Source organism: Mytilus californianus, unplaced genomic scaffold (genome assembly GCF_021869535.1).
Source record: "Mytilus californianus isolate M0D057914Y unplaced genomic scaffold, xbMytCali1.0.p SCAF_13, whole genome shotgun sequence".
Lineage (NCBI taxonomy): Eukaryota > Metazoa > Mollusca > Bivalvia > Mytilida > Mytilidae > Mytilus > Mytilus californianus.
In genome coordinates this window covers 13,434,527-13,578,705 of record NW_026262615.1, presented here as the reverse complement: position 1 = coordinate 13,578,705, position 144,179 = coordinate 13,434,527, and the positions used below count along the sequence as shown (strand labels likewise).

General features: G+C 31.9%; 1 protein-coding gene across 1 annotated transcript; it reads right to left on the bottom strand.

Moving 5' to 3' along the window:
- Positions 1 to 44,508: 44,508 nt before the first annotated feature.
- On the bottom strand, positions 44,509 to 134,601 carry LOC127723870 (MAM and LDL-receptor class A domain-containing protein 1-like). The gene is made up of 39 exons (XM_052230588.1): positions 134,506 to 134,601; positions 128,272 to 128,358; positions 121,460 to 121,546; positions 112,827 to 112,913; positions 109,309 to 109,395; positions 107,021 to 107,107; positions 106,565 to 106,750; positions 105,503 to 105,577; positions 103,276 to 103,380; positions 101,067 to 101,157; positions 96,961 to 97,102; positions 95,221 to 95,305; positions 92,684 to 92,878; positions 91,186 to 91,312; positions 89,022 to 89,138; positions 86,146 to 86,255; positions 81,623 to 81,738; positions 80,866 to 81,020; positions 79,313 to 79,426; positions 77,277 to 77,368; positions 73,690 to 73,822; positions 72,690 to 72,865; positions 68,692 to 68,773; positions 68,076 to 68,243; positions 62,560 to 62,648; positions 60,700 to 60,829; positions 59,718 to 59,893; positions 57,790 to 57,874; positions 56,018 to 56,137; positions 55,493 to 55,596; positions 54,459 to 54,591; positions 53,740 to 53,915; positions 53,092 to 53,170; positions 51,213 to 51,341; positions 50,432 to 50,532; positions 49,307 to 49,439; positions 48,596 to 48,774; positions 46,337 to 46,421; positions 44,509 to 44,734 (listed from the first exon to the last, which is right to left on the bottom strand). The coding sequence occupies exons 1-39, from the start codon at positions 134,599 to 134,601 to the stop codon at positions 44,721 to 44,723; spliced, it is 4,533 nt and encodes a 1,510-aa protein (XP_052086548.1). The 3' UTR covers positions 44,509 to 44,720.
- Between the last annotated feature and the right edge of the window lie 9,578 nt (positions 134,602 to 144,179).

Genomic DNA, 144,179 nt, shown 5'->3' with positions numbered 1-144,179 from the left:
TAAAATATTGAAAATGATAAAAAGTCACAGAACTCAAAAGAGATTTAACAAGTATCATGAAACATGCAACAGCTTAATCTTAATCCTGAATAGGTAAATAAACTAAAATACAAAGGTACCATTACACAACTTTTAAAGAAACGGGCTCTTAGTAAGACCTTACTGTGAACGTTTTTCTTTAAGCTTTGTTTTTTTTTTTCATTTTTTTTTCTTCATTTTTTTGGTTATTGATTGCAAGTTTGTCTGCAACTTATGAGTATTTATACACTTTGGTATCCTTCGACTTCTTTCCAGAAGCCTTTATGTTCAATAATGTAATAATTGTCCTTTTACAGCCATTTATTGTCATCCCGTTTTTCTTTGCAAATGCAGTTTGTAAATACAATTCAATATTTTTTTTAATTTCTCAAAGCCGGTGTAACGTCGGACGATTTCCTTATGACCATTGCGCAGCTACTCCAAATTATCTTGATGTAGTTTTGGGGGAAAAAACATTTAGATTTTAGCACAAGGTTTAAAATATCTAAAACATTATATCAACAATATGCATTGATTCTGGTTATGATGTATAATATATGTAACCTGTATTTCATTTTATTTAAATATATCAAATATGGTGTCCATGCATCAACAATCATTGCTCGAACGATGATGCATTTTAAATTGTAAAGTTTTATTTTATGCTTCAATTTACTTTGTTTTCCTTTAATGTTCAAAAATTAAATGATGGTAAAAAATTGAAAAAAACACGTTTAATAATTTCATGCGTCCGAAGCGCTTTTCTGGATTTACCTTCATCAGGAACGCTCAATGCCAAACATTTGAAATCCGAGGGATGTATAAGTACCGAAACAGTTGAAGAGCTATATAACAAAAATACCTAAAACAAATAGCCAAATTCATCTAAGGTCAACTTTGCCTGAGGGAGTTGAAACCTTAGTTTCTTTAAAATTTCAAAATTTATAAACGGACAATTATAGAAAAGTTTGTTATAAATCATGTCAGTTCCAAAGTACTGACTACTGAGCTGATGATACCCTCGGGGACTGATAGTCCACCAGCAGAGGTATCGACCCAGTGATGTAAAAAATTGAAAACAACACGTTTAATAATTTCATGCGTCCGAAGCGCTTTTCTGGATTTACCTTCATCAGGAACGCTCAATGTTAACCATGCACGCAAAGGTGATGTAAATATAACTTCTTTGTACAACACCGACATGCTCAGTCAAAATTTAGTGTAGTTTGGCTCAAAAATCGTTCAATATAACAGTACATAAAACGTTTTGTCAATTTTAAACGTCTGATCAAATGGTTCGAGTCATTTCGTCATTGACATTATCCTTAGATACACTCTTCTGAAGCAGATCTTTATTATGCTTTAAGTTTTCTTACTTTTCATGAACTCAGTCTCTTTGATTTCCTGGTCGAAATTATTGTATAAAATAGGTTACATGTACTTTTACGAATATATTAACCTCGAAACCAAAATGGCTCCACTTGGAATGCAAATATGAATTTTCTCTTTGTTTTTTAAATGGTTGTGTCAACAGCTTTTATTTAGTCATGTTTGATTAAAAAAACTAAGGTATATAAACGTGTTTCTCCTGTTTTGTAAATTAACGAATATGTTATTTAAAATAGTCGTTTCTATTCAATAAAAATGTGATTGAATCAATAAACACCGGTATGTAAATAAACCTATTAACATCGTTATCAGAAATTAATCTCCAATTGGGGTATATCACGAAATACACACACGTGTTTCTCCGGGTTTTGCACCGTAACACTAACTGTAGTTTATGATTTTTGTTTTAACTTTTTGTCCAATGTATTTTAACAAAAATCAAAATCTTACCTTTTTAGAGAATCAAAAAGACTTAAAAACTATTGAAATAGCTAGTACATTCCAAATGACAAATGCTTACACAAGAGAAAAAAAAAGTAGTCTGCATTTGGATAATGTTGACGTTTAGATCTTCATTTAGTAAGCATGAGATATAAGTATGAGGGTAAATTATTCAGGGGATGGGACTCCTTTTCATTTTGTATATTCTAAACTGAGTATCGTTAAATCAAACAAACTACTTGTATCGGATATAAACAAAAAGTGCCCAAGAAGAAATGTGTATTACTATTTTTACTGTTTGATGTACTAACATTTCCTGTTTGTTTTGCCTTTTTTTTTAAAAAAAATACAGAAATATGTAAATACATGTTTAAATTGCAAAAAAATTGTGTAGCCCAAAATGAAAAGGGTTGTTCACAAAGACAATAGTAAGGATTTGTGGATGTTATGTGTCCAGTAGCAAATATTACAAACATATCAGAATGAGATATCAGAAATTATAAAATGAAGACCCCTTTCATACACACATTTACTTACTTTTAGAATATATTATTTACCAAGTCGAGGGCTATCGTGGTGGTAAAATAATACGTTAAAGAATAGGTTTGTGTTTCGATTAGTTTGTCACAATTGTTAGATTTCAAGCGAAGGTAATTGTGATGAATACAGTCAACGTAGTAAGCATGCTACATTATTGACGTAAACCCATACATCTGCTTCAACGAAGACAAAACTATTGCACAAAGATAAAACATTGGTTTTCGCTTTATGTCATTTATATAAGTTAGGTTGATATGATTTAATCGAAAAAGAAGAATTATCTGATATTATGTAACTATGAATATTTAATTGAAATATAAAACAGTTCTAGTTCTATAATACATGTATGCAAGTATTATTGTACCTATATGCCATATAATAGATTTGTGTGTACAATAAGTGATTGAATACTAACTTTTAGGTTCGAATTGTTAATTACAAAAAAAGGTCTAACACATTACGTTTTAGAGACCTGTTTATATATCAATTATGTCGTTTTTTATGTTTATCAATGGCGCATTTTAATAAAGAAGCATTATGTGCGCCATACTTTAAGGTCACTTGCTTTCATTTCGAAAAAAATTAACAAGCTTTTTATTATATTTTTAGTGTAAAACATTTTCATTAAAAAAAACACACCAAATACAAACACTGTATTTAACAACATTTCTTTAACATTTTATATATGTGTAAAGTAATGCACTTTATTGACATTTGAAAAATATATAAATGTCATAGTTTGGTTGTTTAAAATTGACAAAAGTGATTGCTCTTGGTCTCTGGTTAAACCGTGTTTTATTGGCAATCACTACACTTGTTCTTATTTTTATATTAAAAATGTTTTACTGATCTACAAAAAGTTGCAGATATTCCGAATATAAATATCATAAAAACATAATTGATCATCTTAAGATCGAATATTTAAAACATAGTTCTTTCCTAATATAACTGCATCAAGAAAATTAACAAATCCAAAAACAAAGTTGCAGTGAAGTCGGTTAGAAAAGACATTGCGCGATTGAATGTAGCAAAAATATAATTGGATTACAGTTTTTTGTTCGACAATATACATAATAGATCTAAATTTATTGTGTTTTGAAATGAATAACAGATATTGAAATGTATTTTACAGATAAAATGCAACCAAACGACGCACAAAAAAATAACAAAAAAAGACGTATAGCATTTAACAATAAAAAAGAGTTTATACAATAAGTCAAGATCTAAAAATAATTTCATGAAATTTGGCTTTTTAAAATTATAAATATATTGTAACAATGTACAGTGTTGTGTTTTGTTTAACTATTCTAGCAATGTTCATAAGTTCAGAAATCATTTGTTGCTATGTTGACTATAAAGCAAATTCATATTAAACAATCTTGACTCTCTTTATCACATAAATTATGATAGTTGAAGCTAAACCCATTGATACAAGGCGACATAAAGATAAAAAAAATGTGGAATGATTGCCAATGAAACCAATATCCACCATAGACCAAATGACGTACTTGCAGTTTTGGTTAAGATATATATATCCTTTTCAAAATCATACAGCCATAAGCTGAATGAAAATGTTGTAAATTATTGAAACTGCGACAACTCCGGACTATTTGGCTCGCATTTGCGCCTAATAGTATGGCCCTTATTATTCGCTCCCTAACAGCTACAAATATAAATGAACAAAACCTCATCTCTGGAGTGTAGAAAATATCATATGAAAATGATATTATACCATCTTTTTTTATTTCTATTGACTACTTCAGGACATAAAAAGTTTAAAAATGTGCTTTCTCTTTTCAGACTTAAAGTTGTTTTTTTTGGTAATTTTGGTAAAAATCTTTATAACTTTTGTTCTTTTTATTAGGTCTTTCCAATTTTCTGTGGAAAGACCTATTGGTTTTCTTCTGATTATTAGGTCTTTCTACTTTTCTGTGGAAAGACCTATTGGTTTTCTTCTGATTATTTTTTCTTCTTCTTCCGGCACTTATATTTCTTGCGTATAAATTTTGTTTCGCAAGATGTCACTTAGATGTTTCGTATATGATATCGAACAGTTTATGCGCCTTTGAAATTGACCCTGCTTAACCGAATACTATTCTTTGTAGGAGTTATCTCCCCGAACACTGTTTTCCTTGTTAGTGCATCTCCTATGTAACCGTAAAAGAAAGCGACAAATTAAGTTTACAAAATTGCTCGTTATATCTTCAGGATGTTTTGTCCAATTTTAACCGAAGCGATACGTAAACTCCATATGAGAGTTATTTCCCCTTCTGTATTTGACATAAGGGATATGTAAATGTATAGCATGAATGGTAGGTGATAGAGACCTAAGGTATATTGATTTGAGCATTTGGTTCATTTAAATGAAATTGAGGCCAAGGTCAAAGGTCAAGGTCATATTCTAAATTTTGACTTTTCCTTGTTATTTAATCTCCTCTGTCACTTTTAAAGATATATATAAAAGAACTAGTGCAAAATGTTTGCCTAATTGTGATAAAGATATGATACATTTGGTCTGAAACAATCCAATGACATCTTATATGAGTTATTGTCCCTGAAATGATTCAATTTAATGTTAATTGATTATTACTCCAACTTGGTACATGATAAAGCCATAGGGTCTTTTGCAAACTGTTGGTTGACATATGACCGTGAAACCGGAAGTGACCTTGAGTGAACCGGAAGTAGTATTTTTTGCACTTATTTCATGGAAAAGTACATAGAAACCATATATTTTTCCGAATGATCATACATTAACCTATCATTTGAGACCGGAAGTGACATTTTATAAACCGGAAGTAACACATTATCTTTCTTATTACAGGCATAAGTATATACAAACTATATATTTTTGGAATCAGTGTGAATAAAGCTATCATATGAGACAGGAAGTGACATTTTCTAAACCGGAAGTTGGCAATTATCTCCCTTATTTCAGGCAAAAGTATATAGAAACCACATATTTATTGAATCAGTATGAAGAAACCTATACTTTGACGCTATTAATAACTTTGAGTAAACCAGAAGTAGCTTCCTATCAATTATTTAGAAAATTGATGTGGAAAGAATTTCAATTCTAAACCTTTTGTAGCATGGATAATCGGTAACAATCCTGTAACTTCGTCTGCGTCAAATACTGAAATTTCTTGATGTACCAGGTCACACGTTATGGTTCTAAATGTGGTTCGGAGGTATGGACGAGCGTGGCAGAAACAGTGAAGTTAAAGATGAATCTGGAACATCTTCCTATACGCTTATATGGATGAATGCGTTAAAAGCAGGTAAAGGTAAAACCAATGAATTTATTTATATAAATATATATATTATCTTATCAGTCAGGGGCGTTACTTAAACAAGTATTTTTTTAGTTACTTAAATAGGTCATTTTTGTTTTTAAAAATTATAAAATTACTCAATGGAGTTATTTTAAATTACAATAGAAGCATGGACTAAATAAGTTTTCATGAATTTTTACATAATTTTATAACATAAAATGAAGAATTTATTAGATTTGAGAGGAGTATAGAGATAAAGGGTTACTTTTAAAAAAAATGACAAAAATATTATTTGAATAAGTTATTTACTAAATCTTTGAAAGAATTAGTAATAACACTTATTTAAGGAACATAAAATTATGTAATTGTTTTGGATTACAAATTATAAGTAACTTCAACTCTTAATTAATTCACAAGTTTCTATCTATTTATATCTGTCTACCTACAAGATTTTCGGGGAAAATGATATTTTGATAGTACCAAGAGACCAATCTTTGAACCAGAAGCGTCGATATGAAAGATAAGTACGTCAGAAAGGCAATAAGTGTTTCAGAAGGATTAGATTTAATATTTCATTTGACAAATAACCAGATGACTGTGAAAATTTGTTAAAGCTAGTAAAATCTGTATAATTGGACACCTATAAAAATAATATTTAGAAAAGTTACTTATATAAGTAATATTTAAAAGAGCCTCGTTTTTAACATTACTTGCATAGGTAATTTTAAAAGTCATGGAATAGAACGTAAACTAGCGTTATAATTACCTCCGGCAAAGCTAACCGTAGAATTGTTTGTGTTTGTGTTTGTTTTTCATTTTGCATCTGATTTCCCTGGTCGTTTTCCTCTGATACACTGATGCATTTATATGTTCTATATTTTTAATTCCAGAACATTTCGTCTCGGGGATACCTGATTCAAGTTATTTGAAATATGTATCGGGTGCAGTGAAGTTTAGTATACAAGGTATTTAGTATAGACATTTTTTTAATAGCATTAATATTCTAGAAAGATTTCAATAATTTTGTTATAACTGTTACATTTATGAGTTTCCTAAGGTATGCATTTAGCTGATGACAGTATGTATTATCGGGCGTCGTGGAAGTCCATCACAACTGCAAATTAAATTTACAATGAAAGCAACAACAGTAGCCAGTATGTAAACTTCATGCGTGTATCTGCGTTCAATGTTATTTCTTTCGTGGAATGTTACGTTAAATTTTTTTTTGTAACCGTAATATTAAGTCTAATGGCACCAGATTATTCATTTGAATTGTGTTGAAAGAAATGAATAGAATGTATATTTTAGAACAATTATATTTGAAATGACATGAATTTTATAATATTTTACCACAAGTGTTTTTGACGTGTACATGTTATGAACAATGAGAACCGAAGGGATTGCATTGTAGAAAATTGGTATGCCTAGTCTAGGATAATCCCATAGAAATAACAAAATACGTTATTAAGTACAATGAAAAGATTATAAGTGAAATGAAACAATCCTAAACAAACAATGCTCATACATTTAATACTAAACCTGCATTTACATTTGGAACCACCGAGTCTGTGCAGATAGATGACGATATGGCTGCAAAATACTTCCTCTGTGTGACTGTATCCGGCGACAATTGTGACACTATTGTATATCTACTGCAGCCAATGACAACGCAACGTTTTACGAGGATAGTTTTACGAAGATAACCCTTTCAAATAAAATAGTTGCATTGTTCAATAAAACATGTATTGGAAATCTTACTTATCATCACAATAACGTCAAATATTTATTACGCAAAATGTAACACCTATTATGATAAAGAACTAACTAATATCTACAAAGATATAGTAATATTGATGGCAACAGATTTATGACTATTGAACATCCCTTTTGGTTTTTAGTCAGATATATTAAAACGTAATGGTAAGATATTAAATAAACTTCTACTAGTATATAAGAAAACACATAATGATACTAATAAACTCATCATAGATAGCAGGGTCAATCTATTTTTTAATACGTCTTTTTGCTAAAAATTCTTTTTATTTTCTTTTTTTACAAAACATCTTTCGATTAGAATTGATGGTTATTAGTCAGATATATTGAAATGTTTATGAACAACGAATATTTATTCTTGTTATATTTTTGGTGAAATGAGTCGCTGCTCTTTATGTTGATGTGTCGTGTTCGTTTGAATGTACAATTGTATGCCATCAAGTCATATAATAAAATTTCATTTAAGCAGCATTGGAATGCATAACATTATGTAACTGTTTACAGGAATATGAGAAAGAAACTGAAAACTTATTATCCTGCATTTAGATGTTATTAATATGCATATGCTCTATGACAGTTGTTAAACCAAAAAGTTACTTTAAAGGCGCCATCTGTAAATTCGTTCCCATTTTGAAAAAGAAATACTTGTCTTGTATTTTTATGAGATTTAACACATATATATTCATTGCAAAAACGTTTCGTTTGGCGTCTGTCTACGTTTTTCTTTATGCCAAGTTTCAAGCTTGTTCTATAACCTTATCAATTGTTTTAATATCCGCTGGATGTGAGAAATGTCAACATGGAAATAAGATATGTTAACTTTGAAGTGAGAAATGTCAACATGTCAAAAAAAATAAATAAGAAATTTGAAAAAAATAAATCAACGACCAGTCTTTCGTATGAACCTATGGAATATCAAATGTTATTGTTTCAACCAATTATAGAATTGGTTTGACCATGTTATTAAAGTTAAGTTTTTTAGTTATTGGTCAATGCTGTCCATACGAAGATTAGAAATTAAAATGCTGCATCCTTATACATGTTGTGCATCTTCTATCCAGTTTTTCAAAGCTATACACATGACATATAGGATCAAGAGACATTTGCGGAAACTGTCATACACTTACGATTAGGATAACAATTATACTCACAGGCAGTTATTAAATCCTGGGTCGTCTCAGAGTTTAGATATAAACCATCATTCCAAAACATAGACTAACTGCTACGGGTCCTATGATGTGTTTCTATAGTTGAACAACGGGGGTTTTAAGAAATAAATGTAGTAATGTATACACATTATTTGTTATACGTATAGATTATCATTTTTTTTTATTGATATCGTAAAATACGAGCAAGCCACAGTGTGAATTTTTTTGGTGAATGAGTGCAGTAAACGAGCAAAAACGCTTCATATTGTGTCCAGTGGCTACTTTTTCAAGATATCTATAAATAGAAAGTCCGATAATCTGTTTATCGTTTTTACAACTGACCATTTTCACCTCCTGTAGACAGTTTAACGCTTGACAAAAGTAAGCTGGATAACGTCTCTTATTGTCCATTCCTTTGCCTATATAAATGTTGTTATCCAGTTTGAACATTCTGTAATTCGCGGAATATGTAAGGTCAAAACTCATCATTTCATCAATTTTACCTGAGGCATTAGAACCAATTTTCGCAATTGTTGTTGCAGTAGCTAGGTTGGGACAATAAGAAGTTAATTTTGACGAGACTTATAGTGTTAAGAATGGGGTGATCATCTAATGTGCATGTTTTTAAGATTTGCTGTTTATGCTTAGACAGACATTTTCCTTCCTTTTAAACAGAATGAAGGGATTCCTTGTGCGGGTGATTAACATCATGAATAAAAACTATTTAATCTTGATATTTGTTGTTTTTTCTTGATTTGTGCTATCAGTATATATCATATAAAAACATTGTAATGTGGCGACATTAAAGACAGCGATTAAATATATTGTGACCAAATGCGCAGCATTTTTATGTAGTGTGTTTTACATTAATAAGAAAAATCGTCCTGGTGTTACTATCATGTATATATTTGTTGTTTTTGATATTTTAAAATGACCCCTTATTTTCGTCAACTGTAATCATAAGTCTAAATGTAACCCTAGGTATAGACCTTGTGTCCGCTAATGTCTTATAATCTCTAACTTGAATCATAATGCATTGGTTGACTATAAAAAGTTAAATCACAAAAGTACTGAACTCCGAGGAAAATTCAAAACGGAAAGTCCCTCATCAAATGGCAAAATCAAAAGCACAAACACATCAAACGAATGGACAACAACTGTCATATTCCTGACTTGGTACAGGCATTTTCGTATGTAGAAAATGGTGGATTGAACCTGGTTGTATAGCACTAAACCTCTCACTTGTGTGACAATCGCGTCAAATTCCATTATATTGACAACGATGCGTGAATAAAACAAACAGACATAATAGGTAAAAATGTCAAAAATAGGGGTACAGCAGTCAGCATTGTGTTATAATCTTCGGTGTTGACATGAATATCAATTATATGGTCATTTTATAGGGGTACAGCAGTCAACACCGTGTCACAATCCTAATCACAACAAAACAAACAAATATTTAACAAAGAATCACATTTAACAACCTCGTTCATTGCTTACTTATTTTTGTATTTTATTTATGTATGCCAAATCAACCAATAAAGGATCGAGAGATTTTAAGCACTGGGATCGAATCGTAATTTTAACATTAACTCTGATGTAGAATCGCGTGTTTGACGTCAGAATGTTAACATTACACAGGTAGAGATATAAAATAATGTTGTCGTTCAAAGTATGCAAAAATTATAATAGAACGGTAGGATGTTTAAAGTACAGAGACACGTCCTATGTATCAAAGAAACATAAAAAGTCACACGGACAAAGCACACCAGTAAAGATGAAAAAACACAATGATGGGATGCATAAGTACAGAGCCACGTCAAATGTATATCACCAAAAACAGACCAAACAGTAAAGTAATATTAATAAAGACAAAAAAAAAGAACACTTTAACACGTTATTAAGATGATAAAAACAGTGTCAGTACGCATAATCTACACTTCAAGATCATCATGTATTATTTGTGAAATTGATACGGAACATTTATCAACAAGGTCTTGGTACCTTCCGATGAACATTTTTTTAGAAAAAGGACGAGACGTTCTTTGACATACCCTGGTTCATCAACTTTTTGCTCAGACACTGGTGACGTTTTACAAAGTCTGAGTAGGAGCTGCAAGCTCTTGCATACCGAATAAGCTGGAAATTGTATATCCCATATGCAGGTGAAGTTGGTATATTGCTACTAAGGTGGGGGAAATTGATAAATTTAAAATTAAAATCGTCTTGTATGTCACAGATTCTGGTACTGAGATGACTGTGTATGTCAAATTCAAGGTATAAGTCTAAAAATGAGGCGGAGGAAGCCATGTCTGTTGTTTCTTTAATTTCTAGTTCTGGGGGATATATTAATGGAACCCAATCAGAAAAGTTCGGATTGTTAATGAAAGCACATCATCAATATTTCTGAAAGTGAAATTAAATAATCTGGCTTCTTTGATATTCTTGTTTTTGACAAGTGTCTGAAGGAACTCCGATTCATATGAAAATAAGAATGGTCGGTAAGGAGAGGCGCACAGTTCGTTCCCATAGGAACGCCGACAATTTGTTGAAAAAGTCTACCTCCAAATTCAACAAAAATGTTGTCGATAAGAAACTCCATCATACTGATCACTTATTCCTCTGTGTAGCATGTTTTACCCTTATGTTCGCTATTAACAAAATATGCCTTATGGTATCCTAAAGTAATAAATTTATAGCGTATGCTACCATTTTTATGTTGAAAGGCATTGTAAAAAACACGTATTTCAAATTAAGAGCGTAACTTTTTATTGCCGTCAGTCAAAGTCCGCCTTATCGATCAAATGTTCCTCTTTCAAGAATACAACATACTTAAATGTAAAGTTTGGACAAAATTAAACACTCGAAAAGCAAAAATTGATTACACTCAGCCGCGCACGTATCTATACGGCGACCATTAGTTATAGCGAAGTGTGTAAAGATGTTAATATCAGTGACAATACACCTATGTCATGAAATTGCAGTAATTCTGAATAAATGTATGGCCCCAGATCCCATGTTATAACAGGAGACATTAACATCGTCCCTAACTGAGAGTTAAAATCATTCCTTAGTAAAGGACCTGAATATCGTCCCCCGTCAATTATAAATTGGAATGAGTGTCATAATATCATTCACGACTCACTCAGTACTTTCTGCACGAAATGGATAAAACGATAAAAATCAGATAAAAAATCCTTAGATTCTTTTTTTTAATTCAGTAATGAACATAGTTGATATTCGTATTAAACATTTTAAAGAAAATTTTACTCCTAACAACAACCATAATAGCCCTATTTCTTCTATCAAACATAAGCTAAAAGAACTTGCCAAGGAATTTGTTTTTGTCCCGACTGATAAGGTTGCCAATAATACCATTATTGTTTGACGTAAATTTTACATTGCGGTTCTGCAAAAGGAAATCACCAACATTCCAACTGACTCCGTTTTCGGAAAATGACATCTGAAACAAACATAAACGTTACATACCTCTTTACAAGCAGAACCAAATACAATGAAAGTTCCAAATATGTACTGGCTTCCGAATCTGCAAAAAACACCTTACAAATATAGATTTATTTTGTCTTCAAGCCATTGTTCCATTACTAAACTGTCTATTCTACCTACGAGTACACTTGGTACAATCACAAATAGTAGAATTGTTTACTTTTGGAGTGTCAAAAAAATTCAATGGAAGTACTTTGTAAATTGCATGCTCATATTGGTGAATTCGAATCTGTTCAAAGTTTAGATTTTTCTACACTATTTACCAATTTGCCGCATAATCTCATTAAGAAAAAATCCACACACCTTATTAAATGGGCATTTAAAAAGTCAGAATGCGAATGTATATGTTCAAACTCCTTTAGGTCATTTTTATTAATAACAACAAAAGAACTATGTCAACACGATAACTGCACTTGAATTTTTACTAGATGACATTTTTGTTCGCTATGAGATTCCGTATATCGTCAAATTATCAGAATTCCAATGGGGACTTACAGTGCACCACTTATTGCAGACCTGTTACCGTATTGTGAAGAGTTATGATTTATGACTAAATTGAGCAAAGACCCATCGAAACAACATCTGACATAAAAAATTAATAATACTTTTAGATATTTGGATGATATATTGGCTCTTAATAATCATGATAATAACGACTTCATTATGTACACTAAAGATATATTTATCCTGCTGAACTGACTTTAAATAAAGCTAATACTAACAATGAACACTGCCCTTTCCTGGATTTTGATATCTATATCTTTAACGGGAAGCTTAATACCATAATTTACGATAAAAGATATGATGTTTTACTTCCTATTGTTAATTATCCATTTTTAGATGGTGACGTTCCCTTGTCACCATCTTATGGTTTTTATCAATCTCAACTTGTTCGATTCGGTCGTGTTTGTAACAACGTATTTGATTTCAACGAAAGGAATCTCTGTAAAATTATTACACAAGGGTTTTCGATATCATAAACTAGTCAAAACATTTACTAAATTTTATCCTCGGTACAAGGACATCATTAGTAAATATAAATCAACATGCAGACATCTTCTACATTCTGGTATTTCACGATACTGTTGTCAGGTCATTAAAGATGGCATATTATTGAATTAATATTGATTCATTTATAAGGTCTTTGTATCGGAAATACACAAATAAAACCAGTTGTTGGCATGATACGGATTATGTTCTTCTCATATATTTTATGATGGTATGATACTAAACCCCTAACGGAAGGGATTGTATTTGATTTCCATATAAAGGCAAAAATTACCGTAGATGGTTTTGACTATTTTTTGGTTCTTATTTGTCATATAAACCATATCATCTATCATCGTCTATAGGTACTTGTACATTCCCACTTTTTATTATTATTTGGTTTTGAATGTCAATGATGATGGTCGATCAAGAAAAGCGCCTTTTTATCGAGTGTTAATATTATGTTTTACTGTAATAACCTATATTTATTGTAGGTTATATTTCCTATTAGAAAAGTATACGCATCAGTTATCATCTACATGTTCAGTATTCAAAAATGTTTAATTATATCCTGTATAAATTTAAATACAATGATTTAATGTTTTGGTGAAAGGAAATGTAACCGTGTCTCTTTTGAATTTATATCAGGCCCGATATATCAAAACAACCTCAAACTCCTATCGAAGAATTTACAGATATATCTTTAACCAGCTTATTATTTCAAACCAGTCGCGTATCTACTGTTTAAAATCAAAGTAGTATAATCTAATGACAAGACATTTTTCAGTTCGGTTTGTTTCTGTTCAGATGTTCTCGTATTTTTTTTGTATGTATTTTATAATTTACCTTGTAAACATATTGATATCTTATGAAATATTAATGCAAATGTCTTTTGTTCACAGATAGTATATTAAATAATCGTTCTCGTGTTTACAAGATAGAAGTTTAGCTCGTTTGAATATATAACCAACAACAAAACATGTAAAAGCAGCAGATGGTAATCTGATGACATATGAATCAGTTAAGCCATGGTTAATGAAAATTATATCTGATTATTGCTTTAACTTGGCAAAGAAGCGGATAAACCATTTAAAATAAAAACCGAGGTAATATGAAACTATCATTTAGATTGTATTAGAGACACTTAAAATACCTCTAAGTTTAAAATGTGTATCTTGGGGTGTATTTACACCTGACAGAATCTCAGTATTATACCACTTTATGCGTATGAATCGAAATTTCAAACTTTAAAAATACACACACATATACACCGATCGCTGATACATTCTAAGATAAATTAGACATGCGTGTATTTCACTTTCGATTTGACTTTTTAGAATTTGACGATAATTTAAGACTTTCAAAGGTAGAAATTCCAATGCTATAAACAAACCGAAATTTCAAAATATACAAAAATACATTTCTTTTGTTTAAGAGACTAGTAAAAAAGAAAAAAAAAAACCAAAACTTGATAGACCAATAAAAAATCAATTCTTGAATCAGAAAAATGTAAATGTATATTATTGATTACAGTAATTCACATTCAACGTACTGTAACTTGGTTTTGCTTTAAATGTACGTATTTACAAACAGAGCACTAAGGTAAGCAAGTTATTTTAAACTTTTGAATTTTGAAAACTGATACAAGATTTTTTGAAGCAGAGGCAACATTTGTGTATCGATATGTATGATTAAATCTTATAACTTCAGCAGGAAGATACAAATCAAAGTTAATAATGCAAGAAACTGAGAAAATTGCATAAATTCCTAGAATGATCAAGACCTGATTCTTTGACAGGGTATGCGTCTCCAGCTTAATGTCAAAATGTTACAATCGGGAATAGGAAAAACTGAAATTACAAAACTTTACAAGATGATTTTTGTCTTTGAGAAGGTGATGTTTTACTTCTATTTCATACAGGTACGAAAACAAGTCAGCCAGTTGTGGTGAACATTTTCAACCTATTTGGAAAGCAACAAAACATGTTTAACCCCACCGACATTTTTGCGTCTGTCCCAACTCAGGAGCCTCTGGCCTTTGTTAGTCTTGTGTGTGTGTGTGTTTTTTGGGGTTTTTTAAAATTTTATTTTAATTCATTTATATGTTTCGGAGTTTAGTGTGACGTCCATTTTAACTAAACTAGTACACATTTTTGTTTAGAAGCCGGCTGAAGCCCGCCTCCGGGTGCGGGATTTTCTCGCTATGTTGAAGACCCATTGGTGGTCTTTGGCTGTTTTCTGCTCTTTGGTCGAGTTGTTGTCTCTTTGGCACATTCCCTATTTCCATTTGCAATTTTATTGTAGAGATTGTGATCAAAGATTTTGGAGTAGATCTTTATAATATTTATAATCCATATCTGAATAATACCACCTGGTTGAATATGTCTCATCACTTCATTTCCGACGGCCATCTCTTACTGTAGAAGAATGGTTATAAGAACTTTAAAAAGATATATTTAGTCGAAATCTAGAAGAACCGTCTAGTTAGTCATATATTTTTTTTGTTTGTTAATTTAAAGATTACGTGAAGTAACTTTTCCTTTTATTATTTTAAAATGGGCAATATAAACAATGAATACTTAACTGGACAGAATTAGTGTATTTTAACGCCTATCTTGATATTTCCAAACACTATGGCAAGAAGTTTTACTATTTATTCTAACTTAAAGATATCTAATAATCTTTATAAGATAGCTTATATAGTTAATAAGATATCTTATATAGTTTATAATATGTCTTATATAATTTACAAGATATCTCAAAATTTTCTTTATATCCTACAAGTTATATGAGATATCTTATAAACTATATAATATAAGATATATCATATATTATATGAGATATCTAAAAGTTTATAATACATTTCATACAGTTAATAATATATCTTATATTGTTTATAAGATATCTAATATAGTTTATAAGATAACTAATATAGTTTATAAGATAAATGTCTCTTTTCTAACCATTAGAATTACAAAATTTAAAACATCCAGACTTATGATGTTTGAGGACTTAATTATCTTCTCCCCTTTTTTATCATCTATACAGCTACATATTTTCCATGCAGTTTAAAATGTTTCTTAAGGACAGCCCATGTAGTCTTTGCCCCACTCCCTACCACATTTTAAACAGCACCATACATAACATCATTGTCTTTGCGCATTTTCAGTTACCGTGACATCCATTTTAAATCTGCAAACCACATTTTATTAGCTCAACACATAATGATGATATCTTTGTGATTAGTGTCTAATATGGTATGTGCCATCCGCATTTACTCGGGGTAGCACTCTAGGTAAAAGTCCAAAACATTCTCCTGCCTAAAGCTATCAAATGCTTTGAGAATGTCCTGTGTTTGCTTTTAAACCGTTCCTGTTGTAGAACATCATGTGGTTTACCTGATCACGTTATATTTATTCAAAGGTTGATTGAAACTTGTTAATTACTTTTGCCATTTCTAGACAAAACACCATTAATTGTTGTAGTTGTGTGATATTGATGGTCAATATAATTGCCCCCACCTTCTCCTTTTACAAGTGTATTATTCTTCTCATGGGCTTGATCTACATTTATATCATTTTCAAATTACGTTTGCAACACTTAAACTGTATAACTAAAAGCAGAATATCGCGCACGAGTACTGGAAGCCATAATTTGGATAGAATAAAATTCAAAGAACCAATAAATAAGCAGTATAATGGGTTCTTTATACACCTAGAAGGAACATTCTTTTAATTAATGATCTCACATCAATATGTCAAGTTCAATCCGTAATTTTACAGACCAGTCACGGTTAAGTTGACTCTCAATTTCACTCTAATTACTCAATTCTTTTGAATGGTATCATCAGGGTCTCGTTCCTCAGTAAAACTTATGTTAGGATCTTTGCATAAGAATGAGAAGTACACTTACTGTTACCTCATGGAAATGTCCTGTTCATGATGCATGAGACCCTCTACAAAAATCTGCTATTCATGAATTTTATGTTTCCTTGATTGAACACTTGTTCAACAACTGTTTTCTATCCAATCATATAAGGTTCTTCACGATTCCATTTCTTGTATATGAAGACCTAAACAAAACTATTTTTGTTCTGCTAGACATATGTTTGCCCAGTTCTTCTGTTCCGAATTTGCAAAAGCAAAACACGATTGATCACAAGTGATAATTGATACATGTCTCAGAAAAAATTAACACATTGTTCGATTGTGCTCTTGGAATGTAATATTTGATCTCTTTCTGAAACATAATCATTGGTCAATGCCGACTGGTATATAAAGGCGAAACCATTTGTCTTGGCTCTACATGTGTGGAACGCTGTCTAGACATCTTTTTCATTATCATCTGTTACAAGCAATCTGTGTTATCATTTTGTTAATTTGTCTATACCATGTAAGGCTAGAGTTGTACAATTGACTAATTATACCAAGTTTGGCATACATTATTTCTGTACAGACAATTGACAGAGTGCATTTCCATAAAATGGTAACTATTAGATGTAAGCTATGAAACGCATGATTATATTTGGTTATCTTATTCTATAGTAATATATTATAAGTTATAGCAATAGTACGAACAGTTGTGCAGGCAGATAATATGTTGGTTATAGTACCCGAAATTATAAGGATAATTCATATATTTCAAAGCACATGGTTATGACGAATATGCAAAGATGGACTAAGAAAATTCTGAAATTTTGGAAGTGTCGTACTATGTAACGATTTGTTAGCCATATTTGAACTCTTGTTGTTGTCAATATTGTGCACGGCTGCTGTTATAAAACCACCAGGATTTTCGGGAGGAACCACAAATTCGATGTTGAATGTTTCATAGATGGAATAATCTAGTACTGTAGATGAATGGATAATTGGATCATTCATAAACGACAAACGTGCAGTGGTCATTTAGTACTTCCTATCCTGGTCCTAGCACCCAGAAGAAGGTCTATATAAATTAAGAGATTGTTTTAGTTCAGTTGAATATAATATTAAAGAAGAATATAGAAAACAAACAGAAGTAACTTTGAAATGGATATCGATAGTGTCGTAATTGACCAAATGGAATAACTCGACTGCATCTGAATATTTGGCCAAACGATCATCAACTAATGTTTAAATTACTGTGGAAAAGACTATTGCCTACATCATATCTTTTTGAACTACCTGCATGTTCAGCTTTTTCAAATACCTGATCATACAAACAGGTTGTTGTGGTTGCTTGTTTAATTACAACAGCAAAATAATCATCAAAAAGAAGAAGCAAGCACCTGCCTTGTTTATGGTCTGGTAAGCCTTAGATAACAACAATTTGTTAAATCATTACTATGTCCTCTTTCAGTTGATCATAAAGAAAAGTGTTAGAGTCTAGAAGTATACATTCTAATTAAGTCTAGCTTAAATATTGTAATAATGCTGTGTCTATACGTAATCCCTCGTTGTAGACTACTGTCCTGCAAGAATGGTACCGTAGTTAAGATTTTATATACTTTCCTCATAAATCTTTTGATGTTTGGCTTTAGTACACAGATGTGGCATACACTTGGTATTATAGGGCACTTAGTTTTTACTGAAGGTACATCAAAACGAAACACTTTGTAACCTTCTATAAGGGATACTTGTTGATTTTGACTATGGCGGCCATCATTGAAAAAGTTGCCATATTGAAATTTCAATTTGGGTCCATAGCTAATATATTTTGAAACACCTAGCACTACTACCATGCCAAATTTGGCCTTGATGGGACCTTATACAACTGTATAAGTGATACTTGTTGAATTTGATATTTTATGGTGACCATCTTGGAAATAGCCACCATTTTGAAATTTCAAGGTGGGTTCATAGGTTATATTGTTTGAACACCCAGAACTACTACCATGCCAAATTTGAAGTTTTTATCATCAAACCCACAATTTTGTCACCGATCTGCCGGACTATTACTTATTGGTTTAGTTCTGATGCAGTAACCGTGAGAATTTCAATATTTTTCTGCTAAATTTTTTGGAAGTATCATTTTTATTTATATGTCCATTTACTCATTTACAGCATTCATGGCAATTTTGTATGTATGGGAACGCAGGCAGGTTAAAGCTGTACTACGGTAAATTGGCTATTTATTCATAAAAAAAACCAATAGAATTTGAAATTGTTTTGAATTTTTCTCATGAAACTTTCATACCCAGAACTCATTTTTATCATACCTTACATCATCCAAACTTTTAATTTATGGTGTCTCAGAACCGCCCACCTGGTTACAGTGGTTACGGGCGACATTCAAAAATGGCGTGTGACCTTTAATTTCATGATCCCGGCACACCCCAAAGAACTACACTAATGAATCAAAATAAAGTTGTATTTGGTTGATAAACATGTTATCTTTCTTGTATCAGATGTTTCTTTCTTAAAACATGCCTTTTTTTAATAAAAAAATTCAGAAGTTACATACAATTCAACCATGCCAACACCAAAAACCAAATTCCATGTCAATTTAACTTACTTAACTTCAATTCTCAAAGGGTTTTTATGACTTTAAGATGACAAACAGCAATAAAATCTTTCTCCTGATACGAAAAGAACGTATGAAGCCCATATTTTATAAATTTATGCGTGTTTCATGAGAAATATTAATCTGATCAGACCTGATAAAGTCTTTGAAAATGTTTTTTTTGAAACATTTTTAAAAAGTTCACTAAAATTAGTATGGATCAGAAAACTGTCACAAGTGTAAATGCATCTTTCTAGAGACAATATCTGCTTTGAGTTAGAATTTCTCTTTGTTCATTTGTTGAGCATGCATCATTCATTCATTCTAGTCTCTTCAATATAATACATTATTTCAATGAATTTGAAAACAAGTCCTTTGGTCCAGGATTAAAACCAGCAAAGAAATATAATACTAGTTAAATCAGTACTTATTTTCTATTGTTATATAAAACAAATAAGAGGTGAAACTATTTTGTTATTTAATAAAGTGGTATGCATGTGAGGAATTGTGCCTGATATTCATATGATGAACACATAATGTTTTAATCAGTTTAATTGAGGTCTGGAGCTGGCATGTCAGTAACTGCTAGTAGTCTGTTGTTATTTATGTATTATTGTCATTTTGATTATTTTCTTTTGTTTCCTATTATTACATCGGACTCGGACTTTTCTTATGCTGAGTTTTACTATACGTACTGTTGTGCGTTTGTTTTTTCTACATTGGCTAGAGGTATAGGGGGAGGGTTGAGATCTCAAAAAACATGTTTAACCCCGCCGCATTTTTGCGCCTGTCCCAAGTCAGGAGCCTCTAGCCTTTGTTAGTCTTGTATCATTTTTAATTTTAGTTTCCTGTGTATAATTTGAAGTTTAGTATGACGTCCATTATGACTGAAATAGTATACATATTGGTTTAGGGGCCAGCGGAAGGACGCCTTCGGGTGCTTGAGTTTCTCGCTGCATTGAAGACCCATTGGTGGCCTTCGGCTATTGTCTGCTCTATGGTCGGGTTGTTGTCTCTTTGACACATTCCCCATTTCCATTCTCAATTTTATGTGAACAAAATCCATTACTTCTTGAGTTTATTATGAGTATTAATTAATTATCAAATACATAATGTCTATCTAGAACGTTTCATAAAAACTTTAATGATAATTTTTCATTTCTTTCAAAATAGTTTTCTCACACTTAACATCAAAAGCATTGTATATGTCACATTTAAATGATAATCCTGATCACATTTATCCATAATAAATGTAGACAAGTATCATCCTGTTGAATTTCTTATGTTATTGTTCTACTGGAAAATTCTTTATTCCTTAGTATTCTTTAAATTCACATGTAATATGCCAAGAATAATCTTATACATGTAAGCAAATGCAGTTATCAGCCTACCAAAAAATATGATGATAGAATTATGATTCTCACCCATTTCACTGTTTATGTATAGATCCAAAATTATCTCAATAACAAGCATTTGATGAATAATGATGTGAACATTTCCTTTTATGTGTTGACATTACAAGAGAGAAGTGCACAGTTCTTACTCTGATTTAATACTTTCATTTCTTCGTTTTCAATGTTCCAGAGTCAGTTTGAACATGTAATTCTTCATTTTGTTGTCATAATGAAACTTGCTTCATTCCAAAGTTCACATGTGCCATGGCATAGACTATTTCATATTCAGCACTGTTATAGTTTTGTTATATATGTCCTCAGTTATACTTTTTCTCTAATTACATTTTCCAATTTCAGTTTGTAAAAACTATTATAACACCATTGCCTTCAAGTCAGCTTAATACTGAAAAAAAAATGAAAACAGAAAATTGGCAATTTAAAAGTAATTGGTATTCATGTTATGATACAAATAGAAAACTTCAGTTTAAATGTTGTGTTCCTAAATCATTATGGAATTAAAGTAAACTTCAAAAAAAGTTCTGCATTGATTTAAAATGAACTTTCAAATTATGATTTTTTTGTAAAACTACAATAAAAGTTCAAATACAGTTTACTTTAACTGATATGTGCCCATCACAATGCAATACCAATTTGTTATTATTAATTATGACTTTATCAATATTGACTTAATGTAACTCAATACATCAGGAAGGTATCCATACCATCATATACACCTAACACATGAGGGTCTGGATTGTGTTTACAGAATAGATAATAACAATTATTTCGCAAAAAGTGCAGAATGAAGGGCTAAAAAATAAAAGAATAAAAAAGACCTAATAGGAAAAGAGAATAATGGTGTGTTAAAATATAGAGAATGGAGAATAATGGGCAAAATAGATAAAGAATAGAGAATAATGGTGTAAAATAAAGAATAAAGAAATGAAAGGCCCCCATCAAGACTCATACATATAGATTCTTACATTGATACCAGTGGTTTATCGGATTTATCCAATCGAGATAGTTAAATTATCAATTTTAAAGTCTGAGCCTTGGCGAGGACTTTAAAATTTATAATTTAACTATCGAGATTGGATAAATCCGATAATTCACGAGTAACTATGTAAGAATCTGTTTCTCTAATGATTAAAACATACATTTTCATTTTTTGTTAAACCAAAACCCCCTTCGAGTGCCTTCCACATTTCACAAAGTTGTCAATTTCATTAACACCTGTTAGCATATTTTGAGCTGATAAAGGTTATGACCCTTAAATTCACCCAATCATCTTCTGAGATCACCGGCAACCACACGTTGATTAAATTTTTTTTATACAATGAGTGCAGAAAGGTATAAATTGTCAAAGAATTAGAGAAATCAAAATATAAATGCTATCCTTGTGCAGACCTCTTGTTTGATTTTATAAAAACTACATGTCTTTAGGCATTAAAATACCATTTTAATAAAATGTGTGTATGGTGTAAATTAAACTGCAAAAGATGTTATAATAATTACTGAAAGGTTTCAAACTAAATTTTGTACACACCAGATTGTAAATAAAGAAAATAAAATTTATGTAAATTGTTTTGAGTGATGCTTGTCAAAATATGAAAAGATCTATACAAAGAAACATATAGGTGCTAATTTTGATAGTTAATCAATATAACATATAAACATCAATATAATGACTAAAAACAGAATAAATGAATAACGAAAAAAATCAAATATACACAAATATACACAAATATACACAGGGAAGAAGGGATGATTAAAAATGAAAGTATGATGATTATCAGATTTAAAACCATCAATGAAAAATTGTTTTTTAATTATGACCATGATTATAAATAATAGTTCTAACATATTTTAACATCTCATGTGCCTGCCTTTAGCAATTTTATTAAAAGGAGGCAAGCCATTAGTATGATCAGAGACATATATATCTGATGCCATGTATGCATGTTTTTTTTTTTATTTTGGTTTTGTAATATGTTATACATTGGAACAAACATCTAGAAAGGAAATCATTTTGCATGTTGAATCAGAGCAATCTGAAAATTTATGCTCAAAATATACTTAATAGATCTTAATAGGTCAAGTGTTTCCCTCAAACATAAAATTAGAAACATGACGTCTATATGAGGCGACTAAAAGGGGTAGTGGGCCGGCATGCTGCGCGGACTTTGATGGCCATCATGGGACCGTTATCTAAACATTTTGGACCCGCATCTGTGCATGGCATGTCGACATAAAGTTACTAAGGCAATGGTCAATGAACATGATGAAGATAGGATTGTTTATAATCGAATAAAATAGTGTTGACTTGCATAAATTATTCAAAGGAAGTTTGTCTATAAAGACTGCCGTAGTAATGTTGACAGCGAAACGTGTAACAAAATAGCTAGTCCAAATAATTATGACGTCTTGAAAGGCTATTATATTTTTTTGCTTTGACGCCTTAGCAAAATGTCGACGAACCTTGGCAGTAAAAAGGCTAAAATGATATTCAACATCCTTCTATATTAACGTGATTTTGTTGGACGGTTGACACTGACTTCTATCATAACAAGGTGCCCGATCAGCTGTTCGTAACAATCTCAAACTTGACGTCGACGTAACGTTCTAGCCAATCACATGTCGTATAGTTTAGAATTGACGTCAGATTTAGATTTCGATGCAATCGTCGAAAATCAATACCTATTTTAACCTGCCTGCGAAGCAGAGGGAAGTAGTGTTGGGCATTGTGCACTGCTACTTGACAATGGTAAATACATCAGTTGGTGGCCAAAGGAAAATAAAAGCAAATTTAAAAAGAAGATGATAAAGATAGATTTTCAAAACCTGTACCTTTCTCCCTGCCTTTTATTTTTTTTTGCAACATTCGTTCGTAAAATACGTAATAATCTTTAAAGGAGAGGCGAAGGATACCAAAGGGACATTCAAACTTATAAGTCGAAAATAAACTGACCGATTTCTTATATCCCTTGGCGTTGTGTGCTTATCAATTAAAAACATTAGTGATGTTTTGAAAGTCATGGATGTAGCAGGTTGCATTTGTAATTGATATATACAATTCTATAGCATCTGCACTTGATTAAACGTGGGTATGTATGACCATACTTAAAGACATGCATCGATTATAAGAAGAATTTTATACAAAAGTATTTATATGATAAAAATATGATACTTTAGAGAAAAAATTAATGCATAAACAAATAAAATAAAATCATTTAAAATGTTTATAGATGTGTTTTTACTTATTCATGTTAATGATTATTTTCCTTCATATATCGTCTAGAAAATGCATAAACTATTTACCACTGAAAGTTATGAAAGCACAAATTTATCGTTATCTAACACACCTCTAACAGTTTTATAGTCTTCGTTATTTATTAAACCAAACAGCACTCCATAATTTAAAAACAAAATCTGTTTTGTCAAATACATCGGAAAATAAGATTTAAAAAATGGGGGAAATCGTTTTCGTTTTTGAGAAAGGGGCTGTAGAAATTAAAAGCATGATACGCCAAAAATCATAGAATATACTAGTATAATAGGAAAAACATACAATTCGGCAGGTAATGATTACATTTTCAAGATATTTTATTAGTCTACAGCATGTTTTGCAAAATTGATACACATTTAAATATGAAAGATGAATCAACTGATTGAAAGAAAGTCCTTCTCAACCATGCTTGTTTTTAAGCTAAATCCAGTGAAAGTTTAATCTTAAGGACATGAGGAGAGAATTGAAAATTTTCGGCGACGTTATTCGTGTCTACATTGACGTCGCCACAATTTCTACGCTATGCTAGCCATTATAGGCACTGGCTACGATAACGTTGGACACTAATGGCCGGAATGCTAGGTTGGGTAAGGAACCGATTAATTGGGAACGGAACAATTGTATTTGTGTATACGGTTATGTTGTATTATTTTTACATGTACGTTAGATTTATTAAACTTTATACTGACTTTAGTTTTGTTGCTGAATGTCCGATATACCTGATAATAATAATAATCATAGTCATAATAATTATAATAAAAATAATAATGACAATAATAAGAATGATAATAATAATAATAATAATTATTATTATTAATTATTACCTCACCTGGCCGAAAGGTCAAGTGAATTTTTCTCATCACTTGTCGTCCGTCGTCGTTAACTTTCACAAATATCTTCTCCTCAGAAACTAATAAGCCAAATTTAACCAAACTTGGCCACAAATATTTGTGGGGTATTTACATTTAAAAAAAATGTGTCCGGTGACCCAGCCTGTCAACAAAGATGGCCCAAATGGCTAAAAATAGAACATAGGGGTAAAATGCAAGTTTGGTCTATTATTTTAAAAAGCGTTATAAATAGAGAAAATCTGCATGGTTGTAATTGGCAGTCGACTCCTTATCAGAGCTATTGCTCTTTGGTGACGATTTTGACCATTTTTTGCTCTTTTGCCTTTCATTGTAAAAATTATAATAGAAAGATAAAAAGTTAAATAAGCAAAGATCTTCAATTAAGACAATATGGAGGAAATCGTCCGACGTCTCCTTATTGGAGTTGTTGCCCTTTGTTGACAATTTTTATCATTTTTTTTTTTGCGTTTTGCCTTATATAATAAAAATTGTTATGGATAAATATAAACTTTTAATAAGAAAAAATGAACAGCAAGGAAATCTACAAGCAAGTCAAATTTTACCAATACAGTTAGTAGGCTGTCACTTTTTATACATGTTATAGGTGTGATAGCCCTTAAATGAGGATTTATTTATCTTCTTTTGTGTTTTTAGCAAAACCTAAAGAAGATAGAAAAAAACACGAAACAGACAAAAGGATCAGAAATAAAAGATCAACAAAAAAGAGATTTTTGTCATGTAAGAAGAAAACTATTCACTTATATGTATCTAATTACTGCACACTTACCCTTATAACTGTAATTATACTTTGAACAATGGACGACGTTATCCCCATTACCAAATTTTCTTTTGGTGAAAAACTAAAATTTTTGGATGTGTTCGAATAAAAAAATATAATGAATTTTGTATGCATGTATCCGTGTAGGACCATACTTTCAAAGACTAGGTTCTTGATACTTGTCACCAATAAGAACGAAATTACGATCACAAAATATCTGGACGACAAAAAATAAAATCGGTTTATCTTTTAGCTAAATATTGTTGACTCCGATGCATTAACGTAACAATAATTAAACGTAACCGTCGACACAAAAAGTATTGTTACGTCCGTTATTAATCGGTTCTTAACCCAACCTACCATTCCGGCAATTAATGTCCAACGTAACAATAACGTTTTTGTTATTGTTACGTTTTCAACGTAATCGAAGCCAGTGCCCAATATATATATGTATATATATTAGGGATGTCAACGAGTACTCGAGTACTCGAGTATCGCTCGGTAGTACCGAGTATCGAATAGCAAAATGATACTAGACTAATCTGTTTCCTGTAAGATCGTTTCGAATGTTTGCGTTTAATTGTCATTTAAAATTCCTCCAAACATAGGTGGACTATGAACAAGAGCACCTTTCCAAGACTTACACTTTTAGCGTAGCGTGTCGGAGTCATTAAACTACCTCTGTACTGTCAGAGCAAATATTTTTGTCAGCAGGACTGTTAGTAACGTAACAAAGTTGAGAATCGATTCGTCACAGAAAAAGTTGACAAGATAATATTACTTAATAAGAACAATTTCGTTTCACCCTGTGTCGACCCTCAGAAAATCGTTAAAGGCATCAGAAGGTTCTAATCATCACCCTTTGCTGATCATTAAATGTGGGTTTTTTTAGGATTCCCAATTACTATTGTTTGAGTAATCTTTTTTTTCTATAGATATTTATTAATTAATTGATTAGATCATTGCCAGCTTACATAATTAGTATATGGTATAAATGTCCTAGGACTATTATCTAGTCCTGGGTAATGATGTTGAGGGTTTTCGTCCATAAGACAACGTCCCACAATACGTAAAATTGGTATAATTTTGTCTTTCCATTTTGTAGATGGTTTTCAGAGCGAGTACTCGAGTATCGCTCGGTAAATCCAACGAGTACTCGATTAGTAAATCTTCACCGAGTTGACATCCCTAATATATATAAATATAAGTAACGCTATTCAGGGGTTAAGAAATTTTGTTACAGCTCACTAGCCCAGGGCTAATTGGTAGCAGGATTTTACTAGCCCTGTTGGAAAAACTACTAGCCCATCAAATCTGACCTGCTAGCCCGAGTATGCCTTACAAATTCAGAGTTTGCTGCATAATACAATGATATATAAACTTAACCATTTTTATCCGTTGTACAGTAGATTTTGGCAAATCGGATACCTAAAACTTATGTCAGCAAAAAAATATCCCATTAGCCGATATATTCAATTAATCGATAATTGTATATTCATTGAAATTCTGCAATATTGAGATGACCAAATCCTGAGATGGTACAAGTCTTGACCACTGTTATACATGGTTCTAAACGTTTAAACCCACTGCAATTGTTTGCACCTGTCCTAAGTCAGGAATCTGATGTTCAGTAGTTGTCGTTAGTTGATGTGGTTCATAAGTGTTTCTCGTTTCTCGTTTTTTATATAGATTAGACCGTTGGTTTTCCCGTTTGAATGGTTTTAGACCATTTTTTGGGGCCCTTAATAGCTTGCTGTTCGGTGTGAGCCAAGGCTCCATGTTGAGGACCGTACTTTGACCTATGGGTTTACTTTTATAATTTTTTTCTTGGATGGAGAGTTGTCTCATTATCACTCATACCACATCTTCTTATATATATTATATAAAAGGATTGAAGTGATTTTTATCATACATCATCACGTTTGTGTAAAAGAATTATCAGCTGGTTATATGTAATGCTCATATTTGTTTTCAGTTTTTAAATTCTTTTTATTAAAAAAAATCAAATGACCTCAAATATTTATGTGAATCAATATCAACCACCATAGTTTGTGTCTTTTATTGTTGTTTTATAAACGAAGTAATATCCATATTTATATTTTTAACAGGTAAGCTAAAAGCAGATTACAAACTGAGTACAGTCTTTAAACTGAAATTGTATTAGTTATAAATGTTATTTCTTTAAAAATCAAATTTATTTGAATATCAATGAAGATTGCTATCATGATTGATGAAATATTATTGCATCAGGACTAAAGTTTAAGTTTTCTGAAGACTGTTAATGTTTAGGTCATGGTTCTGGAGGCTTCTTCACAGTATGTAAACAAAAACAAAATGGCGTCCATAACATGTGATCATGCACATGTTACAAATTTATATCTGACAAAAGTCAGGTTTCTCCTGTCAAAAGGGATTCACATTTATATTGCAATAAATTTTTCAGAAGGAGGTACAATCAGGTTACATTATATTTCTCTGATATTGAAAGTACGTGTTCCACCCAGAGTTATTTGTTCTATTTTTAAAACTTGTACAAAATCAATTCAAATTCTGGGAATCCCGGATGACGTAGTTGAATCTGATTGGCTAAGATAGAACAGTGATGAGGGGATTTTCCACTTTCTATTTAAAAAAAACCAATTATTTTTTGTTATTAGTCCGTCGGGCATATTGGGTTACAAGTTTTGGTTGCCCGAGGCCTAAATGCTGTAGCCCCGGGCGTCGGGCTAGTGGATTTTTTAACCCCTGCTATTACACTGTTGTGCCATGCGGATAAGTTTATGTCGTCTGCATCTATACTACTAGTATTCAATTTGGACACCAAAATTTTTTAGCCGGTTTGTCTCCGAGCCGACGATCGTCTGGAGTATTATATAATAATAAATAGTTAGTGTATGTAATGTACTTTATAACTTCATATAGTAATTGCTTTAATTAGCGTAGCTTAATCAATTAAACCCAAAATAAAGTTTCGTAGCTGGTTCCTTACCGTCTACGTTTTGTAAGCAGGCGGAAATGGTGTTTTATTCAATTTGTCTTGAATTTATGACAACTCGGCCCACGACCAACTCGCCCAACTCAAACACTCTCACTAATTATTACAACTTGCATCACTTTAACAAACTCGCACCATTCAAAAAAAAAGAAAAAATTGAAAGAACTGTAACCGTTCTTAGAGCACCCGTATCACACAGAGACATAACTTGACTCGCACCTTTCGAAAAAAAAAAAAAGAAATACTACAAACTAGCACCACTGAGAAATGTTTTAATCATCAGTGTTCTATGTTGTCTTCTTCTTCTCTGAGTTATTTCATCCGTTCTAGGAGCACCTGTGTAACACCGAGACGGAAGCCACTAATTGAACATTCAAACTCCTATGGAAGAAGAGCTGACTAACTAATTAAAATTATCAACATAATGCACCAAAGCATAACAATAGTTTGAGAAACACGAACCCAAGCTGTGTATTACCATAAACATTTCAAGTAGTCTTCAACCCGTTTCCAGTTGTCTATTAAAATCTGCTGTTACGGTTATGAAGATTGTTGACAACTTAAAAAAAACTTTCGTATTGATATTTTTTCGTATTTTTTAGCGATACCTTATTTATTTTTCATTTGTATCATATGAATAAGCCATTGAAAACAAAGAAAATGAAACTGTTATTAAAATCAAGATTAACATATTTCATTAGAATCGGTTATAACGCACTTTTAAAAAAGATATGGTTTTATATGCAAACTTTACAATTAAAAATCATTCTAATAAGAAAATAAAGTTTATTGATAATTTTCACAAATAGTTTACGGGAAGATTAAACGCGCGTTTTTCTAAGTACACAAAGGTAAAGATGTAAGTAAAATAGAAGTAAACGCCCGTTAACTACTGAATAAATGGACACACAGTAAACGCGCGTTCCTTTTTCCCCGAATGTGACCTACCGAATTAGACTTATTATGAGGTTTGTACTAACATGAGCAACGGGTGCCACATATGGAGCAAGATCTGCTTACCCTTCCGGAGCACATGAGATCACCCCCCCCCCCCCCCCCTCCCCCCCGCAATCCCCCAACCCCAGTTTTTCATGGGGTTCGTGTTGCTCAGTCTGTAGTTTTCTATGATGTATTTTATGTACTGTTTGTCTGTTGGTCCTTTTATCTTTTAGCCATGGCGTTGTCCGTTTATTATCTACTTATGGGTTTGAATATTCCTTTGGTATCTTACGCCCCTCTTTTACTCGAGTAGACATTAGAAATTTCTAATTGACCGCGTTAACGTTATTATGGTAGACGCGCGTTTACTAGAAATTTCGAAAATTGGAGTAAACAAATTTAAACTGTGCACGCGGTGTTAACATGTGTTCACTTTATGCTATGTTTGGTCTGTACACAACTGTAGTCTACATCTTAACCCATTTTTTTCTGGTTCACACACATGCAAGGAACACAGCTCATCAATTTTATCTTACAAAATGTCTTGTCTCAATTGTTTGCTCTTATCGTAAGCTACAGGACAAAGTACGATATGATGTTTGCTAGCTTCACAGAGTTGCAGTATCAAACGAAAATATTTATAAGAACAATATTTGTTTAATATTCACATGCACGGCTGAAAAAAAATGCAATATTATTATGAAACATTTTATGACTGTATTAAGTCAAAAGAAGAACCTGCATATAAATTTTTAAAAAATTAAATCGTTCGGAATTTTATATTTTACATGTAACTTTCCGCTATACATATTATATGTATATTCGAGACGAAGACTGTTTATAATGCAATGATGTAAAAGTTAACCTACTGTACTGCTATATGTATATAAATTGAGCCTATAGCGAAAACGGATAGCATGTAATGTAATGTTTGTTGTATAATTGTGGTTCAGGTGATAAAGAAGAGTATGTTTGGTAGTATTCTTGTAAGTTTATGAAAATTGAATGAAATTGTTTTTTTTTTATCAATTAAAAAAGAAATATGTCTGTAAACAGATAAAGGAAATGCAAGAGTTTGAACTCATTTCAAATCTCATTGCACCAAATATAAAAAAACTACTCTGCATTTACCAAAAAGGGGTTAAAATTGCAGTAACAAGTGCCAGATTTTTTCTTGCAAGTCATAATACTAATAAAACATAGTAAAAGAAGATAAATGTGTCTGCCCCCGCTCAAGCTTTCTAATATTACGTGAAAATACTTTTGAGATCATTAGATGTTACTGCTAGTTTTTTAAGATTTCTATTTTTGTAGTCTTGGGTATTTTTGTGTTGCGTGTTATTTTCAAATTTTTACTGTATTTTGTTTCATATCTTATGTAAAAAATTGTTTGATAATGTCTGTTGTGTCCAGTAAATTTCTCAGTTCGCGAATAATGCTTTGGTTCTTTTAATTCTATTCTCTTAGTTAGCTTTATTTGTTTTTTTTAGAACACTAAGCATTTATGACGTTAATATTAGTTAAGTAAAGATCACCTTTTCTGTCCTCGAAAAAAAATTGTAATTTATCAAGTTATAAAGGGGCATAACTCTAGAACAGTAAGTGACTAACTTTTCAAATTCGAACTCTGTCTGCAAGTTTTAGCTCTTAGCAATGTGTGTGAGTTTCATAAAATTTCCATGCGGCAAACTTGAGTTGGAGTGCAGAAGCAAAAAAAAATGTAATTTTGCAAGTTATAAAGGGGCATAATTCTAGAACGGTAAATGACTCACTACCCTTATTTGAACTCTGTAGGCGAGTGTTGGTTTTTAGCACTGTAAGAGTTTCATTAAATTTGGATGGGGAAAACTTAAGTTAGAGTTCGGAAACGAAAAAAGGACGGAAATACGTACAATCATGGGTACCACGTGATTCTCCTTTCCTTTCGCCTAGAGGCGGGGTAAAAAAGAGACTTCAAACTTGCATTCACTACTGAATTATACTCAATACTACCATAAAAGAAAACAATTTTCGCTACCCCTTCAAAATTAGAAAATGAATATATGATGTTTTGTAGTTTCAGTTCCAACAATGATTCAAAATTTAAATTTACCTTCCCAAAACACTGCGGACGGATTATTAGATACTTGTTAATGTTCTGCTTAAGTTGAATACTAAGGTTGAATAACATAGTTTTTACTTATTTTAAAAAGGTGAGATTCGATCAATTTAACTGTCTATGTATTTTTATAGGACTTACACGGATGGTTCTTTGTTTTCGTCTTTGTTCTTCGGTTTGTATTATATAACTGCATGCATATGCCCAATACTCAGCTTTGCGTTGATATGAAAAACGAACATGCCAACGTCTTTCTAGATCAGCGCCATATTCACATAATTGATCATAGTTATTATCATGTCATTCGTCCCTTACAATTTAATGCTGCTGTATGTATTTCATATAAAACTACGGTTTTCAGAAAAAAATATTGCGGGGTCATTACTGGTTCAATTCGATTTACACAAATTTGGTACCAATAAAAACAGAATTGTCACAGGTTTGTTTGTTTATTTGGGTATGTTTTTGTTGTGAAACGTTTTCATTTTCTAATGATAGCAACATATTTTTTTGCTTTGTACCTTCTCAGGCGTTTCTGAAACGGTAACAGAAAATAAACTAACAATATCATATTTAGATTTCAGATTGGAGTCATTTTGATAATTTCTTTGAAGTTTTGAGATATCACTGGCATACTTGTTTGGACTCGTGCTAAGCCATTCGTAGTCAATTCCGGTAGAGGAGTGCAATTAGATATTCTTAGACTTGATATATGATTAAAAAATACAACCATATCTTCAACTTCCTAGTTATATGTATATAACATGAAACAAGATTTTGAAAAATAGTTTTTGAATGTTCCATGTTAACTTATTGATTATTAATATTATTTATCAGAAGTATACGTAACTTATTCTCTTTTTGATAAAAGTCTTGATATACAAATGTGTTCTTTGTTCATTGTGGGAATTGGAGTTCATTTTACGCAATACTCCATTCTTTAAAACTGACGTTATTCATATTGTCCTAATCTAGGTATTTTTTTAATTAAGGAACGCAAGATAATACAAATAAATTTAAATACTTTTTTTAATCGTAGATTAGAAAGCAAAACAGAATATAAACTTAATATTATGCAACACAATCTAGTGAATACATTTGCTTTAAACGGGTAAGGAATTTCAACTTAAATAATGCGACCCCTTTCTCTATATATAATATATAAGCGAAAACTAATGTATACTTTTTCAAGATATTGTAGGTAACAGCTCACGGGCACTTACCTGACAATTACGAGGAAGATGTAGAAGCGATGGGTTGTTATGCTAGCCACAGTTTTCATATTTCAAGTGAAAAAGTCAATAACGTAGCTGTTAGTACTTGGTGGGATCATTACAAAATACATGGAGACGGTTACCACTTAATATCCCACAACTGTTGTGATGTAGTGTTAAATGCTTTAAAAGCTGGAGGTGCCTATGAATGGAGACATCCTGGAATCAAAGTCATATCAACACCAATGTATATGGTTAGATACGGAGATCTTTGAGTGATGCTTCGCGCAAAGATAGCAGTTGGATTTTATATTCTATGAATTCCATTGACGTATTATGATTTTGTCCATATGCATTCTTAATTCTTATTAAAAATATGATATCATAACCATATTGTTACGGTGATATGATTTATAATTCCCGTAAATTAAGATACGACTCATGTAAGTTCATTGATCTTTTGACTAAATATATTCTTAAAGGTTGCCAATTTAACACCACAGTCGAATCTTTAAATATTGTTTAATCAGTACAATTATTGATTATTTTCCGTAAATGAAGCATTACTTAATATATATTGCTATACATGTACAGTTATGAATACTCTTGATCCTACATCCTGTCAATAAGTTTATTTATATTTTGGCTTCTCACAAGGTCATGCTTTTCTTAGACTTAATATGGCTTCGTAACACAGAATTCGTTGGATGTGTACTGATTGATTCTTTATCCCGGTTTTTTTTTTTTTTTTTTTTTTTGGTTTTGAACTATGTTTTAGTAACTGCAAGAACTCTAATATCGATGCGTTGTGTCCATTGTTTTTATGTAAGTTGGTTTATTTGTGCGTCGTACCAATTTATTGAGTTAAGCCATTTGTAACTGGTTTTCGAATTTTAGTTGGCTGTAACACCACTGTCCCAGATTTGGGAAGGTTTGAGCACTTACAAACATTTCAACCTGCCATATTCTTTATGTGCCTGTCTCAAGTCAGGAGCCTGTAATCCATTGGTTGTCTTTGGTCCATGCCTGTCATATTTTTTGTTTCGTAAATTGTATTGTATAAATTAGGCCGTTAGTTTTCTCATTTGAAGTGTTTCACATTTTTCTTGTCGGGGCCATTATTAACTGACTATACGGTATACGTTTTCTCATTGTCTGAGGCCGTATGATGACCTGTAATTGCTTTTATCTTCGTCAGTTGAACTCTGATGGATAGTTGTCTCATTTGCAATCAAACCACATCTTCTATTATTATAATGATTTGATTATTAGTTGTTATTGGCTATGAACTAGCTTTCAGTAACTGTAAGTACTCTTAAATCGGTACTTTATGTCTTTTGTCTTATGAAAGTTGAGTTTAAGTTTTTTGTCAATTGGATAATTAAAGCCTTTTCGACTTATTGTTAATATTGGTTTTCATATCGTGCTGCTACATCACTGTCCTTGAAGTACAATAACATGTCAAATAATATTCCAGTACTACTTCGAATTTTCACATGCACAACCTTTGTACATAGTAATCATAATGGTTGTTTAACAGATTATTTGTAAATTTAATAGTATGCAAGGCAGTACCTTCTGTGTTATATTGTCTCGGATAAAACCGACTTACATGATATGTAGTAATTGTTTGGGTATGCATACAGAGAATTGTGCACATTTAGGCCAACTTTTTCAGAAAGTCTATTCCAGAATCCGGCACTGTTGAAGTTCAAATCACAGTTTTGAATAGATCGTTGCTTCTTACTGTATTGAGTATAACAATTCGGTCGGTGTCAATTTGTAGTACAATTATAGTGTTAGGTTGAGAAATATACCCTATATTTTGAACCGTAATGTCCACACTGTTTTAAGAAACTCTCGGTTTCCCAATTCATGATCTCGGATACCCAATTATACCACTTTAAGAAGACGTAATTAAAAAATTATTGTACATATTCCTATGAATATTTTTTCTTTTTTTTTAGAAATACAAAATACTTCCCTAGGGTAAAATATATATATTCAGTTTTAAAGTATAGATACATGAACTCAATGACACATGTGAGTTTTTTTATCAGATTTTTTTGGGATATCTAATTTTGCAATTGATTTATTTTCAGTTATTTTGAAGTAATAATGATATATTAATAATATCTCTTCACAGACTGAGTGTTTTGTTTTATATGTCACTCAAGCACGTCTAGTATCTAGTTGGAAATCTCATCTATTTAAAATAAGCAAATAAGCGTTAAATATATATATTTTTTTCACATTCTCTAGTTTCTGTACACATATAACTTCATTCACAAATATTTCATTGATTACTTTTTGATTACATTCTGATGAAAATGACTAAATGTCTTTAATTGAGTTTATCATGTTTATGGTCAATATATATATCATGTCTAAACTGAATATTTGTATTAATCATTTTTGATTAAAATATAACTTATTAAAATAGTGCAGGTAACTTTAAGCATGGTAGGATATCATGAAATATTGTTTTATATGTAATTTGATACCAACAAAATATTTTTGTTTGATGTTTTTTTCAATCTTTATTCATTAACATCATATAAATTGGTTATTTTCAAAATCCATTGCAATCAGATATAATCATGGTTACTTGCCAATGTAATCATAAATTCAATTAGTTACTTTGAGAAATGTTGTAATCATTAATTTGATTTAATCGTACAAATTGAAAAAGTGATTGTAATTCATCTAATTTCTTTGAAAGTAATCAGACTATCTCTGTCTACAAATAATATTCACAAGTTTGATCTTCCAATGAATAGAACCATTTTGTAAGGTTTTTTTTGTACAGTTTGTTTTCATTTTCTTGTGGGCAGTAAAAACAACACCAATTATTTTCATCACTTGTTTTCTCTAGGCTAATATCAAACGAGTCATTGAACAATCAACTGCATCCTTGCGTATGGTTTTCAGTTTGATTTATATGTTTAGTCGTGTAGTAATCAACAATTTAACCCGTTTTATTTATCAGCAATAATAAAAAATAATAATCATAAAAAAAAGAAACAGCAACGTTTTTTTTTTCTTCTCAAAAATATCTTACTGGTAAGAAGCTCACCTAAATTGTATGTTAAAAGGGCACGTACGTTACATAATTGAGAACGTGTTGCATATATAAACCTCCAGTTGCAAATATTTCAGATGTTTGCCGAAACAAGCCTTTAATACGTCGCTTAGTCTTAATGCATTCCAACAACAAGTCATGTCGACACTTTACTATCGTGTGGTGTATTGAACTGTTGAATAAGAAAATAATATTTACGGGACTTGACACTTCCTAATTATAGCCGATTTTATCGTCGGGTCATAGTAAACAAATGACACGATAGTGAAACGGACATGTGTAAAATACGTATCGCTATTGTCTTCAAAAATTCTGATAATATCAATAAAATGTCATTCAAACTAAGTAATAAGTGATGCCAGTATTTCGAACTTGTAATCTGTTACTTCAAATTTGTCATAATCACATTCATTTCATCAATCTAATACAGACAGCAATATTTTCATCACAGAAGGATACAGAATGCAAATGGGGTAATAAAAAAATGGCGCCTATGGCTTCCAGGTAAACGAAAATTTCACAAAAAATTATATAACACTTCACATCCAATAAATCACACTTATATTGTCATTTTATAAGACAAAATTTGTCTACTTAACGATAAAACGTATCAATTCATTGTATTTGTTTAATGTTTGGAATTATGTGGTTAATTTATTGAGCAGATCATATAGTTTTTCAGTCAGACGCTTCTAAAATCCATAAATCTCGCGAAGTCTCGTAAAGTTGGGGATTTTATCAATGTTATACTGAAAAGCCTAACAGATTCATTTCCCGTTAGATATACTGTTCACAGGGTAAATGTTTGTAAACCCAAAGAAAGGTCTCATTAAAATTGGAAACTATAATAGTTGCTTTATTTGTTGTTGTAGATTAATTATTTTATAGTTCCTAGCGGTGGAGTAGATTTTTAGACAACTCACAGTATTTTCGATGAATGAGGCTGTCCTTAGCAATTAAGAAAACCTGCGGCGAAAATATTGGCACACCATAATGATCGCCCTCAAGTTGATAAAGACTTATGTTTTGCTACTGCTTAGATTAGTTTCCTTTTCTATTCAATTTACTATACAAAAATGAATGTTCCAAAATTGAAGTCAAAAACCATTTGTCGAAGAAAAAAAAGTACCCATGTGAACCCCTTTCCAAATCGTTCTATTCAATATGCAGCACATTCCGAAAGGACAAGTTCCCCGGAAGAGGCAAACTATTGGGGTAAAATAATCATCAAAGGGAAAAACACAACACCAGCAATAACAGACATATACACCAATATCACGTTTATGAAGAAAATAGTACCAACACAAACGAAAATGAATAGTAAAGATTAAAGGTTTGGAGATTTAGTCCATAAATCAAATTTAAACGCGGGAGGTGTGTCAGACAAACACATTATTATGCATTTGATTTGAATAAAATGAAAAGACCATAGATTTAATCAAAAATCGTGACTACCTTAAATAAAATATATCGACCTTTTAAATAATAAACCTTTTTGTAAACATATTTCCCGTCAGTTCTAGTCATTAACTGTACATGTTAAAAACATTGAAATATTCGAAACAGTACGGTTTTTCAATCCTCGGCCATAGATGCCCAATCAGTGTTTGGCACAAATATAATTTTTGTGATATTTTGGTGCTCAATACTCTTCAAAACGTCTTTTCAGAAGATAATGTTTAACCTACAGATGAAATATATGATATTCTCTAATTCTATGACAATTTATCCCTTTCTGCACCCATTGTATAAAAAAATTTAATCAACGTGTGGTTGTCAGTGATCTCAGAAGATGATTGGATGAGTTTAAGGGTCATAACCTTCATCAGCTCACTGGATGAATAAAAAAATTCTAACAGTGTTAATGAAATTGACAACTTTGTGGAATGTGGAAGGCACTCGAAGGGGGTTTTGGTTTAACAAAAAATGAAAATGTATTTTGTAATCATTAGAGAAACAGATTCTTACATAGTTACTCGTGAATTATCGGATTTATCCAATCTCGATAGTTAAATTATAAATTTTAAAGTCCTCGCCAAGGCTCAGACTTTAAAATTAATAATTTAACTATCTCGATTGGATAAATCCGATAATCCACTGGTATCAATGTAAGAATCTATATGTAGCATATGTTAACACTGCAGTGTCTAAGAAAGGTTTCAATCGGATATTGCATTGAAAATTTAAAAAAATTTCTGTACACTGTCTGCACATTCTGTAACTTAACTCTTAGATATATATGATCTTGAGCTTAATGATAAATATATTATAGAATCATAAAATATGTTGTAGTTATTTCTTTCATGGTTCATCATATCAATCGATCCTTGCACTTATATCAAATAATATGAGCAGGATTTCATACTGCAAGAACTTGCAAGTTCAATATGATTTACTGCGATGAACAATTTGGTTTCAGAATATATTAGCAATAAACAATTTTATGATAATGAAAAAGTACAATGTAACAATGCTATATAGTAATATGATTTTAAGGCATAATCACACATTTATTCATATGCTTCAGTTCGTCACTTCTTACTTTAATGAAATGCAATTCAAGATCTTGATTCATCATGTTTTTCGTTCTTTTAGTGCATTATTGTTTTATTAGTTAGGAGATTTCCAAGAGTTTCCAAAAGGACAAAGTAAAATTTCAATTTTATTAATGATTTGAAATGTACAGGCTTTTGGGTATCTTTCAAACTATGTCAAGTACCACAACTGCCAAATACATCTTCGAGAAATGTGTTGGTATCATTGTATGTAGGCATAATATATAATGTTTTAGCTTTAGAAAACTTTCATCACATTTAGCAAGTTTAAAATATAATCAATCAGCCCCAAACTGTACCGTGCCCTTTTTTTAAAACCTTGACAGATTTGTACGTGTGAGGGCGCTTACAAGACCAGTAAATTCATCACGTTGCAACAGTGGGACAATACTATTTCCAGATATCTATCATTTTTAAAAAATAAATTTTAAGTACACCTGTGTACATTTTATCATTGGAACTTTTATATATAAGACCATGGTCGCTTTTCTAAAATAAATATTGCAAAATTTTAGTTTTATGAAAATCTTTTTACAAAACGGATAATCTGTTCAAAGATTTATCTATTTCTTTAAACAAATATTAGTAATAAGGAAGTGTATTCCTATGTTCTTTTGGGTTTTTTTCTTGTATTTTTATGCCCAACCTACGATAGTAGAGGGACACTATGTTTTTCGGTATGTGCGTCCGTTCGTTCGTCCGACCGTTGTCCGTCTGTCCCGCTTCAGGTTAAAGTGTTGGTTAAGTTTTTGATTAAATCTAATCAACTTGAAACGTAGTACACATGTTGCCTATGATATGATCTTTCTAATTTTAATGCCAAATTAGAGTTTTGAACCCAATTTCACGGTCCACTGAACATAGGAAATGATAGTGCGAGTGGGGCATCCGTATACTATGGACACATTCTTGTTTACCTAGTAATCACTTTAAAAGGATAGGACATTGTACCCGTTTTTAGTTTATTTCAGAATATAAATACCTCAAATACTAAAGTCATGTTCAACTTTACTGCCTATAATATTGAATTGTGTTTAGTAATTTTTACTTGAAACAATACTCTGGAATTTTACCATACATAAAAAGAGTACTGTTGTGTTCCTATGACATAAAAAAAAGCATATGAATAAAATCAGGTTAGTACAGTAATTAATTCTTATTTAGTTTATTACCAGGTTTGTACTTTCACGAGGAACACGACGGGTGCCACATGTGGAGCAGGACCTGCTTACCCTTTCGACTTATGTGTTTCGCCTCTTTTTATGAAACATTGACAACGCTGATATGTCTCACCTTCTTTACTGACCATGATTGATTTTATGTTGATAGTACGAAAAAAAAGTTTCACAAGTATCACATAAACTTAACATTTTCAATGATCCATGAAAACGAGGTTAAGGTCATTTAAGGCAAGCCAGAGAGACATGTACACCTTACTAAAATTTCCAATTACAAACACGTGTTGCAGGATCTCAATATTGACGACTTCAAGTCTAAACCTCCTGATTGCACCTGTGCTAGTTCCCCATTCATATATATCCGGCTGGTCACGTTATTAGTGGAGACCTTAACATTGTCAAAAACACTTCTCTGCGAAATGTATAATCCAAAGACCCGAAATATCGTGAGCCTAAATCCATGAATTGGAAGCACAACTTCAAAATACTGATGGATTTAGTCGAGGTTTATGCCAGGCAATGGGCTAAACGCGTGAAAGAAGACGTAGATACTCTTTCTGAATGGATCGAGGCTGTAAGGTCGTTAATACAAATCAGAATTAAGAAACTGAATGGGTCTATTAATACCCATGCTACGTCAATCTTTGAAGACCCAAATGTTGCTAAACACTACCTTCATGACAAAGATGTTGTTGTCCCCGCAGATAAAGCCCCAAACAACATCGTTTTTGTGTGAAAATCACATTACATAAACTGCTAAATTAGTTATTGATAATAAACTCAACATATACTCCCACAACACTTACTATAGAGGAAATCCTGGATAATCATAGGTCTGTTCTATGATCCTTTGGAATTTCAACCAGAGATGAAGAACTGGATCTTCCATCACTGTATTGGATACCTAAACTACACAAGTGTCCTTACAAACAACGGTATACTGCTGGGTCTTCCAAGTGCTCCTCGAAACCTCTTTCTAAATTATCAACATCAATTTTATCAGCAATCAAAGCCGGGCTTCAAAGTTATTATGAACTACGTATTCTAGAGGTGGCGTGAATCAGATATGGATACTAAATACTAAAACATTCCGAAGATCTTTTAGAGTACATACAATCTAAGACTCTTTCACCTTCCAATAGTATTAAAATATTTGACTTTTCTACACTTTTCACAAGTATTCCCCATTCCAAACTAAAAGACAAATTGAAAGAGTTGGTCCTGCATTGTTTCATAAAAACGAATGGCCAACGTAGATACAAGTATCTTGTCTTAGGGAGGGATAAATCCTACTTTGTAAAAAATCACTCTGATTCTAACAAAAAAATCTCTTAAGCTGACATTAACAAGATGCTTGATTTCTTGATTGACAACATATTTGTTACGTTTGGAAAACGTGTTTTTTAACAAACAATCGGCATTCCCATGGGAATTAATTGTGCCCCTCCTCTTGCCGATTGGTCCTTTATTTATATGAGGCTGACTTCATACAGAAGCTTCTTAGGAAGAAAGAAAAGAAGTTAGAAGTATCCTCTTACTTTACTTTCCGCTACATAGATGATGTTCTCTCACTAATTAATTCAAAATTTTGTGACTATTTATCCCATCGAACTTGAGATAAAGGATACAACAGATACAGTTAAGTCTGCCTCATATCTTGACTTACATCTAGAAATTGACAATGAGGGTCGGTTGAAAACAAAACTTTATGACAAAAGAGATCATTTCAGCTTCCCAATTGTGATTTTTCCATTTTTATGTAGCAATATTCCAGTAGCGCCTGCATGTGGAGTATATATCTCTCAGTTGATACAATACTCCAGGGCTTGTATTTCCTTTCATGATTTCCTTGATAGAGGGTTGCTGCTCACACGGAAGCTATTAAACCAAGAGTTCCAAGTGGTGAAGTTGAAATCAACCGTTCGTAAATTTTACGGACGCCATCTAGAGTTGGTTTAACGTTACGGAATATCCGTTTCACAGATGATAGCGAATATGTTCCTATTGTCGCAACTACAATCCAACCCCCTGTTCCCGAATGTGATCTACCGAATTAGACTTATTACCGAGTTTGTACTAACATGAGCAACACGACATGTGCCACATGTGGGGCTTGGTCTGCTTAACTTTCCGGAGCACCTGAGATCACCCCCATTTTTTGGTGGGGTTCGTGTTGCTCAGTCTTTAGTTTTCTTTATTGTGTTTTGTGTACTATTGTGTGTCTGTTGGTCTTTTGCTTTTTTAGCCATGGCGTTGTCAGTTTTTTTTCGACTTATGAGTTTGAATGTCCCTCTGGTATCTTCCGCCTCTTTTTTACAATTATTCCATACACCAAATATAGTTGACAATCTGCTTATAGAATACAAAAAACAGACAAAAACACAAAAACTTAACATGGACCGTGAAAATGAAGTCAAAGTCAGATGGAACCCGCCAAACTGACATGTACACCTTTGTTCCATACACCTATTACTTAATTACAGTATCGGAGAAGCGAACATAATGACACAACGATAACATTGGCCACTGATCCATGAAATGAGGTCGAGGTCAGGTTAACTCTGTCTGACATAGACCTTGCAAGGAACCCATATACACAATATATATTAATGCTGTTCCTCATAACTGCAAAATGTACAGGACATCAATTGTAACTTTTTTCAAACAGTCGTTCAACCATGAATATGAGGTCAAGGACAACGGACATAAGACAGATGGCAACTTTGTAATATTAGGCATCTCTATACAATGTTTGAAGCATCCAGATCTAACCTCTGAAATACAAATCTGAATACAAATAGTTTACGCGACCACCGCCGTATTCCAATCCCTGTTTTGCATTCTGCATTCTTCGTTGTTTGTCCCAGGCACGACAAATAACTCAATTATATGCCCAACTCACTTTATAATATTTTCATGATCAGTAAAACACTTTTTTGGCGCATAGATTAAAAAGCTCATTTAATAATGAACATGTGTACTACATCATAATCAGAGACTGACGGACATCCTAATACCCCATACCGTCTACAAATAAAAACCAGAGGCTGACCTAGGTCTATGTGCATCTTCATCAATGACACTCTCCAACATTTTAGACTAGAATATTATTCATGACTAAAATCTCTTTTTAGTTGAACTTGTACCGAGGATAATTCCTTAGTTTTATAGTTTCTCTCTTTCTTCAATACTGTTTGTCCAAAACTCCAAAAGGTGTTTAAATCAGTATTTAAGGGAAATACCTCCTACAAGAATACAACTGATAAATTCATCTACAAGTTAGCTGACCTATTGATAGATCTTGTATTGTTGATCATTCTTGCTTTTTAAAGTTTCTATCTATTATTGTTTTCAAGATTATAAGCAAAAAAGACAACAAAATCGAAAAAATTGTCATCCAAGGGCAATTACTCCTAAAAGGAGTCGACTGATTATTTCTACAATTTATTCATTTGTAGATCTGGTCTTGCTGATAATTTTTGCTATACGAAGTGAATGTCTACCTTTCATTATTCCAAAAAATAGGCAAAAATCGTTATTTACACATAATTTAAGAGCAATATCTCTCACATGAAGTCGTCCGACAGTTATTAGGCAAAAAGTAAATCTCATCATTCTCAACATTTTTGCCCAGCAAGATTTACTCTATTTATAGCAGTTTTCAAGATAATAGACAACACTTGCATTTTACCAATATGATCTATTTCTAGTCAGATTGACCATGTAGGTTGGCCAGTGGGGTCATCAGACCTATTTTATAAACAAAATACTCCAACGATGATTGCGGCTTAGTTTGATTAAATTTGGCACAGTAGTTGCAGAGAAGATGATCTTTGTAAAATTAACGGAAGACGATGGACAATACAAAAGCTGGCATAAACCTTTAACATGTTTAACTTCGCTTACCGCAATGAAAATGATGTCCTCTCACTAAATATATCAAAGTTTGGCGTCTACGTAGAACGCATCTATCCCATTGAACTTGAAATAAAAGATACAACATATACAGTTTTGTCTGCCTGATATCTTGACTTACATCTAGAAATTGACAATGAGGGTGGGTTGAGAACTAAACTTTGCAACAAAAGAACGAAATTATACCTTCGAAAATTTTACGGACGCCACCATGGGTTGGTTGACTGTCATAGAATAATTGTTTTGCAGACGACGACAGATAAGTGCCAATTGTCGTGACCACAATCCCGTCCTCTTATCCCCGAATGTGACCTACCGAATTAGACTTATTACTGAATTTGTTCTAACATGAGCAACACAATGGGTGTCACATGTGGAGCAGGATCTGCTTACCATTCCTGAGAACCTGAGATCACCCCTGATTTTGGTGGGGGTTCATGTTGCACAGTCTTTAGTTTACTATGTTGTGCTTTGTTTACTGTTGTTTGTCTTTAATCCTTTTTTCCCCATGTCGCTATCAGTTTATTTTCAACTTATGAGTTTGAATGTCCCTATAGTATTTGTCCACTCTTTTTAAGAGACGACGGACGCAAAGTGATGGCAAAGCTTATACTGGCCCTTTTGGGAACGTAAACTAATAAAAAGAATTTATCAATAAAAATCGATTGCATTTACACAAACTTTTATTATATCTAAAAACTGCTAGCACAGATATGGTACAAGAAACTGAATATCACATAGTCATTATAACGAATAAGTAATTGTTATTATCACATGATCTTTATAATGTACAAGTTACTAGATATCACATGATCATTATAACTGTGAATATCACAGCATCATTAAGTTATGATTGTAGGGTAATTCCGGTTTCTGTTCACTTTCCAGCACCTAAAAAAGAACAAAAAAGAGTTTATACAATTTTACTTTATTTAGTTATAGAGAATTGCTGATATTTGACATGTATTTATTACATATTTAGTAGTAAAACTTTAGTTTGTTAAACTTTAAATTTTGATATTTCAAAAGTTCACATTTTACTCACCAGTCTCAAAGTAGTCTCTTGTTTATTACTGTATATTTGTTATTAAATTGTTGATTTATTGCAACTATTTTTTTTTATTAACAGGTTTAATTTAGAATGTGTTTTATATAGTACAACATTACTAAAGGAGGATACAAAGAACTCAATGAAATACCACACAAATGACAAGCAAACAACAAAAAAATAAAATAAACAAAAATTTCTATGGACAACAGGACCCAAATTGTAAGGAAACCTAGGTGCTTTGGATCAGTCAGCAGTTCCTATATACTCTCCTGTTTAAATATATGATAAAGCGTATAAAACATGGCAAAATCCGTATCACATGCCGTATCACTCTCGACCAATATCATTCCTTGGGCCTAATGGCCCTCGGGCTGATATTGGTATCTCGGGATGATACAGCATGTGATACGGATTTTGCCATGTATTATTCTCTATTTATCATGACTTTATTACCAGATTTTTTCTAGGAAGAGAGAAAAAGAAGTAAGGGCAATAAGGCCCTTATTTTACACAAATGTCAATCCGAGTTGAAAAGTTACCATACATACTCTTAAAATTTATTATTACTACACTAAGGTACAAGGTGTTCATAAAATAAAAATAAATTTCACGTTTAACTATTTGCTATGGCAACAAACTATGACAAAATTTGTATATTTTGTGAAATTTCTTGATTATTTTTGGTTTGACATCAATTTTTAAGTATAAGTAAGATTGGAAATTTATGTGCACACCCAAAAAAAACCAACTTTATATTTGGCGAGATTATGTCAAAAATTATGACAAAGCTCCATTTAAATCATACAATGGAAATATTGGGTAATAAACCCCTAATTTGAAATTTTAGACAGAAATAGATGCCACAATAGGGCCTCTAACTTTAAAAAAAAGTTTTGACTATTGTAAGCTTTAAATTCTGTAGCAAATATCTAATGAATATTCATAATGATGAAAAGAATGATGTAATACTTACTAGTACATGTACCAGCATTGAGAGTGATATCATCAATAGTAATGTCATCTCTGAATGACGTAATACTTACTACATGTACCAGCATTGAGAGTGATATCATCAATAGTAATGTCACCTCTGAATGACGTAATACTTACTACATGTACCAACATTGAAAGTCAGATCTTCAATAGCAATGTCACCTCTGAATGAAGTTACTACATGAACCAGCATTGAGAGTGATATCATCAATGGCAATGTCATCCCTGAATGAAGTAATACTTACAACATGTACTAGCATTGAGAGTGATATCACTAATTATTGCAATGTCACCCTTGAATTAAGTAATACTTACTACATGTAACAGCATTGAGAGTGATATCACCAATAGCAATGTCACCCCTGAATGAAGTAATACTTACTGCATGTACCAGCATTAAGAGTGATATCATCAATAGCAATGTCACCTCTTAATAAAGTTATACTTACTAGTACATGTACCAACATTCAGAGTGAGATCATCAATGGCAATGTCACCTCTGAATGAACTACCTCTGACCCCTTCTATGGTGATCTAAAAAAAAGACATATATTTGAAATAGTGTTGCTATACAATGATACAACTGCATTAAAAATTTCTGGCCTTAGAGAATTTTTTTTTAAAACTGTCTTTATTTTTCACTTTTCTGTTAAAATACTAATTATGTTTAAGAGTTATTTTGTAAGATTTATTTTCAAGCGTATTTTATAATTCTTTTCTAATAATTATCAGATTTGTATATATTACCCATGAGTGATCTTCATCAAAACATTTTTTAAATAAATAGGAATTTATTATTAAATATTAAAATTAAAAGATAATTTAGGAAATAACTACTGTAAAATTAGAAAATTTTTGAGATGTTTTTATTGTTGAAAAATTGTTAATGAATAGATTGTGCAAAAATAAAAACTTGCATTTTAAATTTAGATTATTTGTAATAAACATTTTCAGATATCGCAGCAATTAAATCTTGTTTTTTTCCATTATCCCTCAATCACAAAAAGAAACACACACAAGAATTTCTGAATTTACAGCCTATATGCCATTATCCATAACTCAATTACAAATATCATGTGAGGTGAGTAAATGCGTTGGATAATTGAGATATAAACAGAAATTTTAACAAGAACACCAGTACAACTGAGTTAGGGTTTGGTACGTCCAAGGATGATAAAATACATACAAAAAACTTTTTAAACTATATACATGTTTATTGAATAATACATACTTGTCTAAACATATGATATATTTTATTCTATTTTACTCTCTTTTTTTTATCATTATGCTTTTAAATCTAAAATACTCATTATTCGTTTACATAGGAGAGCATTGATAATGACCTGATTGATCCAATTTAGTAGCTCACATTTATATCATGTTGGGCTCTGGTGGACAGCTGTTTCATTAGCTACCATACCACATCTCCTAATTTTTTATATTATCAGGGCTCTTTTTTAAAAAAAAATCTTATGACAACAAGAGTGCACACGCTGAAATGTCTCGCCTGTTTTACTGACCATTGATTTTATGTTGAAAGTCTTAAAGATAAATGTTTTACTACAAGTATCAATTAGTAATCTTGAATATCCATGACAATATGGTCAAAGTCAGATAAAAACTGTCGCACAGACATGTACACCTTACAATCATTCCATACACCAAATATAGTTGACCCATTGCTTATGGTAATCGAAAAAAAAGACCAAAGCACAAAAAGTTAATGTTAATTAATAAACCATGAAAATGAGGTCAAGGTAAGATGACACCAGCTAGACAGACATGTACACCTTACAATCATTCCATACACCAAAAAAAGTTGACCTATTGCTTACAGTACTTGAAAAACAGACCAAAACACAAAAAATTAACAATGACCAATGAACATGAAAATGAGGTCAAGGTCAGATGAAACCACCCAGTATGACATGTACCCCTTACAATCATTCCATACACCACACAAAGTTGACCTATTGCTTACAGTACTTGAAAAACAGACCAAAACACAATATATTAACAATAACCAATGAACCATGAAAATGAGGTCAAGGTCAGATGAAACCTGCCAGTCTGACATGTACCCCTTACAATCATTCCATACACCGCATATAGTTGACCTGCTGCTTGTAGCATCTGAGAAACAGACAAAATCACGTAACTTTAACCTAGATCACTGCTCTATGAATTGAGGTCGAGGTCACGTTCACCCTGTCAGACAGACATGTAAACGTTGCAAGGAACCAATATACCAAATATAGTTATCCTATTACTCAATAATTGAGAAATTCACATGACAAAAACACTTATTTTTTTTCAAGCAGTCACTGAACCATGAAAACGAGGTAAAGGACAATGGGCATATGACAGACGGAAACTTCGTTACATAAGGTATATGCATACAAGGAATGAATCATCCAGGTCTTCTACTTTCTGAAATATAAAGCTTTTTGCTAAAAGTTTATGCCGTCGCCGCCGCCCGATAGTAATACCTATGTCTCGCATACTGCGAATTTCTTCGCAGGCTAGACAAAAACAGATCGTACGTTATACTAAAATGTTCAATGTTTAATATTTTTGTGAACAGCATTACTATATTGTGGTATATCTGAAGTAACAGTTTTCAATAATTACATAATACTTACAACAGGATTACTATACTGTGGTATATCTGCAGTAATAATTTTCAATCATTACATAATAATACTTACAACAGGATTACTATATGGAGGTATGTCTATAGTAGCAGTTTTCCATAGGTCAGGATCAGGTTGCTCTCCTGTTTTGTTCCAGATACTTGTCAGAGAAGATGATTTATCCCCAGCAAATACTTCCAATGTTCCGGGGCTCCCCTTCATGTGATACTCGAAGGTAAGACACCAAGAACTTGCTGAAAAAATTAAGTGGATTATCAATATACTGTAAGAAAATTACAAACAATAAAAATTGAGATGTCTATTGTCAAGAATGCAATTATAACTTGAAACATCTTAGTTAGTAAAACTGCTTTTATCGTACAAAACTTTGTGAAAGTTGTTCGTTTGTATGAATGAGGTCGCGTGCATTTCACTGATTAATTGGTGTGAATGAACAGAAACACGGGACGTTGCTGCACAGATGCGTGACATCATTACCTAATATATTCGATCCATAATCTTCACAAATATTCGGCAGTAAGATCAAAGGAAAAATGAATAAATTGCCCATAAAGGTTATTTTTTATTGAAAGATACTATAAAAGTAATGAATATATCTTAATTTAGTAATTCATGTTTCAGGCCTTAAATTAATAACACGTTCTAACTTTTATATACTATTTACATTTAATGAGGCCGGGATAAGGACCCAGAAATTTCTTTATCCAAATAACTTTTTTTTTTAATTTTCAATAAAGAAAGAAACAATTTAATGAAGAAGTCTACCTGGTAAGTTAGCCGCTTCAGTTGTGAGTACAGCTGTATTGCCATTAACTCTTGGGGATGAGGCCTCTGTGTATATGTAGTAACTTCCGCTGGCTGCACTTGTTGGTCCTGTACCACCACTTGGGGTAGTACTCTATAAAATTCATTACGATAGTTCGTTAATCTTATTCTTTAACATTAAAGTTCATAACATCAGCTCCAGAAGAACTAATACATCAGGTATTGTACCCTTTTCTTTAAACTAAAGAATAAACTCTCCTTATATTTTCTGGAAGACTGTAAATTCAGAAATTATTGTGATGTTTTTATTAATAAAAAAAATGTGACTACTCAAGTATCACAAATATAAGAAATCATATTTTGGTATCTCATTCATTTATCTGTATGTAGCTTTTTATATTTTCTGGAATACAGTAAATTCAGAAATTATTGCCATGTAAAATGCGACTACTTGAGTATTGCAATTATTCGGTATCTCATAGTTACATATATCTATATCTAGGTGTTCTGAAAAATCACAATAACTAAACTCGCATTTTTGGTCAGTCTAATCTTTAAAAATCGCTATAATAAATACACACGATTAAATTTTAAATTTACAGTAGTCCAATAACATTTTTAGTATGAATAAAAGGATAAGAGGGGTATCTGTATCTTGTATTGTACAAACTTCACTTTTATGTTTTTTATCAAAATATTTGTTGGGGTATGCCATTAGCAAAGCACTGATCTTATCATCTCCATAAAAATGAGGGAACAGGGGCATATATATATATAAATATGTATGCTCTGCTCTTAATTTTTCTACCTTCTATCGAAAAGGTCTGTCATCGGGTTAATATTTGTATACAAAATCCTATAGGAATCTTTGATAAAAAAGGATTAGTGAACAACATAATCACCACTTGGTTTTTGGTGGGGTTCGTGTTGCTCAGAATTTGGTTTCTATGTTGTGTTTTGTGTACTGTTGTTTGTCTGTTTGTCTTTTCTTTTTAGCCATGTCGTTGTCACTTTGTTTTCCGATTTATGAGTTGATTGTCCCTTTGGTATCTTCCGCCTCTCTTTTACAATAATGATACTAATTACTTATTGTGAAACACAGACTAGATTTTTATAAGAACTTACAGTACGTCGTGTCCAATCAAATTCATCCTGAGTAGAATCCTGGAAAATACATGTGGCAGCAGTTTCAAAATCACAGCTGTAGTCATCCTCTCCAAATACATCTGTTAATAAAAATATTAGGACTCTTTTAAAGAATTGTGGAGTTATCATTCTCCCGCAAAACATATAAAGTCCTTCTGTACAGTAGTACCCAAGACAAGTGGGAAGGAAATATTTTTTGGACCAACAGACCAATGAACCAACAGTCTATGGAAAATTTTACTGGTTATCATATGTCTTTCTTTAAATTTGCAATAAGAAAATGAAAACTGATTATCTATTAGCATTTTTTTTTGTTTTTAACAAGTGCATGTTTGTTTTATTTATCTTCATACTTTTGGGTGATCAGATATACAAATTTACAAAAAATCATATGCTCCTCAGATTCACATTTGTTGGAAATTGTATGCTACTTTATGATGTTTTATGAAAAATGCCAACAAGAATGAAAAACAGGAAAAGATTACATGCCACCATATTGTTGAAAAGTTTTTTTAGAGCCATAGTATATAGACCCAAATCCAACCTTCTCCATTCATGTTCCCTTTGAAAGGTAATTACAAAGTAATGACTCATGTTTGTACCTTCAGAATTTCGGGTCCTCAATGTTCTTCAACTTTGTTCTTGATTCGATCGTCACTGATGAGTCTTTTGTAGGGAAAACGCACGTCATGTATACAAAATTTTAATCCTGGTATCTATGATGAGTTCATTAACATAATATGCAATTATGAATACTCACCTTGAACATTACAATTATCTCCAGACCAGCCTGTCATACAATTACAATTATATCCAGCAGTGCTGCCATCCTCATTACAGGTACCACCATTGCTACACGGGTTACTAGTACAGGCACTTAGAGCGGGACCTGCAATAATCAAAGTGCTGACGTACTGTTTAAGAAAAATTGTTCAAATATCAAAGGGATGAATATTGTTTGAGAAAAATTGTCTAAATATCAACGGGATGAAGAACTGTTTGAGAAAAAAGCCAAAATCCAAGTGCTGAAGTACGGTTTGAGAAAAATTGTCCAAATATCAAAGTGCTAAAGTACTGTTTGAGAAAAATTATACAAATATCAAAGTGCTGAAGTTCTGTTTATGAAAAATTATACAAATATTAAAGTGCTGACGTACTGTTTAAGAAAAATTGTTCAAATATCAAAGGTATAAATTTTTGCGAAAAAAATGTCCAAATATCGAAGCGATGAAGAACTGCTTGAGAAAAATTGTCGAAAATCTAAGTGCTGAAGTACAGTTTGAGAAAAAATTGTCCAAATATCAAAGGGATGAAGAACTGTTTGAGAAAAATTTTCCAAAATCAAAGTGCTTAAGTATTGTTCAAGACAAATTGTTCAAAATCAAAGTACTACAGTACTGTTTGAGAAAAACTGTTCAAATATCAAAGTGCTAAAGTAGAGTTCAAGAAAAATTGTTTAAAAATAAGAGTGCTAAAGTACTGTTTCGAAAAAATTGTACAACAATCAAAGGGATGAAGTACTGTTGGCTAAACAGTTGTCAAAGAATCCAAGGGCTGGAGTGCTGTTGGATAAAAAAAATAATCAATATGCTGATGTTTCGTTGCAGGATAACAAAAATATCAATAGTTTAGTCAACATAGATAAAATTTTGTAATTGACACTGAAACTGAAACCTAAAATGTTGAAAAGCCATATTCAAAATGGACTATTCTCAGCAGACTCTGACATATCAAATACTATGGATTCATTGTTATTATTTGAATACCAATTTTGCTGAAACTTGTGGGTACGTGTAAACCATAAATTGAAATATTCAAAAATTACAAATTTTCTGTAGGCTTAAATGCAGACTTTGTCAAAACAACAAAATCAAAAGTCCATAAATATTAAACTTTTCTTAATCCATGAAAATTGATACCCATGAAAATAAATAAATCCACAGTATAAACAACTATGTAAAGAATAATTTTTTTCACAATAATAAAACAATTTGCTGTTATTCTCTTAAGACATGCTGATAAGCAGATTGTACTGTGTCGATGATGTAGATTGCAATGTGTCCATCATGTTGATAAGCAGATTGCACGGTGTTCATCAACATGATCAGATTGCACTGTATCCATCAACATGATCAGATTGCACTGTGTTCACCAACATGATCAGACTGCTCTGTGTCAATCATGTTGATGATCAAATTGCACTGCGTCCATCATGTTGATGAGCAGATTCCACTGTGTCCATCATGTTGATGATCAGATTGTACTGTGTCCATCAACATGATCAGATTGCACTGTGTCCATCATGTTGATCAGCAGATTGCACTGTCTCCATCATGATCACGTGCACGTTGATAAGCAAATTGGTTTTATATACTTACACTCCCTAAACTAAGTTTAACTGAATCAAGGACTATATCAGCTTGGTACTTACATTCTCACAAACTAAAAAATCAAGGACTATATCAGCTTGAAACATCATCACAAACTGAGTTTAACTGAACCAAGGACTATATCAGCTTTGATACTTACATTCTCCCAAACTAAGTTTAGCTTAATTATTAGGACTATTTCAGCTTGATACTTACATTCTCAAAAACTAAGTTTAACGGAACCAAGGACTATATTAGCTTGATACTTACATTGTCCCAAGATAAGTTTAACTGAATCAAGGGCTATATCAGCTTTATATGATGACCCTCTGGTTGCCTCAAAGACAATCTAAACATAGAAATTCCTGAATGTCATATGAAGGTTCATTTATTCTAAATTCTATATTTTATCACAATTATTTCCCCTCCGCTGTTTGGTGCATAACTTTCTGATTTTTCCCCAAGATTAGAAATTTTCTTTCTAGATGTAACAATCCTTTCTTTCACTATCACAGCTAAAATTTATTTCTGTAAATTCAGATATTATTGCATGCCTTTATTATTTCGAATTTTGTAAAATGAACTAAAATGCGAGATTGATTATTGTGATTTCAGGAAAATCTGCATACAGTTATATATATCAGATATAAGTATACCATTTATTATTGCGATACTCATTCAGTCGCATTATTTGCATTAAGTATAAAAACATCACAATAATTTCTATATTTACGGTATATGGAATGTTCTGTTATTTTTTGTCTTTCAAATTATTGATTTGCCAGATTTAAGGTTATTACAAGAGAGTACACCAAAAAAATGTTTCCCATTTGAGTCACTTGCTCCAAAAGAATGCTACCCTTAACTAATCAATAAAAAACAGTCATTTTACACAAGTATGATATACAATAATTATACCACTGGATCTGTGAAGCTAGGAGGTAATTCCACTAGATAGACGACCCATTTATCTCCTTGGTCACCTGAGACTGACCACACAGAAGACGAAGAACCACGGTTACCAAACTTGACATCCATGGTACCAGGAGTACCATACATATGGAGGTTAAACTGCAAGCAATAGCTACTTGTACCTGCAGTAAATATAGCATTGTGTCAATCGTAAGGCTGTGAATGACAGTATTTGAAGTCATATCTCACCAATTGGATGCTTAACATTTTCTTGTTTTTTACATAAAATGTGAGGTCTCTTTCAACTCTCTACAAAAAGTTTGAAATTAACTGTTGTTAATCAGATATGACTTTGACTAAACAAGTCCAAACAGGAAAAAAATATTTGGATTTGTACTAAATATGACTGATCACAAGTTTTAAAAATCTATATATATATAAGCTGTTTTGGATAGAAATGAACCTTATGCAAATGAATATCAATACATCTGTGAACCTATTTCGGGTTGAAAAAAATCTTTACGTAAAGTCTAACTGTTTGAAAATTGAGTTGATATAAGAATCCTACAAAAAAAGACCAAAATTCATCTTTTATTTCATATTTGAATGATCCCAAATCAATCGAAGTCTTATACATGTACATGTATACATGCACTTTCATCAGGTTAATTTCTATCTGGCGCCCCTCATATAATAGTTATTCAAGATGTTATGTTCAATGTTACCTGCAAGCAAAGTGTTAACAGTTGACAAAACAGCTTTGTCCCCCTGAACACGTGGAGAAGAAGCCTCAGTGTAGACATACTGTGTACCTTCATATGCACTAGTAGGACCTGTACTACTACTAGGTGTTGTCCCCTTGATAAAAAGGAAAGATATAAAATGTCAAATGTAACAAACTATACAAAACCTAAAAGGTACTATAATCTCATTCTTAAAATATTCATTAACAGCAGTAACTCATCATCTTTTTTATGAATGGGTTACCCCAGTTGACCTGAGGTCAATCAGTGTAAATGACATCAGTTGAACAATCGGTTCTTGACTTATTTTAAACTAAAGGGGCATAAGCTGTCAAGTTCATGTTCACTGATTTGACTCAAATTCTAATATTTGATTTATAACAAACTAAAATATATATCCAAAAAACAAAAAGTCTAAGTTAAACAAATAACAATGTATGGACTTGATAATATGTATCAAAATTTCGTGTGTATTTTTGTCTAGACGTCATCTAATTAATTATCGAGATGACCTCCGAAGACTGCCAATGGTCATTTAACCTGATATAAACATAAACATAAACAGATAGCAACCATGTGCAATTGGATTATTCTAGGTCTGTTTGATTTCATAGTGTAGGTTAAAAGTATGTTTATCATTGTTTTTACCTGTATAAGAATGATTTTTTTGTGGATCAAATCAGTCAACCAAATGGGTCATCCTTGTTTCACTTTCAATGTTGACATTCTTTTCCTTTTGATAGCTGAAGAAATGTTTAACCCATCTCAAGCTAAGGGTTAAATTGAAGGTCATATGAATACGGATTCAATGAGGTCAAATTGTTTACTTGCAAGTGAATAATTCAACGATGTTTCTTAGCTTATTTTGACAAAATTGAAAGAAATTGGCTGCTAAAAGCGAAATATTATTTCACTATATCACTTTCATTAATGATTGAACAAAAAAAAATCATATTTTTTTTTTTTTCATATCTTGTAGTGAATACCTAATTAAGTTATTCCCATGAGCCACTTACAGATCTATAAGTCCAGTCAAAATCATCATTATCATCAATATTTTCAAACACACAATTATTTTGTGCTTCAAAGTCACAAGTAAATTCTGATACTGATCTTCCATCTGCAAAAAAAAGTAGTACTGTGAGTCCTTTGGGATAGATTATAAAATATAAGATGAAATCAATTGAGATTGACAACAAAACATAATCAGATGTTTATCACATATCTCAACTATCAAAAATACAATATAGTGACCCAAGAACAAACTTAAATAATTGTTGATATTTTTAACACAATATTCATGCAAGTAATGTCAACAAAATTTTAAATGCAATATTTTAGTTTCACAAATCCTATCCAGTCAAAATATCCCAATAATAAAAAAATCTAAAATAAAAAATTTGAATTTTGAGAAATGTTGAATGTTAAAGACTGTTGATTGATCTAGATTTTTGGGGGTCTTTTCTTCTTGTGATGTTTGGGGGCTGTCCATTTAACAAATATCCCACATTGCCTTCTAGTCATATTTCTATCTCTCTTACCACTTTGTTCACAATTTTGTCCAATTAATCCAGCCTGACATGCACAGGTATAACCACTTGCTGTTGTTGTTTTTAAACAAGATCCCCCATTTTGACAAGGACTGTAATCACATGCATTAACTAAAAATATAACATATATTATTATAGATAACCAATATATATATAATATATGCTAGTCAAATGCGTTTTGTTAAAATAAGCCTTTTCACTTTTGTGGTCTTTTGAAAATGTTGTTTGTGCTGTATTTAGACCCCTCTACCAAAAAAGTTGTTTTGCATGCACATGTATAAAAATTGCGGTTTTTATCCAACGCAATCATAGGTTTGAACGTTGTTTTCAATTTAGACTTATTTATATTTTTTCGTTTGGGTTTGTATTATATTTGCCTTCGGGTTTATATGATCCGTTCATCCTATTTCGACTCTCAAAATTCAAGAGTCTATCCTTAATTGAGGTAAATCATATGGTCTTCCAAATACCGTTTTTGATTCCTAACATCACTGAAGAGAAATCAAATGTCGAAATCCGGATATGGTGTACTAATTTTTGCACCTTTTGTTTGCGATATTCCATTTTTTCCGCAAGTATATTGTTTTCTGTTTGGTATTAAATTAATAGTTAAGATCCATTTTGTTACATCTGGTGATCCGTTTTTTTGACAATCGCCAATGGCAGTGAGCAGGGTTTAAGAACATCCGTTGTTCGACCTGCTAGTCAAATGCGTTTTGTTTAAATATACTTTGTTACTTTTTTGGTCGTTTTTGAAAATGTTGTTTGTGCTGTATACATAAATTTTGCTGTCTTGTAAAGACAAATTTTGAATTCTTTTGACAGCTAAATTTATGTACAGTGAGCTGCAAAAGTTTCTTATCTTTATCTGATTTCACCTGTATAGATGCACGCTTGATGAAGCTAGTTTGTCTAGCGAAATATTGCGTTTATTTTTTATCGCGTTGTAAATACTTTAATCGTTCTAATATTTACATACTCAAAAGTGTATTATAATTACATTGTTAGGCAATTTATATATATATATATAAATAAACATAAAAAAAAACTTATAACAGGCCTCTACATTATCATTTTTTCTAACTTGTACATTGGACAAGTTGCAAGAAAATAAACTTGTCCGACCTCTCAACTCATTTGTCGAATCCAAGGTTAAAAATCTTAAATATTGATAATATGCACAGTCACACATTGGGCTTTTAGCGTACCTGATGAATGCAGAAATTTGTTGTATAAATTTGTCTGTAACTAAATAAAGAATATTACATCAAAAAGTGTTTTATTATTATTAAAGATTATTTTCCATTCCAACTGAAGTTCAGATATTCAAATATTCTAGTTTTATCCGAGTGGTGCCAATAAAAGTTTGACCACTAACCCTTACTTTTCTTTTCATCATATTATAACATAAATTTTTAAAAGCCATTTTTGAAAATCGTATAAAATCCGTGTTATTTTCCATAGTTTTTGAAAGAAAAAAGATGCCAATGTTAAATATATGAAAAATCTAGAGAGAATCATTTCCTGCCAAATTTTTAATTGTTTATATCTCAAAAACAAGGACACAAACTTTCTATTTTTTCTGCTTTTTAAGTTCCTTGATTTATAAAATATCAATTCATTACAGTCTTTTAAAAAGTTTTTATATTCAAAAAGAGGAGCAAACACCTTTAATTACAAAACATGTTTTTCTTGAACTTGAGATCCCTAAGTGCTAGCTGTGGTATAGTTAACAGGTTACGATATCACAGTAATTAACTTACATTCACATATTCCATTTTTTAGTTGTATATTATCTATAGCAATATCTCCCTTCCATGTTGTTGCCTTGTTAGCTTCTATAAATAACTGCAAGAGAAAACATTTACAAAATTTCATTACCTAATTATAGATCTTGGTAAAAAAACTTCTAGGAAATGTTTTCAATTTCATGGTTATTGATATTTAATTTTGGCCAAAAAGTCTATTTTCTGTGAATTGATTCTTTTTCAGTGGGTTCCAGTTTACGTTGATGGATGAAAAATGGACTTTTCATGGATATTTGATTTCGTGCTTTTTCCAAGTCAGCAAATACGCCTGCATTGTATTGCTGATCATTTTTAGTTTCTCTCTACCTCCTTTAGTTTTTGCCGAAAACAAACTAGACTGTGTCGCTCACCTAGGTTTATGTGCATTGTCAACAATGAACACTTTCCATTGATTAGTGATTAATGTCACTTTCAGCACATTTGTGCTATTTCGTGGCAGTCAGTTTTTATTGGTGGTTGAAGGCATAGTGCCTAGAGAAAACCAAGACCTTCAGTAGGAAAACTGACATTCCTAGTCAATTACGATTGGAGTAGAGCACGCAACTGCAATGTGCTGGACTCGAACTAACAAACTCAGTGTTGACAGGTTAGTGATACAGTAGTTTGACTACTAAGACCACTCAGTCACCGTGCCCCCCCACCCCCTAAAAAGGATAAAATTCAAGACAAAACTATCTTTTGTCTACATCTTGTATTGCTGATCTTCAATGTTAACAGTTTCTCTCCATCTTCTGGAGTTTAAGCCAATAACACAAAAGAGTGTAAAAAAACGTTATTTAAAGGCAATCACTCCTATATAGAGTCTGATAACTATTTCGGCAAAATTTGTATTGTTTGTAGATCTTGGCTTGTTGATCATGTTTGTCATTTACAGTTTTTATCAATCTTTTTCTAGTTTTCAAGATAATGGGTTATAAAATTAAAGAGCAAGAACTCCAATAATGAGTGGAATAATGATTACAATCATGTTAACTTATTTGTAGATCTTGTCTTGCTAATCATTTATGCTATCTAAAATGTCTATATGTTAATTATAGTTTTCAAGATAATATGTAAAAATACTTAAAATTGGTAAAAATCGCCATTTAAGAGCAATAACTCCAATAATGAGTAGACTGACAATTTCAGCCCTATTGCCTTAGTTATAGATCTTGTCTTGCAGATCATTTTTGTTTTTCAAAATGTCTACTATCTATTATACATTTAGCTTTCAAGATATTAGACAAAAAACACTAAATATTGGTAAAAATCGTCATTAAAGGGCAATAACTCCAATAATGAGTTGACTGAACAATTTAGCTATAAAATTTATTTGTAGATCTTGTCTTACTGATCATTTTTGCTGTTTAAAGTTTTTATTTATCTTTAACAGTTTTTAAGATATTAGGCAAAAACACAAACATTCGTAAAAATTTGTCATTGAAAGTCAAAAACTCTTATAACTAGTTGTCTGGCGATTTTAGCCATGTTAAATTTATTTGTACATCTTGTCTTGCTGATCATCTTCTTCGTTACAAGTTTCTCTCTATCCATTACAATTTTCAAGATAATAGGCAAAAATGAAAAAATGGTAAAAATTCACAATTTAAGGGCAATAACACCTTTAAAAAGTTGTTTGACAGTTTTGATGTAAAACAACAATACGTAGAGCTCAATATGCTAAACATTTCTGCCCTGTCAGATTTTCTCTTTTTATTGAGGTTTTCAAAATAATAGACAAAAAATTCTGTTTTTTGCCATGTGGGCCATTCTGTATTTTTTTAGCAATTATTCCCCTATTAATTATCTTTTTGACCTTTTATTCTATATTTCCACCAATTGTTCTCTATTCTGTAAATCCCAGCCAGACCCTCATTTATTTCATTTCTTATATACAAACAAACCTTCATTCCTGCCGTAGAAGTAAATGTAACCATTCCCTTGTTCCACTGGTCATCACGGTTACCAGATTCTTTAAACAGTTCATTTTCAGGGGCTGTAACTCCAGTTGATATTTTCAGATCTCCCATTGTATCAGATCCAAACATGTGATATTCAAAAGTCAAACAATAGTCACCTGCTGTAAAGAAAGAAAAAATATTTTTTAAAAGATCAAATAGGCAAATTCTCACTGGTCATGGTTTTTACAGGAAGGCTGGCATATTTTCATTGGTCATATGACGTAAACTTTTCTTTCTGTTTTTTTCAACTCTACTTGTTTGTTGTCTACAAGTCAGGAAAATGGCTATTGTTATCTTATAGTTCGTTTCTGTGTGTGTTGCATTTTAGTGTTTCTGTTGTGTCGTTGTTCTCCTCTAATAGTTGATGTGTTTCACTCAGTTTTAGTTTGTAACCCGGATTTGTTTTTTCTCAATCGATTTATGAATTTCGAACAGCAGTATACTACTGTTGCCTTTATTTATCTACAATAAGTTATATCAAAGAATATCTTTATATTGATAATTCCTTTAGGATGTTCGCTCATCTTGTTTTTTAATTTTTGTCAGATATTTGGAATCCTCTGGTTTTATCCATGTAGTGCTAATAAATATTTTGCCCGCTAACCCCTAATTTTCTTTTCATAATTTTATGACATATAGTTTTAAAAGCTATATTTGAAAATCTTTTAAAATACTTGTTATTTTTCATAGTTTTTGAAAGAAAAAAGGTGCCAATGTTAAATGTATGAAAAATCTAGAGAGAATCATTTCCCGCCAAATTTGCAAAGGCTTATATCTCCAAAACAAGCAAACAGACCCTTTATTTTTTTCTGTTTTTTTTAGTTCCTTTATTCATACAATTTCAATTTATGTTACAGTCTGCTTGAAAAGCTTGTTATTTTAAAACAGGGTAGCGAACATCCTTAAAACAAATAGTATAATTTACCATTTAATGTCGTTGAAGATTCTAGCCTAGCAACAGCGTTGCTGCTCACTGGTGAAGATACTTCTACAAACTTGTACCAACTGCCTTCAACTGCCGATTGTGGTCCAGTGCCACCGGATGGAGTCTTGCCCTAAATACAATTACATAAATAAAGTGACCAAGATTATCTTTAAAGAATTTTTCTATCTGTAGATTACATTTTAACGACACGAAATTATGAAGACACTGAGGTTTCAACTCCCTTAGGCAAAGTTGACCTTATATGGATTTGGCTATTATAGGTACTTTTAGTCATGTAACCCTTTGACTGTTTCGGTTCTCATACATCCTTGGCTTTCAAATATTCGGCTTCGGGTGTTTCTAACAAAGGTAAATCCAGAAAAGCACTTGGGATGCATTAAGTTTATTACGTGTTGTTTTCATTTTTTACAGAACTGGGTGGATACCTCTGCTGGTGGACTATTAGTCCCCGAGGGTATCATCAACTCAGTAGTCAGTACTTCGGTACTGACATGATGTATAATGAGTTGTTTTCATTTTTTTTCTAACCTAGGCATTTGGATCTTCAATACTAAGGTTGCCTTTTTTTTTACAGGTGTTGACTTTTTTATAAAGGTGTGACTGTAGGTTAATAGAAGTGTGCAAGTTGTGTTACAAGTGCAGTGTATTATATTGTGTGGAAGTACTGCCACTTTTACATTGTATCTAGGTTGGGGCTCTGAATTGACCAAAAAATTTATATTGAATTTTGTGTAGAAATAAGAATTTTTCAACAGTAAGTGTTAAGATTTTTTCCATTGGTTTTATAAAAAATTGTCCCGCAGATGTGATCTGTAGATAAATATGATACAAGTGAGTAAAGTGTAATTCTAAATTTCTCATCTACGAAAAGTTTAATTTTCAAACTCAATTAAGGATGTTCGCTCCTCTGTTTCAAAATAGCAAGCCTTTTACAAAGACTGTTATAAAATGATAGTATATAAATAATAAAACTAAAAAAGTAGAAAAAAATGACAGGTCTATGTCCTACTTTTTGAGATAAAATTAATTGAAAATTGGGCAGGAAATGATTTTCTCTAGATTTTTCATGCATTCAACATTGGCACCTTCTTTCTTTAATTGTGATGTCATAATAAAGGAGAATTTAATAAAATAAAACAGTTTTTTAGCTGAATTCTGCACAATTTATGACAGTTTTCTGAAGAAAAAAAGACAGTGGCGCCATTCCTTCACCCAGAATATGTTTACTGAAATATTCTTTATATACCATATTCTTTACTTTTCAATAAAAATTTCAATGGGCGAGAGGTGGCGCCACATACAAAATCATGAAAGAACGTCGAAAAATTGACAAATGTCTAGAAAATTAAATCTATTCCTATTTCAGGCTAAAATATTTATAAATATGATGTAAATATAAAATTTTCATTTTATACTTTTAAGTATCATACATTTAGCAATGCATCCTCATTAGATTTACTTCAATGATTGAGGTTAAAAAAAACTTTCCAGGGCCGTTTATTGGGGTTCCTTGCTCTACTCCTTTGTTTTTTAAATGAATCTCGGATGATATTTTGGCAAATATTTTTTAAAGAGTCTACAAAAAAATGTGTTCTTTATATTTGATATCATTAGGCATTCAATCTTGTTACCATTACCTCCCCAGTCAAATAGATAGAACGGAATAAAAAAGAATATATATTACTTTTCATGCTTTGTATTGATATATTAAACATATATACTACCATTTTATGTATATGTAATTGATTGTAATGATTAAGGTTTGTTCTTTGTCTGTTGATGACAATCCAGATTTTGGATTTTATACCAATACAATCTTTGACATTGACTTTGACTTACACTTTTACGAGTCCAATCAATATCATCATTAGTAGCTTCAACCAAAAAACATGGAGCACCATCCTCAAATGTGCATGTCTGTGTGTCATCTGCAAAGATAGAGAAAAACATGGAGACATGAAAATATAACAAAATGGCTCACTACATACATTTATCTTTATGTAACTTTGAATATTTTCAAAATACAAACGCATTTCATTACAAAAAATCTTTTATGATTACATTCAAAAGTTACTTCAGAGTACTGATTTTGTTTCCATTTTTTAATTTTTGGACTTCATATACACAATAAGTTTTGAATTTCCTTACAGAACATAACCTCCGAGTAATTCAGAATCCTTTTTTGATAATATTATATGTTCTATAAGTCTCCTTAGAGGATTCATGTTCAAATATAGCCTAAAATTGGGTCAAAGGTTTAAGAAATGGTATAAATTTGGCTCCAATGTTTAAGATATGGTAGAAGACTGGCTCAAATGTTTAAGATATGGCTCAAAATGGGGTCAAAGGTTTAAGATATGGTCCAAGACTGGCTCAAAAGTTTAAGATAAAACATTTTCTATAATACGCAAATGATTGACAATAATGACAATACTTCACCTATCTAAAGGTTCTGGAATAGTTGTAGTGCATAAAAAGCTCACCTGGTGTCCCTTAATCTGAGCATGACTTATATTCTTTTCAATACTTATTAGAGGTCACAGGCACTACAAACCAGTACAAGTCTGAAATGACCTATATCTGTACTCGACTGTGCTGATTTTTACTCGACCAATCTGAATTGGTCTGACATTTACTTAATATTACTCGGCCCAGTCTTAACCATACTCGACTGTACTGATTTGTACTTGACCCTTATCTTTGCTATTGAAAATAGTCTCAACTATTACTCGACCAGTCTGAAACAGTCTTAACCCATAATCGACCTGTAATCGACCTATATTTGACCAGCTCTCGACCTACTGTTTTAGTCTGAACCGAACTCGACCAAAGGTCTGAACAATACTTGACCAGTCTGAACCATACTTGACCAAATAACCTCTACTTTTTTTAATTTTGATTGTTAAAATAACTTTTTAAATGACATGACAACAGCCACAATAAAATAAAGATATATATATAAAACAGATTTTTACATCCTTACTTGATTCTCTTTGATTTATCAAATCGAGATAGTTATATTATCTAATTTTAAAGTCTGAGTCTTGTTAAATAAAAAGAATTTCTTTTACCTAAAAACCACACCTATATTAAGGGTTATAAAACCTTATTAAGGTTCTTTTTGTTTGGCATGTGTTGTTATTTTTTAAACAAAACTTGATTTTCCTAAATTCTTAAATAAAAACTACTTAGGTTTCATGGTTACATACAATAATGAGGTAACAACAGCCACCAAAATCACTTATATTGTTTAACTTTATATCAAAAATATATCTTTTTCTATTTATAATTTGGAATATATATATTTTAGAAAGGGATAAAAAATTAAAGAAATGATTAGGGGTAAACTATAAGGTAATTCATCCTGCTTGGGGCACACTGATTAAAAAGATCACACCTGGTCAGAGTGTAATAAATTTTAAATAACATCAATTGAAAATTACAACATTCTGTAAAACTTAAAATAACAAGGCCTTTTCAATTCACTAGTTACGTAATACACGAGTTTAAAGAAAAATAGGGTTTTCTTTTTACCTGTAAACACACCTGTTCTAAGGTAATTAAACATAATTAAAGTGCTTCTTGTATGCCATGTCTTTAATTTTGACAAAACGTATCTACGAAAAATAAATTTCTACTGCAACTTTGGAATGCATTTCCTTTTTTAAAAGGTTATCAATGATTGCTTTATTTTTTAATTATTATTATATTAAATTCTTGGTTTTACAAAACAAAGATGTCAATTTCAACATTTATTTCTATTTCATATATATTTTGATAAATAAAAACTTGAATAACATTTAAGATATTTGAATAATGGTTGAAAGTTCTAGTATTTTTGATGTATATAAAGCAATGTGAACATGATATCATATATATAAAAATTCATTTAACGAAAGCTTAATTTATTACGTGATATTTTTTTAATCCAACGAGAAATTTGATAACCTTGTTTTATTCTAATTTTAAATGTGATATACATTGTGTGTGTGTATATATATATATATATAAACAAGTCTAAATTGAAAACAACGTTCAAACCTATGATTGCGTCGGATAAAAACCGCAATTTTTATACGTGTGCATGTAAAACAATTTCGTGGTAGAGGGGTTTAAATACAGCACAAACAACAATTTCCAAAAGACCAAAAAGAGTGAAAAAGTATATTTTAACAAAACGCATTTGACTAACAGGTCGAACAACTGATGTTCTTAAACCCTGCTGACTGCCATTGACGATTGCCAAATAAATTGATCACAAGATTTAGCAAAATGGATCTTAATATTAATTTAATACCAAACAGAAAACAATAAACTTGCGGGAAAGATGGTAAACCACAAACATGAGGTGCAAAAAGTTGTACACCATATCCGGATTTCGACAATTAATGTCTCTTCAGTGATGTTAGGGATCGAAACGATATTTGGAAGGCCATATAATTTACCTCAATTTAGGATAGACTCTTGAATTTTAAAGAGTCCAAATAGGATGAACGGATCATATAAACCCGAGGGAAAATATAATACAAGCCTAAACGAAAAATTATAAACAAGTCTAAATTGAAACCAACGTTCAAACCTATGATTGCGTTGGATAAAAACCGCAATTTTTATACGTGTGCATGCAAAACAAATTTCTTGGTAAAGGGGTCTAAATACAGCACAAACAACATTTTCCAAAACGACCAAAAAAGTGACAAAGTATATTTTAACAAAACACATTTGACTAGCAGGTCGAACAACGGATGTTCTTAAACCCTGCTGACTGTCATTGGCGATTGCCAAATAAAATGACCACCATATGTAACAAAATGGATCTTAAATATTAATTTAAAATATATATATATATGTATAACAGTTCCTTAATTAATGAAATACAATAGATAGATACAAAACATAGGTCTAGGTTGGTTAAGACTTGGTCGAGTATGGTTCAGACTAGGTCCAGCATGGTTCAGACTTGGTCGAGAATGGTTAAAACTATGTCGAGTATGGTTCAGACTCGTATAAAATGGTTAAGTACTGGTCGAATAAAGGTCGAGTATAAGTTCAGACTACAGTCGAGTAATATCACGTAAATTTCAGACCAATTCAGACTGTTCGAGTACAAATCAGTACAGTCGAGTACAGATATAGATATAAAAAGATGTGGTATGAGTGCCAATGAGACAACTCTCCATCCAAGTCAAAATTAATAAAAGTAAACCATTATAGGTCAAAGTACGGTCTTCAACACGGAGCCTTGGCTCACACCGAACAGCAAGCTATAAAGGGCCCCAAAATATTACTAGTGTAAAACCATTCAAACGGGAAAACCAACGGCCTAATCTATATACAAAACGAGAAACGAAAAAACTCTTGTGAACCACATCAACAAACGACAACTACTGAACAACAAATATGCCATTTCAGACTTTCATTGGTTTGTAGTGAGGGCTTTTAAATAAGATATGGAATCAAAATTGACAAGGACTGTCAGTTTTCTTTCTTAAGGTGATGGTTCCCTTCAGGAACAATGATTTCCTCGACTACTGTGGATTCATTTATTTTCATGGGTACCAATTTTCGTGGATTGAGGAAAAATTGTATGTTCGTGGAAATTTGATTTCGTAGTTTTGCCTAAGTCTGCATGCAAGCATATAGAAAACTTGTATTTCGTTGAACATTTAACTTCGTGGTTCACATTTGCACACGGAATCCACGAAAATTGATATCCCACGAATAACAATGTTTCCACAGTATTAAAACTGATCATGATGATAAAGCAGAGGGTGCCAAAGGAACCAAATTTTGAATGAATTTATCTCCCTTTGTCTATATAACATCATAAAGATTGTCATTGTATATATAGGTTTCAATTGACACAATTTGAGGAAGAGTTACTTCCCTTTTGCTACCATGTTGGAGGTGTATGTGCAGAAATTCCCTCATAAAATAGCCTAATTTGTTAAATAATATTGACCGCTAACTGTAGAAAAGGTAATTTTCTGAACTATTTAAATTTCTTTTGCTTGATCATTCACTATGATCTAGTAAGGATCTCTTATCAGATATGTTTGTATCACAAACATCAATTTGGTTAGTCAAATAAGAAAAATAAACCATTTACCCACCACACTGGCAGCCAAGGGAAGCAACTCAAACTGAAATTACGTCATATCAAAACTTATCTATTGCTATTGTAAAACAAGAGTGCACATGCTTTCCTGCTAAGCATACTCTAACACATCATTAAAAGTATCTGAAAAAAGGAAGTATGTGTTAGACTCATCTGTTAAGCTCACATACGCATTACAACTCATCATTGTTAGGCTGCTGACCAATTTTACAGTCATTCTGTTAAGCTCACACACACATAACAACTCATCACTCATGACCTGCTGACCAATTTTACAGTCATTATGTTAAGCTCACACACTCAATACAACACATCATTGATAAGCTGCTGACTAATTTTACAGTCATTATGTTAAGCTCACACACTCAATACAACACATCATTGATGGGCTGCTGACTAATTTTACAGTTATTATGTTAATCTCACACACACATTACAACTCATCATTGTTGGGCTGCTGACCAATTTTACAGTCATTCTGTTAAGCTCACACACACATTACAACTCATCATTGTTGGGCTGCTGATCAATTTTACAGTCATTCTGTCAAGTATTGCTGAAGAAATTTGAGAGGTAAAATTCAAATTCATTCAACATATTGAAAAATTCAAAGTATGGGCAGACAGAGGCAGGCAGCTGACAGATTTGAAAAGTGAACATGGTTTCAATCAATAAGTGTCAACCTGCTGACCAAATATGAAATCATTAAGTTCAGTGCTACCTGATAAATCAACCTGCTGACCAAATATGAAATCATTATGTTCAGTGCTACCTAATAAATCAACCTGCTGACCAAATATGAAATCATTATGTTCAGTGCTACCTGATAAATCAACCTGCTGACCAAATATGAAATCATTATGTTCAGTGCTACCTAATAAATCAACCTGCTGACCAAATATGAAATCATTATGTTCAGTGCTACCTGATAAATCAACCTGCTGACCAAATATGAAATCATTATTTTCAGTGCTACCTGATAAATGAGTATACATTTTTTAGCTCATTAGATAATTTCAGGGGAATTCTGGAATAGTCAGTGCAATCATCTGGAACAAAAAAAAACAGGATTTGAAAATATCCTGATGCAGTAAAGGACCGTTATTTGCACTAGAATTCAGGATTTGCCTTTTTTACTCTGATATTCAGGATGAGACCCCCTTCTACCTCACCCCCAAACAAAGTAGTTGTAAAGATGTACAGATTAGATGTAAGCATAAAACATAAATATACATACCTGTTGGTGGATTCTGTGTAGTTGTAGTCGGTTGAGGTTGAATTGTAGTCACTTTAGTTGTAGTTGGTTGAGTTGTAGTTGGTTTAATTGTAGTTGGTTCAGTTGTCATTGGTGTAGTTGTAGTCGGTGTAGTTGGTGAGTTTGTTGGACCAGCTGTAACGGGGTTGGCTGTTAAAATAATTAACTATAATCATGACTTCTTTAAGCAATTTTAAATATAATTATTACTTCCAAGGGGCTTAACTCTTTCAAAAATATTTGATCTACACTTATTTTCAAACTTGTGTTAGACATTGCTGATATACATTTTATGAAATTTGGCAAAACTTATATGTGAAAGTGGTTACATTGCAATTTTTAGATAATAAACATTTCCAATAGGTATAACTCTTTTAAAAAGAGTTGCTCGGCACTGATTTTGACTTGCCATAGACATAACTGATATATATCTACGATATAGGTTTTATAAAAATCTGGTAAGTATTGTACATGTGGGAGCACTTATAAGGACAGACGCATGTTATTTTCTATGTTCCTCACAACAGGTCACATGGGGGACAGAAAAATAGCCTGTTACCCTGATTAACTCCCCTTTGAATTTGTGTAATAATCTTACCACAAGTTCCTGGAATAAGTGATAAATCATCAATTGCAATGTCGCTTTTCCATCCAGGTCCACGAACACCTTCAATTGTTATCTGAAACAAGTCACAATGCAACACTGTATATCTAAAGTTAAACTGCAGTCATTATAGTCTATAGTCAAATTCATTGTTTCATGGGAGCACACAGGTCTATAGTTCACTGTAGGAGGAGTTATCCGGAAACGCTATGCACCTCTTATGCAAGTATTTACTCCAAAATTGACAAAGTTCAACTATCTCCCAAAAAACAATTATCAATAAAAATCAAAACCCTGACCACATGCACACCTTCAATATATGTACAAACAGCTAGCAAAGTGAAAACGTCCTATCATTCAAACTGTAGGAGAAGTTATCTGAAATAGCTATATACCCATAATTGGACGGACGGACAGGGGTAAAATAATATACCCCCCAACTTTCAGTTGCGGGGGCATAAAAAGCTGCATATCAAACATAATATATGCCACAATAAGAAAAAGCTGTATATCAAACCTATGCCACAATAAGAAAAAGCTGTATATCAGACTTATGCCACAATAAAAAAAAGCTGTATATCAAACCTATGCCACAATAAGAAAAAGCTGCATGTCAAACCTATGCCACAATAGGAAAAAGGTGTATATATAACTTAGTTTATGAAGAATTTTCAACCTTGTACAGCTATTGTATGTTAGCAGTGTATTTTTAGAATCGAATAATTTAGTAAAGTATTTATATATTGTCAAAAGACTTGCAACTATAATGGTCCTTTGTTTTTTCGCATATTTTCTCTCATTATAATAAATAATGTTAGTACATGAAATATTGATTGATTGCTCAAGCAGTGTTTAACAGCATTTTCAGCACTATTCTCCATGCTGTGGCAGCCATTTTTTATATTTTTTATATAAGTGCCAAAAAGGAAACCAAGATCATCAGCTGAACAAGAGTGCACACGCTGAAATGTCTCGCCTTCTTTACTAATCAGTGATATTATGTTGATAGTCCTAAATATAAAGCTTTACTACAACTATCACATAAACTTAACATGATCCAGGTCAAATTCATATAAACCAAACTAGAATTACATGTACACCTTACAATCATTCAATACACTAAATATAGTTGACCTATTACTTATAGTTTCTACGATACAGACTTAACCAAGAAAACTAAACATTGACCAATGAACCATGAAAATGAGGCCTAGGTCAAAAGACACCTGCCAGCTAGACATGTACACCTTATAATCATTCCATACACCAAATATAGTAGACCTGTTGCATACAGTATAAAAAGAGCAGACCAAAACACAAAACTTAACTATAACCACTGAACCATGAAAATGAGGTCAAGGTTAGATGACACCTGCCAGTTGGACTTGTACACCTTACAATCCTTCCATACACCGAATATGCTAGACTTATTGCTTTTAGTATCTGTGATATGGACTTGACCACCAAAACTTAACCTTGTTCACTGATCCATGAAACGAGGTCGAGGTCAAGTGAAACTGTCGGACGGGCATGAAGGCCTTGCAAGGTACGCACATACCAAATATAGTTATCCTATTACTCATAATAAGAGAGAAATAACCATTACAAAAAATCTTAACTTTTTTTCAAGTAGTCACTGAACCATGAAAATGAGGTCAAGGACAATGGACATGTGACAGATGGAAACTTCGTAACATAAGACATCTATATACAAATTATGAAGCATCCAGGTCTTCCTACTTCTAAAATATGAAGCTTTTAAGAATTAAGCTAACGACGCCGCCCCCACCGCCGGATCACTATCCCTATGTCAAGCTTTCTGCGACAAAAGTCACAGGCTCGATAAAACTAGCAATGCTAATCACTGTACATGCAGTCTTCACGCTCAACTACAGGCCTACCAGCCCAGGCTTAATTGTAAAAATGCTGTCGAGTCTGTAAAAATCGTTTATCGTGAAGACTGAAATACTTTCACTAGTAGAATTGTACTGTGAATACTTGTTGAATGTATGAGCAGAATTGACTACCGATATAAATGTAGTTATTACTGCAAAATTAGAAATTATTGCGATGTTTAATGCAAAAAATCATTGACAGTATCACATTCGCAATAATTGAAAATTGCATCATTAATTTCAATAGTGATGGTCCTTCATAAAATATTTGCAATAGCATTAATTAGATTTCACATTGACAGTTGTCAAGGGTTTCCAATAATAAATACATGCATCGATTTCTTAAATTACAGTACTATCTAATAGATGCATGAATATTGGGAGAATGGTCTAATCATTTTACCTATATTGATCTGTTCTATTAATACTGAAGTTGAATGTATAAAAAAATGCTTGTGGCAAAGTGTAATTATCTTTGATTTTCAGGTGGTGCCAAACACCTTGACTAAAATTAATTTGGCTCGTTTAATTTTCATAAAATTTTGACAAAATATTTACTTTGACCCTTTGACAAAATATTAAATTTCAAAAAACTTGAACCACACACTTTATTGGAAATCTTTAATGGGATATATATCAGTTTGACAAACACTAATTTTGATCAATGAAAAGCTTAGTATTTCCTTAACAATCAAACGTGATTAAAACGTTCAGCTGATTTTTACAGAGTTATCTTCCTGTAGTGTTATGTACCACCTTAATTGACAAGCATTACCAAGATTTTTTGCCACAAGTCATTTGATATCTCCTGGTTCTCTAGCTTCCTCCACCAATAAAAACTGGTAGTCTGTAGTCGTCGAGGGTGATGAAAGTGACAACTAACAGTAATACACTGTATACACAGAGATGTCTTGCTTTTATGTGACTTTGATAGTATGTATAATGCAACTTTTTTTCAAATCAAAATGGCAATATCTACACACTATCACTGAATAGTCTTCACGTAAATGAGATATGCCAATGCTAATACAACCGGATACCACTTAAATACAACCGCATACCGCTTAAATACAACCGCATACCGCTAAATACAACTGCATACCGCTTATATCATATCATGTCATATCATTGACGTACCACTAGTTGTCCTCTTAAACTGACCAAATACATGTTAAACAACGCAAAGGTTACAAAATCAATAGAACATGACTTAGGGGGCGGACCACATAATCTCCATGGAAATGAGATGTGCCAATGCTAATACAACTGCATACCAAATATCATTGACCTGCCTGCTGGTAAAAGCGTGCCATGCTTCGTTTTCTCAATTTTGTCGAAGCAATACTTATGAGTGCTGTTTTACTTCATCAAAGGAAGACAATATTCAATCAAACAATTATCAAGAAAATTGTGACCTAATAAGGTGTTGTAATCTAATAAGGTGTTAATCACTATGGTTTCACAATGTTAAGATAGACAAAAGCAATAAAGAAACTTCTCTATTCTTTTCTAAGACCTTTAAAAAACAAAGCTTAAATCATCCTTGATTTTGGTGGGGTTTTTGTTTTTTGTTTTTGTTGCTCAGTTTTTAGTTTTCTATTTTATATTGTGTTTGGTAGACTAGTGTGTGACTTTTTGCTCATTTTTTTTTTTGTTCTTTGGCATTGCATTGTCAATTTGTTTTCCAACTAAAGGGTTATATTGTCCCTTTGGTATTGCCCGTATCTTTATTAAAGAAACCGACTCAGTGATTTTGTGGTAGTGTATTTGCCTCCAGTGCGGGATGTCGTAGGTTCGAACGCCCACCGGGTCAAACTAAAGACTTTAAAATTAGTATTTGCTGCTTCTCCGCTAAGCACATGGCATTAAGGAGTAAGAGCAAAGACTGGTCGGCTCGGATTTAGAATAATATGTCCGGGTAAGGTGACATGTCTTCCTGGGGACTGTTACCTTGAGAACTAGCACCGTGTCTGTCAAGTACAGGGTTTATATTCATATTACATTAACACATTCTCGTACTGAATATGCATATTAATTTCACGCTGGACTTAAAGCAGCCATCCATCATCATCATCATCTATTAACGAAGCTGCTTACATTAAGACCATTAATGGCAGGTATATCTACTTCTCCTTTAATCCAATCATTGCCTTTAGCTCCAGACTGTGTCCATATATTAGATTTTGCTGTATTTGTTCCCTCAGTGTATATATTTAAAGTACCCATATTAGAACCCTTCATGTGATAATAAAACGTCATACAGCGGCTAGTAGCTACAATGTATAAGATTACACATTCATTAGGCATTTCTGAAGAAATAGAGGTATAAAATTATCAACTACACATTCACTAAGCATTTCTGAAGAAATAGTGGTATAAAATTGTCCACTTCACATATAATCCACATAGAATTCACAAGATGTCATCAAAAATTAATAATCAAAGTCCCATTACTCCTACATTAACAGTCAAATCAAAATGGCTGTTTGGTATGGTCAACTATAACCAAGTTTGATAGTTTTCAGTCAAAGGGTCATGATATTAAGTGTTCAAAATTTGTCATTATTCTACAAAAGGCCGACAGTAGCATTAGAACAAAGAAAAAATATCTCAAAAAACCATGTTTACAAAGTAACTGTTTTTTTATTCAGTTATATCAGCTTCATACAAGGATCTTTGACTACAAAGCAATGTGCTAAAACAAACAGAGTCCTGTCTGCCACATACACCATTCCATGGCAGCATAATGCCACTGACAACACAAATTCTTAGAGGCTTTAAGTGCATGACATTTTTATTTGATCTTTTCACTAAAAATTGTGTGGAACTAAAATTGGTTTTAACATTCTGTGGAATTTGCCATTTCAGAATCTGATAAGTTCCGGATAATATTTTTAAAAGTGAGCATCAAAAAGTTTTGATTGGCTAACAACAACATAATCACTGGATATTCAACCAATAATATTACATTATATTTTTTTGGAGGAGGGGGGAAGTAGAAACAATGAAATTACCCTTAGTCACTTAAATTCTGAAAGGTGAATTGTTTGTCATTACTAAGTGACTGCTACACTCTTGTTATTTTTTCTTATCTTACTTGGTAACTGTATACTTGTAGACATCACAGCTTTATCACCAGCCATTTTATTGTTCCCTGATGCCTCTGTATACACGTACTGGAATCCTTCTTGAGCATTGTCTGGTCCCGTATTGCTTGATGGTGTGCTTTTCTATTCATTAAAAAATATATTAATAAAAATAATGCAATTGCACAGCATCAAACATTGTGAAGGAGCACATTTATAGCTGTCAGTATAAACTCAAATTCAGTTGAATCGCAATACCTTCGTCATTTTCAGTTACTTGGAACAATAATATATTTATAGAGTCAAATATTCTGACAATAAATAGCTAGTAAATCTATTTAGTGTCTCCTATATTTTTTCCCATTATGTATTTATGACTTAAAAATTATGATATAAATAAACCTCTCATTTGAAAATTCAACTATCTTGATTAACTATATATTGAATTCATTGGGGTGGTATTGCAAAATCTATATTTATCTAAAAAAAAAGAAACTTATACAATCATCAAAATCAAAAACTATCGTAATCTTTCTATAATCTATTTTTAAGCCTCTTATAGATAAAAGTTTTCGATTGAAGTAATTTGAATTTAGAGTTATTTCCTTTTGTTGCCGTTTTGAAAGGTAATTTACACAAATTCCTTCATGAATCAACCAAATTCAAATGGTTACACTGACCAAGCTGAAGACGAGACTTTTGAAAAAGATGTGTTCTGAACAATTTAAGTTTGTTTAAGCCTTGTATAATTCAAACAGTTTGCCCTCCAATATGGGGCCAAATGGAAACAACTCCAACTCAAATTATGTCTGACATACTAATACTATCTATAGAAGACTATATATAATGATCATATCAATTGTTCATATCGATTGTTCTATCCTCCATAGTTTTTATATGGGAACACCTCCCTCTCAATTTGTATTCAGAACTCCTCCTCTCAATTTGTATTCAGAACTCCTCCCTTTCTATTTGTATTCAGAACTCCTCCTCTCTATTTGTATTCAGAACTCCTCCTCTTTATTTGTATTCAGAACTCCTTCCTCTCAATTTGTATTCAGAAATCCTCCTCTCTATTTGTATTCAGAACTCTTCCCTCTCAATTTGTATTCAGAACTCCTCCTCTCTATTTTTTTATAAATCTCTTTTTGCTATTTACAGTTTCGATCTATAATAGTTTTCACCATTATAGGCGAAAATGCAAACAATTGGGAAAAGTTTATATTAAAGGGCAATAACTTTAAAAACGAGTTGTCTGATGATTTCGGTCATGTAGTATTATTTGAAGATCATGACTTGTTGACTAATTTTGCTTTTTAAAGATAGGTTGACTAGTTTAGCTTTTTAAAGTTTCTATCTTTTTATCATTTACACCACTAAAATAAAGAGGTCCAATTTGTTAGCCAGCATGACGTGAAAACTAGGAATCAAAGAATTCAACTTTATATATAACTATTAGATGTAGACAATGTATTTCAATGGCAGGTGAGGTAGAAATGTGGTAGACAATCTGCAATTCCTGTTTAAATGACTGTATTTCAATGTCAGGTGAGGTAGAAAGGTGGTAGACAATCTACAATACCTGTTTAATAGACTACATTTAAATGGCAGGTAAGATAGAAAGGGGGTAGACAATCTGCAATCCCTGTTTAAATGACTGTATTTCAATGGCAGGTGAGGTAGAAAGGTGGTAGACAATCTGCAATCCCTGTTTAAATGACTACATTTAAATGGCAGGTGAGGTAGAAAGGTGGTAGACAATCCATGTTTAAAAGACTTTATTTCAATGGCAGGTGAATTAGAAAGGGGTAGACAATCCCTGTTTAAACGACTGTATTTCAAAGGCAGGTGAGGTAGAAAGGGGTAGACAATCCCTGTTTAAATGACTGCATTTCAATGGCAGGTGAGGTAGAAAGAGGGTAGACAATCCCTATTTAAATGACTGTATTTCAATGGCAGGTGAGGAAGAAAGATTGTAGACAATCCCTGTTTAAATGACTGTATGTCAATGGTAGGTGAAGTAGAAAGGGGGAAGACAATCTCCCTGTTTAAATGAATGTATTCCAATGGCATATGAAGTAGAAAGGGGGTAGACAATTCCTGTTTAAATGACTGTATTTCAATGGCAGGTGAGGTAGAAAGGGAGTAGACAATCTCCCTGTTTAAATGAATGTATTCCAATGGCAGGTAAGGTAGAAAGGGGGTAGACAATCCCTGTTTAAATGACTGTATTTCAATGGCAGGTGGGGTAGATAGAGGGTAGACAATCCCTGTTTAAATGACTGTATTTCAATTGCAGGTGAGGTAGAAAGGTGGTAGACAATCCCTGTTAAAATGACCGTATTTCAAAGAATAAATTCCCTACATTCCTTTCAAAAATGAAAACAACATTTTATAAATTTCATGGGTCTCAAGTGTTTTTCTGGATTTCCCTTCATCAGGAATGTTCAAAGCTGAATATTTAAAAGTCAATGATGTATAAGAACCTCAAAACAGTTGAAGAACTATATGACCAAAAAGGACATAAAACTAGAGGGTTTAAAGAGCCTGTGTCGCTAACCTTGGTCTATGTGCATATTCAATAAAGGACACTCTCCAACATTGTAGACGAGAATAGAATTCATGACAAAAAAACTCGGTTTTGTTGATCTTGTATTGCTGATAATTAAGTTTGTTTAGTTTCTCTTTATCTTCTTTAGATTTTACTCAAAACACAAAAGGGTAAAAAAAATCCTCATTTAAGGGCAATCACTTCTATGAAGAGTGACAGCCTATATCGGCAAAATTTGACTTGTTAGTAGATCCTGCCTTGCTGATCCATTTTATGCTAATTGTAGAGCTTGTCTTGCTGATCATTTTTGTGATGTAAAGTGTCTATTTATCTATCATAATCTTTAGTATATAAGGCAAAACACAAAAAGGTGATAACAATCGTTATTAAAGGGCAATAAGTCCAATATGGAGTCGTCAGACGATTTCCTCTATATTAGTCTTAATTGTAGATCTTGTCTTGCTGATCATTTTTACTTGTTTAAATTTCTATCTATCTATTAACATTTTTAAGATATCAGGCAGAAACGCAAAAAAAAATGGTAAAAATCATCAACAAGGGCAATAACTGTAATAAGGAGTCGACTGACGATTTCAAATATTGTAGACTTATTTGTTTTGCTGATCATTTTTAGAATTTACATTTTCTCTCTATCCATTATAGTTTTCAGGATAATAGGCAAAAATGAAAAAAAAATGGTAATATTTGTCAATGAACATCTGACAGTTTTGACGTGTAGAGCTTAACATTTTGACCATTTTTACGGTTTTCATAATAATAGACAAAACTTACATTTTTTCCCCTATGTTCTATTTTAGACATGTTGACAATCTTGGTTAGCAGACGGGGTCATCAAACTCTTTTTCAAACTAGATACCATAATGATGATTATGTCCAAGTTTGGTTAAATTTGGTCCAGTAATTTCAGAGGAGAAAATTTTATAAAAGGTAACAGACGACTACGGATGCCAAGTGAGGAGAAAAGCTCACTTGGCCCTTGGGTGAGCAGAATTGTTTTTTTATTTATGCATTTTATGTTAAACTTACACTGTTAAAGTCCCAATTTATTGCATTACTTGCTTCATTCTCAAACATACATCTTTCTCCATACTCAAATGTACAATGAACTGAAAAGGAGGCTAAAACATAATAAAAGTCATGGTTACTATTCCAATAAAACACAAATAACATCACAGGGTGCACTGAGAGTATCATTTTGTTTGACAGGGTGCATTTCGGGTAATATTTTGTTTGACAGGGTGCATCGAGAGTATCATTTTGCTTGACAGGGTGCCCTGAAGGTATTATATTGCATGACAGGGTGCACTGAGGGTGTTATTTTGTTTGACAGGGTGCATCGGGGGTATTATTTTGCTTGACAGGGTGTATCAAGGATATTATTTTGTTTGACAGGGTGCATCAAGGGTATCATTTTGTTTGACAGGGTGTATCAAGGGTATCATTTTGTTTGACAGGGTGCATCACGGGTATTATTTTGATTGACAGGGTGCATCGAGGGCATATTTTTGCTTGACAGGGTGTATCAAGGGATTATTTTGTTTGACCTTGACAGATTGCAACAAGGGTATGGTTTTGCTTGACAGGGTGCATCAACTAATTATTTGTCCAAGTTGAAGTAATACAAAACTATACACACTCATTTTATATTCTTTGGAATTCAAAAGTAGAAAATTCTGGAATATATTTTTATCTCAATTCGAGAAAGGTATTTTTTTATAAACAATAACAGAACAATTGTTAACCAACTTAAAAAAGTAGCTAAAGGCTCTAAAGAGCCTGTGTTGCTCACCTGCATCTTCAACAATGGTCATTTTTATGGGGAATGATTATATATAGAGTTAACTGACAATTTCAGTAATGTTGACATATTTGTAAATCTTATCCTGCTGATGATTTTTCCTTTGAAAAGTTTCCGTGTAGTTATTATAGTTTTCAAAATAATAGGCAAAAAATGCAAAAAAAAATAAAAATTATCATTAAACAGCAATAACTCCAAAACAAGTGGACTGAAGATTTCTGTCATTATGGCTTATTCATAGATATTGTATTGCTGATCATTTGTGCTTCATACAGTTTCTTTCTATCTATTACAATAGGCACAATGGGACAAATCATCATTAAAGGGCAATAACTTCAATAAGGAGTCGACTAACGATTTGGTCATGTTGACTTATTTGTAGATCTTGTCTTGCTGATCATTTATGTTTGTTTTGTTTCCATCTACCTATTATAGTTTTCAAGATATATATAAGGAAACAAGAATGTGTCCATAGTACACGGATGGCCCACTCGCATTATCATTTTCTATGTTTAGTGGACCGCAAATTTAGGGTCAAAACTCTAATTTGGCATTAAAATTAGAAATAGGAAACATGTGTACTAAGTTTCAGGTTGACAAGACTTCAACTTCATTAAAAACTACCTTGACCAAAAACTTAAACCCGAAACAGGACAGACGGACAAATGGACGAACAAACGGAAGAACGAAGGAACGGACGTACAGACCGAAAAAACATAAAGTAGGGCATAACAATGCTAAAAATTGGTAAAAATCTTCATTTAAGGGCAATCATTCTAATAAAGAGTCATCTGACGATGTTTGTCATTTGATTTTTGGTAGATTTTGTCTTTCTGATTATTTTTGCTTTTAAAGTTTCAGTCTATCTTTTATGATTATCGAGATATGAAAACACATTTTAAAAATGGTAAAATTCATCACTGAAAGGACACTCCTATAAGAAGTCGTCCGACAGTTTAGACCCAAATAGGCAATAGGTACAGTACAGCGTAACATTCTGAACATTTTTGCTTATGTCAAAATTCCTTTATGCAAAGCAGTTTTCAAAATAAAAGGCAAAAATTGCATTTTACCCCAGGGCTATGTTCAATTTTTAGCCATGTTGGCAATCTTGAATGGCAACTGGGGGCAACTGATATATTTTTTTTAAGGACTAGACAACGAAGGAGGATGACGAACGCAAAGAGATGAGAAATGTTCACTTGGCCTTTCGGACAGGTGACCTAAAAACAGTTAACAACAGTACCAGTAACATAATACTTACTACTAATTACATCACAGTTTGTCCCTGATACACCATGGTCACATGTACATGTATATGCACTGGTACCCTCAGGGCTGCTGCATTTTCCATATACACAAGGGTTGCTGACACATCCTGAAAAATAATACCAGTCATCAACAACTTCAATTGGGTTATTCTATGATAAACCTTTGAATATATCATGAATAAAACTATTGAGAAATGTATTTTACTCATGCACATGTCAAATTGATCATTTGCCTACCAGTGAGCTGGTAAATGGTACGTGAAAATGAAAATGCAGCGATGATCTGAATAGAGGACGAAAAGTCAGATCATAACGTGTTCAAATTTTTTAGGTTGAATTTAAGAATTTACAGAATTTTTTTAATATTCCATAACGTGTACAATATACAATTATGAAGTATTTACTTCAAATAATTCAATATTTCAATTTAATGTTTCCATTTCAACGTCATTAGATTTGTTAAATATTCGTTATTAATCAACTATCAATATAAAGCAATGCCCTCTAATTGTTTCATTCACACTATTTTTTATCAATGAATTCTATAAACCCCAAGTTATTATAACAAATGAGCTATAGCTAGTGTTCCTATACATAGAAGGAAGATTAAGAGAAAGAGGAATTTATTGTTGTTCACATTCTGTGCAGTCCCAAGTATAGGACATTGATTTTTAGTGACGACAAATATAAATGGTTAAAAATGTTTAGGGACGTGTATCTCTTCTACACATATGTATAATAAGGGTTTAAATTGTTTTTAAATGATTTAAATATACTAGTATAATTGATATTTGCAAACTGCAAATATTATAAACCAGGAAATAAAATTGTATATCAAGCTTAACTGGCTTCAGCCTTTCTTGGGTACAATTGACAAGATAATTAGCTAATTTTATTGCTTTTCAATCAAAAGTGTCAAAATTATGTTTGGATAGCTATAAATCATTCAACTGAGAGATAATTATCAACTTCCTGTCTTGAAAACATTTCACATTTTGCATTTTTCAGAAGAAAGTTTAGCATTTTAGACATTGGAATTCTCATGGCACTAGAATACGGGTGAAAACGGGTCAGACATTGATATCTTATGTTGTTTGATAATCTGGGCAGGTCATTACTAAATCTGTAATGAGATGGTAAATTTGCGGTCACACCCACAAAATACATGTCAGTAAACAGGTATGCTTAAACAAACAACAATGGATGCCTTGTGATGGCAAAAGCGAACATGGCTAATAGAGTCATGTGGCTTTAATATCCAAATTTAAAAAAAAATTTATATTCAAAAAAACTTTAGTTGAGCGTTTCCATTTAAAAACTTATCTTGCAGAGATATACTTATATCATTAAACTTGTGTATCCATCATTCAATTATTTCATGAACAAGAAAATGTTACAAGCATATGATGGATTGACATGTAAAGCCTACAACTAAACCACCTTCCCAGTACTGCAAGTGGCTAGCAATGTAGCCTCTAACTAAACCACCTTCCCAGTACTGAAAGAAGCTTATAATGTAGAGATATCTTCACTTGTAAATACAAACCATTTCCAATTGATCTAACTTTAATGAAGAATCCTTTTGAAGCTGCCGTAGATGAGTATGTGTTACTGTCAAATATTATTATCATGGCATTGCTCAGCTCATCAGGTGTACTGTCCCATACTTCTTCATCGGCAACAAAGTTTGTACCACATACCCTGTATTATAAAAATATACACTAAAAAGTGTAAGATGTGGTCAAACTGTCCTCAATACATAGTTTTAAAAAAATATTCTAGTCTGATATTTCATAATTTTTACACTTTAGACCTTTCTATCCCAATAAATTATATCTCTTCTTCAACCAACAATACTCACTTTGGACCTTTCGGTCCCAATAAATTATATCTCTACTCCAACCAACGATACTCACTTTGGGCCTTTCTGTCCCAATAAATTATATCTCTACTTTAACCAACAATACCCACTTTAGACCTTTCTGTCCCAATAAATTATATCTATACTCCAACCAACAATACTCACTTTGGACCTTTTTGTCCCAATAAATTATATCTCTACTTCAACCAACAATACTCATGTTGGACCTTTCTGTCCCAATGAATTATATCTCTACTACAACAAACAATACTTTTTTTGGACCTTTCTGTCCCAATAAATTATATCTCTACTTCAACCAACAATACTTTTTTTGGACCTTTCTGTCCCAATAAATTATATCTCTACTTCAACCAACAATACTCACTTTGGACCATTCTGTCCTAATAAATTATATAATTCTTCTCTGACCAACAATACTCACTTTGGACCTTTCTGTCCCAATAAATTATATCTATATTCCAACCAATGACTGCATGTAGCACCAGAAGATATATTCATATACTGTACTGAGGCTCTTACTAAGCTATTAGCCGTTCCCTAAGAGAAAAAAAAACAAGAATGCTTCAGAAGTGCAGTTCTACCTTAAAGTTAACACTATAGACCAGTGACTTTAGATGGATAGTATGGTGAGTTTTACAACAGAACAGACATTATTTTCCTTTGATAACCACTTTAAACATGTAGAATAGTTGGATCAATAGTTTAGTGCTTTCACCAGAAAAATAATTTTAAACCACATATTCACAAGTCTAAAAGGATAGTTGGTCGAAGATTTTTATTATTTCACCAGATGACAACTCTTTCCCTAATCAGCCAAGATCATTCTATCCCTGTTGGATACTCTTACCCTAATCAACCAAGTACATTCTACCCCTGTTGGATACTCTTTCCATAATCAACCAAGTACATTCTAACCCTGTTGTATTCTCTTACCCTAATCAACCAAGTACATTCTACTCTGAAAGGATAATCTTACCCTAATCAACCAAGTACATTCCATCATTTTTCGATACTCTTACCCTAATCAACCAAGTACATTCTACTCTAAAAATATAATCTTACCCTAATCAACCAAGTACATTCCATCATTTTTCGATACTCTTACCCTAATCAACCAAGTACATTCTATCCTAAATGGATACTCTTACTCTAATCGACCAAATACATTCTATCCCAGTTGGATTCTCTTTCCCTAATCAACCAAGTACATTCAAAACCTGTAGGATTCTCTTACCCTAATCAACCAAATACATTCTATCCCAGTTGGATACTCTGTCCTTAATCAACCAAGTACATTCAAACCCTGTTGGATTCTCTTACCCTAATCAACCAAGTACATTCTAGTCTAAATGGATAATCTTACCCTAAACAACCAAGTATATTCTATTCCTGATCGATAGTCTTACCCTAATCAAACAAGAACATTCTAGCCTAAATGGATAATCTTACCATAATCAACCAAGTACATTCTAGCCTTGTTCTATACTCTTATCCTTATCAACCAAGTAATCTTTATCCCTGTTGGATACTCTTACCCTTATCAACCATGCACATTCTAGCCTAAATGGATACTCTTACCCTAATCAACCAAGCACATTCTAGCCTTACTGGATACCCTTACCCTAATAAACCAAGTATATTCTATCCCTGTTGTATACTCTTACCCTAATCAACCAGGTACATTCTAGTCTAAATGGATACTCTTACCCTAATCAGCCAAGTACATTATAGGCATGTGAATACTCTTACCCTAATCTACCAAGTACATTATAGGCATGTGATTACTCTTACCCTAATCAACCAACTACATTTTAGCCTTATTGGATACTCTTACCCTAACCAACCAAGAACATTCTAGTCTTATTGCATACTCTTACCCTAGTCAACATTACACTTACCCTAATTAACCAAGTACATTCTAGCCTAAATGGATACTCTTACCCTAATCAACCAAGTACACTCTATCCCTGTGGATACTCTTACCCTAATCAACCAAGTACATTCTAGCCTAAATGGATATTTTAACCCTAATCAACCAAGTAATCTCTATCCCTGTTGGATACTCTTACCCTTATCAGCCAAGCATATTCTAGCCTAAATGGATACTCTTACCCTAATCAACAAAATAAATTCTATCCCTGTTGGATACTCTTACCCTAATCAACCAAGTACATTCTAGACTAAATGGATACTCTTACCCTAATCAACCAAGCACATTCTAGCCTTGCTGGATACTCTTACCCTAATAAACCAAGTAAATTCTATCCCTGTTCGATACTCTTACCCTAATCAACCAAGTACATTCTATCCCTGTTGGATACTCTTACCCTAATCAACCAAGTACATTATAGCCATGTGAATACTCTTACCCTAATCAACCAACTACATTTTAGCCCTCTTGGATACTCTTACCCTAACCAACCAAGAACATTCTAGCCTTATTGCATACTCTTACCCTAGTCAACATTATACTTACCCTAATCAATCAAGTACATTCTAGCCTAAAAGGATACTCTTTCCCTAATCAATCAAGTAAATTCTAGCCCTGTAGGATACCCTTACCCTAATCAACAGAGTACATTCTAGCCTTATTGGATACTCTTACCCTAAGAGAGCTACCATTTGATTTTTATGGAGGGCTAGGATGAAAATTTGTTTTTAGTTGTAATCTCTGTCCTGCTTTTTATTTTTCACTCTATTCGGTCCTGTCTTTTTTTTAAAAGTTTATCCTAACTTTTTTTTACCTAAATTGATATCCTGACTTTTTTTTTGCAAGTGTCTCATCCTGCCTTTTTTTTTACTCAAAACTCCTGTCCTGCCTATTTTTTTCAAATTTCATCCAAGCACCCCATAAAAATCAAAGGGTAGCACCCTAATCAACCAAGAACATTCTAGCCCTGTTAGATACACTTACCCTAATCAACCAAGTACATGCCATCGCTGAAGGATACTCTAACCATAATCAACCAAATACATTCTAGCCTAAATCATTTTTCAGGGTTTAAGCTAGGATTTTGAGGGCTTAAGTCACTTTTGCGCGAGATGAAAATCAACATTATTTTGGGTAACAGCAAGGGACCAAGGATGTATGTATATTACTAACTATACATCTTTGATTAGGATATAAGATCTGAAAATCTAGTTCAAAATTTTACTTCAATTAGTTTCAGGGGACATTCCTGATCAACAAAAGTTGGGTTCCTTTTTTTAAAACCAGGAATCACAGTATAAATGAACTTGTTGAACTTTATAAGACTATTACACTGCATAATCATTATCCTTATAAGACGTTTAAATCGATATTTTGAATTAAATTCTATAAAGTTGGAACCAAGGATTTGTACAAATTCACATGGAACGATTCCAATAAATGTAAATTGTAAACCAATCGGGAATTGATCACGTTTACTTTCGATTTTCAAATGAAATGTAAACGGGAAGTGACAAGTAGATAATAAATTCAGAATGAATCCGGATTCATCTACGGATTGGTTCGTGTTTAAAAAAAGCCAGGAAATTATCATTTTTTTATTTCAATTTGCTTAGTACGAACTATATTTATCTCTCTCATTTATTTTTGGCACTGAATTCATTTAAGGAATGACTGTAATATTTTTTCTGTCTATGAAGAAATAACATAAAAAATGTGGTGCACACTGAATAACCCGCGTAGCGGGTTATTTTAAAGTGTGCACCACATTTTTTATGTTATTTCGAATAGACAGAAAAAATATTACAGTCATTTCTTATAATTTAATTCTAAATTCCATTTTAAACCGGAGTAAACCATGAAAAAACGTTGATGACGTCACGGTCACATGACACAATTATGTCTATGGGCTGATAAACAAAACAACGTCAGCCAATCAGAAGACGCGTTACATCCAAAATTAAATTATTTCGTATTATACGTTTAAGTGTCTATACATTCATAGGAATACTTTCATGCATGCGCAGTATATCGTAAAGGAAGCACCTGTTTGACAAGTTGATGATGATGGAAGTGTTTAACTTGAAAAACATTTCTGAACTTTTTGAACAAAGTTCTATCTTTTTAATCAAAATTGAACGTTTATATCAAAGATGACGAAAAGACGATCATCTGACGAAACTACTACAAACAAACTGCAAGTTATGATCGTTTCAGAAATATTGAAATTAACAAGCGAATTGTCCTGGGGAAAACATTTTTGTTCAAATGACGAAACTACGACAAGCGAACTGCAAATTGTGGTCGTTGGCCTTGAGAAATATTGAAATTAAAATGCAGACTGACTAAATTTACTGGGAAAAATAATTAACCGGATTAGTGACCCATCCGATGGCGATAAGCGGATTAGCTGTAATCACAACTTTATAACACCTGGTGTAAATGTTAATTAGCTGAGGGTCATAAACTTGTCAGAAACATGTAGACAGGTAGAATTATAGTATTTTCATGCGAAAATATTTTTACACTTTTCAAATTTAAGTGACGAAATTGATTTGAAATACTTTCGTCATTTTGAAAACAGTTTCGTAAATGACGAAAGTGACGAGCGCTAGTAAATAGATACTCTTATCCTAATCAACCAAATACATTCTAGCCCTATGGGTTACTCTTACACTAATCAACCAAGTACATTCTAGCCTTTTTGAATACTCTCACCCTGATCAACCAAGTACATTCTAGCCTTATTGGATACTCTTACCCTAACCAACCAAGAACATTCTAGCCTTATTACATTCTCTTACCCTAATCAACCGAGTACATTCTAACCCTATTGGACACTCTTACCCTAATCAACCAAGTACATTCTAACACTGTTCAATAGTTAATGAATAGTTTGGTCATTTCAGCAGATAACAAAATTCATACTTTAATTAACCAAGAACAATCTAGACCTGTTGACGTTGGATAGTTGGTTGAACAGCTTGATTACTTCAAGAGGTGACACTTCCTACCTTAATCAACCAAGTACATTCTAGCCCTGTTGGATAGTCAGATGGATAGTTTGGTGATTCAATGATTCTTTCGACTCCTACATCAAGGGTGATAATTCCTCCACAAGTTTCTAAAATGAATCAATTTATAATTTATTCTAGGTAATGCTCAAGTTAGGAATTCGTATGGTTATATCTTTTTAAAACAAACACAACACACCGACCTATTTTAACTCCCAGTCACCTTCTTTTTAACCCCCACCCCCTTTTCAGTTATTTTATGTTTAACACACGTTCTTATAATTGTATTAAATTATGTTATCTTAAAACAATCTCAGTCTCCAAAATCAATATAAATATTAGATCCACTTTCTTTAATTAACTTAAATATAATTTGCAGTTTTCATTTTTTTCATTTTTTGTCAATTTATCACCATTCTTTGTTCTTATGGCTCATTCTTTATTCTGAAAACCCCATTCAGACCCTCATCTATGTCTCAAGCTAGAAGGATATGCCACCTTTTGCGGCAACTTATACCACTGCAGTCCTTTTGGGTCAACTGCTATTTTCAAGGTTTATCATTTGCGCCAAATATTATTTTTCAAAGGTATCAATTGTACCATTTTACAGAATTCTGTTGCGCCACTTTACCTGTTGCTATAAAAAAAATAACTTATAATTATAATAACTAATAATGGACCAGAGGCATTTCATTAACAATGCATTTAACTTTTTTTTTCATCGCATCCATCGCAGTATGTTTGTAATTTGGGACAATATCGTAAATTTTCAAGTCTCTTCTTACATTAAACTGCACAATGCTAATTCAACAACAAATAATCATGTATCGAAGCTCAATTGGAACAAAAATGTGTCCATAGTACACGGATGCCCTAATCGCACTATCATTTTCTATGTTCAGTGGACCGTGAAATTTGGGTCAAAACTCTAATTTAGCATTAAAATTAGAAAGATCATATCATAGGGAACATGTGTACTAAGTTTCAAGTTGATTGGACTTCAACTTCATTAATAACTATCTTGACCAAAAACTTTAACCTGAAGCAGGACAGGCGGACGAACGGACGGACGGACGGACAAACGAACGGACGCACAGACCGAAAAACATAATGCCTCTCTTCTATCGTAGGTTGGGCACAAAAATTACCTGATAGGCAATGCAGCCATAGATTAATAAATATTTTTCATTAAATTTCAAATAAACTGTTGACACAGATATATGTCACACCTATCGGCATAAAATTCAGAAAAAGTCAATCTGATGGACAGCAACATTACTTATTAATTCAGTCACTGGACCATGATCTAGTAGGCAGGGCCTGAAAATGGTCGTCAAACTGAGATGTACAGACAGTAATGTAACTCTATAGAAAATGTCGTTGTTTATTGTAAGTCCTATCTATATCAGTTTAACAGATAAACTTAACATTGAAACTTGCTAATTAATTAAAAGTCACTGGACCATGACTAAGGGGCAGGACATCGAAGTCGTTAACTTGATACGAACTAATCATTGATCATGTCCAAGGGGGCAGGGTCTCAAAATAGTTGTCAAACTGATATGTACTGATAGTAATGCGACTTCATACAAAATATCATTTATCTATCACAAGCAGTTCCTGTCAAACTAACTTAAGCAGACAAAATAACATAGAAAATTGCTAATTAAATCAAAGTCACTGGACCATGTCCTAGAGGGCAGGGTCTTAAAATAGTCGTCAAACTGATATGTATTGAAAGTAATGTGACTTCATACAAAATATCAATGAATGATCTATCACAAGTAGTTCCTATCAATCTAACTGAAGCAGAAAACTCAACAAACTGATCCAAAGCCATCATCGTCGTCATCGCCGGAAAGGCAATTCCTATGTCTCGCTTTCTGCGACTTTTGTCGCATGCGAGACAAAAACAAAAGCCAGAGTATTTAAGAGAAGTAATGCATGATTCAGTGGGAAGTAGACATGATCATTATACAAGATAAAGAAATATTATTACACAATGTACACACAGACCTGTTCGTGAATACTTTATGCATACAACAACAAGACAAATGCCAGTTCATTGCTTTTTATCAAAATAATTTAACACAGTCATATATTTAATTTTTGGCGCAAATGATACAAGGTATTTTTGAAAACTAGTGGCTCAAACTGATTTCTCCCGTTAATACTGTGGATACATTATTATACGTTGTTTATCAATTTTCATGGATTTCGTTGGCACAGGGAAATAACAAATCTTAATGTTCAATGAATACAAATGTTCTATATGAATATATGTTTATTTAAACAAAACCACGAAATCAAATAACAAACAAGTTCAATCAACGAGAATTTATACAACGTGTTCACTTTTCTCTAACATATTTTGTTTGACATTTAAGCCACAAAATTATGGAACTTATATTTCCTGCCTCATGTACATAAAAAGTAATTTCCCTAAATATACTGTGGATTTCAAAATTGCTGCATAAATTAATTCTGCAGGTTAGTTTGTTATTATCAAACAGAATTCAATTAAAACACTTTAATGATATCATTATCAAAAATATTAAATGTTTATAGGATGTCCTTCATGAGACAAAATTTGATGACAATCCACCATGAATCTCAATATACACAATATATAATCTTGGATTATCTCCCTTTTAAAATACAAAATTTCATCTATGAGATATTGTCTGTATATGGACAATTTTCATATGGAAATATGTCCTTTCCTGGACATTATTTTATAGATAGAGACAAAATTTCATGATACAAAGTCATGAAATATTGTCTTGGGGAATAATATTTCACAAGGACAATACTTTGTTTTAAATACACATTTGTCAAAAATTAACATTAAACAGGGGATATAACCAGATACTTACGATTATTAGAGACAGTCTGTTCACAGGTGGCACCAGTCAGCACATCTGGGCAAGTACATGTACACTGAAAGTTAACAAAGCCTCCATTCTGACAGTTAGGTGTAGTTCTGCAGTGGTCTAAATATATAATTATGAAAAAAATATATTAAAAAAATCTGAACGTCACTAGTTGGACTTTTTTGAACATTTAGAAACCATGGCTAAAGATATAAGTTTCAGCTGTTAACTTCTTCAGACATGATGCTCTGTTCTTAACGGTTCTGAGAAACTACAGATTTGTTGAAACAAGGTGATTTCAGCCAAGAACAAAAATACCAAAAAAAACTTTGAATTCAAGAAAGTGATTTCCAGGTACAAAATCGATTTCATACTAAACATTTTGCTGATCATTCAGTTGCAAATATTTCATGTGTTCTTGTGGTAATAATGACATTATCTGTAACAATAAAACAGCTGATGCTAAGATATAAACGCTTCTACTAGGGGGTGTTTAACGACCTTGACTACCCACGAGGGTCTAGCATGGTCAGTAAAAACACCATCAAATACACTTATAGGCTATGGCCACAGAAAATTTGATGGGGAAATCTGAACTTTAGTTTTAATGCTTGGACTTTCAATATAATGATATCTGCTTGTTATAGACTCAGAACTATCCAGAGCTTGACATTTTGAATACAAACCCTCTATCGCTGAAGTATGTATGTTGACCTCTGACAAGATGTCTTTTGGTTATATTTGTCATTGGGTTGCTGTCTCGTTGACATTTATCCCACATCTTCCTTTCTTCATACTTAAAGATTGGAACAAACAGAACATTTTAAATTCTACTTACCTGTACATTTATATGCATCATTAACATCTTGTATATCTACTTACCTGTACATTTATATGCATATTTAACATCGTGTATATCTACTTACCTGTACATTTATATGCATCAGTAACATCTTGTATATCTATTTACCTGTACATTTATATGCATCAGTAACATCTTGTTTATCTACCCACTTGTACATTTATATATGTTATATGCATCAGTAACATCTTGTATATTTACTTACATGTACATTTATATGCATCAGTAACATTTAGTATATCTACTTACCTGAACATTTATATGCATCAGTAACATTTTGTATATCTACTTACCTGTACATTTATATGCACCAGTAACATCTTGTAAATCTACTTACTTGTACATTTATATGCATGAGTAACATCTTGTATATCTACTTACCTGTACATTCATATGCATCATTAACATCTTGTTTATCTACTTACCTGTACATTTATATGCATAAGTAACATCTTGTAAATCTACTTACTTGTACATTTATATGCATGAGTAACATCTTGTATATCTACTTACCTGTACATTCATATGCATCATTAACATCTTGTTTATCTACTTACATGTACATTTATATGCATAAGTAACATCTTGTATATCTATTTACCTGTACATTTATATGCATCAGTAACATCTTGTAAATCTACTTACTTGTACATTTATATGCATCATTAACATCTTGTATATCTGTTTACCTGTACAATTATATGCATCATTAACATCTTGTTTATCTGTTTACCTGTACATTTATATGCATCATTAACATCTTGTTTATCTACTTACATGTACATTTATATGCATAAGTAACATCTTGTATATCTATTTACCTGTACATTTATATGCATCAGTAACATCTTGTATATCTACTTACCTGTACATTTATATGCATATTTAACATCGTGTATATCTACTTACCTGTATATTTATATGCACCAGTAATATCTTGTATATCTATTTACCTGTACATTTATATGCATCAGTAACATCTTGTATATCTACTTACCTGTACATTTATATGCATATTTAACATCGTGTATATCTACTTACCTGTACATTTATATGCACCAGTAACATCTTGTATATCTATTTACCTGTACATTTATATGCATCATTAACATCTTGTATATCTACTTACCTGTACATTTATATGCATCATTAACATCTTGTATATCTATTTACCTGTACATTTATATGCATCAGTAACATCTTGTATATCTACTTACATGTACATTTATATGCATAAGTAACATCTTGTATATCTGTTTACCTGTACATTTATATGCATCATTAACATCTTGTATATCTACTTACCTGTACATTTATATGCATCAGTAACATCTTGTATATCATAGAATTCTAGACCATCAGCTGAATCAGCCAAAAACTCTAATCTTCGATCTTTAAAGTTGATTGTTTTCTGGCCATTTGTGGAAAAGGCCTGCAAAATACAAAACAATAAGTAAATCTGATACTTGTGGAAAAGGCCTGCAAAATACAAAACAGGAAGTTAATCTGATACTTGTGGAAAAGGCCTGCACAATACAAAACAGTAAGTTAATCTGATTCTTGTGAAAAAGGCCTATAAAATACAGAACAGGAAGTTAATCTGATACTTGTAGAAAAAATACAAAACAGGAAGTAAATCTGATACTTGTGGAAAAAAAAATACAAAACAGTAAGTAGATCTGATACTTGTGGAAAAAAAAACAAAACAGTAAGCAAATCTGATACTTGTGGAAAAAAATACAAAACAGTAAGTAAATCTGATACTTGTGGAAAAATACAAAACAGTGAGTAAATCTGATACTTGTGGAAAAGGCCTGCAAAATACAAAACAGTAAGTAAATCTTATACTTGTGGAAAAAGACTGCAAAATACAAAACAGTTTGTAAATCTGATACTTTTTGAAAAAAATACAAAACAGGAAGTAAGTTTGATATTGAATAAGGGTCACCACTCTTTACAATTTAGTGAGAAGTCATTTCTTTAAAAAAAAAAGTAGATCTGTGCTAATTTTCAAACTTGTTCAGGACATTGCTTATATAAAAATCTGGAATTGTACATGTGAGAGTGCTTACAAGACTGGATGCACGGAACAACATCAGGTATTTCTTTGCAGAGTCAACTTTAGACAGGGAGGAAATTACTAATATATATTTTTTTTTAAAAAGAGTAAATCATTACCACTCTACTCAACATTTACATAACAAATTTTCCCTTTTTGACAATAGAGAATACTCACAAACAAACTGTACTAAATGTATGTTTAACGTAAATTGGTGCCAATCATTGATGCATCACCACTCTAGTCAATATTTATTAAACATGACCAATACGGGATCTGGACCTGTGTGGCTGCATGTAATTGATTGAGGTTGCATGTATACTGGAGCATAACTGATCATTCCCTTACATTGACTGCAAGAAAACATTGGTGATAATTTTCCTTGTACAATGAGTGTTGTATAATTTCAAACTATTGACAAAAAGGAAGTAGCTGCACAGCGCATGTAAAAACTGCTTACTCACTACAACTCCACATTATCAAGCTGCACACTAAATATAAAATCATTCTCTTTAATAGAATTAAAAAAAAACTTTGACGAAAGTTTCCTACCCAAGTTCTTTCGGATGGACAGACAGATGGACCGAGTAGAGCAGTTACTAAACCTGCTTTGGCCTTTGGCAACACAGGTTAAAATAAGATGATGTGGTATGACTGCCATTGAAAAGAACTCTGCACCAGAGACCAAATGAGGTAGAAGATAATTATTCGTAACAATGTTCTCTTTATGACAAAAATACTCACATACAAACTGTACTGCATTGAAGATTCTGCATCATATGGGTTATTGTCTTGAGTGTCCAACTTCTTCATGTTATAATTGCCCTGTCCTTGATTTACGTTTTGCCATTCAATACTGACGTAATTATCACGGTCAGTTCGAGATTGTTCGTGATGTCCTCCCAATGCATGTAACATTTCATGTACAGTAGTGCTTAACTGCAAAGAAAGACAGTTTTTGAATATGGCCTTGATTTTGTTTCAAATAAGAAAAAAAAATCCCTTTAGACCATAGTTTAGTTGTAAACAAGAAAAAAATCCCTTAAGACCCATAGTTTAGTTGTAAACAAGAAACAAATTCCCGTTAGACCCATAGTTTAGTTGTAAACAAGAAACAAATTCCCTTTAGACCCATAGTTTAGTTGTAAACAAGAAACATATTCCCGTTAGACCCATAGCTAATTTGTCAACAACAAAAAAAAATCCCCTTCCACCAATACTTTCCCAAGTCAAAGTGAACTGCCTATTTAAGCAGTTCATTGGCAGTTTTATAGCAGTTTCTTGGATTTTTAGCAGTTTTGGAGCAGTACGAAGCTGTTTTGATTTAGGCAGTTTAAAATAACTGCTTACTACATTGTAGTAGATGATAAATGTTAATTCAAGCAGTTTGAATATATCAAAGCAGTTTTAATTTCCTTAGCAGTTTTCTCAAGAGCAGTTATTTATTAACAGTTGTCTTTATTTTCATTTCACCTATTATAAAGCTACTAGATTGATGAAGGTTATAATTGTCTTCGAGCTAAGCTTAGTAGTTATTTTTATATACCGGTAGCAGTTTGATTTGCAATATTTCTTGGCAGTTGCATCAAACAGAATTATTGTAATTTAGATAACACTGGTGTTGTAGAAATGTGCATCTGTTTACAATTGACCTCTGTTTGGTGGACAGGAAATACTGTCTACACAGAAATAGAGGACACATGAAGGAGAACACCTATTTTAATACATTGTTCTGTAATTACTATAACTTTTGATAAAAATATCTTATTTAAACAAAAATGGATATTTTTTACTGTATATATATATATATGTCACATTTTAAAGATTAGAAGAATTGCTAGTAGTCATCGAGGGAACACTTCAACAGAATCAAACAACTCCTTAAACATCCCAATATATTGCAATTTAACAAAATTTGAATTTGGAATAAAAAGAAAGACAACAAGAAAAGATGATCGAACAATATGAATCACTGGATATAATATATTTGGAAAATAATTTCTTGTCACATTGAATAGTGAAGATGGGTACTTCTGACTAACATCAATGGACATTTTGGAAGAATAATCACGTTAATTGTGGTTGTTTGTGTGAATTTTGGATTACATCTTAATTAATTCTGGTAAGTTAATGAATTGGATTCTACTATGATTTTGTGAAAATTGTGCTTTAATTGTTTTATTCAACATAACAAAACAATAATGACAAGTATATATAGCTAGCTTTAATTATTATTTTTGCTCCTCATTGTGACAGTCCAGCTGGTGTATGTGTCATGTATTTCATACAGATTATATCAGAATGAAATTGACTCAGCTTACAAATATACTTAATCATGTTAGTATTTCAGAGTCTTCTTACTAATCAAGTTATATAACAAATAATTTATTTTAAGTATATAAGATTCCATGAATCTTGATTTCCATTTCCCTTATTTAAGCTAGATGACTTGAAACTGAAATTACATGTTGACCTTGTACAGTGTATTTCTGACATCAAAATTTGTTTATAATACTGAAAAGCTATACATATTAACCATGAAGTTGGATAACATCAGGATTGTTTAATGATAAATTTGTTTGAAGGATATTATTGTTTTTGATATTTATTGCATGTTATTATGTAACTTTTTCAACAGCTACTAGCAGTACCTGTATGAATGATGCTTAAGATCATGACCATATTAGCATTTCCTTAGCAGTTATATCCCAGTTGTATATGAATATTCTTATTAACCTGAAGCAGTTAAATATGAATATTCATAAACTTAAAGCAGTTCTTAGCACCTTATTTAAATAATTTATAAAAAAAATGCTTAAGAACTGCCTAAAACAGCTAAGGAACTGCTATGAACTGCTTGAATAACTGTGAAGGTTTAGGAAAACTGCTAATTTTTGTATAAGAAGTAACTGGTTAATTTTAGAAGGTAAACAACTGCTAAACGTCAGAAACTGCCTTCGACTTTGACTTGGGTAAGTTGTAAACAAGAAACAAATTCCCTTTAGACCCAAAGTTTAGTTGTACACAAAAAACAAATTCCCTTTAGACCCATAGTATAGTTGTACATAAAAAAAAACTACTAAAGTAATTCCCTTTAGACCCATAGTTTAGTATTAAAAAAAACAAATTCCCGTCGGAGAAGCAATCTCTATGTCTCGCGTTCAGGCAAAAGGCATTTTTGGCATTAACAGTCCAAAAACATGGTAGATATTAACTTTTATGGAATTACAGCCCACTTTATAAAAACTTGGACCTGCCCCTGAAACATACAACATACTTACGCTAACACAACCTGGTTCGGATAAGCTAAGGGGCTGTGTATTGTTACGTTGAGGATTAACATTGCCAACATAGGACCAACATCCACTAAAAATGCAATAAAACACTATTCAATATGTGTATAATACAAATTGCCAACCAAATACAAATATTACCTAGGAACAGCAAGCCCTAAAAATGCACTACTCAATATGTGTATAATACAAATATAACTTGCTCAGTCTTTAGTTTTCAATGTTGTGTTTTGTGTACTGTTGTTTGTCTTCTTTGCCTTTTTTTGTTTTTTGCCTTGGCATTGTCAGTTTGTTTTATACTAATGAATTTGAATGTCCCTCTGGTATCTTTCGCCTCTCTTGTACCTGTCAGAGCACAAAGACAATATTTGTTGAAGAGGGCTTTTATCTGTAAGAGCACAAAGACAATATGTGTTGAAGAGGGCTTTTACCTGTCAGAGCACAAAGACAATACGTGTTGAAGAGGGCTTTTACCTGTCAGAGCACAAAGACAAAACGTGTTGAAAGAGGGCTTTAACCTGTCAGGGCACAAATATAATATATGTTGAATAGGGATTTAATCTGTCAGTCACAAAGACAATACGTGTTAAATAGGGCTTTAACTGGTCAGAGCACAAAGACAATATGTGTTAAAAGAGGGTTTTACCTGTCAGAGCACGAAGACAATATGTCTTGAAAGAGGGCTTTTACCATTGATAGAGTCAGCAGGTCGATATTGGTATTTTTCTTTATAATTTTTTTTTTTTTTTTTTTTTGGTCTCAAGTTGAAAAATATTTTTTATTCAAAAGAAAGCTTCCATTTTCGTACACATTGTTTTACTGGCATGCTCAGAGCTTTCTAAGTATACACTTCTTAGCAGATTATGTAACAATCATTATCATTATTCTAAAATAATTTATCTACAAATAAGTTCATAATTACATCCTATACGTTGGTAAAAAAAAGAGTATGTTGAAGAAGTCCTCATAAAAAATACTATAGTTTGGGCTTAAAATCAGAGAAGTCGAGAAACAGTTAGATGTACAATGTATATGGGTGGTTTAAATAAAAAAAAACATAAAATGTTTTAATATGTTATCGAAATGTAGGTGACCTCATGCTTTTTTTCAAAAATATAATAAAAAGTATGAGTCACACAGCTTTTTTCTCAAGCTACTAGTTGTAAAATATTGTCAGATTTTGTAAGGATTATACATGGAAAAACTCTTCTGTGCGAAAAGAGAATAGAGCTCAAGTTAAGGTAAGTATCGTTCAGTTCAATAATATATCCTAACTGGAGAATTTTTCAACGGAGTTTTATCTTAACAAATACAAATTCAATCATGCTGACAGTATTAGTCTAAATGTTTAAACCAACAAATACAACTACACCAGAAGGAAAATCATTTAACAATAATCAAGTTTACCTTTTCTAAAGGAGTTTTGTTGTTGTTAGTTGCTGTAAATCATATTTGTTTTTCTTTTATTGTTTTGTACATAAATCGGGCCGTTACTTTTCTTGTCTTAAATTGTTTTACATTTGCCATTTATGGGCCTTTAATAGCTTGCTATGCGGTATGGGTATTGCTCATTATTGAAGGCCGTATGGTGACCTATTGTTGCTACCCTTCTACATCATTTGGTTTCTAGTTGAGAGTTGTCTCATTGGCAATCATACCACATCTTCTTTTACAACATTCAATGAAACATATTTCCAGCTCAATATTATTAAATATTTTATTTCATACTTTTCATTTATAAATGTTACGACATTCTGGTGTCCAAGTGTTGATTTGTTAAACAGGGGATCAGTAGTTGTTATCCATTTCACACATGTGTAGTCATGGAACTGTTTAATAGCTTTGTTAATAACTGTTACAGAACTTGTAGCTGCAATAAAAAAAAAGCCTCTGAGAAATTTATTCATGTTTTGAACATATAAATTTGTGCTTTTATTTAAACCACACATATTTGTACTCAACAGTATATTCAAAATAAAAATGGGCAAAAGGAATAGAAGTTTGAAACAGAAGGACAAATTTTAGAAAAACAAAAATTAACAAAGAAAAATCACAAAACGTACAATAGAAACAAACACATTCGTAAACAAAGGCAATATAAATAAAAAATTGTGAAAGCGTTAGGTTATGATAAAAATATGACAAATGAAAAGTTAACAGATTCCGAAATATTATTGCTATCGAAGGGCTTATATAGCAACTCCGTCACGGAGATATGCAGAGAGACACCTATTACATGACTTTAATGAATTATGTTGCAAAATGAGATGTAGATATCAGTTTGATAATGGAACTGGTGAATTTAAATTGCACCCCTTCCGTGTTAAAACGGGATTTGTTCCTAGTTGGGCCAGTCATGCAATTGAGCAGTATTTATTCTAGACCAGATTGGAATTAGAAAAAAAAGAAATGCAAACAATTCATGATAATCTCACTAGAAATGAGAGACTTGCATTAAAAACTATATACAAAAATAGAAAAAAATGTGATAAAAAATGCTGACAAAAATTCAGCACCAGTAGTAATTGACAAAGATATTTATATCCAAATGGGTACAAACCATCTAAATAACACAGTACATTACAATTACCTGAGCGATGCACATAGAGAGGCACATATAGATGAGACAACATTCAATTATCTAAATAGTGGCAAAACTGATAGATTAGGTAATGTATTTTCTACCAAAAACCAACAAAATCAGCGAACAATACAAAATTCTGAACATGTAAATAATATAAATACTCCTGGTCGACCCATCGTTTCACTTTGTAACAATCCTATCGAAAAAATATGACATTATATTGACTATTTCATACAACCAGTAGTTACTAAATTTTTGACTTACACACAAGATAGTACAGCATTCATAGATAAACTTGAAAATATAAAAGCCTCACGAAATGTATTATTAAGCTGATTGTGCTTAAACATACCAGCAGCTTTTCAGTTGTTTTGACTTACAGTACCATTTAAACGGATCGATTCGAGATCGTTTTTTTCCGATTTCCGTGTTTTTCGGAGTCACATTACTAGCATGTACAGCAACATGGATCATAAAGAAATAAATTGTAAATTTGATATTCCTCTTCCTCCAAAAGAACGATTTCTCTCACTTGTAAAAACAGTGTTAGAAAACAAAGAATTCGAATTAAACAAACAAATATTTGCTCAATCAGTCGGATTAGCAATGGGAGCCAGAATGTCTCCGTCCTTGTCAGATTTGAGAATGTTTGAAATAATATCAGATATACTAAAACAATTTCAACATTCGGACAATATAACAGTGATGTTAATTTACAGGGACGATGGTTTAATTTTATTCAATTCGGATGAAAAATTCATACAAGATATTTTTTAGATCGCAAATAATATTTATTCGCTTCTCAAATTTACTTCGAGATTTCGACATGTTAATTTTCTTAGATGTATCAGTATTTAAGGGGAAACGATTTGAAACAGATCATATACTGGATGTTTAATTATATCGTTAACCGACTGATAACTTTCAATACTTAGAAAGATCGTCGGCTCATCCAACTTCGGTATTCAACGGATTCATTATTGGAGAAATTCAACGAATTATTAGAACAACAAATAATCAAAATGACCAGACAAAACAAATTGAACACTTCAAACGTAAGCTCTTGCAAAGAGGTTACACAGAAAAAGAAATAGACATACTAACGTCGAAAGCAAAACAAAAAAAAAAGATCTAACACATTATGTTATAAAAAATAAGAACAAAAGACAATCACCACCATTTCTATTTGCTACTAGATTTAATCCAATATTCACACATTTAGGTAAATGCATTAGAAAAAAAATGGCACTTAATCCAAAAAATATCCCAAATGCCAACAGGTTATTTCCTAAACCCCCTATTATTGCATATCGAAAACATAAACATATAAAGGAATTTTTGACAACTGCAAAGATGTAAAGTATTTGTTGTGTAACAAATTATACGATGCTACTGAATCATAAACACAAATCCACTAGGTGTCGTGCTCCTCCTTAATTAGTTACATCTGCTTACACAAAATTATAAGGCTACATCACCTGATGAGGATGAACGGCCTTGGTCGACAGTTTGGACCTAAATTAAGGTAGATCATAGGTATATGTTTCCCAAGATAGAATTTTCTTATACTTTGCCAAAATGAAGATTTTACTATGCTCTTTTCAAAAATATAATAAAAATGATGGGTCACCGTGCTATTTTTTAAGCTATGAGTCGTTGAAAATTGCCTAAATTTGGTTAGAATGATCATGAAAAAACACATTTTTGTGCTTAAAAAGAAATCTATGAGATAGAATTTTGAAATAAATTGTGAGAAGATAGGTTTTATAATATTTTTTAAGAAAATAAAAAGAAAAGATGGTGTCACCGAACTTGTTTTCTTGCTACAAGTAAAAATTAAAAACTTCCCTATCAGTCCAGTATAAAATTTTTACTAATAGAGTTATCTCCCCTTGAATTGCTAAGTTGAAAAAATTTATTCTAAAACACAAATGTTTGGTATTTGTTTAAATATTTTGGATAATGCAATAAATCAGCAAGTTTTCTTCATATATATAAACTGTCTAATCAATAAAATTGCACATCTGTCTACAAATGTGCAGATTTGGGCAAATAACTAGACTGATAGTGTACTGCAATAGTACAATCCAAGATGGCGGTATACCATGAATCTACCTTAAGATCCGAAACACTTGATTGAGAAAGAAACTGACATATAGTCAATCAAAAGATTATAGCAAAATAGAAAATAATATTTAATATCTATGACATATAATTAATAACATGGCGCGCTTTATCGAAATATTTGTAAAATTTTGCTTGGATTGGTAATGGACACGTCTTTTATTAAGATTTCGACCATGTAAACTTACTTGTAGAACTTGTCTTGCTGATCATTTTTGCATTTTAAAGTTTCGCTCTATCTTTTATAGTTTTCAAGATAAAAGGCAAACTGAAAAAATTATAAAATTCGTCATTTAAGTGCAATAACCCCAACAAGGAGTCGTTGGGCGATTTCCTCCATATGGTCTAAATAGTAGATCTTGTCTTGCTCATCTATTTTTGCTTTTTAAGTTTCTTTCTATCTATAATAATTTTGACATATAAGGCAAACGCGCAAAAAAATGGTAAAAGTCGTAACCAAAGGGCAATAACTCTTATAAAAAGCCAACTAACGATTTCTATCATGTAAATTTATTTGTAGAACTTGTCTTGCTGATCATTTTTGCTAATGAAGATTCCCTCTATCTATTATAATTTTCAAGATGATAGGCAAAAAGGAAAAAAATTGGTAAAATTTGTCATTTAAGGGCAATATCTCCTATAAGGACGGCTGACAGTTTTGACATATATGGACAAGTGGTGGAGCTCAAAATTCTGAACTTTTTTGCTCTCGTCAGATTTTCTCTATTTATAACGGTTTTCAAAATAATAGACAAAACTTGCATTTTACCCCTATATTCTATTTTTAGCCATGTCGGCCATCTTGGTTGGCAGGCGGGGTCCTCGGGAGATTTTAAGCTAGATACCCCAATGATGATTGTGGTCAAGTTTGGTTAAATTTAGCCAAGTAGTTTCAGAGACGACTTTTGTAAAAGTTAACAGACGACGATGGAAGGATGGACGATGACGATGGAACGACGGACGAGGACGATGTAACGACGGACGCCAAGTGATGAGAAAAGCTCACTTGGCCCTGTGGGCCAGGTGAGCTAAAAATGAATGACAATACAATTCAAAACTGTCCTAAATTCATCAAATGATCAACTATGTTTGACAATATTTACATTTATTAGAGTCCAGTACTTACACATGTTATGTATATTATAAGGAACAATCCCATCTTTCCAAAGCCATTGAGTATAAGAGACAAAATTTCTCTTTCTGTCGCTTGAATCACCCTGGATAAAATACAGAATGTACTATAAACAAATATATCGTCACAAGTTCTTTATTTGAGGGTCTTCATGGGGGTACCTTCATGACGAATAATAGTAAAATATCTTACCAAATGACGTTAACGGTAATTTTTGGTGCATGACAATAAAATATACACTTTCTTTATCACAGTAAAACAAATCGACTGATTTAGAGGAATTATGTTAAATTCTTTCCAAACATAACGGTATAGGATAATTATTTGAGACCTTTGACAAATCACGATACGGATGTTTTGAAAAATCATGATAAAATTTTAACCAACTTGACACTAACGGTAGCCAAAAATGACTATTTGACTCCTGACTGTAAAGGCCATTACAGTCCTTTTATATCATGTTCAGCTTTGTGCCAATTTATTTTTGTGGTTACTATATAACCCATTTGATGTATTTCTTTAAGAAAATATCCAAGTTTGATACATTCGTGACAATTTATATTTGTGTTATTTTCTACTAGCGAACAGACATGGGGTAATTGAAATATGTAATTGTAATTGATTGTAATTAATTACAATTTCTCAAGTAATTGAATGTAATGTGTAATTGAACATGTTTTTAATTACAAGTAATTGAAAGTAATTAATTACTTTTCATTTACAACTCAATTACATTTAAATTTTGGATCAGAAAGATTGAATCTTGTGTTTTCTCAAAAAATTATGAAAAGCCATGACCTTAGTAAATTTAGCTAGCTAACAAAGCAAAGCCTACACAGTATACTCTCTGTAATTACACAACCATGGGAGATTCATTATTTTGTTTTATAATGAAAAAAAAAGAAAAAAAAAAAGGATTGTACAAACATGCCATAATTTGTTTTTAAAAGAAACCATTAGTAAGTCACTGTCTTATACCTTAATTAGCTTGTTACCTGTATGTATATTCAGATAAAATTGTTAGACATTGATTTAACATAATCAGTTTCAAAGGACATACAGTAGTCAATCAATAAATATAACCTCTGGATATTTGTTTTATTATAAAGTTTATACTGACTGTTTTTACAACAGTTATGACTATGTTTGCATGTTAAACCGACGTTTTGCATTTGCGCCAATTTGCATTTCATTTGCGCCGATTTGCATTTAATTTGCGTCGATTTTTTATTTTATTTGCGCCGATTGTGTACCGGTAGAGTACAGGTGAATGTTATTTCTTATTTTTTAAAAAGGCAGGCTTTCGAAATAATTTCTGTAGGAAAAATAATTTTAATAAGTTTTGATCAAAATAAAAAATCATTTCAAAATATTAAAATAAGGGCTCTCCTTTTATATCATTTTCAATGAAATACATTAAAATATAAAGTTTCAAGAGGTGATTACATCAAAATTTAATATTTTCAAATTATTGAAAAGGCTTTTTATCATTTTAAGCATTAAACTAAACCAGGCCTCTAGTCCTAACGATTCCTGATAGACAAAATATTATGTGCACTTCAGATTTATGTATGTTTTTATTTCTTTATTCCCGTAACACACCAGAAATCTAACACATACTCTTATTTGATACTGGCTGAATTTGAAAATAGTCGCCGTAGATCTCATTTGTTTTTTTCTATAAAGCAATGTATGATACTTATGCACATATCATAGAATAAATGTTTTCAATATTTTATCTAAATTTTCCTTTTAAAAGTAATTGAAGTAATTAATTACATTTGCCAAGTAATTGGAAAGTAATTAATTACATTGGTAAAAAATGTCAAATGTAATGTGTAATTCAATTGAAGATTTTGTAATTGTAATTGAATGTAATTAATTACTTTCAAAAGTAATTGACCCCATGTCTGCTAGCGAAAGTCACGAAAGAATAAGTCGCTCACCAAAATTTATTGGTTTATTGTTATACTAGACTTCTCTAGAGTGAAGGGAAAAAAACCAGGAAAATTCCTCAGAATCTGGTGTCTTTGTACTAGACTATGAAAACTTAATTGTAAGTCTGAAAAATGAAAGTCAAGCTGACAATAAAAATATGTTGAAATTCTATTGAGAGACTTTTCACTCGTCAGATTTTTTGTATGAGGAACGACAAATATATTTCTAACATTGGTTTGCCATTAATGTTGTAATATCTACTCACTGTATTCTTTAATTCAAGTTGTGCTAATTGTTCTTGTGTAAGTCTGTGTGAGTCGTGGGAATCACCGTACGTCTTAGCACTTTTTTCTGGGTGAAGTCCTTGAACCTGTCAATTATAATTACATTTAATCAGGTTATCTTTCCTTTTTACGATTTTCAGTATCTTCTGAAGAATTTTCTATAGTCTTTTTATAAGGTTTACATTAATATTGTGCATCAGATGTGAAAATGAAATTGATGAGGAATGTCGCTTCTTTCTGTCTTGTGATAAAAAACTTGGAACATTCATGAACATTTTTCAATATTTTAATACTATAGAATCGAATTTTAATAACATAAATAAACTTTGATAAACTAAAAAGATTTCTGAATCCGTCAACAAGAAGTCTAATTATATGACTATAAAGTTTCTGTTTTCTCATCGACTAAAAGCAACGGAAATCCTCTTTGATAAAACATTGTATTCACCGCAGCAAAAATCGCGAGAGGTTAATAAAGATTTGGAACCGTGCCTGTGTACCTATATATAGACATTTCAAGGCAACGTCAATGACGTAGGTTAATGACGTCATGTAAATTTCTGCTTCTAGTAAATTTTATTGAATATTTCAACTTATGAAAATAAGCAACTGCAAAAGCAGATGATATATAAGGTATAAAAACAGGAAGCAGTTTTAAAAGTATCTTGAGCAAATACATTTGTATTAGAAAACTGGAGAAGGATAAAAAGTCATATAATAAAGCAATTGTCGACTTTGATTTCAGTTAATACAATGATTTATCAACCCCAGAGATATGACATTCATCCTTGGCCTTTAGCCTCGGTTAATATCATTTCTCTGGGGTTGATAAATCATTGTATCAACCTCGTCAAAAGTCAATAATTGAATAATATCAAAACAGTAAAAACTTCAAATTCTTTATATTTTATAATAAAAATATCAATTTACCGGGCTTTTTTTTTAAATCTTTTTTTTTGTTTCCATCTTCTGGTTTCTCACTTTGATGTTACATTGAATTTGTATGCTTACATCCCTAATTGGGATTGTTTTACAAAATTTATGTTAAATTGAAATTAATAGATCATGTTGGTTAATCAACAGTTAAATAAGATATTCTTATATAGAAATAAGGAGACTGATGTTGTATGTTTGCCTATGAGACAACTATCCACCAAGTTCAAATGAAGTGGATGTAAGCAATTAACAATGAGCCTTCAATAATGAAAAATCCCATACCGTATAGTCGGCTATAAAAGGCACTGACGTGAAAAATGTGAAACAATTCAATTGAAAAAACTAACACCCTAATTTATAACAAAACATTTTACGAAAAAATAATTATGACAGACATGAACCAATGACAATAACTGAACTACAAGCTCCTGACTTAGGCCAGGCACATGAAGAATGTGGCAGGGTCAATACAACATGTCTGTGAGCACTCAACCCTCCCCCTAACCTGGGACAGTGGTGTTAGTGGTGTATGAATAGATTTCGAATTTGTGCAAAAAATGCAGTTTTTCTGGTTGGAAACTTGAGACTTCGTAGGATTGGTTAATCAGATATTGAATCTTTTTTTTTCAAACATGAATACAAAGAGATTAATAGTATATAACAATGAGACAGTAACCTTACAACAGACATACCGATAGAAGGATGTATTGACGGACAAGGATAACACGTAATGCCACCTCCGCTGAGGGCGTGGGCATACAAATCAAAGAAATAATCATAAAATAGAATAAAATCAATATTCAACTTGTGCCTTTATTATTCTATATTGTTACTATGGTACTATGGAACACCCAATCTTGTTATACAATTATAGCCTTTGGATAAAGACGATATGAGGAAATATCTACCGGAAAGTAATATATTGATTAAAGACAAAGTCAGAGATCGATAAATTACTTTAGGTAGATATATCCTTGTATCAACCTCATGCATTGGCTACAATTGTTATATTATTATTGCCAATAAGCCAGAAATAGAGAACCTATTCATTTGATTAGTTGTTTTGATTGTGTTAGTTATTCTTGAAATAACAGTGCAATATCACTTTACTAAAAAAATACCTGTGCAATATCACTTTTACATGTTTTACATCTTCTGTATTCAGTCAACCTTTGAAAATATAGTTGAACCTGTGACTCTTTTTAAATGAATCAAATTAGTTAGAATATATACAATGATAATATTATCTTTTATAACTGCATAATAACTTACACGATGAGGATGTCCATTTTTCTCTATTTGCATACCTTCAAGCAGGTTAGATACAGGGTCATCTGGATCAATTTTCTGAAAGGGAAAAGATCTAATAGAAAAGTCTATTTATATAAAAATAAGAAGATGTGGAATGATTGTCAACTCTCCACGAAAGACCAAATGACACAGAAATTAACATCTATAGGTCATCATACAGCCTTCAACAATGAGCAAAGTACATACCGCATAGTCAGCTATAAAAGGCCCAGAAATGACAAATGTAAAACAATTCAAATGAGAAAACTAACGGCCTAATTTATGTATAAAATAATGAACAAAAAACAAAAATGATGTATACCAACAAACTACAACCACTGAATTTCAGGCTCCTAACTTTGGACAGGCACATTCAAAATGTGTCGGGGTTAAACATGTTAGCGGGTTCAATCCTCCCCCTAACCTGGACAGTGGTGTAACAGTACAACATAGTATCCTTTTAAGTATTATATCATTTTCTATGTTGAATATTTGTTTAAATACGTAAAAATAATTTCTTGGTCTAACCTAAACAAAATGCAAGTACAGCCTTCTTAAAAAAGACATCCACAAGTATCTTAATGTTTAAATTTATTTAAGGATATGCAATTTTGGAAATCAAAATCGTTTGATCTTATTTGGTTTTCTTATGCAGGGTTCTAACATGTGACAATTAAACTAGATATAGTAATGTTAACAGTAAGAAATTGGCAGTGGAATTACAATTAAGGGTTAACTCTTGTAAATCGTAAACCATCAGAGGTCAACAACTAGCAGCCATCATTTGGATAACCAAAAAACAAATGTGTTTCCGCTAAAATGGTCAAAACATTTGGGATGCTAGATACACAAATAATTTTTTTCCCAAATTTGTTAACTTGTTCTTAACCAGGTTATACAGTCTAAACTGTAATATTGCTTGCCCATCAATGACCCAAAAACATTTTTAGGGTAGGCACTAATAATTATCATTCGCCAGGTCAGTGAAACATTCGTTTATGCCTTTAACAAAAGAGCTGCCACACTGTGACATATTCTAAATACCTCTGGATCATCTATAGGTTGTGCTTCATTTGGTTTCCTGCATTGTTTCCTTTTTCTCTCTGCCAACAACCTTTCCCTTTGTGTTACTTTTTGCATGCCTTCTTTCATTTTCCTAGCATAAGACTTGCTGGGACTGTCAAGATGTCGTTGAGGAGTCTGTAATTTTCCAAATCTTCCTTGTCTGACCTAATAAAAAAAACCAATTTGAATGAAAACATTTATGCATAAAGGAACATACATATTTCGAGAAGAAACAAATTATTTTATTCATTGGTTCACGTAGTAAAAGTTCATTGTGGTTATGGGTCAAATACTTAAACGGTTCTGTTGGTTTTCCTGTTGCAATGCAGAGTTTCTGTGAACAATACATAGTAAAATTTATTTACTGCAAATGGTTCTAAAGTTCCAATTTCTTATCAGAATTTTAACTTATAAAACATTCCCATTTATAATTACCTCGAGCTCCCTTTCTTCTTCTACTTCATCCGGTTCCTGCAATGCTGTCTCCCTTTCTTCTTCGACATCACTGGGATTTTGTGTCTTCTATAAAAAAGAACCTTTAATGTACATTACAGCTGACATGAATTTTTTTGTTAACACAAGTTTGCTTAACCCAAAAAATCCAGTTGTTATATTAAGCTCACTACTATCACAGTAGGCATTACTCATTAAGGAGGACACTGATCATAGAGGGTGCTGTATTATTGGAGTTAGCGCCTACCCACCAATCATTTCCATTCAAAACATTAAATTCAATGGACCATAACTTTTCTTATTTTTCCACTGGTACTGTATGATCAATTCTCAGATAATGAAGAAAGGAAAAATGAAACCAATAGCATACCCACTCCAAAGGGTGGGCATAGGGGACTATCTAGAAGTTCTCCCTTTAACGACTATTGAAGGGTAGAAATAACAAGACATACATGCTCTGTAAAGTACAGGTCTACTGGTAAATAAAATACTCTAGCTTTAGAAATCATTAACAGGTTTTATAATGGCGACTGAGTGAGCATGGTGAGTATTGTTAGATAGAAAACTGAAGCTTTAGGAATCATTTACAGGTTTTATTATAATTTGCGACTGAATGAGCATGTTGAATATTGCAATAATCAATAACTCCCATTTTGATATCGCATACATAAATCTGTATGCATATTTTCCATGAAAATCGCAATACTTAAATTAATCTCGCTTCTTTTTCCATTCTTCAAAATCGCAATAATAAATGCAACAAATATTTCTGAATTTACAGTAAGTAATTCATACATCGGTTTAACCACAACACATTTTAATGTTCGTACCCTATCTTGTCGGTGGTTGTCATATTTCATATCTTTTCTTTTCATGTTTTTTGGAGAATTAGATATTAATGGATGATCGTTATTCACACTCGTTTTTGCAGACTCTAGACATTTAAAAGCTTGAGGTAGTGTATGGACACCTAGTGTCTGATTGTTGCTTGCTTGATGTCTTTGGTTATTTTTTTCTCCATTACAATTACAGAATGGTGGTCAAGTTGTCACTTAATTAACAAATTCACTAAAGAAAAATTTTAAATAATTGTTTCAATCAAACACAATTAAGAACATAATGTATGCATGATCAGATTTCAAATTATCTTCAGACATGTCATGTTAAATGTCTAGAGAAGCATGAGGGCAAAAATATACATACTTGTTTCCTGCCTACAAGCAGAAAATAATACGGTAGATGGTAGGTAGGTAAAATATTTTGTTTTTTTTAATTATTTTACATGGTCTATTATTATATGGAAATATCCTGGAATCTTAAATGTTCAAAACCGGAATTTGTTCATAAAATGTGTTAAGGTACATAGACATGAAAATTCAACATGTTAAAGATAGATAAGGTGGAAGGAAACAGAACTATATTTTTTGGCCTGATATCAATTAAGATTAGATTGATAAAACATGGTTATTAAGTCATTTGGTCTCTGGTAAAGAATTGTCTCGTCAAATCTGACTACATCTTCTTTTTTTTAAATTCTTGCATGTTCCCTAAAATATAAAACCTAATTTGTGCAAAAAGACCTTTAAATTTGTTCCACTTCAGGTCAAATTCTACTCAAATTGATATTGAAGTAAATGTACATGTTAACTACATACAAGACATTAATTACAAATAAAAGCAAAAGAGATACAAAATCAACATCAAATCTATATCTTGATACAAACATGTGTAAAGGTTTATGTCAAGTTTAAATACATGTAATTGTCCAGATAAATAATTTTTAAATTCTAACATCATGAAAGAAATAGAGACCTAGAAAATAAAATCTTTAAGATCTGATTTCAATTTGATATTAATTCAACGACATATTCATTTGCCAAATATTGATATATAAAGAAACCTGTATTTAATGAAAATATCTTATCAAAGTGAAGTCCACGAGGTAAACATGGCCGATTAATTCTAATTAAGTCTGTAATTTCCCAAATCTTCCTTGTCTGACCTATTAAAAAAACAATTTGAATGAAAACCTTTATGCATTAATGAACATACAAATTTTAAAAAGAAACAAATTATTTTATTCATTGGTTCACTTTGTAAAAGTTCATTGTGGTCATGGGTCAAAAACTTAAACGGTTATGTTGGTTTTCCTGTTGCAATGCAAAGTTTCTGTGAACAATACATAGTAAAACTAATTTACTGCAACTGGTTCTAAAGTTCCAAATTGTTATCACAATTTTAACTTATAAAACATTCCCATTTATAATTACCTCGAGCTCCTTTTCTTCTTCTACTTCATATGGTTCCTGCAATGCTGTCTCCTTTTCTCCTTCGACATCACTGGGATTTTGTGTCTCCTATAAAATAAAACCATTAATGTACATTACAGCTGACATGAATTTTTTTGTTTACACAAGTTTGCCTAACCCAAAAAATCCAGTTGTTATATTAAGCTCACTACTAAGACAGTAGCATCACTCATTAAGGAGGACACTGATCATAGAGGGTGCTGTATTATTGGAGTTAGCGCCTACCCACCAATCATTTCCATTCATAACATTAAATTCAATGGATCATAACTTTTCTTATTTTTCCACTGGTACTGTATGATCAATTCTCAGATAATGAAGAAAGGAAAAAATGAAACAAATAGCATACCCACTCCAAAGGGTGGGCACAGGACACTATCTAGAAGTTCTGACCTTACCGACTATTGAAGGGTAGAAATAACAAGACCTACATGCTCTGTAAAGTACAGGTCTACTGTTAGATAAAATACTCTAGCTTGAGAAATCATTAACAGATTTTATAATGGCGACTGAGTGAGCATGGTGAGTATTGTTAGATAGAAAACTGTAGCTTTAGGAATCATTAACGTTCGTGTCCTATCTTGTGGTGGTTGTCATATTTCATATCTTTTCTTTTCATGTTATTTGGAGAATTAGATATTAATGGATGATCGTTATTCATACTTGTTTTTGCAGACTCTAGACATTTAAAAGCTTGAAGTATTGTATGGACAGCTAGTGTCTGATTGTTGCTTGCTTGATGTCTTTGGTTATTTTTTTCTCCATTACAATTACAGAATGGTGGTCAAGTTGTCATTTAATTAACAAATTCACTAAAGAAAAAATTTAAATAATTGTTTCAATCAAATACAATTAAGAACATTATGTATGCATGATCAGATTTCAAATTATCTTCAGACATGTCATGTTAAATGTTTAGAGAAGCATGAGGGCAAAAATATACATACTTGTTTCCTGCCTACAAGCAGAAAATAATACGGTAGGATGGTAGGTACAGTTGGGTGCAGACCAAGCATTACATAAAGTAAACGCAAGTTAACGCCGCGTGCACATATTTCGTTAGTTAACTTCAATTTTCCCGTTTACTAGTAAACGCGTGTTTACTATAATTACGTTAACGCGGTCAAAAAGGAAATTTCTAATGTCTACCCGAGTAAACGGGCGTTTACTATGTGTCCGTTTAGTCAGTAGTAAACGGGCGTTTACTTCAGATTTCACAAGTTTATTTGTACGTACACTTAAAAGTAAACGGGCGTCTACTACAGATTTCACAAGTGTATTTCTACGTGCACTTGAAAGTAAACGCGCGTTTACTTTTCGCGTTAACTGATTGTTTAAATTAAGAAATAAACTTCGTGTTCATTTGTACATTTATTTTTAATTAAAACGACTTGTATCTTAATATTTTATGTACAAGTGTTTCAAACCAGAACAATTCAAAAACACTTTTAATTCGAAATATTAACTTTTATTAATTACAAAAAATCAGTTCAAATAATTTTCCCGAGAAGCAGATTTTCTATATTTTCTTTTCAAAAGTTACATGTACAAATATCGAGGCAAATAGAAAGGTTATCCAACACATCGGAAAAATATTTGTATATGATGGGATATAAACATCATGGTTTGCGTTGCTTCGTTCCCCATTTTTAACAGTCTCTTCCTAAATATAACTCTATGCATTTAATACATGGATTTTAAATCGTAATTCAGCTTGTTTGCCTTGGATTTATATGATTTAAGATTCTGTTTTGCCAAATGTTCGATCGAAAATTGTACAGTGTATATGTCATGTATATAGGGATATTGATCAGGTGTTGTATAAGTATGTACATTTGTACCATCTCGTCAATTTAGACAGACTTATCCATAACGATTATAAATGATATCTGGGACGTCCGAAAAATATACTCGTTCTGAACATGAAAAACAAATATTTGCCCCTGCCATGGACGTTAGGCTACAAACGAAATCAATCAACCGCCATAATATATTAACAGTACACTTTTCCAAGAAGAGAACTTCTCATACTTTGGATACATGTCAACTCGTACTTGTCATATTTCATATCTTTTCTTTTCATGTTATTTTGAGAATTAGATATTAATGGATGATCGTTATTCACACTCGTTTTTGCAGACTCTAGACATTTAAAAGCTTGAGGTAGTGTATGGACACCTAGTGTCTGATTATTGCTTGCTTGATGTCTTTGGTTATTTTTTTCTCCATTACAATTACAGAATGGTGGTCAAGTTGTCACTTAATTAACAAATTCACTAAAGAAAAATTTTAATTAATTGTTTCAATCAAACACAATTAAGAACATAATGTATGCATGATCAGATTTCAAATTATCTTCAGACATGTCATGTTAAATGTCTAGAGAAGCATGAGGGCAAAAATATACATACTTGTTTCCTGCCTACAAGCAGAAAATAATACGGTAGGATGGAAGGTAGGTAAAATATTTTGTTTTTTTTAATTATTTTACATGGTCTATTATTATATGGAAATATCCTGGAATCTTAAATGTTCAAAACCAGAATTTGTTCATAAAATGTGTTAAGGTACATAGACATGAAAATTCAACATGTTAAAGATAGATAAGGTGGAAGGAAACAGAACTATATTTTTTGACCTGATATCAATTAAGATTAGATTGATAAAACATGGTTATTAAGTCATTTGGTCTCTGGTAAAGAATTGTCTCGTCATATCTGACTACATCTTCTTTTTTTTAAATTCTTGCATGTTCCCTAAAATATAAAACCTAATTTGTGCAAAAAGACCTTTAAATTTGTTCCACTTTAGGTCAAATTCTACTCAAATTGATATTGAAGTAAATGTACATGTTAACTACATACAAGACATTAATTACAAATAAAAGCAAAAGAGAGACAAAATCAACATCAAATCTATATCTTGATACAAACATGTGTAAAGGTTTATGTCAAGTTTAAATACATGTAATTGTCCAGATAAATAATTTTTAAATTCTAACATCATAAAAGAAATAGAGACCTAGAAAATAAAATCTTTAAGATCTGATTTCAATTTGATATTAATTCAACGACATATTCATTTGCCAAATATTGATATATAAAGAAACCTGTATTTAATGAAAATATCTTATCAAAGTGAAGTCCACGAGGTAAACATGGCCGATTAATTCTAATTAAGTCTGTAATTTCCAAAATCTTCCTTGTCTGACCTATTAAAAAAACAATTTGAATGAAAACCTTTATGCATTAATGAACATACAAATTTTAAAAAGAAACAAATTATTTTATTCATTGGTTCACTTTGTAAAAGTTCATTGTGGTCATGGGTCAAAAACTTAAACGGTTATGTTGGTTTTCCTGTTGCAATGCAAGGTTTCTGTGAACAATACATAGTAAAACTAATTTACTGCAACTGGTTCTAAAGTTCCAAATTGTTATCACAATTTTAACTTATAAAACATTCCCATTTATAATTACCTCGAGCTCCTTTTCTTCTTCTACTTCATATGGTTCCTGCAATGCTGTCTCCTTTTCTCCTTCGACATCACTGGGATTTTGTGTCTCCTATAAAATAAAACCATTAATGTACATTACAGCTGACATGAATTTTTTTGTTTACACAAGTTTGCCTAACCCAAAAAATCCAGTTGTTATATTAAGCTCACTACTAAGACAGTAGCATCACTCATTAAGGAGGACACTGATCATAGAGGGTGCTGTATTATTGGAGTTAGCGCCTACCCACCAATCATTTCCATTCATAACATTAAATTCAATGGATCATAACTTTTCTTATTTTTCCACTGGTACTGTATGATCAATTCTCAGATAATGAAGAAAGGAAAAAATGAAAAAATAGCATACCCACTCCAAAGGGTGGGCACAGGACACTATCTAGAAGTTCTGACCTTACCGACTATTGAAGGGTAGAAATAACAAGACCTACATGCTCTGTAAAGTACAGGTCTACTGTTAGATAAAATACTCTAGCTTGAGAAATCATTAACAGGTTTTATAATGGCGACTGAGTGAGCATGGTGAGTATTGTTAGATAGAAAACTGTAGCTTTAGGAATCATTAACGTTCGTGTCCTATCTTGTGGTGGTTGTCATATTTCATATCTTTTCTTTTCATGTTATTTGGAGAATTAGATATTAATGGATAATCGTTATTCATACTTGTTTTTGCAGACTCTAGACAATTAAAAGCTTGAAGTATTGTATGGACAGCTAGTGTCTGATTGTTGCTTGCTTGATGTCTTTGGTTATTTTTTTCTCCATTACAATTACAGAATGGTGGTCAAGTTGTCACTTAATTAACAAATTCACTAAAGAAAAAATTTAAATAATTGTTTCAATCAAATACAATTAAGAACATTATGTATGCATGATCAGATTTCAAATTATCTTCAGACATGTCATGTTAAATGTTTAGAGAAGCATGAGGGCAAAAATATACAAACTTGTTTCCTGCCTACAAGCAGAAAATAATACGGTAGGATGGTAGGTACATGTAGGTAAAATATTTTGTTTTTTTTTAATTATTTTACATGGACTATTATTATATGGAAATATTCTGGAATCTTAAATGTTCAAAACTAAAATTGTCCATAAAATGTGTTCAGGTACATAGGCATGAAAATTAAACATGTTAAAGATAGATAAGGAGGAAGGAAACAGAACTATAGTTTTTTGGCCTGATATCAATTAAGATTAGATTGATAAAACATGGTTCTTAAATCATTTAGTCTCTGGTAAAGAATTGTCTTGTCATGTCTGACTACATCTTCTTTTTTTTAAATTCTTGCATGTTCCTTAAAATATAAAACCGAATTTGTGCAAAAAGACCTTTAAATTTGTTCCACTACAGGTCAAATTCTACTCAAATTGATATTGAAGTAAATGTACATGTTAACTACATACAAGACATTAATTACAAATAAAAGCAAAAGAGAGACAAAATCAACATCAAATCTATATCTTGATACAAACAAGTGTAAAGGTTTATGTCAAGTTTAAATACATGTAATTGTCCAGATAAATAATTTTTAAATTCTAACATCATGAAAGAAATAGAGACCTAGAAAATAAAATCTTTAAGAACTGATTTCAATTTGATATTAATTCAACGAGTTTTATAAAAAGACCATAAATCCACTTATTCATGGTATGGTATCAATATTTCTGACCTGACACTACGTACTTTTTATTGCTTAATTCTTTAGAATTTAATATGAAAGGTTTCGGGTTCTTTCGGGAATAATCCAAGGTAAACCCTCATTAGAGGCCGACCTTCATATATTTATTTTATATCTAGTATAGTAGATAGATGTGTGTCTGTTTCATAACAGTTTTTTTTCAAATTTACTACACGTGCATATAGGTCTACGTTGTAGCTAGTCTTTCTACAGACTAAAGAAACTGACCAAGTAGATCAGCACCTTTGGTTAATTATTCATATATATAATGAAAAGACTTATTGTCTTTATTCTCGTAATCTAATATATCATAAATCTACACGAGATCTAATAGAGATAGTAGTTATCAGTGCTATACTGTTGAATTCACACTAGACTGTCGTGTATGTTTTAACACCTATTTGATAATATACAAATGTCTCCATGTTTAACAATTGAAGAGGTTTGTGTAGATACCATGTCGGGTCTATGCATGAATATAACAGGAACCATTCTGTTTTCCCTTGTATGTGATCTCTTGAAATAAATCGGCATTACGTCTTTTTACATCTGTTTCACAGTATAATGATTTTATACTAAAGCCTCCCGTGGTGGAGTATTGTGAATGAATGTCTTCGGCTTAATGATTAATTATCATGTTGCCAATATTCTTATTGTTTTTTAAACCAATATCTGGTTTGGATTTAGATAGTTTTTTTTTTATTTATTTTTTTGGCAATTGGATCTTTCCGAATTATATACCAAATTTTGTTAATACCGTGTTAAGATATTCAAGATATTTCTGCCACTTGTTTTCTAATATTTGGTGGTTTCTTTCGAAGATGCTGTCTGCATCTTAACTAACTTAGCCTTATTGTTTTGTTAGGGAGAAATCTGCAAGACATTTACACTTTAGACCTTATTTATACGATTATCTTATAAGTACATGTTGCTATTGTTTCTAAGAATTCACGTACCTTCAGAAGGAATGAAAACAATGTACTATTTCAAATAGTTGTTCACTTTGTTCACCTTCTTCATTAAATATATTAAATCCATCAATTCTCATTCTTTAGTGGAATTTAATATTATTTTCGTAGGATATTTCTCTGTTTTATATCTATAATTATGGTTAAATATAGCAATATCAGATATTTCCAGGGAGGTAACTCTGCCCATTGAAACGCCAACGATCTGTTGCTAGTATAATAGTATAACTTTTGTTGTTCATTGACAATCATATATATTTGTTATTAGTTTCCATGTAACCTTCAACGGCTTGATATAATAATTATTATCGACATTAGTTGCTTAACGTCCTGTTGCCAATATTTCATGTATGTTTAGGACTGTGATATAGTGTTGACAGGTACGATAATTCTTAGCATCAATAGCAACATGTACTTATAAGATAAACGTATAAATACGGTCTAAAGTGTAAATGCCTTGTGGATTTCTCCCTAACAAATACAGTTAGGCTGAGTTAGCATAGATGCAGACAGCAACTTCAAAAGAAACCAAATATTAGAAAACAAGTGGCAGAAATATCTTGAATATCTTAACACGGTAATAACAAAATTTGGTATATAATTCGGAAAGATCCGATTGCCAAAAAAAAAACGAAAAAAACTATAAAAAAAAACTATCTAAATCCAAACCAGATATTGGTTTAAAAAACAATAAGAATATTGGCAACATGATAATTAATCATTAAGCCGAAGACATTAATTCACAATACCCCACCACGCGAGGCTTTAGTATACAATCATTATACTGTGAAACAGATGTAAAAAGACGTGATGCCGATTTATTTCAAGAGATCACGTACAAGGGAAAACACAATGGTTCCTGTTATATTCATGCATAGACCCGACATGGTATCTACACAAACCTCTTCAATTGTTAAACATTGAGACATTTGTATATTATCAAATAGGTGTTAAAACATACACGACAGTCTAGTGTGAATTCAACAGTATAGCACTGATAACTACTAACTATTAGATCTCGTGTAGATTTATGATATATTAGATTACGAGAATAAAGACAATAAGTCTTTTCATTATATATATGAATAATTAACCAAAGGTGCTGATCTACTTGGTCAGTTTCTTTAGTCTGTAAAAAGACTAGCTACAACGTAGACCTATATGCACGTGTAGTTAATAAATTAAATAAAAAAACTGTTATGAAACAGACACACATCTATCTATGATACTAGATACGAAATAAATAGCTAAAGGTCGGCCTCTGATGAGGGTTTACCTGGGAATACTCCCGAAAGAACCCGAAACATTGCTTATTAAATTCTATAGAATTAAGCAATAAAAAGTACGTAGTGTCAGGTCAGAAATATTGATACCATACCATGAATAAGTGGGTTTATGGTCTTTTTATAAAACAATTTGATACGATGAATATTTCACTAGTTGTGATCTCACCCGTTGAATCAGGTTCTATTTAATTATAGAATTTTTGATCCTTATTTATGCTATGGTACGACGTATTTCTGGTCGAGAAACTACGTACGACACTATACTATATGCACAATGTAATAATATACAATTCTATATGTATATAATACTGTACATCTTTCTTTATGTATATAACACTGTACATCTTATACAATATACATGTAACTAATTATGTAAATAACATAGATCTACTATATAGCTATCACTATTTACATATGAAACAAAGATATACCTGAAACAATAAAGTAATGAATAAAAATAAAATAAAATAATACAGAAACAAAATGTATGCATATAACATACAAGACACTGATATATATATATATATATATATATATATTGGAAAATGATACCGAATCATATTTGACTGAAACATAGAAGTTATACTATTATACTAGCAAACAACCTTATGTCAACATAGTCCTTAAACATACTTGAAATATTTGCAATTGGACGTATAGCAATCAACAATCAATAATTCATCACTATGTAAAACCTAAGAAGGTAACATGGAAAATAATTACAAACTGATATGATTGTAAATGAACTAGCTAAGGGAAGTTATACTATTATACTAGCAAACAACCTTATGTTATCACTTTATATATCATCGTCTAAAACATACATGAAATATTTGTCACTGGACTTTAAGTAACCACAATCAAAAATTCATCGCTGTATCGTGTCAAACCTTAGAAGGTAGCATGGAAACTAACTACAAACTAATATGATTGTCAATGAACTATGGAAGTTATAATATTATACTAGCAAACAACCTTGTTCCACCACTATATGTATCATAGTTCTAAACATACATAAAACATTTGCCACTGGATGCTAAGCAACCAACAAATCTTTAATTCATCGCTGAATCATGTCAAACCTCAGAAGGTAGCATGGAAACTAAATACAAACTAATATGATTGTCAATGAACTATGGAAGTTATACTATTATACTAGCAAACAACCTTATGTCATCACTATATCATAGTCCTAAACATACATGAAATATTTGCCACTGGATGCTAAGCAACCAACAAATCTTCAATTCATCGCTGTTTCATGTCAAACCTTAGAAGGTAGCATGGAAACTAATTACAATAATATGATTGTCAATGAACTATGGAAGTTATACTATTATACTAGCAAACAACCTTGTTCCACCACTATATCTATCATATTTCTAAACATACATGAAATATTTGCCACTGGATGCTAAGCAACCAACAAATGTTCAATTCATCACTGTTTCATGTCAAACCTTAGAAGGTAGCATGAAAATTAACTACAAACTAATATGATTGTCAATGAACTATGGAAGTTATACTATTATACTAGCAAACAACCTTGTTTCACCACTATATGTATCATCGTTCTTAACGTACATGAAATATTTGCCACTGGATGCTAAGCAACCAACAAACTTTAATCTATCGCTGTATCATGTCAAACCTTAGAAGGTATCATGAAAACTAACTACAAACTAATATGATTGTCAATGAACTATGGAAGTTAAACTATTATACTAGCAAACAACCTTATGTCATCACTATATCATAGTCCTAAACATACATAAAATATTTGCCCCTGGATGCTAAGCAACCAACAATCGTTAATTTATCGCTATATCATGTCAAACCTTAGGGTAGCATGGAAACTTACTACAAACTAATATGATTGTCAATGAACTATGGAAGTTATACTATTATACTAGCAAGCAACCTTATGTCATCACTATATCATAGTCCTAAACATACATGGAATATTTGCCACTGGATGCTGTATCAAGTCAAACCTAAGAAGGTATCATAAAAACTAACTACAAACTAATATGATTGTCAATGAACTATGGAAGTTATACTATTATACCAGCAAACAACCTTATGTCATCACTATATCAGTCTTAAACATACATGAAATATTTGCCACTGGATGCTTAGCAACCAACAATCTTGAATTTATCACTGTATCATGTCAAACCTTAGAAGGTAGCATGGAAACTAACTACAAACTAATATGATTGTCAATGAACTATGGAAGTTATACTATTATACTAGCAAACAACCTTATGTCATCACTATATCATAGTCCTAAACATACATGAAATATTTGCCACTGGAGGCTAAGCAACCAACAATCTTTAATTTATCGCTGTATTATGCCAAACCTTAGAAGGTAGCATGGAAACTTACTACAAACTAATATGATTGTCAATGAACTATGGAAGTTGTACTATTATACTAGCAAACAACCTTATGTCATCACTATATCATAGTCCTAAACATACATGAAATATTTGCCACTGGATGCTTAGCAACTAAAAATCTTTAATTTATCGCTATATCATGTCAAACCTTACAAGGTAGCATGGAAACTAACTACAAATTAATATGATTGTCAATGAACTATGGAAGTTATACTATTATACTAGCAAACAACCTTATGTCATCACTATATCATATTCCTTAACATACATGAAATATTTGCCACTGGATGCTAAGCAACCACAAATCGTTAAGTTATCGCTGTATCATGTCAAACCTTAGAAGGTAGCATGGAAACTAACTACAACTAATATGATTGTCAACGAACTATGGAAGTTATACTATTATACTAGCAAACAACCTTATGTCATCACTATATCACAGTCCTAAACATACATGAAATATTGGCAACAGGACGTTAAGCAACTAATATCGATAATAATTATTATGTCAAGCCGTTGAAGGTTACATGGACACTAATAACAAATAAATATGATTGTCAATGAACAACGAAAGAAATACTATTATACTAGCAACAGATCGTTGGCGTTTCAATGGGCAGAGTTGCCTCCCTGGAAATATCTGATATTGCTATATTTAACCATAATTATAGACATAAAACAGAGAAATACCCTACGAAAATAATATTAAATTCCACTAAAGAATGAGAATTGATGGATTTAATATATTTAATGAAGAAGGTGAACAAAGTGAACAACTATTTGAAATAGTACATTGTTTTCATTCCTTCTGAAGGTACGAGAATTCTTAGAATCAATAGCAACATGTACTTATAAGATAAACGTATAAATACGGTCTAAAGTGTAAATGTCTTGCGGATTTCTCCCTAACAAATACAGTTAGGCTGAGTTAGCATAAATGCAGACAGCAACTTCAAAAGAAACCAAATATTAGAAAACAAGTGGCAGAAATATCTTGAATATCTTAACACGGTAATAACAAAATTTGGTATATAATTCGGAAAGATCCGATTGCCAAAAAAAAAACAACAAAAAAACTAAAAAAAAAACTATCTAAATCCAAACCAGATATTGGTTTAAAAAACAATAAGAATATTGGCAACATGATAATTAATCATTAAGCCGAAGACATTGATCCACAATACCCCACCACGGGAGGCTTTAGTATACAATCATTATACTGTGAAACAGATGTAAAAAGACGTGATGCCGATTTATTTCAAGAGATCACGTACAAGGGAAAACACAATGGTTCCTGTTATATTCATGCATAGACCCGACATGGTATCTACACAAACCTCTTCAATTGTTTAACATGGAGACATTTGTATATTATCAAATAGGTGTTAAAACATACACGGCAGTCTAGTGTGAATTCAACAGTATAGCACTGATAACTACTAACTATTATATCTCGTGTAGATTTATGATAGATTAGATTACGAGAATAAAGACAATAAGTCTTTTCATTATATATATGAATAATTAACCAAAGGTGCTGATCTACTTGGTCAGTTTCTTTAGTCTGTAAAAAGACTAGCTACAACGTAGACCTATATGCACGTGTAGTTAATAAATTAAATAAAAAAACTGTTATGAAACAGACACACATCTATCTATGATACTAGATACGAAATAAATAGCTAAAGGTCGGCCTCTGATGAGGGTTTACCTGGGAATACTCCCGAAAGAACCCGAAACATTGCATATTAAGTTCTAAAGAATTAAGCAATAAAAAGTACGTAGTGTTAGGTCAGAAATATTGATACCATACCATGAATAAGTGGGTTTATGGTCTTTTTATAAAACATATTCATTTGCCAAATATTGATATACAAAGAAACCTGTATTTAATGAAAATATCTTATCAAAGTGAAGTCTACGAGGTAAACATGGCCGATTAATTCTAATTAAGTGTGTAATTTCCCAAATCTTCCTTGTCTGACCTATTAAAAAAAACAATTTGAATGAAAACCTTTATGCATAAATGAACATACAAATTTTAAAAAGAAACAAATTATTTTATTCATTGGTTCACTTTGTAAAAGTTCATTGTGGTCATGGGTCAAATACTTTAACGGTTCTGTTGGTTTTCCTGTTGCAATGCAGAGTTTCTGTGAACAATACATAGTAAAATTTATTTACTGCAACTGGTTCTAAAGTTCCAATTTGTTATCACAATTTTAACTTATAAAACATTCCCATTTATAATTACCTCGAGCTCCCTTTCTTCTTCTACTTCATATGGTTCCTGCAATGCTGTCTCCTTTTCTCCTTCGACATCACTGGGATTTTGTGTCTCCTATAAAATAAAACAATTAATGTACATTACAGCTGACATGAACTTATTTGTTTACACAAGTTTGCCTAACCCAAAAAATCCAGTTGTTATATTAAGCTCACTACTAACACAGTAGCATCACTCATTAAGGAGGACATTGATCATAGATGGTGCTGTGTTATTGGAGTAAGAGCCTACACACCAATCATTTCCATTCATAACATTAAATTCAGTGTACAATAACTTTTCTTTTTTTTCCACTGGTACTGTATGATCAATTCTCAGATAATGAAAAAAAGAAAACATAAAACCAATAGCATACCCACTCCAAAGGGTGGGCACAGGACACTATCTAGATGTTCTGACCTTACTGACTATGGAAGGGTAGAAATAACAAGACCTACATGCTCTGTAAATTACAGGTCTACTGGTAAATAAAATACTCTAGCTTGAGAAATCATTAACAGGTTTTATAATGGCGACTGAGTGAGCATGGTGAGTATTGTTAGATAGAAAACTGAAGCTTTAGGAATCATTAACAGGTTTTATTATTGCGACTGAATGAGCATGTTGAATATTGCAATAATCAGAACTCCCATTTTGACATCGCATACATAAATCTGTATGCATATTTTCCATGAAAATCGCAATACTTAAATTAATCCCGCTTTTTTTTCCATTCTTCAAAATCGCAATAATAAATGCAACAAATATTTCTGAATTTACAGTAAGTAATTCATACATTGGTTTAACCACAACACATTTTAATGTTCGTATCCTATCTTGTCGGTGGTTGTCATATTTCATATCTTTTCTTTTCATGTTATTTGGAGAATTAGATATTAATGGATGATCGTTATTCACACTCGTTTTTGCAGACTCTAGACATTTAAAAGCTTGAGGCAGTGTATGGACACATAGTGTCTGATTGTTGCTTGCTTGATGTCTTTGGTTATTTTTTTCTCCATTACAATTACAGAATGGTGGTTAAGTTGTCACTTAATTAACAAATTCACTAAAGAAAATTTAAAATAATTTTTTCAATCAAATACAATTAAGAACATTATGTATGCATGATCAGATTTCAAATTACCTTCAGACATGTCATGTTAAATGTCTAGAGAAGCATGAGGGCAAAAATATACATACTTGTTTCCTGCCTACAACCAGAAAATAATACGGTAGGATGGAAGGTAGGTAAAATATTTTGATTTTTTAAAATTATTTAACATGGTCTATTATTATATGGAAATATTCTGGACTCTTAAATGTTCAAAACTAAAATTGTTTATAAAATGTGTTCAGGTACATAGGCATGAAAATTAAACATGTTAAAGATAGATAAGGAGGAAGGAAACAGAACTATAGTTTTTTGGCCTGATATCAATTAAGATTAGATTGATAAAACATGGTTCTTAAGGTCAAGGATCAGTAAATGACCAGTCCATAGATTTTTTTGAAATTTAGAATTCCATTAGATATTGAAAATATACATCAGAAAATTAAAAAAAAGTATATGTCACCGACTTCGTTTTCGAGAAAAAGCAATTTTTAAAATGGTCCGTGAGGGTACTAAATTACATTGAATATTTAGGGAAAATCCTTATTTTTCTTCTACACTTTTCGGTTTCCTGTATAAATCACGAGATTCACTCCATAGAATTTTTTTTTTAAATTATGATTTCTTCCTCTTAGTCTAACAAATAAGATAATGCGAAAAAAAGATATGGTCACCGAATTCGTTTTCCCTCTAGAAACGACGCAACCTCAACATTTTGGGGGAAAAAAACATCAAAAATCGTGACGTCTTTATTTTTATTACATAACGTCAAGTTATTGCTGATTCCGCATGATGATTATGTGTTTTGTATTGATAGATTCTTTTTATTATAAGGGTCTGGATAGTGGGTCCTTCATTTATTAATTTTTATTTTGTATTACCAGTATTGTATTCTTTACTCTTTATATTTTAGCACCTCATCATTCTCTATTCTTTTTTTTGCCTTTTATTCTGCAGTGTTTGCCTTTTATTCTGTATTCCGTAAACCCCAGTCAAACCCTCTTTTATGGACACGTATTTCAAATTAAATTATAACAGTTGTAAAAAATATGATATGTTCATTATCAATAAACATGTTTAAAACAACTACTTATTCAGACGAAAATACTTTGTAAGTACAAGAACGCAAAAATAGTAATAACATAAAAATAGAAATCATCCCAATGTCTTGGCTCAAAAAAAAGATGTACTATAATTATTTTATCTTTTGTGACTCTGGCTTTTCCTAAAAAAAAGTTCCGATAGGAGATTGGCAACACCATCAGACCCCTCACGTTCATAAGACTGTCAAAAATATTCCACTGAGAATGGGTGTGTTTCAAATTTCTCAGTGGGAAGCAACACATGTTCTACTAGTTGTTGTAAGGGAGCTACCATTTGATTTTTATGGGGGGGGGGGCTAGGATGAAAAATTTTGTCCTACCGTTTTATTTTTCCCTCTATTCGATCCTGCCGTTTTATTTTTCACTCTATTCGGTCCTGCCTTTTTTTTTAGTTTATCCTGACTTTTGTTTTACATAAATTGTCATCCTGCCTTTTTTTTGGCAAATAATCTCATCCTGCCTTTATTTTTACTCAAAACTCCTGTCTTGCCTATTTTTTTCAAATTTCATCCTAGCCCCCCCATAAAAATCAAATGGTAGCTCCCTAATGCTTGAACATCTCCAACGGCATTATGTGCGTCGTATTTGACACCAAGAATGTCAAATACTAGGCTCTCCTGGTTATAACCTTAACCCGTGTTTCCTTTCTGGTGGCACAGTTTTCAGTAAAGATAGCGAGTCAACAAAACCTTTACATTTTTGTTTAAAACTATCAAAGAAAGATTTATTCTCCATGGAAAAGACTAAAACTCTCGAATAAAAAAGCTTTGCATTGTGTCAGGTAACCAATTAACAAAATCTCTTAAAGACTATCTTGCAGGTCATCTGTTTGCATTATTTCTCCGTTCCGATATAAGATTTGGCCACTTTTTGAAAAACCGGTAACTTTACCAGTGGAACATTTGATATAGCTTGTTTTGGTATTATATAACGACAGAAAGCGTTCTGCTCATATGCTGCTGCAACTTGTATTAGGGAGCTACCATTTGATTTTTATGGGGGGGGGGCTAGGATGAAAAATTTTGTCCTGCCTTTTTATTTTTCACTCTATTCGGTCCTGCCTTTTTTTTTTAGTTTATCCTGACTTTTTTTTTACATAAATTGTCATCCTGCCTTTTTTTTTTCCAAATAATCTCATCCTGCCTTTTTTTTCCCTCAAAACTCCTGTCCTGCCTATTTTTTTCAAATTTCATCCTAGCCCCCCATAAAAATCAAATGGTAGCTCCCTTATGTCAGTGCAGTCGTCTGTTTTTACAAAGATTATACAATTGTTTAATAGAATTTTACACCGCATATATCAACAAACATTATATCAATGATTCTTCTACAAATTCTTGAAAGAGTGTCGTGTGGTTATTAATACATCTCATGAGTTAACATGTAAAACATGCATACAAACTGACATCTTTGATACTTTCTTTTCGTTCTGTATAAAATCAAAAAGTGAGCACGTATATGCTCAAAGTATATAGAACCAGTACACGATACACAAAATGGGGGGGGGGGGGGGGGGGGGGGGGGGGGGGGGGGGGGGATGGGGGGTATAGTAATAACATGAAACTATATTAAACTAAGGCTTTGATCAATGTAAACATCAAAAAAATGGAAGATACATTAGGAACGGGAAGATAAGAATATATTGCATCAAATACAACACCCTCTGCATAATTTGACTAGTGATTTGTTTTGTTTATTACCAACAACACCGAGATAATACAACGATTAATTTAAGGGTCTATATGAAGTGTGTCCTTAACTTCTGTATTCTTTAACTAATTTTAATGGCAAATTTCTTTAATTTTGAATATAACGCTTATTCTGTAAAATCCTCAATAAATGATTTTATTGTAAAATTCTTCTAATATTACATGATTGCTTTATTCTGTACATGGTTCATGTCTTTAACCACTACACTAGTATATTAACTTATTATTTTATTTTCCATTGTTATTCTTTAAACTTTCGAGAACCATTATTCTCTATCCTTTATTTTATTTTATTTTTTTTGGCTCTTTTTTCTCTATTCTGCAAACCCCTTTTAAATCTTATTATATGTGACAATAAATTAATGGGCATCAGAGAACAACTGTATTTGACACCAATAAATATAAAAACAAGGTGATGTGGTCTGATTGCCATTGAAACAACTATCCACCAAAGTTCACATGAGGTGGATATAAACAATTACAGACTATCGTACGGACTTAAAAAAGACAAAAAAACTTATGTCGTTTAGTCGGCTATAAAAAGCCCCGATTTGAAAAATGTGAATAAATTCAAACAAGAAAACTAACGGCCTTATTTTATCAAAACAATTTATATTAATGAAGCTCTTGAAAAGCGTATCAACCCTAAAAAGAGCAATCACGCACATAATGAAACATGACTGAAAATTTTGTCTTTAACTTGTTAAATTCCACCTGCACAAATGCACAACATCAGATGTCTTTTCCTTTTCCATTTTTTTGTGGCCTGGTGTTATTGTCTGGTTGCTGTCTTACTGAATTAAAGACTTATTACGTGATTTTCATTTTACTTTGGGTACTGAAAGTGTGTGTGCATATTTTTTTAGTAGATACACACACATGTATATATTAATAGTATGATATCGACATGATCGATAGAATCTCTTTCTTAACTGAGTGAAATAGAATTGAGAATTGACAGTTCTATTCTATATTTGAGATGCAACTTTCAGGCTACACATTTTTATTTGTTTCCAGTTATTTTTTTAAACATTGATATATCAATTACCTTGAGGAAATAATAAGACTAATTAGTACTAAGACAATTCTTTTATGATCCACTGGATGTTCTTTTATTAGGAAAATATACCATGTATAACTCTTCAAACCATATACTATTTATACATGTATCTATTTAAGGATTTGTGTTCTTTTTTTAGCTTTGAAACTTTCCACAAAATTGCGGACGTGAAAGAAAACACCATTACAAAAAATCGTTAGGAAACAGACTAGCGATGAATCTCTATAACTTTTTGTTTATCATTTATGTGTTATAGTCCTAAAAATTGTGATGTATAAATATTTAATGGTTGTTGCAATCGTGAAGAAGGTTACTAGTAATGTTATTTTAAAATCGTTTTGTGTCATCTGTTTCAAAACTGACTGACGCAGCTGAGAATTTTATGTGGTTCATTCCCTTTTCTTGAATTTGAAAATATTTTTACTTGTTCCGACTGGTGTTGTAATTTTCAAAATAGGGGATATCTTACCAAGACTAAAGGTTTAGTATAAATGTCCCAAACTTGCATCCCCTTCTTATTTTCTGCAAGACGATGTCTTTTCCCAGTATACATGTAGAATATAGACATGTAGGGATTCTGTAGGGACGTTTTTAACATACTACATATAGAATACTTCCGAGACCACACTGTTTTTCCTCATCACAATTATGTAAAAATAGTGGTGAGCTACAGTTTTTGCACTGTTTTAACTGGTCGGCGAGATATCCAAGCTCTAACGTTACCACCCTACCTCCCTAACGCAATTCAAGTTCCCTATTTTCATTTTGGAGATAGTCTTCATGACTATTTTCATGATTAATTTTCAAAATTCTGTAGCATTTCTTCATCTTAAATTTTAGCAAACAAGTTCATTCTCCTAGAAGTAACATACTTTCCATCAAATTTAACATTGTCTCGTCAGAAAGTTGCCGGTTGCAACATTGCTAAATCTGGTCAATGGGACGTAACTCGTACAAAACGTCGCAACATTTCGCGGAATCCGCTAGATTGCGTTCATTTACTGTAACTTGACCTTAAGTCATTTGGTCTCTGGTAAAGAATTGTCTCATCATGTCTGACTACATCTTCTTATTTTAGGTTTTTTGCATGTTCCTTTGAATATAAAACCGAATTTGTGCAAAAAGACCTTTAAATTTGTCACACTACAGGTCAAATTCTACTCAAATTGATATTGAAGTAAATGTACATGTTAACTACATACCAGACATTAATTACAAATAAAAGCAAAAGGGAGATAAAATCAACATCAAATCCATCTCTTGATAAAAAACACATGTAAAGGTTTATGTCAAGTTCAAATACATGTAATCGTCCAGATAAATAATTTTTAAATTCTAACATCATGGAAAAAATAGAGACCTAGAAAATAAAATCTTTAAGATATGATTTCAATTTGATATTAATACAACGAAATATTCATTTGCCAAATAATAATATATAAAGAAACCTGTATTTAATGAAAATATCTTATCAAAGTGAAGTCCACGAGGTAAACATGGCCGATTAATTCTAATTAAGTCTGTAATTTCCCAAATCTTCCTTGTCTGACCTATTAAAACACAATTTGAATGAAAACCTTTATGCATAAATGAACATTCAAATTTTAAAAAGAAACAAATTATTTTATTCATTGGTTCACTTTGTAAAAGTTCATTGTGGTCATGGGTCAAAAACTTAAACGGTTATGTTGGTTTTCCTGTTGCAATGCAAAGTTTCTGTGAACAATACATAGTAAAACTAATTTACTGCAACTGGTTCTAAAGTTCCAATTTGTTATCACAATTTTAACTAATAAAATATTCCCATTTATAATTACCTCGAGCTCCCTTTCTTCTTCTACTTCATATGGTTCCTGCAATGCTGTCTCCTTTTCTCCTTCGACATCACTGGGATTTTGTGTCTCCTATAAAATAAAACCATTAATGTACATTACAGCTGACATGAATTTTTTTGTTTACACAAGTTTGCTTAACCCAAAAAATCCAGTTGTTATATTAAGCTCACTACTAACACAGTAGCATCACTCATTAAAGAGGACATTGATCATAGAGGGTGCTGTGTTATTGGAGTTAGCGCCTACCCACCAATCATTTCCATTCATAACATTAAATTCAGTGTACAATAACTTTTCTTATTTTTCCACTGGTACTGTATGATCAATTCTCAGATAATGAAAAAAAGAAAACATAAAACCAATAGCATACCCACTCCAAAGGGTGGGCACAGGGCACTATCTAGAAGTTCTGACCTTACCGACTATTGAAGGGTAGAAATAACAAGTTTTACATGCTCTGTAAAGTACAGGTCTACTGTTAGATAAAATACTCTAGCTTGAGAATCATTAACAGGTTTTATAATGGCTACTGAGTGAGCATGGTGAGTATTGTTGGATAGAAAACTGAAGCTTTAGGAATCATTAACAGGTTTTATTATTGCGACTGAATGAGCATGTTGAATATTGCAATAATCAGAACTCCCATTTTGATATCGCATACATAAATCTGTATGCATATTTTCCATGAAAATCGCAATACTTAAATTAATCTCGCTTTTTTTCCATTCTTCAAAATCGCAATAATAAATGCAACAAATATTTCTGAATTTACAGTAAGTAATTCATACATCGGTTTAACCACAACACATTGTAATGTTCGTATCCTATCTTGTCGGTGGTTGTCATATTTCATATCTTTTCTTTTCATGTTATTTGGAGAATGAGATATAAATGGATGATCGTTATTCACACTCGTTTTTGCAGACTCTAGACATTTAAAAGCTTGAGGTAGTGTATGGACACCTAGTGTCTGATTGTTGCTTGCTTGAAGTCTTTGGTTATTTTTTTCTCCGTTAAAATTACAGAATGGTGGTTAAGTTGTCACTTAATTAACAAATTCACTAAAGAAAAATTTAAAATAATTTTTTCAATCAAATACAATTAAGAACATTATGTATGTATGATCAGATTTCAAATTATCTTCAGACATGTCATGTTAAATGTTTAGAGAAGCATGAGGGCAAAAATATACATACGGTAGGATGGTAGGTAGGTAAAATATTTTGTTTTTTTTTCATTATTTTACATGGACTATTATTATATGGAAATATTCTGGAATCTTAAATGTTCAAAACAAAAATTGTTTATAAAATGTGTTCAGGTACATAGGCATGAAAATTAAACATGTTAAAGATAGATAAGGAGGAAGGAAACAGAACTATAGTTTTTTGGCCTGATATCAATTAAGATTAGATTGATAAAACATGGTTCTTAAATCATTTGGTCTCTGGTAAAGAATTGTCTCGTCATGTCAGACTACATCTTCTTATTTTTAAATTCGTTTTTTTTTTATAATTTATTATTTTTCTTCATGAATTTACAGTTATCAACATATATTTATCTTGTGGTACAATAATCAAACAAGTGAAATAAATAAGCATGATAAGCCTCCTATGGACTAACACTTTGAAATCTATGGATGAAGTATAGTAATAACATTTTTATTAATATAGTAATAATAGTAATAGTAGAGCAAGAAATATATGAGCATGCATATGGTATAACTACTAGTATACAAGTTCTTTCAAATACTCATATATATACACATATGTATATACATTAACCTAATTTAAATTTAATTAATGATCTTAGCCCAGGGGTTCCAGTACAAGTTGTGTTCTTTCATACTTAAATATTTTGAAGAAATATGTTTCTCTAAAATCAAGTTTTCTTTTATGTAATTTTGAAGACCTTTAATATGAGGTTTTATATCTTACATCTTACATCTGTAAATGAAATACTTTGTCAGTAAGATAACTTTATTTTTAAATAAAATTCAATTTATAATTTTCATAGAGGCCAAAAATGACAATATTCAAATTTAGTGGAATTTCTATATGAACTATATCGAAAATCCAAGAATTGAGATTGTGCCAAATGTCGGCTACAATATGACAACCCCAAAGTAAATGTTCTATAGTTTCAGGCTCTTCCTTGCAAAATGTACACAAATTACAGTTAACAAGTTTCATTTTAAAGAGTAGAGCATTAGTCCCTAAGATATAATGAATAATCCTATATTGAAACCAACATAACCTAGTATTTTTTGAAACCTTGGTAACACACAAGTGTATTTTTTTCCAATTTTCTATAACTTTATTAAGAATACCTTCCCATTTTTTTTTTGCTACAAAATCTAAAGGGAAAGTTCCTTGATTTAAAATAGTATACATGTCCTTTGAACCCTTTTCGGACTTAATGAAAATATTAATGTTAAAAGGTATAATAGCCTGATGTTTTTTTTCTCTTTCGGTGTTGATTCCAATGGCTTGTAGCTATTTTTTAAGTGCTAATATAAGCCCATAAAACTGTAAAAACATGGGTTTGAAATTATACATAATTTCAAAATTTTCATATGTTAATATATTTCCATGTTCATCTAACAGGTCATTTACAGTCCATACCCCATGATGTGACCAATTTTTATAGTAATCGCTGACGTTATCAATTTTAATATGTTCGTTATGCCATATAGATGTCGAAATGACTTCCTCGAAATGAAATGGATGTCTGAGTTTTGACATAATTTTCCAGGCATGAAAAACTTCATCCCAAAATTTGTTTTTTGATTTTTTAATAATTCCAAAATAAGCCAACTCTGTAAAATTTATATTTTGGGTGGAGGTAAATAATTGGATCCATTTGGATTTTGGCTTAAATATTCTTCTAATCCAAGTAAGTTTTAACCCTTGTATAAAATGTCTCAAATTAATCATTTTTAGGCCCCCTCTAAAGTATTCTTGGCATAGAAGATCCCGCTTTATCTTGTCAGGCTTATCATCCCAAATGAATGAATAAATTTTACTATTAAGTTTACGTATCATATTATCATCTGGACCTGGGATGGACAGGAACAGATGATTTAATTTTGATATAATTAGTGACTTTATAATTGTTATTTTACCAAACGGGGTAAGTGACTGTTTTGACCATTTTTGTAATATTTTTTCTATTTCTTGTATTTGAGGAGCATAGTTCAGATTTAACATTCTATCTAAATCAACACAGAAAGTGATACCTAATAATTTGAAGGTACTGAAACCCCATTTCAGTCCCCACTTCACACATATTTTGTCTTGACTATGTCTTTTACTACCTATCCATATAACGTTTGTTTTGTCTAAATTAATTTTCAGTCCTGATATCTCAGCATAGAATTGTAATATATGGAGAGATGCATCCAGTGAGGAAGGCGACCCATCTAAAATAAGTGATGTGTCGTCTGCATATTGAGACAAGATATACTCTGAATCGTCTATCGTAATACCCTTTATCTCTCCACTACTTCTTACTAAAATGCCTAATATTTCAGCACATAGCAAGAAAAGGTAAGGAGACAAAGGATCCCCCTGTCTACAGCCTCTCTCCACACGGAAAAAGTCTGACAGACAGCAGTTCTGGGTAACATTAGATGTAATATCATTATAAAATGTTTTTATCCAGTTCATAATAGAGTCTCCAAAATTGAAATACTTCAGTGTTTCCAAGAGAAAGGCCCATGATATAGAGTCAAAGGCCTTATCAAAATCAATGAGTAATAATATACCAGGGATATCATTTTCTTTTGGTGACTATGTTGAACGAATCTATCCCATCGAACTAGAGATAAAGGATACTACAGATACAGTTAAGTCTGTCTCATATCTTGACTTACATCTAGAAATTGACAACGAGGGTCGGTTGAAAACAAAACTTTACGACAAAAGAGATGATTTCGGCTTCCCAGTTGTGAACTTTCCATTTCTATGTAACAACATTTCAGCAGCGCCTGCATACGGAGCATATATCTCCCAATTGATACGATATTCCCGGGTTTGTGTTTCCTATCATGATTTCCTTGATAGAGGATTGCTGCTCACAAGGAAGCTATTAAACCAAGAGTTCCAAATAGTGAAGTTGAAGTCATCCCTTCGTAAATTTTACGGACGCCATCACGAGTTGGTTGACCGTTATGGAATAACCGTTTCACAGATGATATCGGATATGTTCCTTATGTCGTAACTACAATACCCTTCCCTTTTCACGAATGTGACTTACCGAATTAGACTATTTACCGGATTTGTAATAACATAAGCAACTCGACGGGTGCCACATGTGGAGCAGGATCTGCTTACCCTTCCGGAGCACCTGAGATCACCCCCAGTTTTTGGTGGGGTTCGTGTTGCTTAGTCTTTAGTTTTCGATGTTGTGTCATCTGGGGGGCCTCGTTGGCCAAGTGGTCTAAGTAGTTCTACTACTGTAATCACTAGCCAGTCAACACTGAGGTTGTGAGTTCGAACCCCGCTCGTGCGGGTGCACTCGACTCCAATCTTAATTGACTAGGATTGTCAGTTTTCCTATCGAAGGTCGGTGGTTTTCTCCGGGCACTCCGGCTTCCTCCACCAAAAAAAACTGGCCGCCACGAAATAGCCTAAAAGTGGCGCTTAAAAGTGGCGTTAAAACACCAAACAATCAATCAATCAATGTGTCATCTGTACTATTATTTGTCTCTTTGTCTTTTTATTTTTGGCCATGACGTTGTCAGTTTGTTTTCGATCTATGAGTTTGACTGTCCTTCTGGTATCTTTTGTCCCTCTTTTTCTTCTGTAAAGTGTAAAATATCATATATAAGTCTACAGTTCTCCCCAATAAATCTACCCGGGATAAAGCCTGTTTGATCAGAGTCAATAATTCTGTTTAGAACTGACTTTATCCTCTCAGCTATACAACTAGAAGCTAGTTTGTATGTTGAATTCAAAAGTGTAATTGGACGCCATTTTTTTAAGAACTGTTTTGCCTTCTTTTGGAATACATGTGATAACTCCCTGCCTCTGTGTGACAGACATTTCCCTTATCTGATATGAATAATTTATTGACCTCAAGACAAACTTTCCAATGTCTATCCAAAATACTTTAAAAAATTCTGCAGTAAAACCATCTGACGCAGGACTTTTATTATTTTTCATCCTTTTCAAAGCTTGTGTTAATTCAGTAAAAGAAATGTTACCTTCTAATGATTCTTTTTCGATATCATTTAATTTAGATGTCAAAGATGGTAATTCCCTTGATAAGCTTACTTTTTTAAGACATTCTTGTCTTTTGTAAAGTTTCTATTTTTAAATTCTTGCATGTTCCTTAAAATGTAGATCCGAATTTGTGCAAAAAAGACCTTTAAATTTGTTCCACTACAGGTCAAATTCTACTCAAATTGATATTGAAGTAAATGTACATGCTAACTACATACCAGACATTAATTACAAATAAAAGCAAAAGGAAGATAAAATCAACATCAAATCTATATCTTGATTAAAACACATGTAAAGGTTTATGTCAAGTTCAAATACATGTAATCGTCCAGATAAATAATTTTTAAATTCTAACACCATGAAAGAAATAGAGACCTAGAAAATAAAATCTTTAAGATCTGATTTCAATTTGATATTTAATACAACGACATATTTATTTGACAAGTTTTGATATATAAAGAAACCTGTGTTTAATGAAAATAATCTTATCAAAGTGAAGTCCACGAGGTAAACATGACCGATTAATTCTAATATCAAAAACTGATGTTAAAAGCCATAATGAAACTGACATCTATATCACTAAACAATAATGTTCAAATGAAATTGTATCAACGAGAATTATAGGGGCTACATACTATCTTTTACCATAAATGGTCATTATGTGACAGTCTTTAATCCAGCCTGGACATGTTTATCAGATAGTCATTTATTTGGTTGATCTTTATTGGTTATGCTACAATGTATCCTATGGTCTCTTACCTTCTGGACCAATTTCATTAATTTTTCACTACAAATATTTGAAGAAGAAATAGATTTTATATCCAAAAAACAGATTAATCCACTTAAATTTGAGCAGCTTATTGACATAGAATTATAAAATATGACGAAAAAGGGGCATGGTGCCAAAAAATTCTACAAAACCGGGCAGGGCGCAAATCCCTCCTAAAAGTCCCTCCTGAAGAAACACGACTTGTACTGTTATAGTACTTACATATTCTCCTTCTTTCAATAAATGTTCCAGTTCATTCAACTCTTTTGCTATTCTGGCATTTCCTGCAAATGAAATATACAGTTCTTTCTCAATCATCAACTTGTAATTTACATCTATTTTCTATGATGACTATACAATAGAAACTGAACAAATAAATATGCACTATTTGGCCTGGGACTGGGACTATTATACTAATATATTATGTCCCAGATTTGGATCCATACAGCAAATTTCAATTATTCCAATCGAGTGGCGGATCCAGGGGGCAGGTTCTGGGGGTTGAAATCCCCCTTTTTTTGAGGATCAATGCTTATGAATGGGGACATACAATGTATGGTTGAAAAATCCCTCCTTTTAAAAATGGCTGGATCCGCCCATGCAATCAATGACAAAACATTGTATCGTCACAGTCATCTACCGTTCAAATAGTAGATAATTGATCATAACTACTTAAACTAGCATTTAAAGTGAAAAGGGTGCATTCTCACATGTTCCAGTTCCAGTATTTTATATATAAATGACTATGAGTAAATATCTTATGGCGCAAATACAAAATTTCAATCCTGGTATCTATGATGAGTTTATTTATGACTAGGAGCTGAGACTACAATAACACATGTGTTATAGTAGTTTCAGCTGTGAGTAAATACCTTTCGTAACTTAGTGTTCTATGCATAGTCAGACAACATCCCTCAGACCCTCAACACGATCAAATACTTGGACAAGCCGAACTATGTGTGTCGCATACACAACTTTTCTTTCAAGATCTTTACCCTTGCATGTAAAAACAACGATATACATGTATGCTGACATTGTTCTCTCAAGGAAAACCAGTATGTGTTCTCAATTCTTCAAGCAAATGTGTGATCTTTAAAAACAATAAAGAAATCGTAAATGCCTTTAATGATTTTGGATAAGATAAAACATGAACTTCGACAATCAAGGAACGCCGTCCATACTTTTGATTCAATGTTTTTTTTATATAGGTTATGTTTCTCTATCAATTGAAAATCCTTTAAATAAAGGAGCCATGAGAGCATAGGGTAGTATTAATTTTGGGACACTACGATTAAACTGTTGGAAGATAAGAATATGCTTTCTTTATTTCGAGCATAAACTCCAAAGTCAACACATAATCATCTAGCCCAGCTGAAGTTAATAACTTACTTACTTTCTATACCATCTATAAAAGAAAGATGAAAGCCAACAACATTCTTAATTTTTTATAATGTGGGACTATAAAACGTCTGCTATAGACCATATTTCTTTTTGTGCTTCGGAATGCAATTGCTGGTCAAAAGTTTGCACAGCATTTTGTTGCACATATCCAAACATTATTTCACAATGGTATTTAAAATAAACTGTTGCTAGGTTTGGTGCATATGACTGGAGCACAAGGTAGAAACGTATATACAAATTTGAATTATCATAGCCTTTTGTAAAGCTGATCCGTATTGGAGAAAAATTTGTCAATGTTTTCTGTAGAAATTGGTACTGAATCTAGGTTTTGTCTGAAATAAGTTAAATAAATATTCAAGACTTGTCCGAAGTATCGATTCTGAATCTCCCCCATAAGCATAGGACATGGTCAATAAGTATGTTTTGCTTGTCAATTGGTAAGCATGTCATAAGTTTGTTATTATAATCTTTAAACGTCACAGATCTGTCTAGTTCAAGTTACATTTACGGAACTTATGATAGCGTTTGAAGTGTCTGTTTTCTACTGAAAGACAGCCATATGTTTGGAGTGAAAAGCATTTTTACCATCAATTGTCTCAGCATTAATGTCAATCTTATAAGATCCCGCTTATATTATATGAACACCTTCTTCAAATGCAGTAATACCAAAAGGTAAATATGACATGTTTGAATTTTGCCTATTTCCTAATGTTCTAAGCTAGTGAGATATTTTTGTACTACCGAGTATCATGCACAAAAGCCATGGAATTTTGATTGCCATTTACATTATTTTTATCCATACTCATGGTGTAGTTGTAATGCCAATTTTAGATGAAATGGTATGATAAAATAGTTGCTTAATGTAACTATACATTCTGCTATTGCTAAGACTTTAGACAGCTTGCCGTCAGGAATTTCAGAAATAAATACCCCCACCATTGTAAGCTTAAATATAAACTATTCACAACAAGAACTTCTTAAGCAAGCAAGGAGTATTGTATGGAATATGAAATAGATATTTCAGATGTTGTTGGGTAAGTCTCGTTTGTTGTTTTTAAGGACTACATTTTAGTAGGAGCTATTGAAGCGGCTGCATGTAATGTTTGGACTTCATTACTAGTTAGTGTCTCAATTTCTGTTTCAGTTTCTGTCAGGATTTATCCATATTTTTCATTGCTAGCTGCTTGAAAGCCTTTCGAAATCAGTGAAATACTGAACCCAAAATTTGTTTCTCCCTGTCCTTTTTGTTTTCCGTATAACGATTGATTTTGCATAATGTTTTTCAAACCTACACTGTAGTTTGGCTAAATCGTAATTTATTTTCAATTCATGAAGTAGGAAACCAGTATTTTACCAAAAGAAAATACAGAACAAAGGCTTCTTGTTAACAAGCACATCTTCAAAGATAACACAAAACAGGCAATGGGAAGCCTTCTCGTATATGTAAAACATTCAACTCATTGTAAAATCTTCTTTCTTCGGATTGCTTACTTGAAAAAAAAACAGAGCTAGCCCTGTAGTAAAGGGCCTTGGTTTTAAATTCTTGTGAAAATGAAGTGACTTTATTTCTAAATGTCGTTAAGATAATTTTATTATTTATTTTTAGCTCTTCGTCAGATTCAGTGAAATGTAGGGTTTTTGTCGCGTTCCTACGATTTATGCTTACAGAAAATACTAGCAGTCCAGTCAAAAGACATGGGCATGTCTCGGGGCATGTATCTGATCAGAACAGACATATATGATTTTTAGAAAAAGCTTGCGAAGTGGATATGTTCCGGGAATAATACTTATCCGCTCCAATTTGACTTTTATTGTTAGAAAAAATCTATTTTTAACTTTTAGAAAAAAAACACGATAAAATATCTTTTTGGCAAAAATTTATCAGTCAAAATCTTTTTAAAACATTGTTGAATAAAGCTGTGATACAAAAATATTCATACTAACATATTTAATTGGCAAAAACATGAACAATAGTATAATGAATTTCTGAAGCGATTCGTCAAGAAAAGGTAAATCTACATCGTATCAGTAGGAAAAAAATATGTCGACAAACGTGAATTTATTAGAAACATTTAGCCGGAGAGGTCTCATAACTGTACAAAATGACGTTTTATTACTTTTTAGCGCAATTAAATTGGAAGATATCGATGCAATGTAAATTCTCAAATGTTGTAACCACTTCGTGGAAGTAGAACAGAGTGCACAGTCTTAAAACTGAGTGAAAAACGAATAAAAATAAAGCAAAATAGAAGAAATTACAGTTTTACATTATAAATTAGTACTTAAACTCTTCATAAAATGCCAAAGCAAGAGTTTGATGAATATAAAAAGAAACAAAAGTAAAAATGTTTGTCGAGTTGCATTTTGAATGAAAAAATCAACGTCTTTTTAGTTCCATTTTATGAAAAAATGCACCGTAGGAAATGGCTACGACTGGGTAAAAAAGTAAGATATATGTATTAGCTTTACAGAAAAATCATTTTCAGCCTGCAGTTATGCCGATCCATTAAAGTTGTAAAATAAGCACCTTTTTCTAGATTTGTCTCTCCACTAGACGGAGTGTACTGATTTTCTCTATCATTCAAAATTTTAGATAACAAGATTAGAATAAAATGAACACAGTATCTATCTGTTTTTGTTTGAAAGCATTTTTCTTGGACATTACATTGCTAGGCATGGTTTCAAATGTTGCTATACGAAAAAATTCCAAAATAATGTTTTAATGGCTGTATACAATATTGACCATTGGGACATGCAACATTTCCGTATCTGTATGCATCTTGACTTGAAAAGTTCAGCAAAAAATATCAACAAAATCAATACATATTTAGCAAACAGTTAACAATTTCGTAAAACCTTTAGAAGACACTAGGCAAACGGACCTTACTCCGAGAATTAACAATTTAATTCGAATGGACCGAGGAAAAACGGATATTTAAATATAACACTCGATACAACCTTAACTTAAATGAATAATAAATTATAGTAAAATCGACATTTTATCACCTTTAACAACGGATACGAGTTTTGGGGCACGTGCCCCTAACACAGAACAAAGATTACGTGATGATAGGGAAGCTCCTATCAAATGAACAACTGTTACATGGTATTGTTTTGGGGCATTTTCCCCCAAAATATTCAGCTGTGGATAAAAACATTTGAATAGATATATACTTGAATCGGATTTCACTTTTTACTAAATCAGATGTTGCTTTACATGAGTATTGTATGTATTTAATTTTGGGGCTTTGCAAAAACATTATATAACTTTTAAATTACTATAAAATGTCGATTAGTGCAGAGCCTGCACTCTGAGAGCTAATCATACATGGAGTTCCAAAATCTAAAAAGCCTCCGATCATCAAGGGACGATTTTTTAGCTTGACATATTGTGTGTGTATTTTGACACCTGTCTTGTTTATTTTTTAAGACTGTCCTCTGTGGGTTTTTGACCGTTTTTGTCATCAAGTTGAATTGCTATCTCATTCACTAACTCTATGTCTCTTATAAATGCTTATTCCGTTACACTAGCTGAGATCAAAGTCTTTCTATAAAAAAGTTTGATTTGTGTGCTCCAATCACAACTGTGACCAGACACATCATAAACTATAATTAAAGGTTGTATGAGGGTCTCGATAGGGTCCTTCATGATTTCTTTTTTCGTTAACTCTTTACTCTTACACCATTTTTCTCTATTCTTTATTTATTTTCACCCTGCCTGGCTTTGCCTTATTCTCTATTCTCTATTCCTTATATTTCAGTACCAAACTATTCTCTTTTCTTTTCTTCTTTTTTTTCTATTCTTTTTGTTTTTGTCTAATATTCTGTACTTTTTACCCACTATTCTGTATTCTGTAATCCTATCCAGACGCCAATTAAAGTATATTGCGACTGTCGATTACAATACCCAATCAACTATTTGGCTTTCAGGTTGCCCCTTGGACAGCTCAGTGTCGGATCCATGAGGTGCAAAAATTTGTATACACCATATCCGGATTTCGACAGTTAATGTTTCTTCAGTGATGTTAGGGATCGAAACGGTATTTGAAAGGCCATATAGTTTACCTCAATTTAGGATTGACTCTTGAATTTTAAAGAATCGAAATTGGATGAACGGATCATATAAACCCGAAAAAAAATATAATACAAGCCCAAACATAAAAATATAAACAAGTCTAAATTGAAAACAACGTTCAAACCTATGCTTGCGTTGGATAAAAACCGCACAATGTTAAGTTTACGACTTCCAAACTCATATTGTTTCGGCATGTATTTATTACTGTTGGGATTTAAGTTTTTTAGTTTCGTTTTAAATTTTTCTATTGTATCTGCTTCACGGGTTAAAGTATCAAGGTTATTCCATAGACGTATATACGATGGTATAAATGATTCATTAGTTAATGCAAGTCTGCAGAACGGAAGTAATATATCGTTTCCATTGCATAGTGCATAAACAGTCATACTTTTGATTGTTGGTGGAATGAAATTACTCAAATCTTCTAGTACATTATTTTGTGTAATATTATAAAACATTTGAATTTTTCTTCTTTCTCTTCTTTCTACCAACGTTTCCCACTCAAGTTCCTCGTAAATTATCCTTGAGCTTGTTAAAATAGATAAACCCATTACTATACGAGCAGCTTGAAGCTGTAATTGCTCCAGCTTATTAAAAGTACCCAATCCCATATTATCCAAAACTTCACTGGCATATTCAAATAAAGGTCTTATAAAAACTAGATATAGTTTTTCTAAATTTTTTCTACTAAGTCTATATTTTAGTTTCCTGAGCATATTTATATGTTATATACACTTAAAATAATATTGTCAATATGAACATTCCATTTTGCATCATTGAATTTTGAAGACGACTGTTTAATAACCACTCTTTGTTTTCTATCATTCAGATATCTTTATACCATGTTAATAGATTACCATTTATACCATAAGCCTTTTTATTTTATGTATAAGTCCATCATGCCAAACTTTATCAAATGCTTTTGATAAATCACAAAATACAAAACAACTAATATCCTTCTTTTCAAGCGAGTTCAAAATGCAATTATATATTTCTAATAGTTGATGAACAGTTGAGTATTAAGGGAGAAAACCAGATTGATATGCATATATTAATTTATTTCTTAATGAGTGGTTGAAAACACGTTTATATATGGGTGCATTACATTTGCGCGCATTTGGGGATTACATTTTTTTTACGTTGGCGCGCAGCTTTTGATTACATTTGCGCGCATTCATTTTAATTTATTGTGGTTATAAGAGAATACATCCGAATTTAAATCCCCAGAAATCACCATGTTTTCGGAAAACTGATTACCTAGTTCAATGCATGGTTAAGTCGTGTCCAATATTCGACACCTGACCATTCAGGTCGGTAAGTACAGCATAATAGAAAGTGTTGACCTTTACCTCTGATCTCCACCCATTAGGTCTCGTTGGTGTGGTTTTTGAGTACACCTTTTCTGGTAACTGATATATCATCTTTAGTATAGATGAGTATACCACCACCGGAATTATTTCGATCTTTACGGATTATATTTTCTGAGAAGGAATCCATTATTAATTCATCTTTATTTATATTTGAATCTAAGTGTGTTTGAGTGACTGTTACAATATCGAACTCTTCAGTGCAACTTTGAAGGAACGCAATTTTATTTCTTAGACTACGAATGTTAATGTTGCATATTGAAATTGAGTTACCGGAATGGTCTTTGTCATAGTCACTTCTTGGTCCGGGATTTTGTTCAACACTACCAATAATAAGAATCAAGGATCAAGGCTCTGTAACAAGGAGAAATGTACAACGAAAATTTGTAAGTAGTATTCCCTTAAACGATTCTTCGTTGAGGTAAAATAGCTGATTGGGAAGAACGATATTTGCATGCATTGAATAACTCTATGGCTACCCTGTAGTGTTCAATACAATTATCCATTAGAAAAAAAAGTACAACAATCATATATCTATCATTAGAACATACTCACCCCTTCTAGTCCAATGAAAAGTCAGTTTTTCCCTTCTAATTTTCATAGTACATGGCTTTCCATGCATTATAAAATGCTATACGTGAATGACTTTTCATAGTAGATTAATTATGAAAGTGAACTCATAATAACTTCACTAACGAAGGGTACAATCCCCTGAGGCATTTTTCTTGGGAAAATAGCCTACTGATTAAAGATGAAAGAGAAAATAATTATGAAAAACATTTTGAACATTGCAAATCTTTATATTAATGATACATATATATAACAAACAAAAAATAAAATAAAATGGGGGCAAAAATGTAGGTAAAATTATCTTTTATACAATTTTTATTCAAGACATTCGAGTCGATTATTTTTTTTCAGGAAAACAATGTCAGACTGCTGATATATAAAGCAATGGATTTTTTTTAGAAAAAAAACTACAATACATGTACATTCATCAATTAAAAGTAAGCATCTGATTTTGAATGGTCGTAATTCAAATATTTATAGAGTAAATTTTATAATAATCAAAACATATTCAAATTTCAGAAAGCGGATTGATATATAACATTGTGTGCTTATTTAAATCAAGAAATGTAAGGTCTTTAAGTATTAAATTTTTACCTGATGCAGAAGAAAAGCTCAAATGTTTGAACAATTTATCCTTTTTTCCTCCCAAACTATTTCAGTGCTATTTCATTCCATCCATTGTAATGGTCATTACCTATGTTATATACTCACTTCATTATAAAAAATGAATTCTTATTTAGTTTTGAATATTACAATTGGAAAGGATTATTTTGTAAGGTCACTCGAAATTATGAATATGTTCTAAATTGGTCAGACAATACTCTGGGTTATGTTTTATGAAGATTTAAAGCCCTCGGCTACGCCTTGGGCTTTAAATCTTCATAAAACATGACCAAGTATTGTCTAACCTATAAAAAGACAGGTAGCCATTCAGGTTAAACAAAGGTAAACAAAGACCACACACATCCACATCTAAAATCATACATAAATAAATCAGAAAATTTAGTTCTAATTTTACTCGCAAAACTGACATGTACTTTTATACTGGGAAAAATAGTCAAGTCCCTGTTTTGTATCTTATCTGTCTGTGACAGTTTAATTCTTACAAATTTCCAATTTTTTAAATTCATTTAATCTGAATATTTTAATTTCAATTTTGTATACACTAATTTTTCTTAGTGGATTTTTGAAAGTAGTAGACATACTCTTCATGATCTAGACTTGAAGCTGACTTCTAACTCATTGACACAATTATTGTATTGGACATAGGATGTCAATATTTGAAAAGATGTTGACGATAACATTTTTCGAATTGACAATTTAATCCAATTATTTTATAGTTCTTCATCGTATTATAAAATTAAGGATATTAAATCGTTTGTTGAATTTTTATCTTTTTTTTTTTGGTTAGTGATTAGACGATGCTATACTTTTTACACCAAATCACTTTAAGGATCGTATGGTTGTAGAAAAATAATTAAGTATTACGCATATGTTGACTAGAAAAATGTGTGCCTTTATCAAAATCTTAAGAGGTTCGTTAAAGGTGATCCCGTAACCGAGTAAAAGGATCTATACATGTTTATACTCAATAAGAAAAAAAATTGAAAATCGATGTTATACCTAATGCATCTGTCATACCGATATTTGGTATAAACAGGGCATGAATAGTATTTTAGCTAATATGCAGACCTAAAACGTTTATTGGATCCATGGCAGCTTATAGCAGGTGCACACTATTGTTTTTAAAAAGAGGGTACTGCAAATTTAATCGAGTGAAAATGTTCTACTTACGTGAATACTGTTGTGGTATTTCCCTCGATGTAGTCGAACAAATCGTCCAAAATACAAACACACAAAACAAGGTAATTTTCATATTGAAAACAAGAAACAAATGAAAAGTATTAACTGGACAAACAGTCAATGTCTTGTTCTTGTGCTTTGTCCGTTATATTTGCATAACTATCTCTAGAACTCTATCATGTTAGTAATTAGATTTCTAGAAGTCCCGTTTTATATACCCTGGAACCATACACACATGCGGTAGTATTTTCCCCGAAGGTCTCGTTACCAAATAATCATGACGTAGTGGGCGACTTTAATACATAAACAAAGGTACAATATAAAGGTATAGAATGTCATCGATAACAATAATAACAAATAATTTTTTTTAATTTTCATCTCTTAACAAGTAATTTCACATACCGGTATAATACTCGGGATGAAATCTAATCAAAACACATTGTAAACTAAACAACGTCTTTACGAGTTGATTGCTTTTTAAAATTGAAACGTAATTTATTCATGGGTATGTGTTAAATTTGAATTGCATTGTAAGGTACAGAGTCATGCGTGTGAAATCAACATCGCAACATTAGCCGAAATTATACTTTCAAACTATTCTTTGAGCATTATAGGTAAATGTCATATACATGTACAATTATTAATAGTATAGCCTTTTTGACTTTTGTATCAAATTTTGA

What these genes read in the sequence shown, in the direction of transcription:
- LOC127723870 (XM_052230588.1), bottom strand. Translation starts at nt 134,601, where the DNA reads ATGATTGAGAAAGAACTGTATATTTCATTTGCAGGAAATGCCAGAATA. An exon ending in TATTGAAAGAAGGAGAATAT is followed by an intron (nt 128,359 to 134,505) that starts GTAAGTACTATA and finishes TTTATTTTATAG; the next exon opens with GAGACACAAAATCCCAGTGA. An exon ending in TGATGCATATAAATGTACAG is followed by an intron (nt 89,139 to 91,185) that starts GTAAGTAGATAT and finishes TTATATATTTAG; the next exon opens with ACCACTGCAGAACTACACCT.